This window comes from Pyrus communis, chromosome 11, assembly GCF_963583255.1.
Source record: "Pyrus communis chromosome 11, drPyrComm1.1, whole genome shotgun sequence".
NCBI classification, from domain to species: domain Eukaryota; kingdom Viridiplantae; phylum Streptophyta; class Magnoliopsida; order Rosales; family Rosaceae; genus Pyrus; species Pyrus communis.
Window position 1 is genome coordinate 22,359,627 of NC_084813.1, and position 140,029 is coordinate 22,499,655.

The 140,029-nt window shown below is 37.2% G+C and overlaps 21 protein-coding genes across 24 annotated transcripts; 14 read left to right on the forward strand and 7 right to left on the reverse strand.

The window, feature by feature from the left end:
- The first annotated feature begins 3,560 nt into the window (after positions 1-3,560).
- On the forward strand, positions 3,561-6,397 carry LOC137749523 (S-adenosylmethionine decarboxylase proenzyme-like). Its single transcript, XM_068489633.1, has 4 exons — positions 3,561-3,726; positions 3,840-3,916; positions 4,583-4,737; positions 4,832-6,397. Exon 4 carries the CDS (start codon positions 5,010-5,012, stop codon positions 6,132-6,134), a length of 1,125 nt encoding a protein of 374 aa, XP_068345734.1. The 5' UTR covers positions 3,561-3,726; positions 3,840-3,916; positions 4,583-4,737; positions 4,832-5,009; the 3' UTR covers positions 6,135-6,397.
- Positions 6,398-6,544: 147 nt separating this feature from the next.
- On the reverse strand, positions 6,545-10,405 carry LOC137749524 (uncharacterized). 2 transcript variants are annotated; one of them, XM_068489636.1, is made up of 9 exons: positions 10,012-10,405; positions 9,538-9,630; positions 9,292-9,438; positions 8,879-8,953; positions 8,631-8,747; positions 8,382-8,528; positions 8,093-8,190; positions 7,470-7,683; positions 6,545-7,242 (listed from the first exon to the last, which is right to left on the reverse strand). In XM_068489636.1, the coding sequence occupies exons 1-9, from the start codon at positions 10,094-10,096 to the stop codon at positions 7,157-7,159; spliced, it is 1,062 nt and encodes a 353-aa protein (XP_068345737.1). In that variant the 5' UTR covers positions 10,097-10,405; the 3' UTR covers positions 6,545-7,156. The 2 variants fall into 2 exon arrangements, with proteins under 2 accessions (XP_068345737.1, XP_068345736.1); XM_068489635.1 differs by having other exon boundaries at positions 9,292-9,441; positions 10,012-10,404.
- Positions 10,406-11,256: 851 nt separating this feature from the next.
- LOC137709408 (stress-induced protein KIN2-like) lies at positions 11,257-12,059 on the forward strand. Its single transcript, XM_068448502.1, has 2 exons — positions 11,257-11,392; positions 11,617-12,059. Exons 1-2 carry the CDS (start codon positions 11,333-11,335, stop codon positions 11,758-11,760), a joined length of 204 nt encoding a protein of 67 aa, XP_068304603.1. The 5' UTR covers positions 11,257-11,332; the 3' UTR covers positions 11,761-12,059.
- A 2,046-nt stretch (positions 12,060-14,105) lies between these two features.
- On the forward strand, positions 14,106-14,902 carry LOC137709376 (stress-induced protein KIN2-like). Its single transcript, XM_068448469.1, has 2 exons — positions 14,106-14,239; positions 14,463-14,902. Exons 1-2 carry the CDS (start codon positions 14,180-14,182, stop codon positions 14,604-14,606), a joined length of 204 nt encoding a protein of 67 aa, XP_068304570.1. The 5' UTR covers positions 14,106-14,179; the 3' UTR covers positions 14,607-14,902.
- A 3,063-nt stretch (positions 14,903-17,965) lies between these two features.
- Positions 17,966-20,191, forward strand: LOC137708121 (pentatricopeptide repeat-containing protein At3g02490, mitochondrial-like). The gene has a single exon (XM_068447115.1). The coding sequence runs from the start codon at positions 18,028-18,030 to the stop codon at positions 20,014-20,016; it is 1,989 nt and encodes a 662-aa protein (XP_068303216.1). The 5' UTR covers positions 17,966-18,027; the 3' UTR covers positions 20,017-20,191.
- Positions 20,192-27,292: 7,101 nt separating this feature from the next.
- LOC137707653 (protein NSP-INTERACTING KINASE 1-like) lies at positions 27,293-30,963 on the forward strand. The gene is made up of 11 exons (XM_068446566.1): positions 27,293-27,686; positions 27,800-27,932; positions 28,061-28,132; positions 28,239-28,382; positions 28,471-28,542; positions 28,659-28,718; positions 28,810-28,907; positions 29,040-29,186; positions 29,274-29,615; positions 29,700-30,079; positions 30,288-30,963. The coding sequence occupies exons 1-11, from the start codon at positions 27,545-27,547 to the stop codon at positions 30,606-30,608; spliced, it is 1,911 nt and encodes a 636-aa protein (XP_068302667.1). The 5' UTR covers positions 27,293-27,544; the 3' UTR covers positions 30,609-30,963.
- Positions 30,964-31,031: 68 nt separating this feature from the next.
- On the reverse strand, positions 31,032-33,718 carry LOC137708730 (F-box/FBD/LRR-repeat protein At1g13570-like). Of its 2 annotated transcripts, none has more exons than XM_068447873.1 (4): positions 33,560-33,718; positions 31,796-32,820; positions 31,524-31,682; positions 31,032-31,405 (listed from the first exon to the last, which is right to left on the reverse strand). In XM_068447873.1, exons 2-4 carry the CDS (start codon positions 32,717-32,719, stop codon positions 31,133-31,135), a joined length of 1,356 nt encoding a protein of 451 aa, XP_068303974.1. In that variant the 5' UTR covers positions 32,720-32,820; positions 33,560-33,718; the 3' UTR covers positions 31,032-31,132. The 2 variants fall into 2 exon arrangements, with proteins under 2 accessions (XP_068303974.1, XP_068303975.1); XM_068447874.1 differs by having other exon boundaries at positions 31,796-32,734; positions 33,560-33,715.
- Positions 33,719-38,821: 5,103 nt separating this feature from the next.
- LOC137708545 (zinc finger protein CONSTANS-LIKE 2-like) lies at positions 38,822-41,171 on the forward strand. Its single transcript, XM_068447645.1, has 2 exons — positions 38,822-39,699; positions 40,645-41,171. Exons 1-2 carry the CDS (start codon positions 38,866-38,868, stop codon positions 41,002-41,004), a joined length of 1,194 nt encoding a protein of 397 aa, XP_068303746.1. The 5' UTR covers positions 38,822-38,865; the 3' UTR covers positions 41,005-41,171.
- Positions 41,172-47,325: 6,154 nt separating this feature from the next.
- Positions 47,326-47,664, forward strand: LOC137709221 (protein GLUTAMINE DUMPER 1-like). Its single transcript, XM_068448320.1, has one exon. It carries the CDS (start codon positions 47,326-47,328, stop codon positions 47,662-47,664), a length of 339 nt encoding a protein of 112 aa, XP_068304421.1.
- A 15,417-nt stretch (positions 47,665-63,081) lies between these two features.
- Positions 63,082-63,456, forward strand: LOC137709222 (protein SOB FIVE-LIKE 3-like). The gene has a single exon (XM_068448321.1). It carries the CDS (start codon positions 63,082-63,084, stop codon positions 63,454-63,456), a length of 375 nt encoding a protein of 124 aa, XP_068304422.1.
- Positions 63,457-65,278: 1,822 nt separating this feature from the next.
- LOC137707498 (6-phosphogluconate dehydrogenase, decarboxylating 2-like) lies at positions 65,279-68,255 on the reverse strand. Its single transcript, XM_068446376.1, has 2 exons — positions 68,085-68,255; positions 65,279-67,030 (listed from the first exon to the last, which is right to left on the reverse strand). The coding sequence occupies exon 2, from the start codon at positions 67,020-67,022 to the stop codon at positions 65,556-65,558; it is 1,467 nt and encodes a 488-aa protein (XP_068302477.1). The 5' UTR covers positions 67,023-67,030; positions 68,085-68,255; the 3' UTR covers positions 65,279-65,555.
- Positions 68,256-70,004: 1,749 nt separating this feature from the next.
- On the reverse strand, positions 70,005-72,809 carry LOC137707808 (probable galacturonosyltransferase 9). Its single transcript, XM_068446724.1, has 3 exons — positions 72,361-72,809; positions 70,819-72,057; positions 70,005-70,589 (listed from the first exon to the last, which is right to left on the reverse strand). The coding sequence occupies exons 1-3, from the start codon at positions 72,532-72,534 to the stop codon at positions 70,314-70,316; spliced, it is 1,689 nt and encodes a 562-aa protein (XP_068302825.1). The 5' UTR covers positions 72,535-72,809; the 3' UTR covers positions 70,005-70,313.
- A 670-nt stretch (positions 72,810-73,479) lies between these two features.
- On the forward strand, positions 73,480-76,304 carry LOC137708892 (pentatricopeptide repeat-containing protein At3g49170, chloroplastic-like). Its single transcript, XM_068448053.1, has one exon. It carries the CDS (start codon positions 73,492-73,494, stop codon positions 76,027-76,029), a length of 2,538 nt encoding a protein of 845 aa, XP_068304154.1. The 5' UTR covers positions 73,480-73,491; the 3' UTR covers positions 76,030-76,304.
- A 1,166-nt stretch (positions 76,305-77,470) lies between these two features.
- On the reverse strand, positions 77,471-78,415 carry LOC137709444 (basic leucine zipper 43-like). Its single transcript, XM_068448535.1, has one exon. It carries the CDS (start codon positions 78,234-78,236, stop codon positions 77,628-77,630), a length of 609 nt encoding a protein of 202 aa, XP_068304636.1. The 5' UTR covers positions 78,237-78,415; the 3' UTR covers positions 77,471-77,627.
- A 10,256-nt stretch (positions 78,416-88,671) lies between these two features.
- Positions 88,672-90,955, forward strand: LOC137709223 (protein MICRORCHIDIA 4-like). Its single transcript, XM_068448322.1, has one exon. The coding sequence runs from the start codon at positions 88,672-88,674 to the stop codon at positions 90,874-90,876; it is 2,205 nt and encodes a 734-aa protein (XP_068304423.1). The 3' UTR covers positions 90,877-90,955.
- Positions 90,956-91,099: 144 nt separating this feature from the next.
- LOC137708239 (uncharacterized) lies at positions 91,100-92,497 on the reverse strand. Its single transcript, XM_068447274.1, has one exon. The coding sequence runs from the start codon at positions 92,460-92,462 to the stop codon at positions 91,311-91,313; it is 1,152 nt and encodes a 383-aa protein (XP_068303375.1). The 5' UTR covers positions 92,463-92,497; the 3' UTR covers positions 91,100-91,310.
- A 5,264-nt stretch (positions 92,498-97,761) lies between these two features.
- Positions 97,762-100,557, forward strand: LOC137709341 (pentatricopeptide repeat-containing protein At3g02330, mitochondrial). Its single transcript, XM_068448429.1, has one exon. It carries the CDS (start codon positions 97,774-97,776, stop codon positions 100,450-100,452), a length of 2,679 nt encoding a protein of 892 aa, XP_068304530.1. The 5' UTR covers positions 97,762-97,773; the 3' UTR covers positions 100,453-100,557.
- Positions 100,558-101,946: 1,389 nt separating this feature from the next.
- On the forward strand, positions 101,947-114,327 carry LOC137749500 (uncharacterized). Its single transcript, XM_068489599.1, has 17 exons — positions 101,947-102,255; positions 102,805-102,923; positions 103,093-103,138; positions 103,279-103,351; positions 103,442-103,499; positions 104,189-104,284; positions 104,800-104,917; positions 104,988-105,254; positions 105,892-105,993; positions 106,175-106,532; positions 106,613-106,726; positions 107,181-107,809; positions 107,938-108,134; positions 108,268-108,490; positions 108,854-108,973; positions 109,522-110,295; positions 110,904-114,327. The coding sequence occupies exons 1-17, from the start codon at positions 102,160-102,162 to the stop codon at positions 113,970-113,972; spliced, it is 6,459 nt and encodes a 2,152-aa protein (XP_068345700.1). The 5' UTR covers positions 101,947-102,159; the 3' UTR covers positions 113,973-114,327.
- Positions 114,328-121,742: 7,415 nt separating this feature from the next.
- Positions 121,743-125,380, reverse strand: LOC137708305 (amino acid transporter AVT6A-like). Of its 2 annotated transcripts, none has more exons than XM_068447354.1 (6): positions 125,041-125,380; positions 124,292-124,777; positions 123,969-124,127; positions 123,326-123,529; positions 122,427-122,892; positions 121,743-122,101 (listed from the first exon to the last, which is right to left on the reverse strand). In XM_068447354.1, exons 2-6 carry the CDS (start codon positions 124,716-124,718, stop codon positions 121,966-121,968), a joined length of 1,392 nt encoding a protein of 463 aa, XP_068303455.1. In that variant the 5' UTR covers positions 124,719-124,777; positions 125,041-125,380; the 3' UTR covers positions 121,743-121,965. The 2 variants fall into 2 exon arrangements, with proteins under 2 accessions (XP_068303455.1, XP_068303454.1); XM_068447353.1 differs by having other exon boundaries at positions 124,292-124,870.
- A 6,688-nt stretch (positions 125,381-132,068) lies between these two features.
- LOC137749363 (WPP domain-interacting tail-anchored protein 1-like) lies at positions 132,069-136,182 on the forward strand. The gene is made up of 5 exons (XM_068489460.1): positions 132,069-132,183; positions 133,439-134,037; positions 134,260-135,398; positions 135,614-135,790; positions 135,904-136,182. The coding sequence occupies exons 2-5, from the start codon at positions 133,473-133,475 to the stop codon at positions 136,102-136,104; spliced, it is 2,082 nt and encodes a 693-aa protein (XP_068345561.1). The 5' UTR covers positions 132,069-132,183; positions 133,439-133,472; the 3' UTR covers positions 136,105-136,182.
- Positions 136,183-136,809: 627 nt separating this feature from the next.
- On the forward strand, positions 136,810-139,221 carry LOC137749338 (amino acid transporter AVT6B-like). Its single transcript, XM_068489436.1, has 5 exons — positions 136,810-137,212; positions 137,342-137,494; positions 137,577-137,780; positions 138,021-138,486; positions 138,890-139,221. Exons 1-5 carry the CDS (start codon positions 136,810-136,812, stop codon positions 139,005-139,007), a joined length of 1,344 nt encoding a protein of 447 aa, XP_068345537.1. The 3' UTR covers positions 139,008-139,221.
- Positions 139,222-140,029: the final 808 nt, after the last annotated feature.

Consider the following 140,029-nt stretch of genomic DNA (forward strand, 5'->3'; position numbering starts at 1 on the left):
ATAAATACCCCTTCTGTTTATCTCCATACAATGACGGAAATGAGATATATCTCTGATTAGATTAAGATCATCCTTATCCTTTGTGTTAAAACTTAAAATTTCTAACTCATAAAATTTAAGTTTTAACACAGAAACAATTTTTTTTTTCTCTAAGCCATCTAGGTTAAATTTTTAGCTCGAGATGATTAAATAATGAATTTAGGATATTATTTTTTTCTTAAAGTAACTTATAGAAGTATGTAAACTATCCTAATTTAATTTTATGAATATTTTTACATAAAAATATTTAGATTCCGATAAATATAAAAAAAATAAAAAATCACTAAATCGTCACTATAAAACTCGTGGAACTCTATGATAGAATGTGAAATACATGAACAATTTTCTTTTAATTATTATAGCTGTTGGATTTAAATTTGGACAGTTAGATCTACTTTTTTTTACCGTTGGATTTGACCATATTAAATCTTAGTCATTGGATTCAATGAATTTATAAACGTAAAACTAAAAAAAATACACATGTATGGACGGCCAACCCACTACTTAGGGAGGAATTCTAGCCTCGACTTGCCCCAAAATAAATTTTGAGTTAAAACTTATATTTGGCTCAAGAAGTAGAATAAATTGTGGTAGATTTAGAATTTAAAATGTGAGTTTTACTTAAGAGTTGGAGTAAATCTAAAAGATATACCAATCGGGACGGGACACACAATCTTTTAAATCATAGAAGCTAAAAGCCTAAAACAATAATTTTCTTTCTTTATCGAGCATAAGCAAAGTTGATGCCAAATATGCGCTTGTGGCAGAAAAGACCAAAGAGTAGTTTTCAGAATTCATATACACAGACAGACACAGCTGCACAGCATTACTTGACCCACATGCTAACGGCACCCATTGACAATTGGCATGCATGCAGGATTCCTCCTCATTTTCTGCCTCGAGGGAGAACGAGAGGCATCAAAGCCCGCTTTCGAGGTGGGAAGAAGTGAGAAGAGATCGTTTTTGAATTTGTTACTTCAAAACTATCGGATCAAGTGATCTGGACCTTTAAAATTTCATTCAACAGTCAACTTGTTTTGACATTTTAAAAGTTATAATAATTTTGGATTGTTGGATGAAATTTCAAATTTCCGAATTATTTGATCTGGTGACTTTGGTGGAAGAGATCCGAAGAGAATCTCTTCTCAAAAGAAGTTGGAATATGTCCTACTCCAACCAAGTGTAATATTAGCCACGACTCGTTACACGACTTAAAGCAAGCATTCAATTACTTTACTTGCTAAGAAACGTACGGTTTGACACAAATTTGTGTGGTTTGGCACAAATTTAGCATGAACATAATTAGGTAAACATGAACATGGCATAAGTATGACAGAATATAAATAGGTAAAGAAATGTTAATGGGACTCTTTCAAAGTGACTTTTCAAAGATTCTCTTCCACTTCATATTTTAACGTCAATTTTCGTGTTAACATCATAAATATTGTGCCAAAAAACCTTAGGTGGCAAATAATTCATAGAGAATCTCACTTTTAAAAAAATCACCTTAGCATTTAAATGAGTAAACATGAATATAAAAATGACAATTAGGTACCACATGTAAGTTTTTCCAACTTAAAATTGTGAATATGCTCTGGCATTGGTGGTGATACTACTTTTTCAACTTGCTTTTACGTTGGTGAGTAGGCATTAATTGCATGCATTTGTTTAATTAGAAGATGCTTTCCAAGAAACAAAAGAAATTTAGAAGATGCTTAACCTCCGAATCACGATATTAGGAGAGATGCATGCATTGCCACAAAATTTGGATGACCATTCGCCCCTCTTTATATTCCAAAATTAAACATTTAATAACGATTTTCACAAAAAAAAAAAAAAAAACTAAATTGATTAACGATGGAAAATTTTGGAATCAATTTTATCAAATTTAAATGTTAAAGACCATAATAAAGAGTTATGTTAATTTCAAAAACTATATTGATTAAAATACCAAATTAAATGAATACAAAGTTGAACTGGATGGTGTTGCATTGCATGTGAGATGTGGATGGTGTTGCATTGCTAGAGTGCTGGTCAGAAAAAAACACCAATCATATCAGTTATAACCGATAAAAATGCTTAAACTAAAATTTGAATCCAACGGCTAGCTGGCGCCAGTTACCGTTGGATTCAAATTTTTTTTTTTTAGATTTTTTGGGCCTTTTTTTTTTTAATTCTTAAAAATTCTAATTTTTTTCCTATAAATACCTAAATCATTCATTCACCATTCCTTTATATTTAATTTGTAGTTTTTAAATTTAATTCGTCGTTTTTAAAATATAAGTTGTAGTTTTTAAATTTAAGTTGTTGTTGGATTTGAATTTAAGTTATTGTAGTTTTTAAATTTAAATAATAAATTATGTTTGGCCCTTTGGCCCTCGGTTGGAGACGGTTTTTTGTGACAGGGCTAAAAAGAGTCATATGGCATTTTGGCTCTCGGTTGGAGACGGAGGCAAATATGACCCTGTACTGTTTATTAAAATATTAATATCTTGAAAGGCTAGATGACTAAAATGATCTTTCTAACCAGCATTCGGTTGAAGATGACCTTCCAACCTCCCTGCACGCCCCTTGCCGATGGAATACTTCCAGGATGCCACGGTCCCTGGTTATCAATCTTAACCATCACATCCCTAAACTCACTCACCTGCCCCCTCCACAACTCCGAAGCCTCCGTTGGATTCCACGTCGTTCCACGAATAAAATAAAAACCATATCGTTTCTAACCTTCCAAATTCGCCAAAGACCAAAAACAAATTCTTTCAAAAACTTGGCCTTGGCATCCATATCATGAACCCGTAAAATTTTGATGAGAAATGCAAGGGGACACTCTTTTAAGGTGGAAAATGCTCTCTATGTACTTTCGGCTATCTTACTGTTTAACGTTGATTTTTATACTAATATTATAAAATATTATATCAAAAACATTAAATGTCAAAATACTTAAGAATAATTTTATTTTTAAACGAATTTCTTTAGCATTGTTTGAAAGCGGCACTAAGTACTATTCTTTTTGCTTTGGGGTCCAAGTTGCACGGACTAAATCGCAATTGATTTTGATATAAATTAAGAATCGGGCCCACGCAGCCATACAAGACAAAGCGCGAAGGATCGAGAATGAAAGCTACAAAAATAACCAGCTCACAGCAATCACACTGGTCCCTTTCACTACGTGGAGCCAATTCACAAACACACTTTCTTATCCTTTCACCACGTGTCGCGACGACTCGCATTCGTCCGCAGCCAATCACCGCCCTCAAATCTCCCGAACCTCTTCGCGCCGTCGTTTCGCTTTCGCATCACAGTCTTTTCAAAACATCGATTCCGCGACTAAATGTCTATACCTTCCCATCCACGCAAACAAGGAAGGGCAGAATCGTCCGAATGATAAAATCACGGGAGGTTGCGAGTTTTTTGAGCAAATCCACATGAAGCGGATAGACAGCGTGGCATGACCGTAAATAAAGGGAAATTCCGTGGCAAACAACACGGCACTCTCTGACGATATAAGGCAACGGTCCCTTGGGTTTCCAACCCTCACGGAAACAACGAAGCACCGATTTTTCTGCTCCCAAAATTTTCGTGACCTCAGTCAATTTTAGGTTTTCTGTGCGGTATAATTAGGGTTTGCATTTCGCCGAGTCCTTAAGATCTTCGCCTCCTTCGTCCCACTTTTCAAATCTTCAGGTACGATTAGGTTCCATTACTCGCCTTACGTTCTCGATTCTGTGGATTTTGCTGATTCAATTTTGCGTTTTTATGTATATCTGATCTTTTTTTTTGTTTCTGTTGGCGTTCAGGTGTTGATATAGAGATTAAGGGGAATTTTTCGAAGGAGATTGTAGATTCCGTTTGGATTATTAAAAAAAAAAAAATTGTAAGTTTGTTTCCTTAATCTCGGTTGTTTATTTCGTTGTTTGATTTGATTATTGGTATGATTATATGAGGAAAAAATTGTGTTCGTTGATTGATTAGGGTCAAGGTTTTATTTTTGTTGTTGAATTTCATTGATTTGGGGTTGTTTATTCTATATTCTCATGGAAAACGTAATGATTTGGTTTAGAACTTGAATGCATTATTCGCTTTCGATGTTTGGTGGCAATTGTAGTTGCCGATTCTATGCGTATTATCGGTATTTTTGGTCGTTTATTTAATCTCATATGCATACTCCATCTTCCGCAAGACTGGGAATTCGTCAGACACGGCCTGCTGCCACTGAGGGATCTTGCTGCCTTACTATATTTTTTCAGCTTTGTATAAACCCCTTATCCCTGTTCGGTAAATTACAATGCTGGTTTGATTCTAATTTTTTAAACACTGATTTGTTTTGTGTACATAATTATAGCACCGTTTGGTGCTTGGATGTATGATTTTATTTAATTTCCTAGCAGAATTGGTTTATTAGAGTTGGTCTATGCTAATTGTTCTTTATTGTTATGAGCAGTTGGATTCTCATTTAATTTGCATAGATTTCTCCTTTAACCTGGATTTGTAAGGTTATTACTTGTGATCTTGATCCCTTTTTGGTTAATCCTTTCTGTAGGAAAATAACTGAATGAGCTAATGGAGTCAAAGGGTGGCAAAAAGGATTCTAGTAGTAGTAAATCATCATTCTACGAAGCTCCCCTTGGTTACAGCATTGAAGACGTCAGGCCTCACGGTGGAATCAAGAAATTCAGATCAGCTGCTTACTCTAACGTAAGTTTTACTGTGTGTTTCATGGTGCTTGTAATTCCTCGATTGTTTTGTATGGACTTCCTTCTAAAATTATACTGTATTGTTCTGTGTGCAGTGCGTTCGGAAGCCATCCTGACTTGTGTTAAGTCCCAACATAACCCCGTGCGATCATTAATACAGCAATCTTACTCTAGTTATTCTAGTCTATTTCTTTTCCCTACTTCTCTCGCTCTCTCGTTCCCTCGCTTGTCATTTCATCTGCTGCTGCAACTCATCTGCTTACTTAAATCGAGATGGCTGTACCGGTCTCTGCAATTGGATTTGAAGGCTATGAAAAGAGGCTCGAGGTCTCTTTCTTCGAGCCTGGACTGTTTGCTGACCCTAGAGGCATGGGTCTTCGTTCTCTATCGAAAGCTCAAATAGATGAGATTCTGACACCAGCTGAGTGCACCATTGTTTCTTCACTGTCGAATGATGATCTTGACTCTTACGTTCTATCCGAGTCGAGCCTCTTTGTGTACCCTTACAAAGTGATCATCAAAACCTGTGGCACAACGAAATTGCTTCGATCAATCCCTGCCATCCTCAAGCTGGCTGACTCCCTTTCTCTAGCTGTAAAATCTGTGAGGTACTCTCGTGGGAGCTTTATCTTTCCTGGTGCTCAGCCCTCGCCGCATCGTAGCTTTTCGGAGGAGGTAGCTGTACTTGACGACCATTTTGGCAAGCTTGGTTTGGCAAGCAAGGCATATGTTATGGGAAGCCCTGACAAAACTCAGAAATGGCATATTTACTCTGCATCGGCGGAGCTGGCAAGCTTATTGTGGGGTTCACGCCACACAGGCCCAACCTACACTCTGGAGATGTGCATGACCGGTCTAGACAGGAAGAGGGCTTCTGTGTTTTACAAATCCGACGCAAGTTCAGCTGCTGGAATGACAGAAGAATCTGGCATCAGGAAGATCCTCCCAGAATCCGATATATGCGACTTTGAGTTCGAACCTTGCGGTTACTCCATGAACTCAATTGAAGGCAATGCAGTTTCTACGATCCACGTGACACCAGAAGACGGTTTCAGCTACGCTAGCTTTGAAACGGTGGGATATAATTTCAATGATGTGAACTTGACCCAGCTGCTTTACAGGGTTCTGGATTGCTTCAAACCAGCTGAGTTCTCCATAGCCTTGCACACCACCAGCACCGCAGGTGAAGATCTTGATGCTAAGGGCCCTCTGGACTTAAAGGGATACTGCTGCGGAGGAAGCAGCTATGAGGGTCTAGGCCTGGGTGGTGCAGTCGTCTACCACAGCTTTGTCAAGGATAATTCTGGTTCGCAGTCTCCAAGGTCGATTCTGAAGTGCTGCTGGAGCGAGGATGAGAAGGACGAGGAAGTTGAAGAGATAGATCTGGCCGAGATCTAGCGTTCTATTGTTCGTGTTTTTAGTAGTAATAAATAAAAGAAAAAACAAATGTGACTGGGGGGTTATGTTGCAATTATAGTAGGGTATTAGTATTATGATATGCAGCCTGCTGTGTCGCTGCAGTTTTAGTTTCTGATATTGTCAATAAACCGCATCTCCGGTGGCAGCCGAGATCTGTTGTCGTTCTCAGACTTCCTGGATGCCAGGAGTCTTTGTTGATCTACTTTTTTTCCTCTATAAGATGAATGTTATTATCTATATAATTTCTTTGTGTTATGACCATGGATTATGCCATTTATGTAGAATTGGTTTAGCACCTTTTGTTCTTCCAACTAGAAAAGAATATGAATGAAAGGATCATCATCATCACATGTTCGTATGTGAATCATATCATATTAATGGTCAGAGACGCCACGGTGACGGTAAATTCAGTAACAATAAATTTGTTCATAGACGTAAATGTCTCGAAAATGACTTGGGTCCCAACACCGGACGATGACGATCTTTGGGACATGAATATTAGACCTACGATTAAAAACGTACGATTTTTGGGTTGACATGAACATGAAACGGAGATAAACAAAACATGAACACGAAACGAATATATAACATAAAAACAAAATACAGACGGGTGAGGACTAATTATCTCTTCCTCAAGGAAGCATCCTCGCTTCTAAGCTTCTTGTTTTGGGTAGAAATTTGTTGGGCATTGGGCTTTCGATTTGTACAAATCCAAGGAACGCCAGATTTGACCTAAAAAGGAAAGCCAAAAGGCATCAAGGAAGACAAAAAGGGAGCAGAGGCCATTTTGTCTAAAAATAGCGAATTTGTCGTTGCCATTCGATAATCCGTAGCTTAATGTATGAAGAATGTGGATTCTCTGGTATATCAATTACGTTTGATGAAACAAGCGGAAAGATAAATACGGGGCGCAAAACTGCTATGCAACATGCCTTGATGTCTCAACATTATGAATAAGAACAATTGATTCCTGGCTTTTCTTCGTACAAACTTTCAGACGTTCAGTAAGGTCGAAACTTCCTAGCCGCTCTTAACTGCTGTATCCGCTTTTTATCTTGCTCAAATTTGCTCTGGAGCATCATAATTTCTGCAGGGACATATCTTATTAGCGCTTTGCTGTATTTGCACAACTTTAAACAACAAGAATACATATGATACTATTCTCAAAATCAAAACTATTTCGTGTGTAAATTATGAAAATAAAATTCATCGGAAACTGACAACATAAGCATATGTAATATGCAACATTTTCACCAACGTGGTGTCGTTTTTCAGGTTAACACAAGATAAACTTTATATGTAAGATTAACATACCGTTTCTCTGAGCTTCTTTCCTTTGGAACCGGTAAAAATCTAGCCCAGCAACTTCTGTGCGCTTCTTCTTGGCCACCTTGTCCTCCAAAGCAGCCTGGGCAACAGATCCTACTGTAATTCCACTCTCAGCATCCGTGCTCTTCTTCCTTCCTTTATGATGTACGACAACTGTCCATCCTCCGTCTGCAGCACGGGCTTCTTTCTCTTTCTTTTCCTGCATGTGCCATGCATATATGTGAACTATTACACATTTGATCAACTGGAAAGTTACGCACAGTGAATATAAACAGATGGACATACACGAACCACACAATACCAATAAAATATAGATTATACATTCCCACATTACATGGGCAAATGTGAAGAGAGATCAGAGGCAGGAATATGTAGCATACTTCCATGAAGAAATAAGTATGCGGGCCAAATTTCAAAACAAGGAAAAACAAAGCCCATCAGCTAATACCATATGTGTTTATAGATGGCTCAACATACACGAAACCGGTTTTTATAGATCTTCAAGCATGTGCAAATATGTCATTTAAGACAGTATGAACAGTGTTATAAAGAGCGAAGGTCCAAATGGTTGGTTTGAATACTCCAGTTGCATGGAAGAGGAAAATTACCTGTTCCAGTTTTTCATCATGTTCAACCATAAACTGATCAATTCTTTGCTGCAGTACCTTCAACCCAGGTCTACTTTGATGGTATTCCATAATCCATTCTGAGGATTCAGAAATTCTCAATAAGAGGAGTACAGCATAAAAAAGGGAAATTAACATCAGCTATGTTGAATTTTGTAAAATCAAATAATTTGAAGCTTATCATCAATAGGTATTTACTTATTAATAGGTTTGTTGGCTTTAGAATATGAAAATATACACCAACGAGTAGTTTGAATTCAGTAATTCATACTTTTCATTCCTTTTGCAGAGTCCTCATCCCCAGAAGAAATAAGGAAAACATCAGCCTGATCAGCTTCTACTTCCCTTTCCAGTGTCTTCTTAGACTTTGACGAATCAAGATCCTTCTTTTTCTTTCTTGAAGCTTTCTTGGGTACACCTACATCGACAATTTATTATTACTAAAAGTAGAAAAGTACTGATTGAAATGAAATAGTGATAACTCGGATACAAAGCGATGTTTCAAATTCAAGAATCATACCTGATATCCCTTTTGAGCTGTTCTCCTGACTAGCTTCTACTTCCTTTTCAAGTGACTTCACAAACTCTAACGAATTACTATCCTTCTTTTTCTTTTTCTTAGCTTTCTTTGACTTGCCTACAATAAAAAGAGAACCCCAACGAGCACTTGACCTTATAAGTAATTGCAATAAAAATATCATCCAATGACTCTGCTCAGATCAAACAAAAGCTGCCACTTATTCATAATTTCCAATTTTGGTTCCTTACCAGCCTCAGTGAGCACTTCACCAATTTCAATCTCTTCCTGAGTTTCAAATGGTCTCTGATCGGCAACTCCATCATCTAATAGAAAGAAAATTATCTTAATTAAGTTAAAAGCAGGAAAGGATTCTATGGTCGACACTTCAAAAGCATATGTGCATTTTCCATACAGCTTGAGAAATAAAATTGGAAGCAGAGACCTTAGGTTAGAGAAAAAGAAAACAAGAAAACAAATCCGACTTACATATAAAGCAAAACAAAACACAGACAGGCAAAGATTTTGGAAATTTGTAAATTTTCAATATTCACCCCCAAAAAGATACTTGAATGCACCAGGACACCATTAACAAATTACACAATAACTGTGGTTCCCCTGAAAACTATTACAGTTTAATGCTACCCAACTAGAAGCAACTTACCATTTATTTCATAAAAATTGTCATCAGTGTCCGTATTTGGATGATCATTCTTGCCTTCCATAGCTTCATTGTTCTTCACATTCTTTATTTTCCTTTTATTCGTTAGTTTTGCCTTTTTCTTATCTTTGGCTGGTTTGGCTGAATTATCTACTGAAACAACAAAAGCAAACGGAGAACATTGAGTTCAATCCAAATCTATAGCCCTAACAATGTACTTAACACATGAGAAACATAAATCCAATGTACCTTCAATAGAGACTTGAACAACCCTTCGAGAATCAGCATCGCTTTCCTTTGCCCTTTTTCTCTTTCTAATCTCTGCAGATCCTAATTTTTTATCTGGAAACAGATAAAAACAACAAAATCACAACTTAGTAAAACTCTTCGCCGTATCAATATAGATACAGGGAGCCAAATACTACCAAATCCAATTATCAAATAGGTTTTTGCCTCCATGATGATGAACATTGAACAATTATACATACATGCACTACATTTTAAATGCATAGTTCTTCAATTTCCCAAAGTATATAGCATCTATTTTATATCATATTATTCATCATCTAAATCAAAATTTCTCAACAATTAGTTTTTAGGTTCAAACCACCTAGAAACATAATTCCAATTTAAACACAAAAAATATCAAAAACCCAAGTTAGAAGCAAACTAAAACAGTAAGAAAAAAGTATAACTTTATTGATTATATGAAAAGTGACAAACCCTTTTCAACAAGCTCCAAATTTGGCTGGGCAACCTTCTTGTTCTTATGGGTCTTCTTCTTGTCCTTCATTCCCATCCTTTTCATTGACTCAGAGTGTGCAGATTAGAAAGCCGTGCTCGTTTCGGGTTGTAACGAAATCTCAAGTACCCGACTTTCCTACTCCTCAGACTCCTTTCTCCTCTTATCTGTAAAATCTGCTGGAAACTAATGCAGAAGAAGAAGAAGAAGAAGAAAAGGGTTTTTTGGGCGGAGAAGAACGAACAAAAAATATACAGAAAGTTGAAAACTTTGGAGCTCCGGTGATTGCACGAATGGAATGAAGAGGGAGAAGGAGGCCGCTCCAGCGGCGGGTTGAGGGTGGGTTTAGGGTGGCTATTTTCTGGTGGGTGTGGCGGGAATATAAATTGATAAATTTAACGTGCTTGTAGTGTAAATTTTGAAAATATCAGGGACTCCCATAATATTTTTGAAGTTTACTCTCTGCCCCTTTATTTTCTATTTTCCAAAAGTTTTTCAAGTTTGATTGCATGAGGGGGTGGATGGGCCGACTGGGCCCACTATAAAGGGATCGAGTGTGATATTTTTGCGTCTTTAGATTCTTAAGTGAAGTGACACGATCATTCACGTTGAAAGATTTTTTTAAAGACGTATTCGTGTAACACAATTTTATGTAATTCGTGTTTTGATTAGACATTCATGTATTTGTTTGAAAATTGAAATGTTCTTAGTTAAGTTTTAGAGAACCTTAGCTTGTGTTTCTATGAATTGGAAACTTAGGACAATTTGAAACTGTAAGTATTAACATTTGATGGGTTTTGATGCGATTTTATTGACAATCATGCATCATGTGACAATTACACGAATGATGTACTAAAAGACAATGGTGAATTTTTGTAATAAAAGAGGTGTGTTGATAAACTGAAGTCTGATTTTTTAATCTCCCGTTGTTGAAATTATTATCAAAATATATATCAATACAACTATTTTCTTTTTAAAAAAAATAAAAAAATTTAGTGGTATATTGATCCCTTTGGGATAAAAGTTTAGCAACTACCACTGGAGATAAACAGCTTCCTGGTCAAAAGGCCCATCCCAAGTAAAAACGCGACACGTGGTTGGTCCCCTGATCAATGACACGGAGGAAGTCCGGGTGTGACTTACGCGTGGCATCACACGTGTCGAGCATTCAGCTGCTCCAAAACCCTATATAAACCTATCCGACTGTGAGTATTTCATCATCAAGCAAATCAGCTACCATCTCTAAGAACTTCAATCGATTTCTAAGCGTTTTTTTATTCTCCAATTTCCAACTAAAAGAAAATGGCTGACAACTCTCAGAAGATGAGCTACCACGCTGGAGAGGCCAAGGGCCAAGCTCAGGTAACCCTCACTCATCTCCATCTTTCGTTTTGAAATGTTGCTAGCGTTGTAAAATAGTCATATATACTGCACTGGTTTCTTCTTTGTTCTTATGATTCTAGTGCATGATCGACTATTTTGGAGCGTCAATAACAATCTTTCGTTACGTTTTCTTTTGCTTTAATATTGATTGTGCATTGAGATTGAGGTGTGTTTGTTGTATTGGATGATTTGGGATTTGACAGGAGAAGGCCAGTGGAATGATGGACAAGGCTAACAATGCCGCCCAGTCTGCCAAGGAAACAATGCAGGATGCTGGCCAGAACATGCAGGCCAAGGCACAGGGAGCTGCCGATGCAGTCAGGAATGCCACCGGCATGAACAAATGAAGCGTTTTCGCATTTAGTTCTTGAACTTTTTGGGTCTTAGGGAACTATGGAGCCTCTTCTTCGACAGCATTTTTAGTGGTTTGTTTTTAATTTCTTGTTTGCAACAAAGAGAGCTTTAGCCCCTCGGCGTCTCAGTTGCAGGGAAGTTGTCGAGCTCTCAGTTGGGTGTGTGCTTCACACTTGTTCGGTTTTCGTTTCTTTTTTCTTTTGTTAATGTTTGTCTCTCTCCTTTGAAGGACGTAGAGTGGCTCCGTTCGTTGTAGTTCTCACCCAATTAATTCATGAACTTTTCATCATTATGTGATGGTTTTTTAGAATTATATCTTCATCTTTTACTTTTATTTTAATCCTCGCTTTTATATTATTTCATGATATTAAGATAATTAAAATAATTAAAGTGTTGCTAAAAAGCAGTGGTATTTTGCTTATAAAAGTCAATTTAACGGCAATCAAGCGACGAGACGGGGCGTTGAGAGGAAGCGAAAGGTGCAATAGCACAGTGCTCCAAATTTGAAGGGGTCCCTAAATTTTTGTCATTTAACATTATGTAATCATGTTATATATTTAAAAATTGCTTTTGTTAGCACTTTAAACCTTATTGTGCACTCCTCATAAGAATATTTTTTTTTCTTTCTAAACATAAGAACTTGGAGTACAATGAGAGTTTTTGAGTGTCAATAATAACATCTTGAAAAGCAACAGTTTGTTAATTTTATAATAACAATGTTATATATTCAAGTGAACTTTAAAGTTAGAGGTCTGTTTTTTTTTTTTTTTTTTTCATGTTTGGTTGTTTAAGATAAAATTGCTTTTGATTATTTAGTGAAAGTTATTGTTTGTAGCTCTTTTTATTTATCATTAAGGACATTTGTAAACATGCAATCAATGAGTGCCAAAGTTTGTTTTGATTTTTTTTTTTGTTGAATAAACGATATTATCTACGTTAAGAGGGCTAAGTCTCACAATGGGCTAACAATAATATGGTTCAAATTCGCCTTTGGAGAGAATTGAACATAAAACCTCTTACATACAAGTGAAGATGAATACCACTTGATCGTAGTACTAAGTGGCTTTGTTTTAATTTAAGTGAATGTTTTCTAATATCAATACATTGTCATATTTTTTTAAAACTTTATCTTAAAGAAGGTCCATTTTATAAATTTCGTACAGGACCCTTAAAATCTCAGAAACGATCCTGAAAGCGACAAAAGGGTGATAAGTGCTGTATTCTGTTTCATTCATGTTGAGTTATGTGCTTTATGTGAAAGGTACATCTGCAGTTCTGCCACTTTTATATAAATATTCTTTTTAAACATATGTGTTTTACAAGGTTTAAGATTTGACATAAAATATGTTTAAGAATTGAGTCACCTTAAGGAGAATGACCTACGTGATACAAGCATGAAAGAAGTTAGGATAATCAAAGTTTGGGTGGCTGGATTCACCTTGTGAAATAGTTTTCTAAATATGCAAAGATATTTCGAAGATAGAAAGCTCGATGGTACAAATAAATTTTATTAATTGAAACCTCAAAGCTATCTTCAAGTAATTGAAATTGAGTGAAGAATTATGAGGGTAGAAACCCAGAAAATGAAAAAAATGAGCAATTTAAAATGATTTTTTTTAAGTTTACACACCCCTATGAATTAAACTACATATTCTTATGATTTGTGAAACAAACTCTAAAACTTCAGTACGTAACTACATATTATGTAATTCGTGTTTTGATTAGACATTCATGTAATTCATGTTTTGATTAGACATTCATGTAATTCGTGTTTTGATTAGACATTCATGTATTTGTTTGAAAATTGAGATGTTCTCATTTAAGTTTTAGATAACCTTAGCTTATGTTTCTATGAATTCGAAACTTAGGACAATTTGAAACTGTAAGTATTAATATTTGATGGGTTTTGACCCGATTTTATTGACAATTAAGCATCACGTGGCAATTATACGAATGACGTACTAAGAGACAATGGTGAATTTTTATAATAAAAAAGGTGTGTTGATAAACTGAAGTCTGGTTTTTTAATCTCCCATTGATGAAATTATTATCAAAATATATATCAATACAACTATTTTCCTTTTTGAAAAAAAAAAAAAAAAAATTTGTGGTATATTGATCCCTTTGGGATAAAAGTTTAACAACTACCACTGGAGATAAACAGCTTCCTGGTCAAAAGGCCCATCCCAAGTAATAACGCGACACGTGGTTGGTCCCCTGATCAATGACTCGGAGGAAGTCCGGGAGTGACTTACGCGTGGCATCACACGTGTCGAGCATTCAGCTGCTCCAAAACCCTATATAAACCTATCCGACTGAGAGTATTTCATCATCAAGCAAATCAACTACCATCCCTAAGAACTTCAATCGATTTCTAAGTGTTTTTTTTCTCCAATTTCCAACTAGAAGAAAATGGCTGACAACTCCCAGAAGATGAGCTACCACGCTGGAGAGGCCAAGGGCCAAGCTCAGGTAACCCTCACTCATCTCCATTTTTCGTTTTGAAATGTTGCTAGCGTTGTAAAATAGTCATATGTACTGCACTGGTTTCTTCTTTGTTCTTATGATTCTAGTGCATGATCGACTATTTTGGAGTATCAATAACAATCTTTCGTTACGTTTTCTTTTGCTTTAATATTGATTGGCATTGAGATTGAGGTGTGCGTGTTGTATTGGATGATTTGGGATTTGACAGGAGAAGGCCAGTGGAATGATGGACAAGGCTAACAATGCCGCCCAGTCTGCCAAGGAAACAATGCAGGATGCTGGCCAGAACATGCAGGCCAAGGCACAGGGAGCTGCCGATGCAGTCAAGAACGCCACCGGCATGAACAAATGAAGCGTTTTCGCATTTAGTTCTTGAACTTTTTGGGTCTTAGGGAACTATGGAGCCTCTTCTTCGACAGCATTTTTAGTGGTTTGTTTTTAATTTCTTGTTTGCAACAAAGAGAGCTTTAGCCCCTCGGCGTCTCAGTTGCAGGGAAGTTGTCGAGCTCTCAGTTGGGTGTGTGCTTCACACTTGTTCGGTTTTCGTTTCTTTTTTCTTTTGTTAATGTTTGTCTCTCTCCTTTGAAGGACGTAGAGTGGCTCCGTTCGTTGTAGTTCTCACCCAATTAATTCATGAACTTTTCATCATTATGTGATGGTTTTTTAGAATTATATCTTTTACTTTTATTTTAATCCTCACTTTTATAGTATTTCATGATATTAAGATAATTAAAATAATTAAAGTGTTGCTAAAAAGTAGTGGTATTTTGCTTATAAAAGTCAATATAACGGCAATCAAGCGACGAGAGGGGGCGTTGAGAGGAAGCGAAATGTGCAATAGCACAGGGCTCCAAATTTGAAGGGTCCCTAAATTTTTGTCATTTAATATTATGTAATCATGTTATATATTTAAAAATTGCTTTTGTTAGCACTTTAAACCTCATTGTGCACTCTTATTTTTTTTTTCTTTCTAAACATAAGAACTTGGAGTACAATGAGAGTTTTTGAGTGTCAATAATAACATCCTGAAAAGCGACAGTTTGTTAATTTTATAATAACAATGTTATATATTCAAGTGAACTTTAAAGTTAGAGGTCTGTTTTTTTTTTTTTTTTTTTTTTTCATGTTTGGTTGTTTAAGATAAAATTGCTTTTGATTATTTAGTGAAGGTTATTGTTTGTAGCTCTTTTTATTTATCATTAAGGACATTTGTAAACATGCAATCAATGAGTGCCAAAGTTTGTTTTGATTTTTTTTTTGTTAAATAAACGATATTATCTACCCTAAAAGGGCTAAGTCGCACAATGGGCTAACAATAATGTGGTTCAAATTCGTCTTTGGAGAGAATTGAACATAAGACCTCTTACATACAAGTGAAGATGAATATCACTTAATCGTAGTACTAAGTGGCTTTGTTTTAATTTAAGTGAATGTTTTCTAGTATCAATACATTGTCATATTTTTTTAAAACCTTATCTTAAAAAGGGTCCATTTTATAAATTTCATACAGGACTCCCAAAATCTCAGAAACGATCCTGAAAGCGAAGAAAGGGTGATAAGTGCTGTATTCTGTTTCATTCATGTTGAGTTATGTGCTTTATGTGAAGGGTACATCTGCAGTTTTGCCACTTCTATATAAATATTCTTTTTAAACATATGTGTTTTACAAGGTTTAAGATTTGACATAAAATATGTTTAAGAATTGAGTAAGGAGAATGACTTACGTGATACAAGCATGAAATAAGTTAGGATAATCAAAGTTTGGGTGGCTGGATTCACCTTGTGAAATAGTTTTCTAAATATGCAAAGATATTTCGAAGATAGAAAGCTCGATGATACAAATAAATTTTATTAATTGAAACCTCAAAGCTATCTTCAATTAATTGAAATTGAGTGAAGAATAATGAGGGTAGAACCCCAGAAAATGAAAAAAATGAACAATTAAAAATGATTTTTTTTAAGTTTACACACCCCTATGAATTAAACTACATATTCTTATGATTTGTGAAACAAACTCTAAAACTTCAGTACGTAAAATATTAAAACTGAAACCTTATGCCCCTTTTTTCATGAGTGGAAGTCAGAAACCAATAAATTGGGACCAAACACAATGAATTAAGCAAATACTACGGCAACAAAAATTCATGTCTTCAACTAACTAATAAGATTGAAGGTTGGCTATAAAAAGTTGGCAAAGTCACTGGCTAATCTGGTGGCTGATTTTGGCTGAAACAATGAAATATAGATTTTAATTGCTAAATGATTAATTTATGTGATGTTTTTTCTGTGCAATTGATATTTAAATGATCAAAACCAAATAATAACTAATCAATTAGGGTACGTGGTAGCAAAAGTCTTTGAACTTTACCCCATATTTAGTTTTTGTCTCTGAACTCTCATATTAGTTTGTCCCATCTTCTAATTTAACCATGAGCTGCATGAATGGTCCTTCCATCAAATCTATCTTCGCTTCCACCAAAATTAAGGGTATAGTGGTCTTTTCATATAGAAAAATATTTAATTTATTTGAAAAAAGAAAAGAGCTTGGCTCATTAGAGTTAAGGAGGAGTTCCTTCTCAAAATTCCTTGCGGCCTATTTACAAAATTTTGAATTTCGGAATTCATTATTGATCAAATAAGATTAATTCATTCCCATAAAAGGATAAAGTTCAGAATTTTTGTTGGAACTAAAGAGGCCGAGACTGTATGAAGATGAAGTCTTGGCTAAAATGGAATTAAAGAGATAAGGGGAGAATATTTAGGTAAATGCCGAGCAAACACAGTCTCATTAGGACTCTACCTTGGCAGAGTTGTTTATCTTGGAAACCATTGTATAAATATAAGAGATTCTGCAACATGAAAAGTCCTTCAACTCAAACGCTTTACGCGAAAACCCTTGCTCTACGTGAAACCCTTGCTCTACGTGAAACCCTTTTCACACCTCTAAGAAAAATACTAACTAACCTAACCCTTCTGTCAACACATCTTCAGTTTAGATAAGTAACCAACACTATGTTGATAACTGATGACATCTTCAATTTGGATACGTAAACATCACTAGAACTGTAGATTCAAATGATTCAGCAACACATTCAATTTGGACAAGTAAACAACATTGCTTCTGGTTAGTTGGTTATCTATCTAAGTCTTGGTAGTTGAAGAGTTTCTAATGGGAACTGCTTATATTATAAATCACCAGATAAGGCCACCTCTGCAAAAAAAAAAAAAAAAAAAAAAAAAAATCACTTAAACTAAAATCATTTAGTCAATTCTTAAGGAGTTTTGATCATAAGTGCAAAGTGTGAAAATGTCACGAGAGACTTTTGAATTTTTATTTTATCATTTAACTTAACAGAAAAGTTGACGGACTTAACAAAAAAGACTACTAGTACAACAAATGACGTAATTTAAGGACTGAAGAAACTATTAATAGAGTTTAGGAACGAAAATTAAACTCGTGTTATAGACTAGAGACTTTTGCTACAATTTAACCCAATTTTTTAATTTCAACTTTTTAATATGTGATCCATATTTGATTTTGTCACAGTTCAATAAATAAAATTTCACACGGACCATTTTAGCCAATTTAAAAAATTGAGACTCATTTTTTAGTCACCGATGTGAGTGGAAATTGAAAACTAAACGAGGTTATTTTTGGTAGTTAACAAACTCCACAATTCTATCAAGAATACACTCTTCCAAAAACCCTAATCTGTCACAGGCGCAAATCCATCTATCGTCGCTACCTCAGCCGGAAAACCCTGATCCAAGCGATGAGACAGCAATGGCGTTTGCTTCTCCTCCGACCTCACCGCCCCCCTCCGCCGCACGAATTTATAAAGCCGTCGTACTCTCAGGTAAACTCCCGACCCAATCTCCATTCACGTAGCTTTTTCACTTCGTTCCACACTGACAATCTCGACCCAAAGCTTTCACCTTCGCTGCCCATTTTCAATTCCCGATTCGCAAAATCGATAAACCCTAGAAACCCCTTGTCCCGCAGCCTCTCATCTGAGCCCGCACTCGAGCTTAAGGACTCCGATCAAGGAGTTATAGCTGATATTTTCGCTAGTCCTAGGGGTTCGGATGAGATTAGGAAAGAATTGGAGTCGAACAATGTTGTAATTAGCCATGAGTTGGTGCTGAAGGTTTTGAAGAGCCTCGAGTCGAGCCCCGATGTGGCTAGGAGGTTTTTCGATTGGGTTTTGTCGTTTGAAGGTGAGAGATTGAGCTCCAAGTCGTATAATTCGATGCTGAGTGTTTTGGGGGTTAATGGGCTTGTGAATGAGTTTTGGGATTTGGTTGATGTTATGAAGAAGAAAGGGTATGGTGTGTCGAAATGGGTGCAGGATAAAGCGTTGGAAAAGTTTGAGAAGGATGGGTTGGACGGTGATGCTGAGAAATTGAGAGCATTGTTTGCATCGGGGTCTACTGACAATTCCCCGGATAAGATTTGTTCGAGAGTGTGTAAGATTGTTAGAAATGAGCTGTGGAGTGATGATATTGAGAGGCAAATACGGGATTTGAGTGTGGCGTATTCTAGCGATATGGTTAAAATGGTGTTGGAAAATCTTAGTACAGAGCCGGCAAAAGCACTGATTTCTTTTCGGTGGATGGAGGAGAGTGGGTTGTTGAAACATGATCAACGGACTTATAATGCTATGGCAAAGGTATTGGGAAGGGAAGATTGCATAGATAGGTTTTGGAAAGTTGTTGATGAAATGAGGAGCGATGGGTATGAACTGGAGCAGGAGACATATGTTAAAGTTTTAGGTCGATTTTGTAAGAGGAAAATGATGAAGGATGCTGTGGACTTGTACGAGTTCGCAATGGCTGGTTCAAATAAACCTTCGGTGCATTGTTGTACCTTTCTGTTGAGGAAAATAGCGGGTGGTAAGCAGCTGGATATGGGTCTATTTTCTAGAGTTGTGAGGATTTTTGCAGATAACGGGAATGTGTTGACAGATTCAATGCTGAATGCAGTCCTTAAGTCTCTGAATGGTGTTGGTAGATATGGAGAGTGCAATAAGGTTTTCAAAGCAATGGAGGAAGGTGGGCTTGTAGCTAGTGGTGGTTTGCAGAGTAGGATTGCATTCCGGCTTAGTAGTGCTGGCAAAAAGGGGGCAACAAGTGAATTTATTAGTAATATGGAAGCTTCTGGGCGTAGTTCGGATTACAAGATATGGTCATCCTTAATTGAGGGTCACTGTGTAGCTGGTGCTCTCGACAAGGCTTCCGATTGTTTCCGAAAGATGCTTGAGAAAGAGGGGGCTGCCTCTGCTGGTTATGCTTTTGATTTATTGGTAAATGCGTATTGCAGAAAGAACAGGGCAATAGATGCATACAAGTTACTCAACGATTCGGTCAATGAAAGGCAGCTCGAGCCATGGCATACCACATACAAATTGTTGATCAGTAAATTAATGGTTCAGGGTGGATTTAAAGATGCTCTGAATATTCTGGGTATTATGAAAAACCACGGATTTCCTCCTTTTATAGATCCATTCGTTGAGTATGTGTCAAAGTCTGGAACAGGTGATGATGCTTTAGCTTTTCTGAAGGCGATGACGTCAAAGCGATTTCCATCGACCACTGTCTTTCTCAATGTATTTGAAGCCTATTTCAAGGCTGGACGGCTCAGTGAAGCACAAAATTTCCTTTCCAAATGCCCAGGCTACATCCGCAACCATGCTGATGTTCTAGATCTATTCTTTTCTGCTAAATCTGGAGAACGTGGTGCACCCTCCGCGGTGGCTGCCTAGGCTTTGTTAGACTGTATCTTGTAATGTATTTCGCGAGGATAGTGTAGCAGAGCGTTTGTTCAAAAAATTTTGGCTTTGAATATTTCTTTTGCTCCTCTAATATTCTAATGATTCATGGAAGTATTTTCAACTGTTCTGGTGCTGGAAAATAAAATCAATGGTATTGAAGTTTCCATATTTTCCTCCTTTTTCTTTTCTTATGATAACATGTATGGCTATTACATCTCTGTTGAATGCTTACTTCTTGCAAAAGTCTTTAGCATCCCTTATATTTTCCAGATATGCTTTTGAAGCTCTTGGTCTTCTTTAAGAGGTTGCGGGAGAAGCAGTGGCGAATGTTTATGTAGGGAGTAAGATGCCGAACTCCTAAACTTTGATTCGTCTACAATGCTAGTCATTTTCTGGAGCTGATCGAAGACGTTTCCTCGCTTCATCTGAAAATCATCAGCAATAAAAGAGGACATCGAACTTGCCTTATGTTCTGCTATGGAAGTAAAGATACGTAAGAGACGCACCGGTTTTAGGTTTTCAGCTACGAATAAGACTTGTCCAGCCAGGGAAGAGATACAAAATTGTATTGAAAAGCTTTCTTTCCCTGTGAGAAGCAAAGGTGAAGGGATGCCTTATAACGGGTATCCCTTCACCCCTTCTCCCAGAGATTTCTCGCCCCTTCCCTGATTGTGTTTTGAACTTTTGAGTCATTCAAGCAACGCCGGCCAAACACTAGGTTTTGTCGTAACACCTAGCACTGAAGATTGTTAGTATGTTTTCTTTCAATAAAATTTGAACAGATTTCCTAAGGTCTCCGGCAAATCTTGTGTACGAAGGTGGGAGCTGCATAATTTATGATCAGTTAAACGGGCAATGCATCTACGCATCTTGATATCTATCATGTTCTTATTAATGTCTTTATTGATTTCAAAACCATGCTAAATCTCCACATCTTATTTTCTTTCCTGTTTCGAATTTCGCTTTCTCATACGTTGAATCCGCCTTTTTCCCCCTAATTCTGTACTCCAAAAGAGATTTTTGATGAGGTGAAGGCAGGCATGCCAATCTGGAAGCCAAAATGGATGGAATGAGACTTTTCAATGAGCAAAACGTGATGAGTGTGACTGAACATGCCATTAGGTACAATCTGAACATGCCATTAGGCATGAAATTTTTTGTTGGAATTTTATTTTTCTCCAATTTTTCAACTTTCTGGTTTTGTGGAAAATGCAGGAAAGAAACAAGACAAGCGATATTCATACAGACAATGTGACAAAATGCCATCATCTTTTGATGATTAGTAGCAATTGCTTCCCCACACAGCTCCTATCTCTGTTTTTACTAGTTATGTGCGGTGGGGGACCAAAATTTGGACGCTTAAAAGCAAACGCAATGGGTAGGAGTTTTACACTTACATCTCAAGTTTCAGGCCCATTAACTCTGCAGATTACGTACATGTGATAAGTTAGGACAGTATGTTCGTCAACTTACACTCAAATTTGAGTTTTACTTCATGTGAGAGAGCGGAAACTCTGGAGGCAACATAATGTGATGTCCGAACATCTTAAAAATCTTCTAATCCCATAACGACTTTTTACTTTCTTAGTTACATGTGAAGGAATCAAACCTTGTACTTGTCCTAATCCTAATCCGTTACCATAACCTCTTCTCATCATTTGAGCTAACCCCGCACGCTCGCAACAAAGTTTTACTTTAGCCCTAGTGTCAATGCGCGAAAATCGTATCCCACGGCTTAAACTAAAGTGACGAGTATCTCTTTGGGAGGCAAATTTTCCTACCCAAAAAGAAAAAAGAAGCCAAGGTGGGGATGAAACATTATTGTGCAACAGTTTTGTTAGAGAGAAAAAGTTAAAGAGTGACGCATGAGCAAATCGGCAGAATAATTTTGGTAAAAGGAAGAAATAAAGTGAGATATTTGATGAGTGATGAATCTATTGGTTTAAAGATGTTAAAAAACATGATCCATCAGAAAAACACCAAGTGGAAAAGATGGGGCATCGTGTTCCCTCAAACTTAGCTTCATCTAAGCTGTCCATGTCTGGTACTATCAATGTCTTTCGTCTTGTGAACATGTTAATCACTTTAGATTTCTTGTGAATGAGACCCCACCTCACATAGCTTCAGGAAATGGTCACCTTCTAGAGCCTTAGTGTCGGAATACAAGAACGTCGTCGTCCTTCTGTAAGTCGGAAAAGAAGAACATCGTCGTCCTTCTGGACATCCCTCTATATTTATGGTATTTGAATTGAATAAATTGAAGAGAAATTAAAAAGGAAAAAAAAACTTGAATGTGCATAAAGAGAAAAAAGAGTGCAAAAATTATTTTCTTTCACAGAATAACATTGAGAAATGTAGATGATGAATGTTGTCGATATTACACTTCTATTTATTTTATACTATAAATTGTGCAAAAAAGTGTTCATACATGATAAGAATAATATTTTTTTTGTCGTTGTGTAATATCTTATGTTGTCCGGCGTTAAATCTAGGTGAAAAATTAAAAAGAAGAGTTTATCACCGTATGAAACCAATGATGTTCATTCTAATGGGAATCATTATGGCAATGAGGAGTACCAGAAGCTCACTCTTAGGGCCACACAAAAGATGCCCATTGTCCCTTAAAACAACACTTTTGATACCTTAACAACATAATTACTACTAATCTTTTACAGAATATCGATATCCAGCACAATTAATTAAGATGTTTGTAACACACCTCTGATATATATTAACCATTAATTATACATTTAGGGCTCATAAATAGAATACAGTCAAAGAACAATTGCCATGATTAAGTTTCCCTTTGGATTCCATGCCTTGGAGAATAAAAATGGAATTATGGATCTACATACTTTGTGACCAGTGGTAGTGGGCATCAGATTTTTACTGTGATAAGTACAAATTTTTGTGACATATGGGGTCTAAAATTTCTCAACATTTTTGATTTGTTGTTCTGTAATGTCAAATACTCAATCGCTTAGGAAAAGCACCGAAGCAAGAAGCATGTGGGCTTGTACTTGGTTTTTTCAAAGGGGTGGAAAGTTGCAGGAGTGGAGAGGCCTAAAGGGTTCTTTTCGTCCATTGATTTTGAATATATTCAAACTTCACCAACTAAGTGTTTAGGGTTTAGGGTTTAGGGTTAGGGTTTAGGGACAATTATTTCCTACTCATTTGGATGATGCCCTTGTTTCACTTTCTCTTGTTTCAATCCACCAAAAGCACATAAAAACAAGAAGTAAATTATTTAAACATTACCATCCAAGTGGTTAGAAATAAAAATTATGAGTAATATCTTTTTGCCGAAAAACCACAGTTTAATGTGTTTAGGAAAAAAAAAACATTAATATCGTAAGAGAGGTGGTCAAATGTGTGATATACTATATGTCACATTCCGGTCCGGGACGGATCACTTCCCGGGCCCGCTCCACCACCGTAGCACGATATTGTCCGCTTTGGGCTTACCATTCTCTCATGGTTTTGTTTTTGGGAATTCACGAGCAACTTCCCAGTGGGTCACCCATCATGGGATTGCTCTAGCCCCCTTCTCGCTTAACTTCGGAGTTCCTACGGAACCCGAAGCCAGTGAGCTCCCAAAAGGCCTCGTGCTAGGTAGGAATGAGAATATACATTTAAGGATCACTCCCCTGGGCGATGTGGGATGTCACAATCCACCCCCCTTAGGGGCCTGACGTCCTCGTCGGCACACACGCGACCAGGGTTAGGCTCTGATACCAAATTGTCACATCCCGGCTCGGGGCGGATCACTTCCCGGGCCCGCTCCACCACGATATTGTCCGCTTTAGGCTTACCATTCCCTCACGGTTTTGTTTTTGGGAACTCACGAGCAACTTCCCAGTGGGTCACCCATCATGGGATTGCTCTAGCCCCCTTCTCGCTTAACTTCGGAGTTCTTACGAAACCCGAAGCCAGTGAGCTCCCAAAAGACCTCATGCTAGGTAGGAATGAGAATATACATTTAAGGATCACTCTCCTGGACGATGTGGGATGTCACACTACAAATATGGTAAAGTGCAACATTTTTTTATATCGTAACTTTAATGAGTTATTTTTGTATGCACGTCAAACCGTGATTTAAAGGTAAGTATAAATGACTCTTTAAATATAACGTGCCAATTAAGTAGATTAGCAAGTCCACTAACTTGTTCAAGTTCTTTCGACCTACTCTTGATATAAGTGTTCACCTTATCGTAAGCAAGCACTAAGAAAGTAAACTACCTTGCTCGGTTAAAAATCTTCTGTAAACACTTTCCCAAGTGAGTTTATGAAAAGGAATTATCCAGAGACAGATCAAAAAAATTGAAAACCCTTACTTTCTTTTCCCATAGAAAATGAAAGTTTAGAAACGATAAAGTGTTTTGTTCTCGGTTAGAGAATAATGTATACATCATGTTATAATTCTTTGTGCTTTACTACTTTAAATTGATGGTTTTGAGAAAAACGGTGCCGCTTTTGAGAAAAATGGTGCCGCTGATGATTGTTCTTTGCTTAATCGAAGTATAATTTATAAACAAACCCTTTGCGGAGAGCCTAAGCAAACAACTCCACAGTTTGTCACAATAAGACAACTTGCCCACTATTTAAAGGGATTCTACTGATCATCTGATATTTTTTTAATTAAAAGAATCTTGCTAAATCGATCATTACCTAATACAAATTCGTAAATCATAAATTACAAAGATTTAGGTCTGGTACCATTCAGTCCCGCTTTTATTGGAGAAGTTCGTGATTTCCAATTGCATGGAGGATGATTTGATATTATATAAATACAACAAACCCGATTCGATTGTAAAATAAAAAACCTAATTAAATCACAAACATAAAGATGTACCAGCTAATTATCTGTACACATATATCTTGTTCAATTAGCATCACAGACCTAAATGCTTGCTTACAGCATGCCCAAATTTATTCGAACTACGTCTGTGATCCTCATGAATATGTGCTTTCCTCTTTATGGAAGTGTATGCAGCTCCGTTTCATGCAAACCAACCAGAAAATGGCACTGTAAAACTAACATCCCAATCACCTTCTCTGTGCACTGTCATGTTCCATAGGCTGTGCTTTCTTCAATATCATGCAGCACCCACATTGTATCTTTGCCTCGTTGTCAATCTTCTTGAAAAATAAAGGAGAAAGGGGCATGTAGTGGAGACAAAGGGTGGGTTAAAACTTTATCTTTGGGGCTTATCGGATTCAAAATCTAGTTTATGGTTCTGAGTAGTGAGAATCTACTAGAGGGAATGCCCTTTTTTTGGAGGATAGAGGTGATGTGAAGAAAGGGACAATAATGCCTGAGCCCCCCAACCCATATTATTTATTTTCTCTGTTCTCTTCTTCTGTTTGGTCAATTTTCATTTTCTTGTTGGTCACAATATTTGGCTATTTGATGCATGGGGTCCTTAAAACATCAAAACCCATATTAGAAAAATGAAACTACAAATAAAAACTCTAAATAAAAGGTTAGAGAAAATATCAGGTGTAATTGGTCGTATACAGTTTGAGGAAATTTTTGTTTTAATACGAAGGAGTTGTTTGGCTTAGCTTATCAGTTTAGGTTTTGTTATACCATTTCTCTCTCATAACAAAATTACAACATGACTATGAGAGTTGCATGCATGATGCAAGAATGACATCATTCAGAACCACAAAATGTCTAGTTGTATACAACTGGAAACAGAAAAATTCTCTTTGAATAGTTATTTTGCTTAGCTTTTGTGATATTAAACTTAGTTTGTATATTTGTATTAAGTTCTTCTTCAAGAGTTGCATGTGTATTGCAAGCATGGCATCATATATATTCTAGTGTAATGGATAATCCATGGGTACAAGAACAACAATTGCTTGCAGCTTGAAGCACGAGAATGAAATAGTATGATTTGGTCTTAAAATAATTTAGAGGGAAGTATTATGGAGAAAAGCGATTTTGGATGGCAGCTTTTGCTTTTCAAAGTTTCTCTTTTTGAACAAGTTTTGGGGAATGACTGTCTGCTGAGGCCTGAAGGTGAGAAGAGTGCGAGCATGTGTGAGATTGTTAGCAGATAGTGCTGCGTGGAATCTAAAAAAGCACTTCCAACATTTCCAGCACAAAAGCAACCAGAATTATGATTAAAAAAATTCCTTGGTAAAAATATATAATATTAACAACATATAATATAATTATTCTGCATGATGCAAAAAAAAAAATTAAACAAAAATTATAGCAAAGATCATCTCATGGTGCTCACTGTGGTGTGGTAGGTGACCAAATCCGCCGTTAGTTTCATGTCCTGCTCGAGATTCTCACATTCTCAAATTTTTTGAAAATAGAAGACCATGTTTTTGTAACTTTATTGAATGGCCAAGCTCAGGGAATGTTGGATTCCTCATTTATCTCAAGCAAGGCATTTCCCAGCTCCACATACACACTGAACCATTTTGTGTCCTAAATTTGAGAAAAAATCAATAAATATAATCAAGGATAAAAAAAAAAAAAGAAAAAAAAAAGAAGATGAAAATAACACCCATCTCTAGGTAAATGATATATATATATATATATATGTATGTATGTATATATATATATGTATGTATGACTCATTACTGGCTAATCAGAAAGAACTTTGGTTGCATTAGTCGGAAAATGTACAAGATTATTCAGCATTTGATCTTCTATTTTCTAGACTACATGATTAAATGCTCTTAATTATTGAAAATAAAATTTCATTGCTTTATTTCTATTTCGTTAGATAACGATTTTCGCTTAATGGATATATCTTACTATGCAGATATTATGTCATGTTACTATTCTACTATCAATTTTTTATCTATCGTTTTCATCATAGAAAAAGAGGAGGATAATTAAATAGTTACACCAAATATTTCATCTTTTACAGTGAACTGAACGCTCTTACTCATCACTTGAGTTATAAGCTCTTAACTCGTTTTTTTTCTTTTTTCTTTTTACGAGGAAACAAACATAGTCACATAATGATAAAAATAGACAAAACGTAAGTGAAATTAATTGTAACATTCAAGATCTTACGAACTTACAAAAGATAAGATCCTTTAAATGACCACTTAAGCTACAAACTTATTGCACGTCTTTTGTTTGGCGGGTACAAAGCATAGTTCACTAGCTTGACAAGTATTAACAAATTGGATTTCCAATTATCTCCTTGCCTTTCAAATTGTTCCTTTCCTTTACGAATAGAGCCATTTATATATAATTTCCCCCACAGCCTCAGGACTCAATGACAGGCATGCTAGTTTCCTTTTTATACCCACAAAAGAAGTGGCTTTTTCTTGGGTCCTCCTGAGTCCTGACACAGATTTTCGGTGACCGGGATAACCGCATGGAGGGAGAGAGAGAGGGAGAAGAGAGCAACAATAAAAGTGGTTGCAATTTGAAGATCAAACTACTTAAACAAACCAAACCCACTTGAGATTTCGTCATCCCAAAAGCACTCTCGATCATCATAAGCAGCTTTCAGCTTCTGGGTTCAGTTTCAGCTTCTGGTTTATGCTTGTGACATTTGAATCAATGGGAATTGGGATTGGAATGGGAGTGAGAGGAGCAAAAGCTGCTCTCTGTTTTATGGCATTTCTGTGGTCTTGGATATGTGGGAATGGGTTGCTTTCTCCTAAAGGAGTAAACTTTGAAGGTAAGTTCAAAAAATTTCTGCAAAAAAATGGATTGCTTTCCTCAGAAGCTCTAAACTTTGAAAGTAACTTGCGGAATCGTCATCTGTTTTTTTTTTTTTTTTTTCCATCTCAGTGCAAGCTTTAATGGGCATGAGGAATTCTCTGGTGGATCCTCATGGAGTTTTGGATAATTGGGATGATGATTCTGTTGATCCATGTAGTTGGACCATGGTCACTTGCTCTCCTGAAAGCCTAGTTATTGGCCTGTGAGTTCTTTTTTTTTTTTTTTTTAACGAAAATTTTAATTTTCTGAGAGCTACAAGATTAATTAGTAGAAAATTCTAAGTTTAATGAATGTGATAAGTAATTGAAATTTGAAATGGTGTTTTTGCAGGGGGACTCCAAGCCAAAGTTTATCAGGCACTCTTTCTCCAAGCATAGGCAACTTAACAAATCTTCAGATTGTGTGAGTTCCCAAAAACGGCAGATTTCAACGCTTTTTTGTTCTCGTTGAATTGTATGAGTTATGGTGTTTTGTTTTTTGAATTTCTAGTTTTCTACTTCTTTTACAGGTTATTACAGAACAACAATATAACCGGACCGATTCCTCGGGAGATTGAGAGGCTCTCAAAGCTTCGTACACTTGATATTTCCAATAACTTCTTCACTGGGGCAATTCCCTCCTCTTTAGGCCACCTTAGAAGCCTCCAATACTTGTAAGCATTTTTTCATCCATTTACATGAATTCAAGTATATTTTCTGCTTGTTTTTGAGGCTAATGTAGATTATTTCAACTGGGTTTAGGAGGCTCAACAATAACAGTCTCAGTGGAGCATTTCCGGTTTCGTTAGCTAACATGAGCCAGCTTTCCTTTCTGTAAATCTCCCCCTCCTTTTTATCTTACTCTTATGTGTGTGTGTGCGTGTGTGAATCTTTCTAAAGTGTGTTTCTGATGTAAAATTTTGGTTATTCTATGATCTTGTGCAAGCCAGAGACTTGTCCTACAATAACCTGAGTGGCCCTGTTCCTAGATTTGCTGCTAAAACATTCAAGTAATCTCCATCCCTCTCTCTCTCTCTCTCTCATACAACATAGACTTGATTACTAAATCCTCTCCACCCCCGCTCTTTTTTGTTGTTTCAGCATAGTTGGAAATCCCCTGATCTGCGCAACGGGATCTGAAGCTGAGTGCAATGGGACGACACTGATGCCAATGTTGATGAACTTGACTACCACACAAGGTATGGAGTTTGCATCAATTCATTCTGCTGAGATTTCTTGCATAAACTAGTTCCAACTTCCACAAAGTTCACAAATTCAACTGATCGTGTGATGCTTTGATCCTAACTTCAATTTCATTTTGTCTTCTCAAGCTGCTCTTCCCGGGAGATCTAAAAGTCACAAAGTAGCGCTCGCATTTGGTCTAAGCCTCGGATGCCTCTGCCTGATTGTTCTTGGATTTGGAGCAGTTATATGGTGGCGGCAAAGGCGCAACCAACAGGCATTCTTCGATGTTAAAGGTACTTTCTGAATGAAAAAATTTGGGTTCTGAAAACGTAATTAGATAACCAACCGTCTACTTAATGCCGTATATTTTGAAATCTCAGACCGGCATCATGAGGAAATTTCCCTTGGTAACCTGAAAAGATTCCACTTCAGAGAACTTCAGATTGCAACGCACAATTTCAGCAGCAAGAACATACTAGGAAAAGGCGGCTTTGGACATGTGTACAAAGGAACTCTCCAAGATGGCACTTTCGTAGCAGTTAAGCGGCTTAAAGATGGCAGTGCACTTGGTGGAGAGATTCAATTCCAGACTGAAGTTGAAATGATCAGCCTAGCAGTTCACCGCAACCTTCTCAGGCTATACGGCTTTTGCATCACACAAACTGAAAGACTTCTAGTTTATCCATACATGTCCAATGGCAGCGTTGCTTCCCGTCTCAAAGGTAAAAATATCAAAATCTCAAACTGTAATTGTCCATTTAGAATTCCTATCATGTGTGTCTGAATTTGAATCGATCTTTTAACAGGGAAACCGGTCTTGGATTGGGGCACTAGGAAGCGGATTGCCTTAGGAGCCGGAAGAGGATTGTTGTACCTTCACGAGCAATGTGATCCGAAAATAATCCACAGGGATGTGAAGGCTGCAAATATACTTCTTGATGACTACTGTGAAGCTGTGGTGGGAGATTTCGGGTTGGCAAAGCTTCTGGATCACCAAGACTCGCATGTCACCACAGCTGTTAGGGGTACTGTGGGTCATATAGCCCCTGAGTACCTCTCCACCGGCCAGTCCTCTGAGAAAACTGATGTTTTCGGATTTGGAATCCTTCTACTTGAACTAATTACAGGCCAGAGAGCGCTGGAATTTGGCAAGGCAGCTAACCAGAAAGTAGCTATACTTGATTGGGTGAGTACACAACTCCCATCTAGTTCTTACTATTCCATAACGCCCATTTGGTGGCTGGGACTGGAAATTATTTGATTCCATGCTAGTACTATAGAGTTGTACTGCTCTACATCGGACTTGGAAGACGCAATATGTTGGACTGTTGTCTAATTTAATAAGTCCAGTCCCGGGATTTTGTTTGATTTATCTGATGTTTATTTGATCACAGGTTAAAAAGATTCATCAGGAAAAGACGCTTGAGATGCTTGCGGACAAGGATCTGACAACCAACTACGACAGGATTGAGCTTGAGGAAATGGTTCAAGTGGCACTCTTGTGCACACAGTACCTTCCTGGCCACAGACCGAAAATGTCAGAAGTGGTAAGGATGCTTGAAGGTGATGGACTTGTGGAAAGATGGGAAGCCTCTCAGAAAGTAGAATCAACAAAGTCCAAAGCCCCCGAGTTCTCATCCTCAGACCGATACTCCGATCTCACTGACGACTCTTCGCTACTGGTACAAGCAATGGAACTCTCCGGTCCACGGTGATTTCCGACTAGAAATTTTTCTGCTTCAAAAGAAAGCATTTCATAGCAAGAAGTTACAGCTGAAGCTATTAGGTTACGTTAAGATTAAACATTTATGTTGTATATTAGCAGTTTGCCAGAGTTCCGAAAATTTTGATGTTTTCTGTCCAATTGTACAGATTCTTCTTCAATAAATTGACATTCTTAGCTTCATGGGTCTTCGAAATCTTGATTCCTGAAGTTGCAAAAATAATGTAATATGACCAGGTTCGGGAGACCGTTTCAGCCGGTACCCGCTCTTTGATTGTTCTCATTCTTTTTCGGTATGAAGAAAATCTTGTGCAAGAAATTCATTATTCAATAAACAAAAGATTAAAGAGGTTGTTATATGCCCCTCGTACTGTTGAGGTTTTCTACACAAAAAAAAAAAAAAAAAAAAAAAAAAAAAAAAAAAAAAGTTCAAGCTTCAAGTTCTAACCCTGATCTACATCTGTACAGAAAGAAAAAGAAAAAAAAAAACACAGAAATGCCTCGAGGAGATGAGATTTATACGCATAAGTTGAAAATTTCGACATCTTTTGAAGCTGGCACAGATTGCTCCAGCACTTCTGTTGGAAAAATTCTGCTTCCATAATGTACAATGGTCATTCTTTTCAGCACGGGCGAATGAGCGAGTAAGAGCTGGATGAGTATTGTCTCAGTTTGAACATTTTGTACCGCTCTTATCTTCGCTACTTTAAGTTGTTCGAAGTAGTGGTTTGACAACTTAGTGATGAGGAAGTCAGCAGCAGGTCTGTAATACACAGTTGTACTAGCAACCTGTAAGTCCAAAAACGGAAACAAAGCGAAAACCAAAGTCATCTTGTAATTCAAAGTCCTAGAGCAGATGAAAAATGCTTGAACTAAAATGCTAGTTATTCAGAGGAACTAAACTTACTGAAAGGTGCAGTTCCTCTAAATTAGGAGCACTTCGAAAAATGCAGACGCAAACCAACACTTCTGTCAAAGAATCCAACTGTACATCCTTGAGTTCGAGAACTGACAGATGTGGAAGCAGAGCAGGAAGTTTGTCCGGTACACCATTATTGCCCAGAAACTAGAAAGTAAAAACAAATGCAAGCAACAATCATATCAGAAATTTTTTGGTTAAGCCAACCAAATAGCAATAGAGGCCAATACGAAACTGCTAAAAAAAAAGAGAAAAATTACCGCCAGGATGGCACTGGATAGGCTCAGTTTCTTGATAGCATGTAGACAGCCTATAACCCTGATTAGCTTCCCTCCTTCGGACCCAAAAAGTCGCGGTATGACCCTCGCCCTCAAGCCAATGTCAACACAAGCAAGAGATGGACTGTTTTCAAGATAAATATCGTCAAAGTTGGAATCTACTTTAAGATACTTGAGATTCGTGTTGCCAATTCTAAGAACAATTTGATGATCAATGTTCAACAGTGTCAATCTTTCAAGAACCGGAGAATTTATAACCAACCATTCTAGCGTGCCACCAGTTACACAAACTTCATTGAGATGGAGGTTCACGAGGCTCTTGAATCCGATGGCTTCAGAAGATGGCTTGATTCTACAACCGAAAAGCTCCAAGCGATTTAAAAGTGGACACGAGAATAGACAAAAGGGCAAGTTAAAACGTTTTATAGTGTCAAACTCCTGTAGGATGAACTCCTTGAGACCTTTGTCAGCTAAAAAATGAATCCACTGGTCTAAATCTGAATGGTCAGGCCGGCAATAAGCAGCAAGCTTAAACTTTTCTATAGGACCGGTGTGATGCAATTGAACTTGACGAAGAATTTCCATGATTGATTTCCATCTTGCGACTTTGTCTGATATCCGGCTTGGTATGCATTTGTCATCAATAACAAACTGTGAAATGCCAGTCCATTTATGCCTCCTCCACCCGCTGGATAAGATACTAGTCCTCACAACTTCTTTCAAAGGCAAGCGAACAAGGATCCCGTCCAATACATCCCAAGGCAGACTGCTAATTCTATCTTCTTTCGTAACGCTTGCCATCTCACTAATCTCATCACCAGAAGACTGATCAATTCTTTTCGTATTCCTCTTCAATACTTTCACAAGCAGCTCTCTCAGACCATAAGTGCAGTTGGAAGTTGGCATTTATCCGAATCCAATCTGTGACGTCATTTCATGTAAATCCCGAAAATTGAAACCATCCGTTATGCAATTAAAACTGAAGATTCTCACCAAGGTATTGTGATCTGCAGCCATGATGAATAAGCAATGTAAAGTGTATAAACACAACTGCATACAATATAGTGCTTGAAAACATCCCCAAGCAAAAAAGGAAGTGTGTCCAATGACACCACAAAGCAGACAGCTTTTTACTGAAAAACAATCAAATACATTTTGTAAAATGTACATAAACCTAGCTCATATAGAAACCATAAATTTGTAAAATTTCCAGAGTTAATGCAATTATAGGCAAAACCCAGATACCGTAATTTTGAAAATTTAAAAAAAAAAATAAGGAAAATTTGAAAATTAAACATATCGTCCTAAAAATATTTGAGCGATAAAAAAGATAGAAACTTTAAGGGTCTCATTTCTCAAACATATCGTCCTAAAAATGGGAAGAAAAAAAAATCCATTTTTTTGTCATCAATTCTGACCAGATAAAAAAGATAGAAACTTTAAGGGACGATGTTCAGTATATCATCGATATTTGGGCGATTCATTGTTATGTCGTTGATCACTTCAGCAATTGAAACTTGATTTCTGATAATTTTAGCCAAATTACCAAACTTTAACTTACCAACTAAGCAAACGAAGATGATCAAATCCAAAAGCATACCAAGGAAAAACCCAACAGTAAAAACATTCTCAAACTTCCATATCAATCTTGGTATTCAATACAAAAAACCCAACACACAGGTATTTCTTGTTTGTTCAAACAAACATACAAACAAATATACATAGAGAAAGGAGGAAGAAGATTACCGGAGAAACAGAGTGATCGGCTGTGGCGGCCAAAAAGTTAGAGACTTTGAGAGCAGTTTGGGTTACGAAATGATCGACTCTTATGTGAATTCGAACTCCTACGAAACTGAAGATTCTGATCGCTGCACTGCACTGGCATCGATTCTTTTCTCCTAAAGAAGCCGTTTTACCCCACGTTGTCCAATAGTTGACTTTGCAGTCCATTTTTACTGTAACAACCGAATCGTAGTAACTAAGAAAATCCTTTGCGCCTTAAATTTTTTTTTTTTAGGAGGGTAAATGAAAATGATTTGAAAATTTTGAATTTTAACAATAAGGATAAAATAAAAAGTAAAATGAATAGTACTATGATTGACTTTTTAATGTAAAAATGTGATTTTTCATTAAAGTGAACAGTATCATAAGTTTTTCGTTAAAGTTTTTTTTTTTTTTTTTTTTTTGCTTTTTTACTCTGTTTATTCTTGTCTCTTAATTTTTCTTTCGATTTATTTGATTTGAGAGCGAAAAATAGATGGAAATATGCAGGAAAAGAGACATAAATTTGATCAGTTTACGAACAAAAACAAGAAAATTTTGCAAAAAATGAAAATTATCTAGGAGGGGAGACAAATATGTAGGCTGAGATGTCAAAAATTTGTATGCAGAGAAGGAAGAGCGTCCAAAGATGGAGTTGCATGTCAAACAAAGAAAGACGAGAGAAGTTCTACATTGGCTACTTGTTGGCAACCTCATTTTCTTCTGAAAAACGGACTCAAGTATAACACACAAAGATGTTCATCATGGCTCAATATTGTTTTTCTTGTCTTGTTTTTTTAGCGGGATAGTTAGCGGGATAGGAGTTCATTAGACTCAACCTTTAAAGTGTCTTGTATTCTATGTTTCAACAAATTATAGTTGACACGTAACATAACGCATAACAATTGAGATTATACAACTATCAATGTCAATTTCACATCATATATGCAATTAGTTAGGAAAATATACACCACTGGAACCTTTGACAAATCTTCAATGAACGCTAGGCTCTTTTCCCTTAAGGGACACTCAATATTCGATTGAGATTTTGAGGGATTTTAATAGGTTTTGATGGAGTTCAATTGATTTCTAGAGATCCTATGTAAACTTTTGAGTGAATTCTCTTAAATTCTCACGAGGATATATGAATTTTGAAAAGGCTTAAAATACACTATAAAATTTCTCTGAACCCCTCAAATTCCTCAACATTAATTTTTTTTTTAAAATCAATTTCTAATTGAATACATTTGGAATGTTATAAACTCCTTTAAAATTCTTATTGAATACACCTAGACTTTCAAAGAATCACTTAAAATCTTGATTAAGTACTCTTGAATTTATAAAAAGAATTAAAATCCCTCAAAATTCCAATTGAATACACCTCATTATATGTACTGAAACATGCTTCATTGTTTGTTTACTGCTCCTTTTTATAACTCAGGAAAACTAATGAAAATGATTTGAAAACTTTGAGTTTTAACGATAAGGAAAAAATAAAGGGTAAAGTGAATAGTACCAGGATTGACTTTTTAGTATAAAAATAAGATTTTTCATTAAAATGAATAATACATAGAGTTTTTCATTAAAGTTCATTTTTAACTCTTGGAAACACAACTTACCTAATATGCTAGAAGTGAAGTTTTTCTTAAACTGAAATAAGAAACTACATGTTATTTATCAAGGCCCATGGTCAGTACTGAAGGTCAAATGATGATTATCTAGACATATTTCTGATTTTTCAAGGCCCTTGGCCCTAACCTTACAAAAAGGGCCGCTGGGCTTCACGATATCCATTCTAATTTAAGGACCATTAATTAAGTCGATTGGAAACAATCACATGTGAGTTAAGAGTGTGTCCAACTTGTTGCGTGTGAGTTCAGAGTTCTGCTCACACAGTATAATAGTTTAGATTGTCGCCTTGTAAAAACAAGAATGGATACAAAAACAACAAGTTTGCAGTTTTAGCTAGTTTAGAACTTTATCTTGATTTTGTGTTGGGTTCTGCATTTACCCAAGCGTAATGCTAGGTCGATCAAATTTTAAACTAAATTTTGTAAACAAAATGATGTAGTTGTTAATGATTAAATTATTACTTAAATATTGTTTAACGTGTTTATTTGCTATTGGTGACACATCATTTAGTTTAAAATTTTGATCTGCCAAGCATTACCCTGTTGTATATTAAGAAAAGTTTGGAAACAAAAGTATTGATTTTGGGCTTTGATAACATGTTGATGATCAAGACAAGAAGGTGTAGATGAGCAATTTGAATGCAGACGCTACTGAAACAATACTCATGGAATGGTTAGAAAAAAGAACCAGCTGGGCAAATCAATATACATGTCCAGCCGAAAGTGATAGATACATATATATATATATATACATACAACTTGTGGTAGAGGTGCATCCTAACCTAGTCTCTCAAGTGGCAGTATCCTATTGACTGCAGGAAAATTCCCCATATGGATGGTCTGAATCAGCATCTGCGCTGTCATAGATGTATGGTACTGAAGTTCTCAATTGGTTCCACGTCACCACTGAATTCTAGCGGGGGAGCGAGAGTACTGCTGATGAAGTTATAGAACTCAGCATCCAACTCAGTATTACACGTTTTCAATCCAGAACTGCTGACTCTCTCTCTCCCTCTCGATACTTAATATCTCCACGACTCAACGATTAATTGTAGTATCACAAATCAATAACGCACTTATAGTAAGTTGTAGGTAAATCGTTCCAGAGACTCTCATCTCTTATGACACTTCTTGATTACTTGTGAAGTAATACACAGACTGTAAACCCACGCTCTGTATATTTGTGCCTGTAGCAAGTCCCATGCATGCTCTCAATTTAGCAACATATTTGATATGCTGGTCTGTGTTTCCTTTTTTGGCAAAGTGGAGTACTTTAATCATATGTGGTTTCAAGTGTTTAATATATTTCACCAATACAAAGTGATCAAGCACTACCTTTCATTAGTTATGAACTAGGTAGGGCCTTTTAGATATTAGGGTTTTAATAAATTTAATTTAATTTCTTATTTTAAGAACTTACCATATATTTAAGTAATTATAACACTTTTTTTTTTATATAAATTACTTACCATCTGAAATTTATTCAAAATTCAAAATCTTATATTAAAAAAAAAGTCAACAACAAAACAAAAAGAATTTATATTAAAAAAAAGTCATAGGTACAAAAATATTGGTACGTAAGTTTAGGAACGAATGTAAACATAAATTTTGGTATGAATGTATACATAAGTATTAGTATGAATGTATTGGTACATAAGTTTCAGAACATTCACGTACAATGAAAAGTAAATGGTAATATATAACCTACACGCAAAAAAACACAAAATATTACAACCTAATTTACAATTAAATGTGCCAACGACTATAGTTAGTTTTTCATCTTAGACAATGTTTTATTCAAAAAGTAATCTTTTTCATGAATTAGAATATAATTTTTTGTTATAATATCATGTAGTCACTTAATATTAAGGTGAAGTTAGGGGTAAGGTGTAAGTCCCTCATCTTTTCCTGTATTTTATTTTTCTTGTTTCAGGAGGGGATAATGTTTATGTTCTCACTATGTAGGTGTAACTTTTTTCTATATTATTAAATTGCCTACATACCGTTGAGGTTATAAAAAAAAAAGTTGAAATTAGGGTTTAATCAATCAACATTTATGTTTGACCTAAGTTCAAATTATCCCATTCAGTTGATAAAAAAACATATATCCAAATGATAATATTAAAGTTCATGAACTTAAAACATTAGTGGGTTTTATATCAAAGAAAATCCTTCTTTTTAACATAACTTAGGAATTAATTAATCCTATAAAGTAGTCAATGTTAAAAGGAGAAATCATGCAATTTGAAGCTTATCAAATGCCAAATCGTAATGGAAAACTCACCATATTCATTCCTTGTGGCCGGCAAATTGTAGTGAACTTTTTCTTTCGCAATGTGACAACTACAAAAAATTTGCTTTAAAGTTTGTTTTAGGGCTTTGGTATAGCTTTTTCGGGGATTCATCTCTACCCTGTGATTGATCTTGGTATGTGATCTGTGATATGGTTGTATATGGCAGGCTTGACAACTACAGACCAACCAAGCAAATTCGCATTATATAGATGCATGTCTACATCATTCTTACTTTACCAACCATATATCAAACTACTATTAATTCCTCAAACCGTTGAGGTTTTTTTTTTTTTTTCCTTAAGTAACATTATACTTCTCATATGACTTTACTCATGTAACACATCAATATTTAAATTATAAAAAATACATTGATATGTTATTTATTTATGCCACATTAATACTATACGAGAGTATTTGTTATCGATATGGACCATATCGACTAGAGAGACTTAAATAAATTAGAGACGTCAGTGCGGATAGTATTTCAAACTTATTTTGCATCGAACATATTTCAGACACTACCATCTTAACATCCACATTTTATGTAAGTGGTTCTCTATATCAACAAAAATGTTTTCGTGTCCACAGCATATCCAAATGATCACAATGTAGTTGAACTGTTTGCTACAAGAATACAAGTTTTTCCTTTTATCCATTTTGCCCCGTTGTGGTGTAATGAATCCCAACCGTATGTGGTGTCATTTCTTTGTTACATTATCCAAGCAAGCAGAAAAACACGAGTTTTTCCTTCGTCTTGGTAGTCAGATTGAACTAGTGTTCGATCCAACAGGGGATAAACCAACCGAGCCATCTCCACCACATCTTCTATTGCATGGTCACATGTACTCCCCGAATCTTAGATGCTCAGGGTGGGCCAGCGCCAAAGCTCTAGACACTAGTGGCAAGCCATGGGTCCTACAAGAACCTCTGACTCGACAGGAGGACCCACACCCCACAAAGCATAGCCAACCACAAGATAACGTAACAACTTTTCTAGGCGAGTCCGGATCATTGCGAGAATTTCAAAAATTCGTGAATCGTATATGTCATGGTACATGGTAGGTTTAAAAATTATTTTAAATATTTTTATTTAAAAATAAATATAAACAGTACTTAATAAAAACATGTACGATGAATGGACACAATTCACAAATTATTAAGATCTCATCCAAATAATCCAGAGAGGATCTGGGTCTTTCTAGGCCACTAATATTTTCCACGTGTCGCTTCCTGGATTCCTTCCCGCCCCACTTGCTCTTTGGCGCTCTGCCTACAGTTAGACCCCCCAAACTAACTTCTTCCTCCACACTCACAAGTCACAGCTCAATTATTACTCAAAATTTTAGTCTGAGAAATCACGAGAGAAATGTTGAAGGAAGATCAGAGCAATGGCACTGCTACCGCCAACAACTGGGCTCGTGTTTGTGATACGTGCCGGGCAGCTGCATGCACGGTGTACTGTCGTGCAGACTCCGCGTACCTCTGCTCGGGCTGCGACGCCACCATTCATGCTGCCAATCGCTTGGCGTCGCGCCATGAGCGCGTGTGGGTATGTGAGGCCTGCGAGCGTGCTCCGGCCGCTTTCCTGTGCAAAGCGGATGCAGCGTCGCTCTGCACTGCCTGCGACGCGGACATCCATTCCGCCAATCCTCTAGCGAGGCGTCACCAGCGCGTCCCCATCCTGCCCATCTCCGGTTGCTTGTACAGCTCTCAGGCAACCGAACAAGGCGGGATGGGAGTGGTTGTGTCTGATGGGGCGGAGACAGAAGATGGGTTCCTGAGCCAGGAAGGAGATGATACCATTGATGAGGAAGATGAGGATGAGGCAGCATCTTGGTTGTTGCTCAACCCGGTGAAAAACAGCAACAACAACAACAACAACAACAACAACACAAACGCTCAGAATAATGGGTTTTTCTTTGGAGTGGAAGTTGATGAGTATTTGGATCTTGTGGAGTACAACTCATGTGCTGATCAGAATAATCAGTTCACTGACCATCATCAGCAGCATGACCAGCAGGAGCAACAACAATATGGGGTCCAATACAAGAACTATGGAGGAGATAATGTTGTGCCAGTTCATCAGCATGGAGAAGTAGGGAAAGCTCACCAGATGCAGAAGCAAAGTTTTCATCAGTTGGGTTTGGAGTATGAGTCCTCAAAAGCTGCATACAGTTACAATGGTTCGCTAAGTCACAGTGTAAGCTTCTTAGCTTTACTCTTCTGTCTAATCATGGTTACTATTAATTAACTAACTACTCCATTTAATGTTAATAATTTGGTAAATTTTGGTTAGAAGTCAAAATCCTGGATAATTTGAAATACAGGTTTTAATTAACATATCTGGTGGTTTATCTTGGAAACCCTAATTGGGCTCCTCCTCATCATCTAATCAAGTCTAATTTATGTGCTCCACTCCACTATCACACTTTTTTCTGTTTAATGTAACACGTGCTTGAGAGATTGCCATATGTAATTCTATCGACATAAACTTTTCTTTCTACAATTATTAAATTTCACATAAAGACAATTCACAGTGTGTGACTTGCCATGTAACATTAAGTGCTATGAGTTTTAGCGGTTAGATTTGATTTCCACATGAATTAAATCTTCTATTTTCAATCTCAACTATTCATTTTTCATATCAATCAAATGTAAAATAAACTGTCAGTGCTACTTATCAGAAAAACTGTCATTTTGTGAGCACTTTTGTAAGCTCTTTTGTCCCTCTTTTCTCCACTTTTTCTTTGCTTTTGTTCTTCAGAGGGCGGAATCGAACAGCAAGAATGTTTTCAGTCCCTTTTTTAGCTTTCCCCCTTTTCACTCCAAGTCAGAAAATGGTATCAGGGTCCAAAAATGCTGCACTATGTTGTCATGTTTTGCTTAGAAATTTGCCTTTTCAAGTTTATCCATAGATATAAATGTTACTTAAGAGGATTTATGCTCTCATTTTGCTGTGATAAACTCAATTAGCTCATTGCACATGATGTCATTGTGGATCTAAATATAACGAATGATCCCCCCATAAAAAAAGTTTGGCTATAAAGAGGTACGTTTCACGGTAATTATTTTCCATATGTTCATTCTCAAAGTCACTTGAACTAGCAGTTAAGTATGCTGCTGTTTTCCTTTGGTCATGTAATAGGTTTCTGTTTCATCCATGGATGTTGGAGTTGTACCGGATTCAACCATGAGCGATATCTCAATTTCGCACCCGAGAACTCCCAAAGGAACTATTGACCTTTTCAGTGGTCCTACCATTCAAATGCCAACCCAACTAAGTCCAATGGACAGGGAGGCCAGGGTCCTAAGGTACAGAGAGAAGAAAAAGATGAGGAAGTTTGAGAAAACAATCCGGTATGCCTCAAGGAAGGCCTACGCCGAGACCAGACCCCGAATCAAGGGCCGGTTTGCAAAGCGAACTGAAATGGAAGTTGAAGTCGACCAGATGTTTGCCACATCGCTGATGGCGGAAAATGGATATGGCATTGTTCCATCATTCTAATTACGACATCAGAAGATGAAAGATGACCCCCTCTCTTAACACTTGTGCTGGTTTTTAGTCTTATTAATTATTAAAAATCTGCTACTGATATATAGTGTATCTTTTTCCAGTTTAATTGATCTAAATTATTGAGATGTGTGATTGGTAATTCTGTATATTGTCCTCAATCTCCTTGCAAATTCTGTGTTGCAACTGCATTTACATATTTTTAACTTGAAATTTAACGTTCTTAGAAATTACAACTTCAGTTCGGAAGTAATTATACATGAATTTAAAACTCTGCAGTAGTTTCTTGTTTTCTTCAAGCACAACTAGCTTTCTTTGCTTTTGTTTTGGAGCTTGATTCTTTTAAAGTCTTGCTCTTTCCACACGGGATATCCATTTCAGTAGTGGCAACCTACTTGACTCACTTCTTTACACTCAAGAACTTTGCTAGAGGAATATTTGTACTGCACCCAACTTATACTGCAAAAATGTCCACCACCCCTACCTCAATTAGACTACTCATTTTTGAAGTTATATTAACAGCTATTAGAGGCTCAAGGATATGTGGAAGTGAAATTGAAGACAAAGAGACACATTGGCTCAATGATAAGTGAAAGTGAAACCAATTAATTCAAGTTCAGCAGCTGAAAGTGGATTGATACATATGGAGCTATTGAAGATAAAGTTGGATGCGTGTTGGTTGCTCCGAATTTTGTCCAATCAAACTCACAAAATACCACAATCTTTGATGTAATGGGTTGAGCATCTACGTCTCTGATTTCTCTTCACTCCTTTAGGCAGATTCTAACTTCATCATCACCTCCAAACACTCATAGCAACCAAAACGAATTTCGAGATGCATGCATTGTGCACCTTTTTGAGAAAATACATCAGTAACATGTTACATTGTGTTAGAAATAATAAAAACTGACGTATTATCGATTGCACATGGATAATACGTAAAGTCCTTTGCATAGTTTGACTATGCTAAAAGCCTAAAACACTCCAAGTTTATATTTACTCGTGAGTTTTTTATTTAAGTTGGATATTTGATCGTGACGAGAAAAGTCATAAGGTTGAAAAAAAGGCATAAAGTGCACAGAAAATTGCACGTTGTGCGAGAAAAGTTCAGTGCACTTTTCATTTTGCACTTTGCAGCAGAAAAAGACATGCACTAAAGGAAAGAAATTTAGGGAAGGAATGAATATGCAAAATACCACGTTGCCTACTTTTATTATGAAAGCTAGATGGTGTTGGATGATTGATTTGGATAGCCCAGAAGGTTTGGCTCTCTTTTCTCATCAATAAAATGTTAAGATTCACGGTACTAAATATAGAAAAACACAAAGTAAAGAGACATATACTAAGAATTTACGTAGTTTGGCAATTTGTGCCTACATCACGGGACATTGATTAATCTTCCATTATATCAAAGTAATGGGTATAACAAGAACAATATTACGAAGCTAAAAATAAAGCTTGATAAATACAATGAAGTATAACACACTCTCTGTCACTCTAAATCTCACTCACACAATTTGTGGTTGAACACTCTTACTCTCAACCTTAAAGTCAACATCCTTTATGGCTCGTTTATGTAAGCATAATTAAAATAGGAGGAATTGAGGAGAAATCAGAATCGGATTCCTATTGAAACAATTTACTTAAATATTATGGAATTAGAGTAAAAATGAAATTTGTTTACTAATTCACCTGAATCAGAATACAAATGAATATGATTACTAAAATGCCCTTATTCTAAATAACATATTTATATATTAATTAATTGGATAACAAACATTCAAATTAATTGTATCATTACTGATCATTTTTTTGGAACATAATAAAACATTAATTAGTAATTTATCCTAAGAAAATTAATTATTTTTTAAGGGAAAAAAATGTTATTAGCACTTTAAAAATCTTATTTTATACTTCTCACAAGTGTACTTATTTTTTTAATTATAAAAAATTTAGAGTGCAAAATGAAATTTTTATAATACCAATAGCAATTCTCTTTTTTTAATTCATATGTTTATTAAAGAAACAAGAAATTCAAGAAAAATAATCCAGCAAAAAAGTTCCTTTGCTAGGCAGTGGACAATGGTGGCCGGTGAGATTATAATAAATATTTGAGGGCATACTGGGTAAGAAAATAGATTCCGGATTCCATGAGGAAGAATTCCTTATTTTGTGGGTCCCACCTTTCATTTTATTCCCTAAATTTAGTAAACGAAGGTTACCTCGTAATCGAAATCGAATTCTGCATTTTGACTTTGATTATGGGTTCGTAAATACACCATTAGAACTCTCACTCTCTTTCTCGGAGTGGTATGCTTGCTTTTGGATACCATTTGCTAGGGATACCATTTGTCTAAATAATATTTTATAAACCATATGACATAGTTGTTGATAATTGAATTATTACTTAAGTATTGATTAATTTGTTTATTTTATATTGATCACACATTACATAATTTACATATTTGAATTAAAAAATTGATCTATCTAATATTACTCGCTAATTAATTTAGGCCGAAATGTTGTTTGTTCTTCCTCCCGAAAAAGAAGTGAAAAAACCAGAGAGGCAATCAGCGTCTCATTTTTGTCAGCAAGGAAAGAAGTGAAAAAACCAGGAAGATGGAATCATGGGTTTAATGGGGAAGGAAATCCCCGATTTGGGGAAGGCCCAATTTTAGATTTTGTGGCATTCACTCCCGATTTGGGGAAGGCCAAATTTTAGATTTTGTGGCATTTACTTGTAACCCAATATTTTAGTAAAACACACTAATTAAGTAATGAGATAAAATTACCAAAGAAAATATGATAAGTAAACATCTAACAAAAATATTTTGAGAAAACTTGATTTTGCGTTATCTCAAGTTTTCTCAAAATATTTCATTATGACAAGTTTCTCATAATATTTTGTATTAATCTACCTCTATAATTTTTTTTATTATTTTATCTTTATTACAGATTAATTGTACATTATCCCCCTATATTACATGTTTTTAAACAATTTATTTCAAGTTAATTGTTTATCTACCTATATCATAGGTTGTGGTTCATTTATTTATTTATTTATTTTGAAAACTGGGAATAACATTACCAGGGCAAAGATGTCACAACAGTACATGAAGTCTACATTGAGGCAAGCAACAACTAACCAACAACAAACCATGCAGCGAAGGGGGTAAGGAGTGAAGATGCTAGAACCGAGTTCAAGCATCGCCCCCTCCACTACTATAAAAGTCTAAGGTGGACAAGGTAATCCATCATTATTTAAAAACAAAACCAACGAAGATGGAGGTCTATTGACCAATATGACATTGCACATCTCCGTATTATTGTGTGACGCCAACCTGTCTGCCGCCAAATTGGCCGATCTTGGCACCCAAGACTAGCAATAGCCCTGGAAAGACTCTCGTAACCTTAGAACAATCGCCAATGTAGGAAAGACTTCCCATTTGCCATTGTCCAACGAACTTGATGAGGTAGAAATCGACTCCCTAGAATCGGATTCCACGAACACCCACTGATGGCCCAAAGCAATAGCCAGCTCACATCCCGGCAAAATAGCCATGGCCTCTGCCGATACGACATTACGTATCACAACCCCAACATAACCATTCCTTGTCGACTTCTGCCAACTAGCATCTACATTCACTTTCAGATAGGGAGAAAAACGGGGAGACCAATGTGCCACAGGACCAACCGTGCGTGATACATTCTTCAATGGAGGGGGAACCCGAGTAGCTTCAATGAGATAGCAAGGAGAACCTCGGTAGGATTTAGTGCTTGTTGGTTGAACAGAAAGTTGCACCTCTCTTTCCAAATATACCAACAAGTAAATGCCACATAAGAAAGCATAAACCCTTGATCCTCCTTAGATCCAAACTGCCGCAATGCAATGGAATGAAGCCAAGCCGCCAAGAAGTAATCTCATGTTTGTCCACCTTATAATCGAGCACCCCACCAAACCAGATAGTATCCACCCATGGGCATAATAATAGGAGGTGCTTAATAAACTCCTCATGGCAGTTGCATATCGGACACATCGGGGAGGGGAAACATTTCCTTTTGAATAAATTTTCCATCGTTGCCAGAGCGCCATGTAATGTACGCCACATAAAGTTATGAAGCTTTGGTGGGGTTTTTAATTTCCAAACAACCTTACAAACATGGTCTATAGAAGAATTGGAAGAGGATGGATGTTGGCCCCTCGAGGAGCAATGCCGTGACTGTGGCCAATGGTAGCCGGACTTAACCGAATACATACTAGTCTTGGTAGATGGCCAGACAAGTTGATCATTCCGCCTAGGATCTCCAATATGCATCTCCAAAATAGCATCCATATCCTCCACTAATAAGAATGATTGAAGAGCATTTATATCCCACTCACGTGAAGATGGATTTAGAAAGGAAGCCACCCGACTATCTTTAGTAACGAACACCACCCCACTAGGCGAAGGATGACCAAACGGCAGGGAGGGAAGCCATTTATCCACCCAAAATCGAACATTACGCCTATACATAATTTGCTAATGGGACCTCTTCATCAACAAATCTCTACCCACCAATAGATTGGTCCAAGCCCAAGAGGCCCTACTCCCTCGTTGAGCCTCAAAGAAAGAGTAATGCAGAAAGCATCGGGCTTTCAGGACCGAAGCCCATAAGGAATTTGGGTTGTGAATTAGCCTCCAGCACTGTTTGGCTAGTAAAACATCATTAAAATCACTAAAATTTCGAAAGCTCATACCTCCATCCTTCTTCGATAGACCCAAAATGTTTTTGGACACCCAAAGGAGTTTCCTCTCTCCACCAGCTTGCCCCCATCAAAACCCAGAAATTAGAGAGTCCAGTTCATTGCAAACTGCGTATAACACATATTAATTGTACACAATTTTCCTTTATCACTAATTAATTATATTGTCTACCTACATCACAAGTTCACACAATGTTTTTGTTTAATTTTTGTTAAGCTTATCATATTTATTGAATACAAAATTTTAAAACGTTATTTTATTAGAAAGTAAGTAGCTTAAGGCATGTAATATTCAAATTCTAAAATTCAAATTTATGGAATTTAAACATTTTGAATTAGACTCATTCCGAACACAACTTGAGCTTTTTGGACCCGGATCAAAATGCAGATTTCTCTTCTTCTTCTTCTCATCCTTCTTTCTTCCTTTCTAGATTTAGCTTTCCATCCGAACTAATTAATGAAATTAAGTCTACTCGGATATTAATTCTTCTAACTTAATTAATAACCAATTTAATTATGGGAATTTTAACGAAAAACTCCATGTACTGTTCACTTTAACAAAAAACCACATTTTTACACTAAAAAGTCAATTTGGTTATTATTCATTTTACCATTTATTTTGTCCTTATTATTAAAACTCAAAGTTTTTCAAATCATTTTCATTAGTTTTCCTTTTAATTATAGCTAGATTGGAAATTACGTACTTCAGTAAAACCTTCCAAATAAAACTATATAATGTCGTAATTCTATAACCTAACACATGGTGACACAATAAAATATGCCCAAGGGTATAGGTGGAATGATAAGTTTGGTTTTTTCAAAACATTAATTATTAAATTTGATGAGCTAGTAGACTTCACGTGTTAAAATCTGAATGGAGAAGATAAGTAGAGAAATGCAAGTGGAAGGGACAGCTAACATTCATTTTCCAGTTCTGCCATCCACAACGACTAGCTCCGTCAAGATCATTTTCCTTAGCTTTTGTGTTAAGTGTAAGAAACAAATATTGGATTCAAATAATTTTCAACGAGTAATACTAGAGAAACTATCAATTTAAATTATATTTTATAAACCATACGTAGTTGTTGATTATTGATTTATTATTTAAATATTGATTAACGTGCTTATTTTTTATTAGTAACACATATAATGATTTGCAAATTACTAGAAAAATTAGGCTATCTAACATTATGATTTGCAAATTACTAAAAAAATTAGGCTATCAAACATTACTCATTCCGGAAATATATCTAGAGAGAAAGAGTTACATCTGAAAAACAAATAACTTCTATAACAATCCATGACCAGGTGGCCAAGCAAAGTCAATAAAAAGAAAGAAAAAAAAATCACTATCCCTATTTCATGTACAACAATGGCCACCTTTGTAAATTTGTTCTTGTTAAGAAAGGGCATATTTGTAAATTTATAGCTTAGATCATAAAGTTTCCTTTCTTCTCATCAGCTCAATATGTAGAACTATATATAAAGGCATAAAGCTTATGTAAGCTTATAAAAACAAAACATAGTTCATTCATGTGGACATTTGCATTGAAAAAACCATAGAACCAGCAATGAGGCCTTCAGCTGGAAACCCCACCACTGCAGCTACTGGCCACGACGCCATATTCAGAAACAGGAATTCTCCGACTCCATACCTCTTCGGAGGCCTAGCACCCATGTTGGGGCTCGTCGCTGTAGCGTTGCTGATTCTTGCTTGCTCCTTTCATAGAGCCTCCACCAGTTCAAGAAGCAGAAGTAGTGATCAAGATCAGAAACCAACTAGACCAGTGGACACAGAGGCTGGAGATTATGAACCCAAAATTCTTGTCATAATGGCTGGAGAGAAAACACCAACATACTTGGCAAACCCCATCTCATGTCCTACTAGTCTCTCTCATGCACCAATATGATCATCAAAACAAAGTCAAGTTTTGGTTTGGTTTTTGTAGTTTAATTCTATTTTCAGTCTACTACTAGAGGCATGTCGGATTTTGTGCGGATTTATGTAAATTGAAGAGAGCACTGCAGTTGACGTTTTATTGCATTGGCGGAAAACAATGATGCCTATACATCATGATGTGGGTTCAATCCCCACTATCTTCCTTCCCGCTAACAACTAACAATTTAACTCACTAAAGCTATTGTTTGTAAATTAAAAAGAGAGCATTATATTTGTTGTACAATCCATTTTCTACCCTTTTTTCTGTTTTATTGTGAGTGCTATATATGGTCATGTTTTCTCCTTCTATTTTTAGGATAAATCTGAAAATGCGATTCAATTTATTAGACCTTAAATTTTAGGACAATTTGCATGGCACCAAGGTTTGAAATTAAACTTTTAATTTGATCTGCTGGTTTTCTTCATTTTCTTTTTCTTGGTTTGGCAAATTTGTTGGGTGTAGTGATGATCTGATGATGTTGTGATATCTTAAAGGCAAGCAAACTAAAACTTTGGCATATCTTGGGAATCAATTAAACTTGAAAGTTCAGCCTTCCATTACAGGTGGTGGCTAACCAACTCAAATTACCTCCAAATTATACCGTTTTAGCAACTATTCCAAAATTCACGTTTGGTCAATATGAGAAGAAATTGCACATTAATTAATGTTTACTCTTCTTAAGCATATACATTGGCCAATTATATGTGCTCCTCTTGTGAGAACGGATAACACTGTAATACTATAATTTTGATATGTGTAGATTACTAAAGAAGAATATCAAAATTTGCGGATTATCATATGATACTAAAACACAATAACGTGATATAACCAATGAAATAAAATGTTCTTACCATTTAGATTTTAATTTAGAGGAGTTTGGAATATTTTTTCTTGATTAAGGTCCCGTTTTATATTGTTTTTTTTTCCTCACTAAAAACTACTTTTAAAGTTAAGCAATAAAAAAATGTTTGATAAAAATAAAATATTCTACTTATTTTAAAAGAAAATGGCCTCTAAACAACTTTTTTAAAAGCAGCATGTAGCTTGCTTTTAAAAGCTGCTTTGTTAAAAACTAAAAAGCGGAGTTGAGCCTTTAATTAAATTTTCAATTCTTGTAATACCCTTATTAGTTTTTGAAAATGACATTGTTTACCCTTCTATATTCATTTTATCTCTTAGAGAACAAAGCAACCGTCACCACCTAGGGGTGGAAAAAATTCCCGAAAATCCCGAACCGAACCGAAAAAATCCCGATCCCAAACCAAAAATTTCCCAAACCGAAATTCCCGAAATTTTTGGGATGCTATCCCGAACCGATCCCAAAATTTCGGTATGGGATTCGGGATTGGCTTCTCGATATTTCGGGAATCCCATACCAAACCGAAAATATATAATATTAATTATTATATATATATTATTCTTTTATAATTGATGCTAGTAGTTTCTAATTCATACTCTGCAACCTGAAATGCCCTACACTTTGCATATTTTTCATGTTTTGTTTGATATTCATGTAGATTTTATTATTGCTGCTGTCACGGCTGATGATTTTAGAAGGCTTGATTAGTTTGTCTCTCAACATATTGCAACAAGGGTTTAATTAATTTGAATTTTGACTATGATAAAAACAGTCAGGCATGCTAGTGTTCAATTAAATAGTAGTGTGAATGAAATGAAATTCCTAGTTCATGAATGTGTTCTTGAATTATATATTTGAAGAACAATGCATAATTTCATATTTCAATTTGGAATTCCCGATTTGTCCCAAAATTCCGAAAATAATTCGGGATTCCCGAAAATTTGGTTTGGGATTGGTCTTCAAATTCCCGTCTCGAAAAATTTTGGTTTGAGATTCAGGATACTAGTTTCGGTATGGTATCTCATACCGAACCACCCCTATCACCACCTACCACTACAAACACTAACATTACACCACACTGTTACAACCACCACTATTGTTACAATCACCACCACCACCACCACCATCGTTGATGCCATCACAACCTTCACCACTGCCATTGCCACTACTATCGTTGCCACCACCACCGTTGTCATTGGCACAACCACCACCACCACCACTATCACCACCATAACCACAATCGCCACCACAATCGCCACTACCGTTGGTGTCATCGATGCCGCTGTCTCACCACCATTGTTACCTCTGCATCTCAATCACCACATCCCTTATTGGCCACTGGCATACCCCTACCTTTGTCAATTCCATCATTATGGTCGCTGCCGCCACCCCCACCACTGTCCTTGCCAAGCTGTCATCACCACCACCCTCACTACCATGTCCATTTTTGTTATTATATACAATTAATCACTTTTACATTAAAATTTATTAAACGCTTTCACATTGCTTTTCATACTCACAACATTTTTACAAAAACGGTTTATCAAACGTTTAGTTGCTTTATTTTACAACTGATTATTCTTAAAACACAGCTAAAACAAATTTTTTTTTTTTTAAGTGCAATAATCTCAAACCAATCCCAATGTAACTTTTTCTCCATATCGATAAACTCTCTCGTAGGGTCGCGGTTATAGAATTAGTTTGATACAAACGCAAAAGCCAAAGAGTGACTGATGGATTTGATTAACAGAGACGTGGCTTCTCGGATATATGGCAAATTAGTCCAAGAGGAATAGAATTTCCTTTTTCTACGTCATCAACTCCAGAGGGGAACATAGGAACGTAGGTAGATTGTCTGTCATCTTGTTTGGATGTCATTTTCATTCCTTCTTATTTTGTGCGATCACGGTTAAGTCATATTAACATTTTATATTAATTTTTTTATAGAGATAATAAGATAAAAAAACAATAAGAATATAAAATATTGACGTAGTTTAACCGTGATCGCATAAATAGGAAGAGATGAGAAATGCATCTCACACAGAGGGGTAGACAATCTGCCTCCCATAGGAAATGATGAGTTCCACTGGGTTTTTTATATTTGTAAATTTTATGAAGTTTCTTGCGAAAGTTGATAGAAATTTGACCAAATCTAGCAGATCTCGCTTTCTCTCAACCAGGGACTGCATTAAAGAAAAAACTTATGCTCAATGGGTATATAATATCAATCTTTTGATGGCCCGAAAATTGACCAACATCAGCAATATTATATACATGTGCACTGAGGTACAGCAATGGGTAGACATGTCAAGTACATGTTATTTTTTTTTATCGAAATCGGTTGTCTTAAAAGGTTTGGTGAAGTTCATTTACATTCATTCAGACAATCGACTTCAATAAAAAAAATGAAAGTTAGCTGAACCAAAGGTGTTTATGATTTTTCGTTAACAATTGCACTCAAGGTTTGAGCAGTTCAAGGTTACACATGATTATGAGGGATAAATATGAAAGCATGAAAACTACTAACGTTTTGGTATTGGAGAAACACCTAAATATAGAATAAGCTACCGTAATTTCTCTATAGCTCAATCCCTTGGCGTACGGTTAAACCCTGGAGTCTTTCCACCACCGTGGTTGCCCTAATAAATTACTGATTTTACACTATGTTAGTCTATTATTTACAGCATTAGTTTATAATTTAATCAACTAATATAGTGGAGCTTGTGGAGGTTTGGCAGAACACATGGATCACGTTGTTTTTAGGGAGTTTTAACTAAAAATTCACGGTACTGTTTACTTTAACGAAAAATCACATTTTTACACTAAAAAATCAATCCTAGTATTATTCACTTTACAATTTATTTTGTCCTTATCCTTAAAACTCAAAGTTTTCAAACTCTTTTCATTAGTTTTCCTTTGTTTTTATCCTAGAGGTGTGGCGGAGATGTGTTTTAGTTACTGTTACTAATTAATGGACGACTCACAAGTTTAGATACATGCAATATTAACAGTAAATGGAGAAAAAAGGTGGTGGTTTTCTTATTAATAATCTTGGATATGGCTAGTTAGTCAGTGCATTTCCACATCTTCTTCTATAGTGGAAACTGGAAAGCATCGGCCATGCGAAATGCTAATTCCCACTAGCTAGGTTTTGTATTTGTTATATATATATATATATATTTTTTTTTTTCAAGTTCTCAAGGAGCTTCAAGTTAATAACTTGCTATAAGATGACCACATTCATATATGGTTTTTGCATTGGAAGCGTGGTAAATAAGATGACCACATTCATATACAATGAAGATGACCACATTCATATATAGTTTTTGCATTGGAAGCGTGGTAAATCAATATTGGATGATCACGACGTACACTACCCTATCTACTTAGGTTTTTTAGCTAAAATGGTCATTGAGATTTGCATAACTCATCACTTAGGTCCCTGAGATTTAAAATAGATAGAATTGGTCCTTGAGTTTGTCCACAATCAATCATTTTGATTATTTCGCGAAAAATCTCTATAAAATAAGAATAAAATAACAAAAATAACCTCAATTTTGGTCAAATCATTTTAGTCTATTGTTTATTAAATTGAAGGTAATTTTGTTATTTTGATCCTTATTTAACATAATTTTTCACCCAAGGAGTGGACAATCTCAGGGACTACTTCTATGAATTTCAAATCTGAGAAACCAAAGTGAGAAGTTATGCAAATCTCATGGATCATTTTGGTTAAAAAGTCATCTACTTATTACAATCATACACGTATGAATGATTTTACTTTAAGCATATCCTAAAACTATTACTTACTAAATATTCTTTTATTATATTGAAAAGTTTGGAACTCTAAACCTAGCATTCTCTTATCTATCATCTTATGTCTACCCTCAACACTATTGATCTCTCTATTCATTTTTTTACTCTTGGCAAAGAAAATATGTTGAAACAAATTATTAACATCCCGTATTTGATTAGGCAAATACTTTGAGTCATTCTTTTACCATATTATACATGTGAATGAGATGAATCAAATAAAAAATTGTACTCTAGATAGCTTAAGTTGAAACAAAACGGGCGATTTTCTCTTCACACCCTCATCTGTATGAAGTTAATAATCATGTGGAAACAAATTTGTTGGGAGGTTGAAAAAGCTTTCAAAAAGACCGCACTCAGAAATTAAGGGGAAGACGTAAACATCTATAGCTGGCATGTCTATCCATACCTCATATTTTTCTATGGCCCCACCAACCTGATTAAGCTGCTTACCACATGTAATAAGCTAGTCCACACAATTTTGTTCATACATATAATTATTATCTTATAGTTATACGCAATGGTATACTGCAAAAATTTTAAGGAGGTTTCGCCATCAATCTCTTAACTTTTTTTAATCATTATTGTGTATGAGATTTGAATTCATGATCATGTATGTGGTTCAATATTCCAGCAAATAGAGCGTATGAGTTATACATTTCGGTTTCGAAATCATTTACCTCTTAAATTATTGTAAGAGTTTCTAGCTCGTTTTCCTTTCTTAATAATAGTAAAAATTAAAAACGAAAATTTGAATTCATGACATTCTTCAACAAAATAGAGATTAATATGACTAGACTATGAGAATCTCATATAAAGACAAACCTCTTATAAATCCTTGTACGGTTTGATTCTCATTGATATGAGATTTTGTCCTCACATTTTCACATAAACCACGACTATCGAATTTATGGGTGTAAGGTGGCATGAGGATCTCCTTTGACAAACAAAGGAATTATTAAAGTGAGACTGAAGTCTTTGCATATATGCTGGGGTTGAACTTGGAGTTAACGATTTAATTTTCTTTTTCTTGCTCGTTTTGTTCGTTGGACGACAGCACATGGATGTGGCACTAGCCACAGTGTTGGGAGGAACCGATGGTGAAATGTTTTGGTGGGCTAGCTATTTCTTTTTCAAATATTTGGAGGGATCACTAGACAACTGTTACGTCAATTTTTTTTTAGGAGTTGAAAAAAAAAAACAGTACGATATGCTGAGATTTCAACCGGTTAAGAAAAAAAGAGTATCACACGTCAAAAAAATTAACCATCAATATTTTCCTCTAAAAAGAGATTAATAACTACATCATAAGTTTCTCTAGTATGAGGGAGAAACAAGTATTATCTTTATTTATATGATGGTGCTATATATCCACACTCTTATTTACCTTTCACATACTATCTAATAATTTTTGTCATTTAATCCGATGGCTGAAAATTGAGAGGATATTTTGTGAAAGATAAAAATGAGTGTGTAGGTAGCACTACCCTATCTATATCCTTCCATGTAAACAAGAACAGAGTAACTACAATTGGGGCCATCTCTTATCCTCAAGACTTCTCACGATGACATTGGAATTACTTCATAAACCATATCCAAAATTTATGTTGCTAGCTAGCTACACAAGCAAGCTACCGCACATCCACACTAGGAGAAACTTTTCTAGGTTTCCCAAACACCAGCTCAAGAAAAACAGTTACAAAGTTTTCAGCTACTTCTGATGTTTAGCAAGTAAATGAGAAGGAAAAAAACATGATTATCATTTATAAATTTGCAGAAGAAGGTAAGTATTCAGAGCTCCTCGAGCAATAGTTTAACTCCCTTCAAGATTCGTCGGTTGAATGGTTAAATTTCTGAAGAAAAAATAAAAACTACTTTCTGAATTTCCCTGTAAAATAATAATGCTGCATATGGGCACCCCTTGGTGGATCTTGCAAAAGGGTGAAGGGAGACAAAACTAATCAACAGATTAACTCTACTTCTTATGTTTGTTGACATCATTTCTAGTAATACAGGAGTGTACTGATACTTACGAATGACTTTTAGAGTTTTGATCTTAATTAATTAACACTTAAAAAACATGCATCTATGTTCTGTGTTTGAAAATTAGGGCTAAACCGACCCCTAATAAACCTAATGCCAATCACACAGATTTTCTTCTTCCAAATGATTGATGAGCCACAAAGAAAAAGAAAGAAACACTTCAAAGCATATACTCTTTGGCCTTTTTAGCAATTTAGGCATAAACCAATTAACTATAGCAAATGTGATGATTTCTATTAGCAAATGTCATGCACTTTTTAACACCCAAATTAATCACACCAAGTCACTACTTTTGGCATCTGAGAAAACACAAGGAATATCTTCCTTCCTCTTACCAAAGGCCACATAAGGGTATTATAGTAATTGACAACCCATTACCAAACGCCACATGAATTTAACCCTATAAATTGTTGAGCTACACCCCCCCTCATTTCTCCACCCTAAACAACAAAACCAATTACAGAATAAGAAGAGGGAAAATGAGTCCTACAACTGCAAGCGCCACATCAGCAACCACCAAAGTCCACCACCTATGGAGGTCTCCGTTGCCGTACCTCTTCGGTGGCTTAGGCTTAATGCTGCTGCTCATTTCTGTTGCATTGATCATCCTCGCGTGTTCGTACCGCAAACCCTCTTCGAGTGAAGATGAAGAGAAGCAAGCAAAGACCGCGAGCACAGTTCTTGACGATGAGAGAAGGATTGCAATCGTCATAATGGCCGGGGACGACAAACCAACGCACTTAGCTACAGAGGTGATCACACCAACAACTCACTACTGTACTTGCTCTTCTGAGACTGATCAGAAAGTTTGAGGGGATCATCCTTTATATATATATATATTAGGGTTTTTTGACATTAGTCTTGGAAAAACATAAAAATAAAATCTGATGTTAGTGTTATTAAAATTTATATTCTATTCTAGTTAGTTAATGTGTATTTTATTTACAATTGGAAGAACTAAAAGCAAATCAAAACTTTAATGTGGAAAAATTAGAGAAAAATGAAATCTAATTATGTCTTAGTATGGATCGTATTGAGGGTTCAATCGTCCACATCCAATATTATCTGAAATTAACCCTGGTAGTCAGGTGGAAACCTAATTACATCTTGTGCGTTCCAACTGAAACATTGGCTATGAATCTATGATACCGCTTTTTGTGTCATTTATGTTGACCAATATTATTTCCCAACTTAATTATCATTCAGAAATTCAAATATTGGTAGATTTTATCTTTTAAAGGATGGGTGAAATTTAAAAAAAAAACATAGTATAAAAATGGATATATATAGTCACTTATTTGATATGGGATAAGTGTATTAGACTCACAATTCCTATCTATATTTGATCATCTATCGGTCTAACTTCTCAGGTACTGAATTACTTTTTTGTGGTAAAATACTTTTATACTCATGTTTCAGTAAACTCAAATAAACTCATAAATCACAAACCAAAAGAATGATTACATAGAAAAAATCATAAACTAAAATACTCTAATATCATGTTTTAATAAACTCAAAGAAACCCAAAAATCAGAACAATTTCAAGTTCTGTTTCATGTAAGTAGGCGTACCCTATAAAATTTCAGGGGCACACCCAATTCATTGTACTTGGACGGAAAGTGGAGTAAAATTAAGAAGTGCAGAAGTTATTGATCAACTTGAGCATTCTTTTATGAATAATGCTATGAAGATTAAACTTGAAGACTAAATTTTAGAAATTAAAGGATATGGATGTCGATGATTGGTTTATTATTTAAGCGTTGATAGACGTGTTCATTTCTATTGTTGACACATCATTTAGTTTGCAATTTTAATCTTCAAATTTAGTCTTCTTAGTATTACTCTTCTTTTATTAAAGAAACCAAAGGAACTAAAGACTAACAAAGAGAGAGCCAATCAGATATCTAATTGGGAGGATCCTATTGAAAATCCAACAACGCCATTGTAGGACACATGGCATCTTGGCATTTTAGAGTTTTCCCTTCCTGTTGTTTTCAAAAAGTATTTCATTAGCCAGGCACCGCCGGCTATGAGCCTATGAGGAGAGCTTCTTGTATACGGGAGCCGGAGTGGAATGAGTGAGAGAGAATGTGGAACCAGATTGGAGAAGTGGTGAGGCTAAATAGTAGGAGAAATGTTTCAGGTACCGCTATTCCAACTGAGTTGGTGTTCTCACCATATAAACACCTAACACGTAGCCTATTTAAACACCTAGCAATCTTTTTTGACACGTTGCAAACAATCTTCCCATTTAATTCTAAATTTCAGAAAATAAATTTAAAAAAAAAAAAGTTAATTGAAAAACTGATTTGAATTCCCGTCAGAGTCTCCCACCTTCGCCCCACCCCACCCATCTCTCCCTTCCCCTCTCCTTTTTCTTTCTATCTCCTTCTACCTTCCTATTTTTCGTTCTAATCCTCCCTTACGTCGGGGAGGAGCACTATAAATTGTCGTCGGCCACCTCTGCACTTTGATCGGAGGTTGCAGACAGCAGATATGAAGGTTGGAGTTGAAGCTGATCATCCTCGCGCTCCATTACGAGGTAAGAATGGAAGAGGAGAAAATTAAGAGTAGGAAGTGAGAGAAATAATGGGGTGTCGCTGGTGTAGTTATCGCCATCAATGGAGGGGTCGTTGTCTCACCGTGAGTTCGTGGCGACAGGGTGATTGGTGCGTCAGTTCTTGGCGAAGGGAGGGTGGTTTGTTCGAAATTCTCTTTGACTTTTAGGGTATGTTAAGAATTGTATTGACAAAATAAGTTAGCTAGCAATTTTTTTTTTTTGTTATGTGTCACGCCTTTATTTGCTGGGAACACCAGCTCAGCTGAGGTAGCTGGGGTACCAGATATCCCAAAAAATTTCAGCTGGGGTTCAGCTGGGGTACCGTGTACCCCGAGAAATTTCTCCAATAGCAGGAGATAGGGTATAGGGTGATTTTTGTGTCTATGGCTGTCGGAAACATGTGCTCCGGGTTTCGGACCACAGAATTTCTCGCCTATGAGACCATCAGAGTCTCAGACTATGACTTTCCTTTGCCCTAAAAGTTGTTTTTTGTTGCTAAATTTATGTTTAGTGCGTTTAGACGCGGCGCGCGGCATGTAAAAGCAAATAGCACCTATAATGATGGCATAGCTAATGGCTTTGACAAGAGGGTCTCTTGGCACTGCGTCTAATGGGGGACATATGTGAGGCTTATTTTTAAACATCCCTTTTGGTAAACAAAGCTGCACTGGACATAAGAGACTGAATCGTAAGTGCATATTGTATGAATGATTATGAACCATTACTGCATGTCGTATGAGATTTTGAAAGATGTGTGAGATTTAATTTTAACACTTTATTTTTGTATAAAAAAAAAATGCTAATCTTCTGCATCTCCGGGTGATTGTGAATTGTTTATGAACTTTGGTAGTGGCTAAACGGAGGGCAAAATAGCCTAATTAATATCCTCTTGGACAAAATTCTTCATCATTCATATGGATATATACTAAGGACATTCCAGGTTAAAACTATAGTTTGTATTCAAAACACTGTGGCATGGTCAACTCCTTGGTCATATCAATATCAAACCTGGGTGTACTTTGTACCTTTGGAAACACAACCTTGCCGCTTCTTTTGCGGCTAGGCATGTACATTGATCATCTTTGCATCACCTTCCATTTATATCGTCAAATTATTTGGTTCTCGGAAACAAATCAATGGTAGGCAAATGCACCATTTGGAATGATCTCAAGACATAGCAGAGAGGGCCCTTACACAAATGGTATATACAAATAGGATATCACTTCACATTACTTTCTTTTGGTTTATTGTTGGAACATAATCATTCTTCAAAGCCTTCCATGCTTTAGAGTTTTATTCTCTGTCTTGCATCCTTTCTCTTATTGATTTTGATGTTAGAATTTCATGTACATATTTTCAATTTATTTGTTAATGCATGTAATTTTTTTTTATTATTATTATGAAATTTGGTAATGTATGATGCATTAACAACTAAACTACAAACATGTACATGAATATATTGCATGTGGTCCAATTTTTTAGTGGATAGAGTATTTGGTTTTTACTCATGCGTCCCAAGTTCGAAACTTATCCTCTCCTAAATTATTGTAATAGTTTTGAACTTCCACCATCCCCTTAATAATAATACCATTTTTTTCAACAAAAAAAAAATGTACGTGAATAAATTAATATCATTTCCATTTTTTAGTTCTTTGAGATTTTTTAATTATATATGTGAGTACATATTCACTTAGTATTAGTCTACTGGTGTTCCCCCTCCAATTGTATAAGTGTTGGAAAATATTCGTATTTAGGTTTACTTTAATGTTTGGTTTTTTAAGATTAGCCCATTAGCATTAGAGTTTCGGTTTCTTACCTTTTAGGGTTAGAGTTAGTTTATTATAAATAGCATGTTTGTTATTCAGTCAAGAACAAGTTAGTCACAATGTAACCTCTTGGAGTTTTATAGCTATTTCGGCATTCTTGTTTGTTTAATAAAATTCTTATTATTTTGTAATCATGTTCGTCGCACACTCTAATATTCAACTTGGCATCAGAGTAGGTTTAATCTTTGTGGTTTAATCTGCTTCTATTTTGTTTGTATTAGTTTGTCCATCTTCGTTGTTTGTTTTGTTCAATTTCGTTCCGTAAAACTTTTATCGTTTTCTGGTTTGGGTTACCCTATGTTCGTTGTTCATAAAAAATTTAAAAGTAAATCTGCTAGTCTGAAGCCGAAGCCGTGCCCAGCCGTTGGAGCCACTACGCCACTGCTACACCTCTGTCTCGCACCACCATCACGCTAGAGCCTTGATGTCGTCGTCTGCCTGATTTGGACCCGCTAGCCCGACCCGCAGCCTGAAGAACTCAAATATGACGAACACAAATTTCGTTTGTTACCTGCTGCCTGATCGAACTCGCATGACTCATCTGCTTGAACCGTTATTGTCTTCAAGCTGGAGAATGCCACCCAGTGGTGCGTGCGGTTGTATCTGATGAGAAAGTTGTGAATGATTTAAGTGAGAAAGTTCTGAAGTTGGTGATCTACGATTAAAGAAGATTGGTACATTGAAAAGTGATGATGTGTTTTAAGCGTATTCAGAATGATGGGGTCATTTTTTATATTTTTTGATATATTGTCAAATGATAGATTTATTAGATTAGATGTTAGATTAGGGAGTCAGTGGGGTTCGAATCCACATCGTGATGCAAGAACAATACTCGTCTCCACCACTATAGTAAAGGCCATTTACCTTGATGAGAATGTGTTTGAATTGTTGGGGGAAAAAAGGAGAAAATTAGTGGTGCTTGTTAGGCCTTTTGAGGCCCACATGGATAAGTTTTGTTGGAGTTTGCTTGCCAAGCATTCGACCACTTGAGTGATAGTTTTTGTTAGTATCGGTTTGTTGCTGTAATTAGATTATCGTTTAGTTACAAGGAACACTCGCATGCTTTCTCTCCATACTCTCAACGCCAATATGAATTAATTCGCCAATCAAGTCAAGTCCAGTTCGTAGTTCGCTTAACAGAGCCAGTCACCATTTGCTTATTTGCAAACTTGTGTGTATACCGCCATGAGTTTGACTGGGGGGGGGGGTGTTGGGAAATATTAGTATTTAAGTTTACTTTAATGTTTAGTTTCATGGGCTTAGCTCATTAGCTTAGGGTTTCAGTTTCTTACCTTTTAGGGTTAGGGTTATTTATTATAAATAACATACTTGTTATTCAGTTGAGAACAAGTTAGTCATAATGTAGCCTCTTGAAGTTTTGTAGCCGTTTCAGCATTCTCGTTTGCTTAATAAAATTCTTATTATTTTGTAATCTTGTTCGTCGCACTCTGATATTCAACTATAAGTGGAAGATCTTAGGTTCAACGCATGTGGAAGACAAATTCGATACCAATTTACTATAGTTAGTTCATTGTGTAGCTTAGTCTTAATCATTCACCACTTAGAACAAATATGTCATTACATTAATATACATACATACATACATACATACATACATACCCACATCGAATTTCAACGATCCGAATCATCTATTTTTTAAGTTGCACCTCTTAGATCATCCTTGCAAAATATTAGCTAAAATCGTAAATATTTAAGACATCTAATTGAGTTCAAAGAAATTGACGAATATTTTTGTTCTATAAGAAACAATGAAATTTCATTGTGATAATTAAATAGATAAATAGTTCGGATTGAATTGAATTTTTGCAAGGATGATCCATGAATAGAGACTTAAAAAATAGACGATTTGGATCGTTGAAGTTTGATTTAAAGTGGGTCCCACAACTAATCCCCATTTTTTTAAGGAAAAAAAAATGGAGATTTCTTCCCAGGGCTTGTATATGGGCGCACCACGCACATATGTTTACATCTTTTTTTCTTAAGAAGAAGATGATATATTTACAGTTTGATCAAACAAAATATACAGCTTCAATTCCCTTACTAAGCTAAAATGTTTTTTTTAAATAAAAAAAAGAAAGCAATTATTAAACAAAGAAAGTTGTTATTAACACTTAAGATATCATCATGCACTCTTCTATGTATAATTTTTCTCTTTTGTTTTCGTAAAGCAAAAACGCATGCTTACATTTCAGAGTGCTAAGAAATCTTCCACCGGTTGGTGAACTGCCAAGGCAAAAGGCCTACTCAAGCTCGAGCAGGTCAGGCAAGTTCAAAGAGCTGCCTGGAGGTATGTGACGCGAGGCTGGCATCATGCTACCAGGACAGTTCTTGTATGGATAAAAAATTACCAGAACAATTACCATTCAACGTGAATAATTACTACCTTTGTCTTTTCTTGCCCCTTTGCCATGGCAAAACAGGGGTACCTGTACAAATAACAACTACCTTCGAGAAATAACAAACGACGATTTAAAGAAAACCAAATAAACCCACAAAAAGAACTGAATATTTAGCCTAAACATTTTAAACTAAATGATGTGGTTGTTGATAATTGAATTATTACTTAAGTATGCATTAACGTGCTTATTACCTATTGATGACACGTCATTTAATATGCAAATTTAATTTAAAATTTTAATTAGTCTCCCTAGCATTATCCTTTCACATAACATGAGCCCAAATTTGCTGCTCACCTAAATCATTCCCGACGTTTACATCGTAAGATTTTGGCACTTATGAGATCTCAGATTTTGTTACTAATGCAAAATCTTGAATTTGTTGCTTGTGTTTGACATTTGCCCTACAATCACTGAGAAAACGTGTAAAGTTTGATAATTACATAGATACTATTTGTCAATACTTTTGGGGGCTTGTGTAGAGAAAGGTTTTCAGGTAGTGCGCAGCTGGAAACGGATTCAAAAAACTTTTGGTGGATATGATAAATGGGATTATGCAAGCCAACGTTGTCATTGAAGGTGATCTCTTGGATATTTAATGTATAAAATAACAACCGTTGTTGGTAGAGTTCATTTTTGCTCTCCGAGTTTGTAATAGGGCAGCACATCTAATGGTGTCTTTTGTTTCTCGAATGGGGGGCCTTTATACCTGGGATAGCTTTGAACTGGAATGGTTGTTCAATACTTTTGCTTCTGATGTAAATGTTTTTCTTCGAATTTAATAATATTTCTTTTTCGATGAAAAAAATGTGAGTTAAAAGTGTTAATGTGTTTTAAACACAAAAATGTTAGTGGGAAACAACCCAAAATCCAAATCGTGTCCAATGATTCGCGTTCAGAGAAAACTTACCTTATCACTGATTACATAGATCCATGCATCTATCTTCACTTTTGTTATTTTGCTTTAAACTTATAGTTACTATTTTCAACTTTGTAACCTTTCCTTTGTATACAATCCACTGTGAGAGAGAGAAATCAAATTTAAAGCCTCTGCGCAAAGTTAAATGCTCCTTAACTAACGAAGCTGCAAGCCTTTTGCAGTAGTTAGACTTTCTTTTTTTTGTTAATGAGTCATGCATGATTGAGACTTTTAACTGGGATTTACAAGCATAAATCTTGTCCAGCTCTTCTAAGAGAGACAACATCAAATAAAGCAAGGACAGAACCTAAGCATAACAAAGTCGAAAAATTCTCAAAATCTTGATCTAAAATCCCAATCCCCGGTTGGGTTCTCTGCATTTTATCCCATATTCATAGAGAGCTGAGTCACAGATTTAAAGGTTCAATTCTAACAGAGAGTCATGGACATGCCTGGGTCTCATATATTCTTCCAGTTTGAGGAATATGTGCTGGAATGTAATGTTTTCCCTAGACAAGATAGAATTTATGTAGATACTCTAAAGTGTTTTAGATTTTACACTAATTCTCGTTGCTTGTAAAAAAATGAGATCATCTGTATTTTGCACTAAAAGTCGGCAGTTTTATTTAATTAGAAACAGATATAAAGTGAAAAATAAAGATAATATTTTTCACAGACCAATCGACCAACCTCATTTTATAATATTTTTCCTCCTTAAATGGAAGCTTCATGCCACAGATTTTTGAGTCCTCAAAATCTACCATTTGTTCAACTTTAATCCAATTTAAAATCCATGAAAGTTGTCTTCTTTCTTGTTTATTTAGAGTACTAATAGTTATAGCTTTCTTCTGTATGATACATTTTGTTCTAGCATTCATAGGAAGCTCTTTATTCTCTCTCTCTCTCTCTCTCTCTCTCTCTCTCTCTCTCTCTCTCTCTCTCGTTTTGCAATGGAGCCCTTCAGAAATTTTTATGGCACAGAAGGATGCAGCAGCAGTGAATCAGGGTGGACAACATACATTGGCTCTCCCATGCAAGAAGATGAGCCCGAATGCAGCAATATTGAAGACGTCGGTTACGAAAACCATCATCACATCGCATATCTCACCAGAAAAAAAGTTGGCAAAGATGACAACGAGAGTGATGATTCAATGGCTTCTGATGCTTCTTCTGGCCCAAGTCATCATCATGATCTCGTGCCTTCGCGCAGTAAAGACAGTAAAGGCACCGCTCGTTCCAAACGCGATAACAACAAGCAATCTAGGCACAAGAGCACAGGCAAACCAGAGAAGAAAACTGGTGAAAAGAGTACCAAAAGGAAGTGATGTGAAATCAGCGCCAATGAACTTTGATCGTGTCGTCGAGTCCTGGCTCAAAGGGTACTGCAGATTATAGTTGTTAATTAAAACTATAAGCTTGCAAATGAAGAAGAAGATGTATATTTGTTCTTATATGTAGAATACACAAATGGAAGGATATATATTTCTCTTTTCTTCCACGATAATTCTTGGTTCCACCGTTCTTATTTCGATTTTTAATTTGTATCTCATTAGACATTTTTTTTTTCCTGCATTTCTTTTAGAACATTCATCAGCGCGGACAAACATCCGTTGAAAGTGTAAAGGTTAAATTTTGTCACAGCATATTCTTTTAATCTCGGAATAATTAAGTTTCTGGCGGAAAAAGGCGGTATTTTGTGATGCAAGCATGAAATTATGGTGTGTTTGTCTCTCAAGTTTTCTCAACAATAATGCATTTTGTGTATGGAGTATTAGTGCCGCTGTCTCATGTGGCTATGAAGCAAACAGTGTGAGCAATTTGCTGGAAAGAAGAAAGATCAGAAAGCATATATACATGTGGCCATCTGCAAAAAAAGAAAATATTGATGTACTGGTTTTAAAAGCTTAGAAATTATCATGCAGAATGTGTGTATGTTAACAAGTTGTGCTGGAAAGAAAAAGATCAACCTAGAAAGACAAATGCCAACTATGAATGTTGAGGTTTTTTTGTTGTGACATAAAAAAAAATGGTAGAGTTTTACAAAAAAAATTAAAAAACAAAAATTGGTAGAGTAGTTTCTGCAACAGGTGTGCAAATGCAACAGCAAAGCAAGTACCAAATATGGGCTGTACTTCCAACTCCAAAGAATATTCCACCACTTATAAAAACAAATTCTGTGATTTGTCATCAAATTTGCACATTTTATCAATAATATATGCATTAATTCCTAAATATCGCAAGATGTGAGTAACTGTTGACTGGCTATATATTGTATAGATTGATCGGCTACTCACATTCTGCAATTATCCATCAAGATTTGTCCCGCATTGGAGAAATCTGCATGTTATCAGCAGTAGTTAGAACACATGCAGACATTTGTTTAGGAAAGTGAGAATTGAATTTAATAGAGAAACCATAGAACATGTCTTTTTGCCTTGCCTTTGTCTTATTATTCATTAAGTCAACATGAAGATCAGATAAGAAAATAACCTTTCACCAAGAGATTCTTGTGTTACTTTAGTATTTGGGGAGTCCTAAACAAACAATATAAAATATAAATGTCCTGTAAGTGGATTACCCAGTGGGTAAAATTTGTTTAAATTCCATCAGTCGATCCTAAAGTTACAAAATGTTGATTATACATCGATTTACTTTACTATTTTCAGTATTTAAATACTTCAGCTCATTCAATTCACATTCAGCCGATCGTTAAATTATACAATGTAAACCGTATATTGATATATTTTAGAATTTTCAATACTGAAATTCTTCAGCTCACATTCAATCGGCTGTTAAGTTATACAATGTCATTCATACATCGTTGTACTTTAAAATTTTTGGTACTTAAGAATATGGTTTGGTACAACTGAAGTGAATATGAATACAAGTTTTGATAGGTGGAATACAATTTTTTTAGCTGAGAGTCAACAGAGGTAGAGCAAGGGTACAACCAATTTAGGCTTTTTCTGGACCCAATTTTAACAGCTGTGATGCCTCACCAGATTTGGTTCATTTAAAGTGAATTTAGCACATGGAAACCACATTATTCAGATTTATGGGACACATTTGACACCCCAAAAGCAAAGTAAATATTTGAGGAATATTTGGCACATGCAAAGACAAAAAAGTCAATAATTGCAAGAAAAATGCACAAAAATATATAATTAGAGATGCAGAAATTGAGAAAAATATAAAAATTTTGAGTTCCCCTGAATTGAATAGAATTACATCTTTCAAGGCCAAAAGCACAAGCATAACAAAGCACACTTCAGAGTCTTGAAAAATAAACTGATAAAACTTATTTGGGATAAATATTTTCACTGAAAAAGAGTTGGCAGAAGCTCCGCCCAGCGTAAAATCGTCAGCAGAAATTATTCAGATGGAGTGTTCTCTGCTTGAGTTGAATGTGTCACAGAAATAGGACTTAAATCTTTGACAGTTTGGCGATCTTGAACCATTCAGTATGGAAAACACCTTCCATGTCAGTTCTTTCGTATGTGTGAGCACCGAAGTAGTCACGTTGAGCTTGGACCAAGTTAGCGGGCAGGCTTTCCCTTCTGTAGGAGTCAAAATAAGCTAGACTAGCTGACATACCAGGGGTGCTGATGCCTGAGTTGATAGCAAGGCATACCACCCTTCTCCAGGCAGACTGCCTCTCAACGATCTCTTTCGAGAACTCTGGGTCCACAAGAAGGTTTGCAAGATCAGCATTCCTGTCATATGCCTTCTTAATTCTGTCTAGGAACACTGCACGAATGATGCAACCACCCTTCCAGATCCTGGCCAATTCGCCCAACTTCAAGTCCCATCCCTTCTCAATACTCTTTGCACGGATCAAATTCATCCCTTGTGCATAACTGCATATCTTTGATGCATAAAGTGCTTGCCTCACATCATCGATCAACTTTGCCTTATCCACCTCTGGGGTGTTCAAGCTATCCTCAAAGCCAGCTGATTTGAACACTTTAGCTGCTTTAACCCTCTCCTCCTTTAACCCACTGAGGAACCTTGCATCCAAAGAAGATTCAATTGTTGGAGCTGCAACTGATAGTTCAGCAGCTTGCTGTACGGTCCATTTACCAGTACCCTTCATGCCAGTCTTGTCCAAAACTTTGTCGACCAAATATCCATCTCCCTTGTCATCCTTGATTCCAAATATATCAGCAGTGATTTCAATCAGGAAACTGAGAAGTTCACCCTTGTTCCACTCTGAGAAAACTTTTTGGAGTTCCTCATTTGACAACTTTCCAACTGATTTCAGTACATCATAAGCCTCCGCTATCAGCTGCATATCGCCATATTCAATCCCATTATGAATCATCTTGACAAAGTTACCAGACCCACCTTTGCCAATGTAAGTCACACAAGGACCACTGTCCGGAACTTGAGCTGACACCTTAAGAAGAATGTCTTCAATGTACTTATAGGCCTCAAAGGAACCTCCAGGCATCATAGAAGGCCCGTATCGAGCGCCCTCCTCACCACCTGAAACTCCCATTCCAAGGTAAAGAAGACCTAATTCAGCCATGGCTTTCTCCCTCCTCTCAGTATTCTCATACCACTCATTACCACCATCAATGATGCAGTCACCTTTCTCCAGGTAGACGGAGAGGGTCTTTATGGTCTGGTCAACGGGCGCCCCAGCCTTGACAAGCATAATCACGACACGGGGTTTCTGGATTGACTTAACAAAAGATTCGGGATCATGGAATCCATAAAGGGGAAGGTTTCCTTCCCTTTTAGCTCGCTCAACAGTCTCATCAACTTTGGAGGTAGTTCTATTGTATACCGAAATGGGGAAGCCTTTCTCTGCAATGTTGAGAGCCAAATTTTGGCCCATGACAGCCAAACCCGCAAGGCCTATTCTTGTAGGTTTTGGTGTTGCAGCCATCTTTTTTCCTGTTTGACATTTGGATTTGTTAGTGAGAGCGTCAATTTTATATCCATGTAATGACAAAATACGAAGTACAGATCTGAGGGACCTTAGTCCCGAAAAACAAAATGTCAGGATGCTTTGATGAAATCCAACAAACTTCAATTGCTCAAATTACAAAACAATAGATCATAAATTAATTTCACAGGTAATCACATATTCCAATGCCTACACACTTATCGCAGCATTGTATATCATTGATGAGATTGAAAATTATGTATATGACTCTCAAATGTATTAAACAAAAATAACAAATTTAATGAACAATGATACTCCCATACGAACTTACTAAGCCGGTGAGCCCTGCATACTAATTTCGTATTGTAGAACATAGACGAGATTAAACATTAAGTATCTGATCCTCAGATGAATAACACTAAATTAACAAATCTAACGAACAAAGGTGTTACCCCAGTTTGAATCATTAAGCCCTCACTTTTAAAGTCCAATGATCGACTCAATGGCCAAACAAAAAAAAAAAAAAAAAAAACTAAACTTTCATTGCCTCACTAAGCCCTCACTTTTACAGTCCAATTGTTCCGATCGACTCAGTGGACAAACAAAAGAAAAAAAAACTAAACTTTCTTTGCCTCACTAAGCCCTCACTTTTACAGTCCAATTGTTCTCTGAAACTAAGCAAATTAAACCAGACCCACTTACTCTTTACTTATCTAAAACAAAATTCAATCATATTAATATAAAAATCATAAATTCCACAACCCATCAACCAAATGACTGGACGAACTAAAAAGCATGATCTAATCAATCTGAAAATTTCCAAGAATCCACAGATCAGTGCAAAACGAAATTCATCGTCAAGATTATGAGCAACCGAATAACACTAACAAAGGAAACACAGATCAACAATCCCAAATCATGGCAACCAATCAAGTTTCAGAAAAAGCTATGATTTTTAACCGCAGTCAGTCAAATAATTTAATGGCTGTAATTGCATTCAGTAAAGTACAGCAGTGAAAGGGAACGTTTTGATCAAAACCCAGAAAGCAAAAGGATCCGAACCTGAAAGTGTTCTTCTGTAAGGAGAGAAGGGGGATTGAAAATCTGAGGAAATCGAGCGAACCCAAGAAATCAAAGATCTGGGGTAGGCGGAAAGTGATGAGCTTTTATATTAAGAAAAGATTTTCAATTGTATTTAGGGAATACTGTAGCGGGTCAAGATTGGCCACTGGCTCGGTTGGTGAGGTGGACACGCCGTCGTTGAAGGTCGGTTAGGTGTGGAGATATGGCAAGTCCATCCAACGTAACACCATTTGACTGGCGCCAATTCAATTTACTCTTACCTGCATTATCATAACTTCGTTCACCATTTGTCACCTATACTATACATCATATTCAACTATTGTTAAGCGGTACATGAGCTACGAGAGTCGAACTTAAAATTTCGAATGCATGGTCAAATAACGTTAACTCATTTAGCTACAAGCTTCTATAAAAGTTTTCATTGGTTTAAAAGAATTTTTTGTGGTTTGTGTTCTTTTTTCTTAAAAGAAGACGAACAATACATCTCATTCTCTTAATAAAAAGTCGTAACAAGATTTCTGTAAGTGAACTCCTACCTTGATGCTCCTCATGCTCTTATCTTGAGAGGCGAGCATTGCATGCATATTCTTGAAAAAATGATAATCACACAATATTTTTTTTACATTTACACTATTTTGTTTAATCTTGTATTTTGTTTTTATTTAATTTATATAATTCAACGACAAAAATAACAGAAAATTTGTATGAGAAGAAAAATGATGCGCGTATATCATTTTATTTTTGCTATTCCAATGGCAAGGTGAGGAAACATGTGTTCTCATTAGGCCAGAGAAAGGGAAAGACAACTCCATTTTTAACTAATTAACTTTTTAATTTTTAAATATGATAAGAATCTGAAACGGATCTAGGAAAGCATATGCATCTGACCTGGACATGGTTTGGGTGGGCACTTTTGCCAATTAAATTACTAACCGAATTGCAATATATGCATTCTTCATACGCATTACCCATCTCAATATGATGTCACCAATTGCAAAGCACCCACATCACCACAAGTACCCGTTTTGCATAACCCACCAGTTGTATTTACTTAAGGAACCGGATCTCTTCCAGATCCTAATAAACTGAGCTCATTAATAAAAAAATTCAGATCGTTAAAATTTGATACAACGGTTATAAATAGGAAATCACTCTAAAAATTATAATAATTGTAATCGTTAGATCCGTAATTAGTAAGCTCAATTTCCTTGGATCCAGATGGGATCCGGTTTCTTTACTTAGTACGTTCACCATGTAAGGAGATTGCGTATCCGTTTGCATCACTACAATGTCAATTCTTATCCGTCAATCACAATCACAAGAATTCTACATTCACCATTTAACATTTGGACATGCAACCAAAGAAAAAAAGTCATACGGGACGCTTTTTAGTCAAAATTATCCTTAAATTTTAGTCTCTCAAATTTAAAATCAATTGAAGTAGTTTCTTAAATTGTCCCCGTCAATAATTTTGTTCTTTCTGTAAAAAATTTCTGTTAAATTGAAGAAACCATATGTTCAAGAAGAAAGTTGATTTAACAAAATTACCCTTAATTTAACGGTGATTTCTTGCAGAAGGACCAAAACGATCTACTGTGAACAATCTCAATGACCATTTATATCAATTTTAAATTTCAAAAACCAAAATGAGAAGTTATGGCAATCTCATGAACCATTTTAGATAAATGGTCGACTTTTTAAATGGTGAATGTATACGTATCGTAGCTATGTCCTACAAATAAGACCTTCCAACCAAATTTGATAAATGAAAAATGAGTATGTAATAACATTAGCAGGAATACTAAAAACATTCATAAACAACAAACGGCATAGATTATGTACCCTTACTGCATTCTACTCGACTTCCTGTCGATATAAAGTGAGAGATAAGTCTTTCGATAGAGAGAATTTAGGGTAGGATCAGATTCATTTGATGAATGCTGAAGGTTTTAAGTAGTCTGAATCGATGAATTACATATTATGCAAAGTGCATAAGAATTGCTACGTATACATTCTCAATCTGGCTGTTTACGACCCATGCTTCACATGAATAACAGATACAACATTAAGGCAAGCATAACAGACAGCTTTTCCCAGAAACAAAAAAGATAATTTCTCACCGAGCTTTGCTCTGAGTTTGTAGTGACAGACGATAGCGGTGACTCGCTGATGAACTTGGAGTGGAGCTGCGAAGATGGTTTTTCTTATCTATAAGCCAAAATTGCACATCTGAACAAATTCCATATCATTGTCCAAATAATAAGTCCAGAGTTTCTTGTATTGGTTCATAGCAACGTCCAACCAAGGTTTCATGTTTCCGTTGTAATGAATGACCGCAGCTTTTCTAATCTCGTCCATGCTAATACTGGGATTGTACCCCAGCCCAAGCACATGCCACGATTTGTCCAACGACTTTGTTGTCGAGTAGAAGGTAATCAGCCCCGGAGGAAGAGTCCCCAATTTCCAGAGAGTCCGGTCCTCATTCTGCAAAATACATGGACAAGAATTATTCACGATTGTATGATTGTATTCAACACTCAACTGGTAACAACACAATTGTGCTTCAATTTTATATGGCGCCATTTGGGTGGTAATTTCCAAGTGAATTACAAATTGTGTTGTGCAAATAAAAGTTACGTACTTCGAAAATGCTAACCCAAATGGCACTTAATCTTCCCGCACGCAAGGAATTTAAGCATAAGAAAACACTTACCAAGTTCTGCCAGTAATGGTACTGCTCGGTGCTTTTCTCCTGCCTCCAAGCATCAAGATCAAATATATTCATCCCGTAGGCCCAAGCACATGCCCTCGGATTGAACCTTTCCCTGATAAGAGGGTGTGAAAAATTCAGATACTGTGCGTACCGATGGAAGGACCCAAAGCAGGTCTCAACAGCTCCATTCACCTTCCCGTCCAAATCGATCTTCCATAATCCTGTCAAGTCCTTTTGAACCACAACATCATCATCCAAAAAGAGAATTTTGTGCAGTTTGGGATACATCTCCGGCAAATAAAACCGAAGGTGATTCAACATTGACAAGTACTTGGGGTTTCTATATTTCATGTTTTGTGTATCCTTGGTAGCATTCTCTGCCCGATTCTCAAAGTAGAACTTCTGCAACTTTGCTGACTCAAGTTGCCTCAAGACTGGCACATATGAAGAGTTCAAGAAAGTAAAATCTTCAACTGCCTTCACCTCAACATATGCACCCCTTTCCACAGGCCTCATCTTAAACCATACCTTCATCGGTGCAAGATTCATCCTATCTGTAACAACATGGAAGACATGTTTCCACGGTTCATTGGAATTATTCACCACAGATCGTACCACAACTGAGACAGCGATGACATTATCTGAAAAAATTGCATAATGGTACAAACTTGGGTCCTCAAATTCGGGGCTTGGTTCCTCTTCCTTGTACTTCTCCGGATGTGAAATTCTTTCCTCAACAAGCCTCATGGCCAAACAATGCAAACTTTTTGGTATCGATTTTGCAGCAATCGAGCTTGCAAATGCCCCATTCTTCTTTGCCTTTATAAGCAACTCATTAACAGCAAAAATGGTGTCCTTCAACTTCTGAATCTTGAGCTGATTATCATAATTCTCCTTTGACTCCCCAATCATTAACCGAGCAATTTTGACCTTATCCTTCACCTCCTTCTCGAAATGCCTCAAAACATCCTCATCCAAAGGACCGTCTGATTCAAACAAAGCGGTCCTGTAACCCGGCTTCATTTGAACATCAGAGAAATTCGACGCCAAATCATCAAACATTCTCATTTGCCTAGATATCTCAAGCTTAAGCTTCCTGGCGTAAGCCGCGTAAGCATTCACCAGAGTAACATGATCATTGGCTTGCTTATATATCAAATCTAATCTTGTTTTCAATGGATCAGAATTTAAAGCTAAAAACGTCCTACGCATGTACGCGTTTCCAGTTGTTGGAAGTGCCTGCAGTCAATCAAACATCAAGAATAAATCTTCAATCCTATCCGAGTGAAAAAAAATTAACATCTGGGTTTTGCTTTAGTCAGATTTTTACATGGGTTTTTTTACTTTTTACTTAATTTGGTTTTTTTCTTCCAATCTGGGATTTTTTCAAATGTGAAAATTAGAAATTAGAGTGTGGGCTGTAATTAATCAGTGAAATTGACATCTGGGTTTTGCTAAAGCTTCGAAATTTCAATCTAAATCTCGATTAATTACAAAATTAAACGATGGAAAACGGATTAAGGACGAGAGGGCAATACATACAGAGTCGTGGTGTGGAGTCGAAGGATTTGTGGTGAGGATAACAGAGAGCGTGGCAATGAAGAGCAGAGAGAACATAGCCGAGACAAAGATCCGATATGAGAAGAAGCTCCGGAGGCTGAACCCGCCAAAACCCGACCCGCCACCGCCACGGCTGCCTCGCACGGCCACCGCCATTGCAGCAACCAAGCTCCGATCAGAGCGCCCTCGACCTCAAAACGGAGAATGATCGAATGGTGTTTTGACTCTAGCAGCAGCAAAAGAATTTGAGTTCTGTCTCTCAGCTGATTGGAAAGAGGAATGGGGAGAGAGAGAGAGAGAGAGAGAGAGAGAGAGAGAGAGAGAAGGTGATTGGAAGTGTGTGAGTGTGTGAGATCTCAGCTGGGTGTGAAGAAGAAGACCATGTGTGAGGGCGTGGAAGAGATCAAACTTCCGAGCGAGGAGTGATCTAATTTTCGTGTCGGTGTTTTCATTTTTATTTAATAAAAAATATTAATATAATAATAGGTGTTGGATGTGGGGTGGGCCATAGACCATGTAATAAGAGAGTTTATATTGGAAGGGGATCCTCCACTAAATCCACCACGATCACAAATCTGAGCCCTTTAAAATTTGATCCGACGATCATAAATAAGAATCTTTAATCGTTGAATCAAATTTCAAAAGTTCGGATTTATGGCTTTGATGAATTTGGTAAAAAGGATAATTACTTGTTTATAAGGAGTACAAGATGAGGACAGTAAATGTTTGACTTTTTGTCAAGCCATGAAAGTCTAATACTTTAGCAAATTTGCACTAAGTTAAAAAGATTTAAGGGATTAGCCTAACCCAACAATTTAAATCTCAATTGAGGTTTAGAAAAGATCTCATGGTTGACTATAGTTCGCAGATTTTATACCAAAAAAATTAGACTCAATTTTGAAATCTAGATTGAGAAAATTGGGGTAGGTAGAAATCAACTTGTAATTCGTTCGAGCTATAACCCTGTTCAAGATAAAGCCCAATATTGCTTTGTGTTTATGTTGTCCAGGCCCAACCCAAACAAATGGATTATTTTTCATCAACCTCCCACTAAACCTCGCAGTGAATAACTGAAATTTGAAATGGGATTCAGACTTAGCCGTTAGAGATAATATGCCGGGCCTCAGCCTCTCTCTTCCCGCTCCCGCCAAACTCCCTCCGCCTCCTCCTCTCGGTCCGAAAGCCACCAACTTTGAGCTTCTCAACAACCGTCTGATCAACCAAATTAATGTCGGCCATCTCCGCAAAGCAATCACCACCCTTGATCTCCTGGCGCAGCGCGGGATCCACCCCGACCTCCCCACCTACTCACTCCTCATCAAGTCCTGCATCCGGTCCCGGAACTTCGACCTGGGCAAGCTCGTCCACGACCGGTTAGCTCACTCCCAGCTCGAACCCGACCCGGTACTTCTGAACTCCTTGATTAGCTTGTATTCGAAATCTGGGGACTGGAAGAAGGCGAATTCGATCTTCGAAAACATGGGCAGTGAGAGAAATTTGGTTTCTTGGAGCGCCATGGTGTCTTGTTTTGCGAACAATGATATGGGATTCGAAGCGATCACGACGTTTCTTGATATGCTCGAACATGGGTTTTACCCGAATGAGTATTGCTTTGCATCTGTGATTCGGGCGTGTTCGAATGCCCCGAATATTGGGATTGGGAAGATAATTTTTGGGTCGGTGATCAAAGGTGGGTATCTTGGGTCTGATGTGTGTGTTGGGTGTTCATTGATCGATATGTTTGCGAAGGGTGGTGGAGATTTGGGTGAAGCGTATAAGGTGTTTGAGGAAATGCCTGAGACGGATGCGGTGACGTGGACTTTGATGATTACTAGGTTTGCACAGATGGGTTTCCCCAGAGAGGCTATTGGTTTGTATGTGGATATGTTGTTGAGTGGGTTCATGCCTGACCAGTTTGCACTAAGTGGCGTTATATCGGCGTGTACAAAGTTGGAATCACTTTCACTGGGGCAGCAATTGCATTCGTGGGTTATACGGTCTGGATTGGCTTTAGGTCATTGTGTCGGGTGTTGTTTGGTGGACATGTATGCCAAGTGTGCAGCTGATGGATCGATGAATGATGCGAGGAAGGTATTTGATCGGATGCCAAACCATAATGTTATGTCATGGACTGCAATTATCAATGGATATGTGCAGAGCGGAAAGGGTGATGAGGAAGCCATCAAACTTTTTGTTGAAATGATGTCGGGTCATGTTCCACCAAATCATTTCACATTTTCTAGCATTCTGAAGGCTTGTGCAAATCTTTCGGATCTGCGTAAGGGTGAACAAATTCACTCCCTGGCAGTGAAATCAGGTCTTGCTTCCGTTAACTGTGTGGGAAATTCACTTATCACCATGTACTCAAAGTCTGGCCAGGTGGAAGATGCCCGCAAATCTTTTGATGTTCTGTATGAGAAAAATTTGATATCTTATAACACAATCGTTGATGCGTATGCCAAGCATTTAGATGCAGAAGAAGCCTTTGGACTTTTTCATGAAATTCAGGATACAGGATATGGGGCTAGTGCTTTCACATTTTCTAGTCTCTTGAGTGGAGCTGCAAGCATTTGTGCAGCTGGTAAGGGCGAACAAATCCATGCCCGGATAATAAAGTCAGGACTTGAGTCAAACCAAATCATTTGTAACGCTTTGGTTTCCATGTATTCTAGGTGTGGAAACATAGATGCTGCTTTTCTAGTTTTCGATGAGATGGAAGATTGGAATGTTATATCATGGACTTCAATGATCACGGGCTTTGCAAAACATGGATATGCATCTGCAGCGGTGGATATGTTCAACAAAATGCTTGAAGCCGGAATAAAACCTAACGAGATCACATATATTGCTGTTTTGTCAGCTTGCAGCCATGCGGGTTTGGTTGATGAGGGTTGGAAACACTTCAAGGAAATGCAGAAAAAACATGGTGTTGTCCCAAGAATGGAACATTACGCATGCATGGTTGATTTATTAGGCCGCTCAGGATCCCTTGTAGAAGCCCTCGAGTTTATTAACTCAATGCCTTTTACAGCTGATGAACTCATCTGGCGGACATTTCTTGGAGCCTGCCGAGTGCACGGTAACATAGAGCTTGGTAAACACGCAGCAAAGATGATTATCGAGCAGAACCCACGTGATTCGGCAGCATATAGTTTACTATCGAATTTGTATGCTTCCACTGGTCGGTGGGAAGAAGTGGCAAAAGTAAGAAAATATATGAAAGAGAAGTATTTGATCAAAGAAGTAGGTTCTAGCTGGATAGAGGTGAAAAATAAGATCCACAAGTTTCATGTTGGGGATACTTCACACCCGAAGGCAAAGGAGATTTATGATGAACTGGATCAATTGGGCTCAATGATAAAGAAACTGGGCTATGTCCCGAATACAGATTTTGTACTTCATGATGTGGAAGAGGAACAAAAAGGATTTTACTTGTTTCAACACAGTGAGAAAATAGCAGTGGCGTTTGGTCTTATTAGCACATCGAAATCAAAACCTATTAGAGTATTTAAGAATCTCCGTGTTTGCGGAGACTGCCACACTGCGATTAAGTATATTTCGGAAGCCACTGGGAGAGAAATAGTAGTAAGAGATTCAAATCGGTTTCATCGTTTCAAGGACGGGAGATGCTCTTGCAACGAATACTGGTGATATTGTTACAAAAATTCAAACTGTAAATGATAGAATAATCTCCTAGCGGGATTTATGTATTTTCCAATGAATCTAATTTACGGTTTCCAATCTTTCATTTCACATCCTCTGCTTTGTCTTTGAGAATGTTTAAGATTTGTCTGTAGAGGTGGATCAAAAGGAGCTTCGTTTCATCATAATGCCTACACTAGCAGGCGGATTCGTAAGTTTCTTATTCAAATTTTTGAGGCCCCAGTTCCTTGTTTTTCTAGTTGTACACTGTACAGTTCATATCTGCACATCTGTGTTACTATTGATGTATACTGCTTTCTGATTGCTTTAAATAAAATTGCATGAATTTTGCGTCGTATTCTTTTACATTTGATGTATTTGATGTAAAATATAATTTTGGAAAGAGTATCGACGGAACCTTTTGCTAGAGCTTTCCCCATATTTGAAAACTTTTTGTTGGAACTGAGCCTTGATTTTCTCTTTTCTTCCTTTGTCCTGTATTATGAACTCCTATTAGTGCACTTCTTTAGTTTCTATTTAATTAAATTCAAGAAAAATTAGAGGGAATATATTACGTTTTGCAATATAATATTAGCACAATTTAGGATTAAATTAGCTACTAAAAATCAGTATTTCTGTTATGCTACTAAACAAAACTTTGGAACTTACTTAAATTTCAAGAGATGTTTCAAACCAGTAAATCCTGATAGGTTTCATTCTGATGAGATCGAGTTGAAATTTAGCGGCCTTGAGCTTGATTTCGACTCTGATTTGATTGCGTATAATGCCTGTAAACGATCATCACTGGAAATAATTAAAATATCAAGGTTCTTATGTTTGCAGATCTTCGTAGGAAAATAAGGTATTGCAGGAAGGAAAGAAGGAAAGAGAGTGATGAAGTCTCTGAGAAAATATCCAAATGAGAGAGAACAAATTGCAAAACAAAACAAAATAAACCGTGTTATATTTAGTCAAGCCAGCCCTCTAAAAAGCTGAAAACAGTGCTCACTTGGACTTTATACGTTAGTGGATAGCTTTTGTGAATGTCTTTCGTTTTATAGTAATTTTAATATCATGAACCAACTCCCATTTTCACCACCTTTATTTCTGCGTCATGACCAACTCACCCCCCACTGTTTCCATTCCCTGCACCATCCATTGCATTTTTTTTTCTCCTCCCTTTGTTCTTTTACACCTGAAATTATTGCTGTACTTTCTTCGGCAATATTATTAATTTTTTCGAATATTTCTAGAAGTATTGATGCTAGCTCTTTCGGTAGTGAGCTGGTGATCCGATAATATTTTGATGATCAGGGATTTTTTTGGAACAAGCAGTCTTTAAATTCATGCAGCTAATTCTTGACCAAAAAAAACTTAATGCAGCTAATTTAGTAAGAATTTTACATGATTTAGGAAATTTATTTGTGATAGATAAGATTCTGGACAGTGCTGAAAATTTGACCAAAACATTTTACTGCTTATTTGCTTGGATCTGATACAGTTTTTAAGTGAGTTGAGGATTAGTTGACTTCTACACAAACAGAAGATCAACATAGATGGATAATGGGAAAAATGTGGAAATGATAAGAACTCGGCGTCCATCGGTCTTAGCCTAGCAAATCCATGGAACTTGTGATGGACTGGTTTGAGGACTCTGCTCTCAGATAAGCTGTGTTGCAAGGGACATCCTCGAGGTCTCGAAGGGAAGGATGATAAGGACTGTGCAGTTGCTGGTCATTGAGCTGTTGGCGAAGCTCAGAAGCTTCCTCTTTGAGCTGAGCATTCTCCTGCAGAACCTTCTCATGTGACTCTGAGACATGGTTCAGCTTGTCCAAAATTTGATGATTCTCCTTTCTGAGCCAAACCACTTGTGACCAGAGTTCATCGAGGTGCTTCTGCTTGCGCATACGTGATCTGCGTGCAGATTCTCTGTTAGATATCATTCGTCTGTGTTTCCTCTCATTGATGAGACTGAGCTGCTGCTCATCAGCCTCATCAGAGGTTGAGTTACTACTGAAGGAAGATGGTTGCTGTGGATTGTTATTAACTTCTTGAAACTGGGAAGTAGGATACTGGAAATTGTAAAATGGGCTAGAAAACCGGTTGAATTCAAAAGTGGTTGCATTGCTTTGAGTGCTCATGCTAAAAGGAGGGTAGGGAGATGATGAGCTCGAAGGAACGAGGTAATGGATTCCAGTGACCTCACCGGGCTGCATGACTTCTCAAACTTTCGACGGATAAATGCAAGGACTTAGTGGTGAAGAAGGTGAGTGGAGAGTACTTAGTTTTTGGTTGTGTTGGAAGGGGGGAGAGAGGCTCGAGGAGAGGAGGCCTTTATAGGGTGAAAAGTGTGAGAAGGTGCCTTCAAAGCTCAGCTGATTGGAAAACCATGCGTATCATGTCTCTATTTTATGCAGCATCATCACATTCATCTATGTGTACATGAATGTACGCGAGATGTTTGTCTCTCGTTTACGCGTTCGTTATGGGCATTTATCCATGGATCGATGGCTACATGCATGTATGCATGGAATGATATTTTTACATACATACATGTAAAATGGGGGATTACAATTAGTGTTTGTGGATAATCATTTTTCAGATCAAATCTCCGCTAACATGAGAGAGAGAGAGAGAGAGAGAGAGAGTTTTTGTGTTAATTATTGGGAGTACAATTATTTTAAAGGAAAACTAATGAAAAAGGCTTGAAAATTTTGAGTTTTAACGCTAAGGATAAAATAAAGAGTAAAGTGAATAATATCAGGTTTGACTTTTTAGTGTAAAAATATGGTTTTTCATTAAAATGAACAGTACCGCGAACTTTTCATTAAAACTCCCTTATTTTAATGGAATAATGTTTAGGCAAAATAATGCAGTGCAAAAGAAAATGGGATCAAGAAGTCAATCTTGTGCCATTGTCAAGTCTACAGGGATGCAGGGATGGATACTTGCTATCCAATAGAACCTGGTGACGTAAGGAATGGAAAGAAATTAAAGAGGTTTAGAAAGGCAAGAACTTCTATACGTACTGGTTATAATAATTAAGGAGCTGATCAGTGACTCATCAAACACTTAAACTCAATTGAGATGTGAAAATAAAAAAGCCTCATATCGATGAAAAAAGAAACCTTACAAGGGCTAGTAAGAGTTTGGCTGACTCTCAATATTGTCAATTAGTTTTATGGTAAAACTTTAACTTTCTTTATAGTATCAGAACGGGTTAGCCCACGTGTGAAATTAACCACATGTGAAGTCCAACCGCCACACGTCTCCACATCACCCAATTGGTGTTGGTGTGTTGGTCATGTGTTTGGCTTGAAAATTCATCACGCATGAAAGGGTGTGTGAGGATGTGAAAGTAAAAGAGTCCCCATCATTGAAAGGAGAAAACTCTGCAAGGGCTTATACGAGATTGAGTTACTTTTTATATTGTCAACTGATTTTATGATAGAACCTTAACTTTCTTCAACTCTCTATTAGTATATCAATTAATCAACCGTACTTAACGATATTTTGTTCAATCGTTAGCAACATCCGCCCTCTGCCGTTTTTAGGTTCTAATCCTGTTAGCCTGTTGCATGAATCATGGCAGAAAATGTCAGGTTTCATATAGTTTGTTTCATATATTCTGGGGAGAAAAATAACAGAAAAGTAGCTTTTTTTTTTTTTTTTTGCTCACCAAGAACTTGATTTAGAATTTTATATATTGGCTTTAATTCTAGAAATCCTTTCAAAAGGAGTAGAATGTAGATAATCCAAATAGTTTGCTGGACTAATAGTGTAATTTCGGATCTTCTACTCCAATAAAATACGAAATACGTATAGCAATATGCTAATCCCATACACCACTTAGCAAATTGAAGTCTACAAAAGCTCAAGTTAGAAACATACATAGAGGACATTTAAAGTGAGAGATTGAACAACAACTTTCTTGTCGTCTTTTGGAAGCTGAGGTACAAAGGTGCAAGCATATATTCTCCAAGAAAGAAATGCAACTCAATTATTAACGGTCTGAGTTATTATAAAAAACAGTTTGTATTACCATATTGCCAGTTGAGGACAAATTGTCCGAGCTCAGATTAGTCTGGCCCTCGTTGGAAGTATATTTTTTTTGTCATTAATTCACCACATAACAAGTATTTATTAAACAAGTGATTCAATTTTTAAGTACATGACAAATATTTATTAAAAAAGTAACGCTACTAAAACTATATCTTAATTGTGTTAAAGTCTCATATCGGTGGGGTGAAAAGAAACCAAGGGGTTTAAATAGTATTACCCTACTTTAACTAATACCGAAGTCTTTTGTGGTAAAACCTCACACTTGATGGATTGGGTATGTGATAAAGTTGGAGACAGTTTGATGTCGTTAGAGTGGGATGGGCCCGGTGATCCAAAAATTCCAACAAATTGCAAGAGTAGATCTCTCTTTTCCCTGGCTTGGTTAAATATTTAATCATAATTAATGGTGCACTTAGGTCAAATTAAGTCAGTTGTAGCAGGAACATGGAAAAAAGATTACTTTTTGTTCAAGCCATTCAAATTAGCAGATGTTACTGAGGGGAAAACTCTTGTAGTGTAGTGTTGGGAAACAGATAAATGGGATTCATGGATGTACTTTAAAATGCAGTCTTCCACTAACTAAAAGAGTTTTGAATGGATACAGAAACCAAAATCTTACCGACGATCAGGCAAATGCACACACACACTCTCTCTCTCTCTCTCTCTCTCTCTCTCTCTCTCTACACCCGAGGGTTTGGGTTGGGTCAAGTTGAGTGGACTGAATGGTCAACAATGCCATGAGACAGGTTTAGACTGCTCCATCTTTTCTTGTCTTGCAATTGTCCTCCTCATGTTCCCTACTTCTCTCTATTTTATTTTCTTTGAGGATTTGGAGTATATATAGAGGTGGATGAGTGAGTAGTTGAAAAAACCCAGGATTTGGAGTATGTCTTTATGCTCAGTTGTACTTGTACGTTGTGTAGATAACTGCATTTGGTTGATCAATGCTGCATCACTTGGTTTCAACTCCTTAAGTATGTCAGTGTGTGTGTGATAAAGGAGAAGTAAATCGCTGACCCTGGGTTGTATTTCTCCCTTCTCCTTGTAACGCTGATCACAGAACATAGTCAACGTCACGCGAAAATAGGACCGAAAATACACACTGGTATGCAAGTGTCTCTAGTGGTATAAGGTTGGTTTGTAATTTGCTGGTGAAAAGAAAGAGTATTATCAATTCAATGTACGCAGCTAACTTTAGCTATAAGCATGCGAGCCAATTTTTTTCGATCATGCCTCTATGATTGGTTGTTTATCTACTCAGCTGGCCAATTGTTCAGTCAAGGAGGCCAGAAAAAAGCAGCAAACCTTAACTATAAGCATACCAGGCAATGTGTAATTCAACAGCTAGCTTACATTTATGCGTTTCACTAATTTGGGTAGTGCATGGTACATGCAAGTTTGAATTATGCTTTCAAGTACTAAAACATGCATGAACGATTGTTCTTAACAAAATTCTTAAGTTTTAGGAGTATAATATGAGAGACTGTTCTCGTTCACGATTTTAGTCATCTCATCTCTATATATCTCTTTATGTGTCCATGTTAAGTAAGCTATTGATGCATATTTGGCAACGTGTACTATATGTATACACTCAAATTACAGAAATACACCCCAAAAGAAACTTTCAACCTCAATTTGGCATGGCACTTTGCCTTCAAACCAAACGTGAGTGAAAGTAATGTTGGATCTGTTGATATAACTCCTTTTTGCCGCTCACTCAACTAACATATCTTATCTACTTCCTAAAATCATTCCCCCATATCTCTTCATTTGTTTCCATTTTACCTTTGAACTTTGTTGGACAATCACTACAATCCAAGGCTTCAAGGGTATTTTAGGAAAATAATGTCTCAAACTGGGACATTTGCCCTACAATGACGGTCTGGGTTGTGCACGGAAGGGTACTTGATTTAACTCCATCCCTTATCGTACCAAAAGAAATCCAATTCTATTTTTTTATTCTTAAATAATAGAAAGAAAACACCTAAAATATTAACAACAAACAATGAGAGAACGACACGAGTCGCACGACATGAACAAAGTAGGCAGACGAGAAAAACGCGAGCGCACGATGGATGTCACACGTGGGCCCTGGCTAACAAGCGCGCATGGGTGCTTAGTGCACCACCCCCCAGCCCTATTGCTTGGCTTGTCAAACTCAAAACAAAAAAGCTCTCTCTCTCTCTCTTTCTCTCTATCTAGGGTTTCTGTAGTGTCTAGGAGTCTCTAAATTTGGTAGCTTTTTCACGCTCCTCCACCAATCAAGGGGTGTTTGCAAGTTTGCAAGTTTGCAAGTTTTTGGGCATTGTCCTTAGATGTCCAGATGACCCTACGTGCACCCCACTAAGGCAACCTCTGTCATTGCATTTTTTGTTTTTGTTAGAAATGGTGATTGCAGGGTGATGAAGTGGCTAGCTAGGGTAGGGCGTGGAGGTTTTCATCCAACAAGGCCCCTTCATACGGTGGTTGGCTGGGGGAGTTGCTTTGTTTTTCAGCCCTTCTCATGTCATTCGTACGTATGAATTATAATCCTTAATCAAGCTATCTCTCTCTCTCTCTCTCTCTCTCTCTCTCTCTCTCTCTCTCTCTCTCTCTCTCTCTAGGGTTTCTGTAGTGTCTAGGAGTCTCTAAATTTGGTGGCTTTTTCATCCTCCTCCACCAATCAAGGGGTGTTTGCAAGTTTGCAAGTTTTTGGGCATTGTCCTTAGATGCCCAGATGACCCTACGTGCACCCCACTAAGGCAACCTCTGTCATTGCATTTTTTGTTTTTGTTAGAAATGGTGATTGCAGGGTGATGAAGTGGCTAGCTAGGGTAGGGCGTGGAGGTTTTCATCCAACAAGGCCCCTTCATACGGTGGTTGGCTGGGGGAGTTGCTTTGTTTTTCAGCCCTTCTCATATCATTCGTACGTATGCATTATAATCCTTAATCAAGTCATAACTTGATATATATATTTGTTGGTTTTATTTCCTCACAGTTTAATTTTCTAGCGTGTACGTAGTATCAAGAGTCTTGGTCTGCAAGAAATTATGCATTTGAGACTTAGTTTGTTGGGTTGCAAGAATATATTAGGAAGTTGTGTTTTTGAAGGCTACTTGAACTCATATGATTCTCTCGCACTTTCTTTCTAGGAATACAGTTGCGAGTCTGGTAGGGTTTAGGCACCAGCAGTTACTCCAATCCAAAATCATGTTTTTCTAGTGATATATGTGTTTTTAAATTCAAGTTTTGTTGTTTTGGATGAAACCACGGGTGGAGCCACCCACAACGCTAAGGTGGGCTGTAGCTCCGGGAGATTTTTTTGTAAGTGTATTGATATCTACACACTCATTTTTATTTCTCACACATCTTTCTCGGTACTTGCGGGTTGAATGAATCGATAAAAATCAATGGCAAAAAATTAATAAGGATGTGTAAATAGCACTATCCTTTTTTAAACTCATGCTTTAATGGCTTATGTTAATGCATGTAGCCTATATAGCCCACTCAATTCTAATCCAGGTTATTATTTAATGTATATTTAGTAGATGATAGGTAATAAATAATACTTTTTATGCTACAAGTAATAAATTAGTTCTATCTTCCCTTCCCCCTTCTATCCTATTCGTTAAAGAAAAAGATCATTTATCCTATGCGATTTAGCCTCCGTACTTCTTACTCAACAAAAGAAAAAGAATTTTCTTTTAGTTCACAATTAAATCTCTATCTCCGCAATTCCGTACTTTAGGTTGCGATTTCCCAATGAATGCAACCTTTGATACGTTCTTAATCGCTTTATTTACTTATTCTTGATTTATTTAGCATGTTAATTATTTATATGGTCCTTGAAGTTGTCGGTTAAGGTTATGATTTCAAGAATTGTTTATATTTTGTTGTTGTTCTTTTATATTGATTAAAAAAATAAACATATGATTTTATGGTACTAATTTCAACTAGCCCAACCAAAAAAAGAATCCTGGCTCCACCATTGGATGAAGCTATGAAAACGCAAACAAGGACGTAATCAAATTGGTCAGAATAGTATGCTCTTTCCTTTGCACCTAAGTTCGAATATAGAATATCGCTTATATTAATAATCTTATGTGCGAAACAAAATGTACCACATGTCACATTCTTATCCCAAGAGCATACACATTATCTGCCTCCTCTCACACAGCTAAATCTTATTGTTTCTTTATCATGAAGTCATTAGATCTCAAGTGATTAATTGGTTAATTAATACAGGACAAGCCCATCATGAGCTGATCACACCCTCTTAATTATTTTCTTCTATTTCAGTTCCACTTTAGATTATGCAATTAAACTAATCTCATTTTTCAGACGGATGAGGATCCTCTCCGGATCCTCTTTGTGGGGATCCTAAGGATCCTCATATTATGGTCGTTCATCGTACATTGTGTCATTAGTTTTCGTTAAGTATTATTTGTGTTTAATTTTAAATAAATAAATTTAAAATAATTTCTAACTGCAAGATAAACGACTAGGATATGAGGATCCCTATGATCCCCACAACTTGGATCCTGATGGAATCCATCTCCTTCTCAGACAAGTTAATTAGTCCATCGAATAATATTTGTCTAATGCTTTAACAAGATTTGCCATCTCTGGTGCAACGTATGTATGCATAATGCATTTTTTAATTCTGGGTGGTGCATTTTGAGTAACACGGACTCACACTTAACAGGTACACGTGCTCACGTACTTGTAATATTAAAGTATTAATTAAAGTTGCAGGTTTGTTTTAAGCAAAATGATTAGTTTAAACTTGGGTGCTTAATTACCTCCTCGTCGTCAATATTGTTTGTTTCCTTGATTGATATATGTTGGTTGATAATCTTATAATTATACCATGAGGATCCTCATCAGATCCTCCAATCATATCTGTTCATCGTACATTGTGCGATCAAAAATCATTGTAAATTTTTTTTATTTAAAATTGAATATAAACAGTATCTGACAAAAATTGACTTCATGATATACAATGAATGGATGTAATTGGAGGATTCCCGTGATCCTCACAAAGAGAATCCAGCGAGGATCCTCTTTTATAATTATATGGTGGTTTTGTAGTAGAAATGTCTTAGATTATCCAAGCATTGCTTGCACAACTGCTGCTCTATTTTTTTGTGTGGTATTTAGTGGCGATCTGATTATAAATTTATTTAATACCACGAGTGGTGCTTAAACATTCCCTTTTTTGGTTTAATTACTTTAATTATGCCCTGCCTAACTCATTCGTGGAGGGTGAATACAAGGTGAACTAAAGTAGCTGGTGTTTCAAAGCTTATCAGGTTGGCTTCCGAGTTTGGTTATGTCTCTTGATGCATGTCCTTATAGCCAGGCTCGGCTTATACCATATGAAAACGGGTTTCACAAACAATTTTGTCGGAAAGGAGGATCTCAAATGTCAGGGTAAATGCTCCAACTTACAAGACCTTAGGGTTTCCAATATTAGTTAAGAATCAATGTGCTGCTGGCCAGCTAGCCTCTGTTACTTCACATCGATCCTCGACCACTACCAATAACCTCTATGCCGTTGTCTCACCAAGAGTTTCATAATCCATTGATCCTTGACCAGAATTTCTCGTTAAATTTCAAATACAATATTATGGGAACATAAAATGATGGCCAAGCATATCTAGCAGAAAAGAGAGGGCAAGATTGGTTTTGGTTGTATTGTTTGAAAAATCCAAAACTGCTTGCATAGGCTTTTATAATTAAGCCATTTGGATAGGATTGTACTAATCAATCGGTCTTCTTTCTTTTATAGTTTTCAAGAATTAAGATGGTTAAATATATATACGCCAGCCTTCTTTTTCCTGTAAGTTCTTGAAACAAAAAAGGAAATAACTTGTATATATTGCTGCTAGGTTCTGGAAATGGCAACAAGAGACATCGTTTGGTGGCCTATAATTCAGTCGGCTGGATAACTACGACAGAAAATGGTAGCTAAAAATGATCAAGTAGGCAAATCAATAACGAAAAAGTGAAAACCCCCAAAAAAACAAAAGCAAGAGGCAGGCACAAATATTGCGACCTGCAATATTATCTTCTTGTTACATCATTTTTCAAAGCAAAAATGATTGAAGTAATAATTCCAAAGTCCCCACTCGATCGTTAAAAAAAAATATCGGCTCGATCTGAATCAGAAGGTAGCCTTTAATTAAGTTGTGTAGAATTTTTGAACCAGGGCCACTCCCAAAGGCCACATAAAATTGTATGAGTTTTTTAGGGACTCAGTGCTGTTTTTGTCTCTTTGGACACTACAAGAGCCATAAGGTTTTTATCCCCATTAGTGAAAATGACTGGTTTATTTGTTTCTTGCATTTCTCTTTTTGTTATGTGTTTTGATGGTGATGTAACCCCAATTTCATACTTAGTTAATATTCAGACAGGTAGATTTGGAAGTGGGGTGAATTCATTATTTACCACATGATTCACATTGATTCTTAAAAGGATCCATTAACTGATTTGGACAAGCATTTTACCGGATCCAAATTGGATTAATTTTTTGTTGTAAGATTAATCAAAACCTGCAAACTATAGTACAAAAGGAGATTGAGATTCTATAAAGGTCTCGATGTTGCATGAACCAATCAGATATCGTGCCAAATAAAATTTTGATTTGGGTTTCATAAGATGAACTAACCAACATTATTCAAGGTTAACCTATCACACTCCAGTCCGGTGCCTCCTCAGCGATTTCTACCAAGCTTCGTCACAGCTGCCGCCGTAGCCCTATGTGTAATTTGCGTGATGTTGCAGACATTTCGGTACAATATTCCGATTGCACGATGACACAAATACTAATAGTACTGTCCAAGTCTTTCCTTACGCACGCCATATATAGTTTTGTTTGCTTTGCTTATGCTGTCAATAGTAATTTACTCAAGCGAACAAATGTTCTGATTGCAATGTGAGATTCTCTTTCTTTCATAGTCAACAGAGCCAATTTTAAGGACTCGAATAAAATGATGAGCCAATGCTTTTGGACACATACTTGCATTGAAAAGCGGGTATGCATGGGAGTTAACGAAAAACTTCAACCAAAACGTCATTAGGGAGATTATCGATACTGCTTTGTTGATGTTGATGATGGTGTTGACAGTGAAGGTGACGTTTTTTATATCTTCGGGTGATGAATATGGTCATCGGAGGTCGGCATTTCTGTGGGGGACATACGACTCGGATCTGCTCCATTTGGTAGAGGTAACACCTCTCATGGTGCCAGAAGCATGGAAGACGGCAGAAAACAGTAGATATATATCCAACAATACATTCGACCAACATATTCATCATATCCAAATCGACATATAATTACGTACCAAATTGTGTTTCCTTCTAATTAAGAGATTTATGTTAGTAGTTAAGCGCTACTTAATTCTGACTGAGCCCAACTTATAAAAACCTAAGCCCACAACAAACATATGAACTTAATACCCGCACAAAAACAAAACAAAACAAAAAATCCATCCATGGCAGAGGGATAAAAAGAGAAAGCATATCGAAAGTAAATTTTGATTTGAATTCATAAGATGAAAATTACGTCAACAAATGCTTACGAAAAAGAAAAAAAGAAAAATTTGCAGCAGATGAATATGCCAATTATCCCACCACATATCACATCCAGTATGTGGCTCGTCTCTGCGGAGCTTTGTAACAACTCAGAAGCACTTGGTGATCTTGCTCCGCCAAGGTGAGGCAGCGGTCCAAGTTTCCATGAATGCAGTCTAAAGTTCGGCTAATGCGATTAGATACATATTTTTCGGATACCTTGAACAATGCTTGGACACATACTTGCATTGAACAGGGATTTGTGAGGAAGTAGAGAAAATATTTCAATCAATACATTGTCAGGGAGATCATCACTTCTCGATGATGACAATGACGGTCATCTTTTTTGTCTTTTCGAGTGATGAATATGCTTAGAGGCCGGTATTGCTCCAAGGGATGACTGGGATCTGATGCTTCTTTTGGTAGTAGTATCAGCTCTCATGGTGGCAGAATTTTGAAAAGAATTAACCGATGTCTAGGGTTATTACCCACCCAAACATAACGTCATGCATTGTAAATAGGCTTAAATGTCAAAATAGTCCTCATTTTTTACCTGTTCGGTCAATTTAGTCCCCGATTTGTCAATTTCGCCACTTTGATCCTTGTGTTTACTATGTTAGACAATACGGTCAATTCCATTAATTTATTGTTAAATTTTTCATTTTGAACAATTAAACTCTAAATGTTTCATAAATATAAAAAGATCAATTTAATTTCCTGTTTGTTTTAGGATTAAGCCCTTATATATAGATGTCTCCATGGTCAGTTGATAATTGGCTAAATATCCTATTTCAACTAGGATTAGGATTTCTTTCAATTTTCTATTAGGATTAGGCCTAATTTTCCTGTTTGTTTTGGGTTAAGTCCTTGTGTATAAATACACAGATCTTGGACTTGGTGGATCACATTGGTGAGTGAACAAATTTTCTAGCATACTTACGCGCCTTAAGAATTTTGTTTGGAGCCCTTTTCTTGGTTCACTTTCCTCTACAATTTTCTACATCCCTACCAGTTGATTAGCCTGTATCATCCATCATGTCACAAGAAGGTGAAGTTTTGGGAGGTTCGGTGAAGAAGCGGAAGCTGGACGGGGTGGGATCTGCCGAGGTTCTGAGTCCTCAGCCGCTGCGGCAAGTGAGAGCCCAGCAGAGCTGTAAGCAGTTTTGGAAGGCTGGGGATTATGAAGGAGCTCCTTGCAGCGATAATCATACTTCTGCTGCTGGTGAGATGGACCGTGTTAGGGTTCATCCCAGATTTCTGCATTCCAATGCAACAAGTCACAAGTGGGCTCTCGGCGCTTTTGCCGAGCTGTTAGACAATGCATTGGATGAGGTTTGTAGTGGTGCTACGTACGTTAATGTCGATGTGCTTGAAAGCAAGAAAGATGGAAGCAGAATGTTGGTGATCCAAGATGATGGCGGTGGTATGGATCCAAAAAAAATGCGACACTGCATGTCGTTGGGGTATTCGGTGAAAAGCAAAGTTGCAAATACTATCGGACAGTATGGAAACGGTTTTAAGACGAGTACTATGAGGCTAGGAGCAGATGTGATCGTGTTTTCGCGCTGCGAAGGAAAAGATGGAAAAAGCGATACGCAGAGCATCGGGTTGCTGTCGTACACGTTCTTGAAGAGCACGGGAAAGGAAGACATAGTAGTTCCCATGCTTGATTATGAGAAGAGAGGAGGAGGAGCTTGGCGCAAAATGTTTCGATCCTCCGAAAGTTCTGAAAGTGATTGGAAGAAAAATGTGGAGACAATAGTTCAGTGGTCGCCATTTTCAAGCGAAGAAGAGCTGCATCATCAGTTCTTAATGATTAAAAACCATGGCACCCAAATAATCATATACAACCTTTGGGAGGATGACGAAGATCAGTTGGAGCTTGATTTTGACACTGACCCTCATGATATTCAACTCAAAGGTGTCAATCGAGACGAGAAGAATATACAAATGGCTCAAGATTATCCCAACTCGCGGGTTTTCTTGACCTACCAGCACTCGTTGAGGAGCTATGCATCGATTCTCTATTTGCGGCTTCCTCCTAACTTTCGGATCACCCTTCGTGGGAAAGAAGTTGAGCACCACAACATAGTGAATGATATGATGATGTCCCAGCAAGTCACGTATAGGCCAACCGGTGCTAACGGGATCCAAACAAATGCAAATGCGATTGCTGTTGTCACCATTGGGTTTGTAAAGGATGCAAAATCTCATATCGACGTCCAGGGGTTCAATGTTTATCACAAGAATCGACTGATTAAGCCGTTTTGGAGGCTTTGGAATGCTGCGGGAAGCGACGGCAGGGGTGTTATGGGTGCTTTAGAAGCTAATTTTGTTGAACCAGCTCATGATAAGCAGGGGTTTGAGCGTACAACAGTTCTTTCGAGACTCGAGAAACGATTGATAACTATGCAAAAGGATTACTGGAGTACTAACTGCCACGAAATTGGGTATGCTCCGCGACGTAATAAGAAGATCATTAACGACTCTGCAAATCGTAAAGAAACCAGTCCTGATCCTCCATCTAACACGGAGGCTACCATGTCAGGCAGCAAGAAGAGACCATTTTCGGGTCGTGATTCAATCGCATTTCAGAGTGTTGGTTCAAAAGCTTCCGAAAGGATCACCAACGACAGAGTCCAACCCCCCAAGCAATCTGGGACATTAGGATCATCAAGGTCTTATGAACCATCGGCACCACCTTCGGCAGCCAACGTTAGCGGTGCAGGCATGCATGTTACCGTGTCTGATAAGCAAGTGGGTGGCAGACATCATGAGGGATTTGCTGCTAAAGAAGACTCTGCAAAAGATCGCCCACGTGTTGCAACTCGGTTATCTTGGGCAACTCGGTTATCTTCACATACGGAAGCTACTGAACAATCTTGTTCACCAAGTAGCCCAGGAGCTAGTTCACTGGACGGTCATGATGTCAATGGTGGGCGTTCCCGCTTGGAGCGTGATCGAGTTGTTGGGGTGCAGCAATTGAAAATAGCATATATCAAGCTCAAGAAAATTTTGGAGATAAAGGATCAAAGGTGCAAGTCACTTGAAACTCAGCTCCTAGCGTCACAACAAAAAATTACAGAAATGAACAATGAACAAGACAACCTAATTGGCATATTTTCCGAGGAGAGGGAGCGTCGAGACAAGGAGGAGAAGAGTTTGAGAGGGAAGCTGAAGGATGCAACATATACCATTCAACAATTGGAAAAGCAACTCGAAGCAATCAAGTCCGCCTAAGTCTAGCCTCGTGTTCACTACGTCTTTAGTTAGGACTTGGAAGCGAAATGTATGTAGTTTGATCCGAAATGCAGTGTAATACTTTAACGTAGATCTCATGTATTCGTTTTTCGCAATTTGAACAAATTTCAATCTCAACAGTACAAACATACTTCTTCAAACCAATTTTCATTAACCCTCTTGCAAGGTTGGTGCATAAACACTACTAAAAACTCAAGTAACATGAAAAGCAAAGCAAAATTTATAATACTGAGAAACTCCCCCAAATTAACAAAAGCTATAAGATGTTCAAAAGCATTACAAGCTTCATTCACCATGGGATATAGGACTGCCCGAAAAACGCATATTTACAATTTTTACATCTAGCAAAGCAAGATTATATATATATATATATATATATATATATATATATATATATATATCTGTATAGCATCTTAGAGAAACTGTTCAAATCCAATCTCAAACCTGACTTGTAAATCCCCTGGCTCACCACGAGCAGCACTTTCACGCTTGCTCCTTTCGTAATCGGGATCATCGGTGGGCAGCTCGTACCTACAAACAGGGCATGTATTCCGAATGCCCAACCACGGCACAATGCAATCATGATGGTAGTAATGGCAACAGGGCAAGCTTCTGACTTTATCCTCCACCAAAATGCTGTCTTTACAAACAGCACAAACCACTTCTTTTTTCTTCAATTCTTCGACTGTAAACTCTACCAATGGAAGATCTTTGACCACGCTTAAAGCTGCCGGAGGATGGCCATTCATGGCGTTGGCATTCTCCACGAATTGCCCGAAAATCGTGTTGATGTACTCTGCAGTCTCTAAGTCAAGATCGTCATCATCGGCGAACCTCCGAAAATTGTTGACTATTTCCCACTCCAGACTTCGTGCTGCTCCTTCTTCTTCCGCGGTGAAAAACCCAGAGACCACTGATAGCTCCTCCACTCCGCCGTCGACCGGATTACTCTCGGTCGATTCAGAACTTTCAAGCATATTCCTCTGCTCCATCAAGAAAAGGTTATCCCAAATTGACTGGATACCCGAATCGGTGATCCGATCACTTTCTATGTCATCGATTGTACCCGAATCCGAATCCGATTCCAACTCCAACCCAACAATCCGAAGCCCACCAGCTCGCGAATCAGCTCCTTGTAGGCCTATAAACTCTCCCAATTCAGAAACCGATCCCATAGAGTTTGACCCAAACCCTAAATTCGACTCCGTTTCGTCGCCGTCCTCAACACCCCCAATTTCCAATTCGGTCGCAAACGGATCCGACCGCGAACCCGAATCGACAACGCAGTCGGTATTGCGCTGCTGCTCCGAGTTGCTGCGGTCGAAAAGATCGGTGACCAAGCAGCTGACGTCATGGTCAGAATCGGAGGCGGCATCGCAGAACCAGTTGCGATCGGAGGTGCTCCGGGAATCAAGAGGATCGGCGGCGAAGGGATTGCAGTTGTGGTTGGCGCAGCAGTGGGTGAGGGGATCGATGAGGAGGGTTGGGTGGGTTCGCGGGTCAACGGGTTCATTTGTTGGTTGTGGGTCGCCGGGTAGCGGAGTGGTGGCGGAGGGCTCAGACATTATTTTCGAAAATTAATAATGGAAATTAGAGGAAAATTTTTAGTTGGTGACGCTTTCGGTTTATATACTCTGGGTAATTTTCTTCCCTCGTTTTTATTTTAGGGATCTTATCCAAAAAGAAAAGTATGCACAAACATTTAATTAAAAAAAATTGAGTTGTTACTAATTACTACGATCTGCTGGTATTTTCTTCATTTGTAAGCGGATGATATTAGGTTCGAATATTATGGATGGCAAATTCGATACCTAATGTGTAGTTTTACCGAATTGTCGTTATTCTTAATGCAAAATATATCGTTGTGCTAAAAAAAAAAATTTGAGTTGACTTTTGAGAATTGTATTTGTTTTATTTTATATAATACAAATGCTGAAATGCATATTGGAGAAAGAAATTTGGGAATTTTGACTATAAAGCTTATCTTTTACATACGTTGATTCTTACTAAGAATTGAGATGAATATAGGGGGTTTTGTATCATTTTCTTTGTCTTCATTATTTCAAGTAAGAAGTGTTGTCGTGGAAATGAATTTAGTTTCGATTTTATTTGTGCATACACTAAGAATTGAGATAAGTTGGATTAATTAGTAAAATATGGATGATGGTGTATTACTGAAGAATAGGCCAAAACAATAGTATATTACTTAAAAAGTACATTTATCATGTATGTAACACATTTTCGATGGGTTTATAACTTTATATAAAAAAAAGTTCTTAATTTCTAGTATCTATGGTTGAAAACGAAATATTTCTTTCTGAATTGGGCTATTCAGATACCTAATTTTACCTCCTAGATCCTGCACACCATTGTTAGCATTTGATTGTAAGAAGTAATGATGAATATGTGAATGATACTACCCTTCTGTTAATCAACACACGATAAACTTATAAGCATAGAATACGTCATTGACCAACTCAAATACTTGTTCACATCAAGCTTGGCCAAGATCAAAGAAGAATAAAATAATTAAGCTACTAATTAGAGATAAGCTCCAGCATACACAGTTCATTAAACTTTAAGAGAGACTTTGTTTACTACAGGTAGAGTCCACCAATACAAATAAAAATTACGGATGCCCTAAGGGTAGTGAGAAAAAGCTTCTTTATGATATTTCTGGCAAGCTTACAGAAGAAAAGATCAATAAAGAGTTTGCAGTTTTGCAAGCTTTTATTTATTTTTTATTTTTATTGTTTCTACTACCTTTATTTATTTCATCTTTTTTTTTTCTCTAAGGTGTTATGGATTAGTCAAATGTATTGTGCATATAGAGTAACACTGGAGCATGTAATGTGTATGCTGACAATTAGTGGATTTAACTTTTGAACATTTCAAGTTAGGAGTGGTTTTGGTAAATTTTTGTAATTATTTTCGAAACTTTTATATAGATCCATGTCTTACAGTATTAATATTAGAGTGCGTAATTCGTAAATGATTACAAAAATTTACCAAAATCACTATATGTGTGTGTGCGCGCGCATCATGCTCTAGTACTACTCCATCTGCACAATACATTTGATTAACCTATATGGCACTCCTGAAAAAAAAATAACAGTAAACAAATAAAGAGAGGAGAAACAATAAAACGATAAATTAATTAATAAATGACACACCCCGTCCCGAAGGAGGGCATGCTGGCCGTCACGTGAGAGTGACGTAACCATTTACACAGTACGGAAGCTTTAAAGATACAATTTCTAAGATGAAACACCCAAAGGTGAGTCCTAATTTTTGTCCATTCTGTCAGAACACCGTTGGATTCCTCGTAGCCACCAAGCTCTGATATCTTAAACCTGGAGGGGCGCAAAACAAAGTTGAGTGGGTCAGCAAAACAAACTTATTCAAAACCTTCTTTTCTCTTTGAATATACTAACCCCTCGCCGTAAAACAAGTATACTTCCCAGAAAATAAACATATATACGTATGTATAAATATGCCAAACATGCTCAAGGGTATATCATTCATGCTCAAGAATATGCCATGTCGGAAACTCATAATGAAATGTAAGTGCTCAAGTGTAATTCACATCAATAACATATAATCTGGCAGCCGGGAGTCACCTAACGTGACCTGTACGGCTGCATATAGAGCTCCAATCTCAACTCAATAACTGAATCTGCACACGAGTCGGAACCACCTAACGTGGTCTGTACGACAGGCTTGGTGTAATATATATATACGCTCTAGTGCTACGATCACGTGAAGCTGTGCGATAAATCGCGGGTCACCTACGAGTCGGAACCACCTAATGTGGTCTGTACGACAGGTTGTGCACCTAACTTGGATCCAAGCTGAGCGTGTGGTGCGGGAGGTGAACATACACGTGAAGGCTATGCCCTGGCCACGGGCGGGAGCACTAACACCGGGGGTGCAGATTATGAGCTCTCTAAGCATCTCAAGCTACTTCTGAATATAAACACGAATACCACTTACCTGGCACTTACCTGTGCGTCCACCGCACCAAATAAGCATATATAAATGTATGCCACTACTAATGCATGTGATGATAGTATTTCAATCGTAATCCAAACGTATTTCATACGTATATCAAATGTATTTCAAATGTAGCTTACCTGGGCCTCCTCAGCACCATGCAACAGTATGCATAATTATGGTAATGCACATATTAAAATATGATGCATATATGACAGGATATTTAATTCGTATTTCTTTTAAAATACGTTTTCTGGGAAATACGTCAAGCATACGTATATATATATATACTGAAAAATAACTGCCCACTCACTGATAAGTAGCCGGCTCGTAACCCTCACGCCTAGTTTGGTTACATTCGTCGTCTGTACAAGTTTCACCTATAAAAGAATAATTATAAAATCATCATTTAAACGCACACACAAACATTCGTTAATAACTTTTTCATACGTTACTCAAATTGGGTGTGTGAATATACTACGGTGATCTACACGACGTCACGAACACGTGACAATTTTCAGAACTCAATTTGGAGCTCTCACGCGCCCCCACGCGCCCTGTTCACGCGCTGCCCACGCGCGCGTCTTCTTCCTCGCGTCGCCGGACTGGTTTCGCCGGAGGTGGGTGTTTTGCCGGAATTTCTGGGTAAACTTCAAAGTGTCATAACTTCTTCATTTCTTAACCATTTTCAACATACTATATATCAAAATGAAGGTATTGACGAGACGAACACATCCATACCTGCCTTGACCTCTAACTCGGTGTGGATTCACCAGAAAAAGCCTCGAAAGCTCCGGCCAACTTTGAACCAAGCTTTCCCGACGTCCAAATTTGTCCAACGAAGCACTCCGAACTTCCTTAGGACCTCACCAAGCTTCCTACAAGCTTCAAAATCCCAAAAACATCAAGTTTTACGTGTGCATGAACAGTGCACACACACGGTGAAATTGAAATCCATGTTTTCCGAAGTGAAACTCACCTAAAATTGGTACCATCGTGTTCGTGTGGTCTTCAGGAGTACGATGGTGGTCTTAGATCCTTCGTTGGTATAGTTTTAGGGTGGTTTTGTGGGTGGTCCGTGTGAGTTCGAAGGAGAGAGAGAGAACTGAGAGAGAATGAGAGATTTGTGAGGGAAGAGAGAGAGAGGGACAAGGTACGGGAATGGGGGAGAGATTTGAGGGATGTGGGATCCTACCCAATCCCCAAATCATCAAGTTATAACATATAAACCTAGTTCTAAGTCTTAAATTTAAGTCCCTAAAACTAATGAATATTCCAATTAACATTAGTTTAGGAACTTCAGGTAAAAACCAATGCCAACTTTACGCCCCTTAGTCCCGTTTAAGGGCATTTTCGTAACTTCACGTCCTTGGAATTAAAAATTCCGGGACGGGTTGTGACAATAAACACCTGCAAAACTCAACGGAAAATCTTTGCAAACTCTTCCTTGAGCTTTCCTCTTGTAAACCCTTCAACAAGGCATCTGCTCTTAGGACAAGAACTAGTAAAAAAAAACGAGTTTTAATGAAAAGCCCACGGTATTGTTTACTTTAACGAAAAACCATATTTTTACATTAAAAAGTCAATTATGGTATTATTCACTCTACCCTTTATTTTGTCCTTATTATTAAAACTCAAAGTTTTCAAGTAATTTTCATTAGTTTTCCTTTAAAAAAATCGGAATAGTTGCAAATTAACAGTTGTAAGAACTCAAGATTTATAAACTATGAAGAAGGATTATGAGCTAGTTTGGGTTTGGTGTATGAATTAGGATGGAGGTAGGATTTATATGGACTAAAAAGAAAGGATGGGGTTGTAGATAATGCCACATGGCACTACGTGATTGGTTAAAAATCTTATCAAAATTTATTCTAAAGGATTCTAAACGGATAATAACATTTGGAGCGACGGAATTAATTCAAAATCTTGTCGAAAATTTATTCATAAAATTCTTATAGAATGATGACATCATGACATGTGGCGTGACGAAATTAGTTAAAATTTTATTTAAAAATCTATCTACAAAATTTATACTTTCAGATATGATACATAGCATGATAAGATTGGTTAAAAAAACATTATCCATGCCAGCAGTGCTCTTGTTCTCCTCTGAAGATTCTGCAGAAAATTTAAAGGAATTAAACCTCTATATGCATAAACAACCTTACACGTACACACAGATGCACACAAATAATGAGAAATAGAGCATTCCGATATTACCAATCGAATTCGGAGATTTCAATTCAGCAGTTTCCGGCTAGTTCTCCATGTTTCTTGATTCGGAAAATCGGCCGGTATGGAGGAGCGTCGACAGTGATTTTTAGATGAAAGAAATAAATTTGAAATTTAGAGAAAAGTTGGAATTTGTAAATTGACATGCATCAATTCTTTTGTTCATAAACATAAGAATTTAAAATTTTCACGTAGAAAAAAAAACTTAGAATTTGGAATCTCCAATTCTTGAGTTTAAATTTCATATAAAACGGTGTCATTTCCCAATTTCTATGATTGAGAGCTTAAAAATAAAAAAATTCATATACAATTTCATTGTTTTTTTAGATTAACCAAACAAGAAAATTCACAAATTCTAGAAAATAAATCCCATTAATTCAATTTCTGTCATTTTAAAATTCCTTAATAATCTTAAATTTCTTCGACTAAACATAACCGAGCATAGAGAGTAAATTACGGTAATGTATGAAAATACATGCAAAAAGTATAAATTATATTCGCTTTGTCGGAACGCTGCGTTTAGCCCAATTTACTGGTTTGACCCTCTTTTAATTGGAGTGAAAATTACAAATGTAAAAAGGAAACAGTAATTCGGTAAAAGAAAAGTGTACTGCATATGAACTTACCCGCCAAAAATGAGTAGCGCAGTGGATGGCTGCTGCTCACCATCTCTCTCCGATTTGGTTAACCAGAATCGTCTCCTTCTCTTCCAAATCTCTTCACCCCCAAACGCGACCCATTTTCTCTCTCTCTACTCTCACTCACAGTCGCAACCAACCAATACCCGCAAAAAGTTTCAAAACTTTCTCCCTCATTTTCCAGCAATGCTCCCACGGCCGAGCTCTGAATCCGGGAAAACAGGCCCACGCTCGCATGATCGTTTCTGGGTTCGATCCCACTGTGTTCGTTACGAATTGTTTGATCCAGATGTATGTGAAGTGTGGGGTTTTGCAATATGCAGGTAAGGTGTTCGATGAAATGCCGCAGAGGGATATGGTGTCGTGGAACACCATGGTTTTTGGGTATGCTGGGAGTGGGAAGATGGGGTTTGCGCAGTCTTGTTTTGATGCTATGCCTGAGAGAGACGTGGTTTCGTGGAATTCTTTGATTTCGGGGTATTTGCAGAATGGTGAGTATTGGAAGTCTACTGAAGTTTATGTGGAAATGGTGAGTGGGGGTATGGAATTCGACTGCACAACGACTGCGGTTGTTCTGAAGGCGTGTTCTGTTATGGAAGAGATTGGTTTGGGGATTCAAATTCATTGTGTTTCAGTGAAGATGGGTTTTGACATTGATGTGGTCACTGGAAGTGCTTTGGTAGATATGTATGGGAAGTGTAAGCGATTAGATTGTTCGCTTCAAGCCTTCCATGAATTGCCCAAAAAGAATTGGGTTTCTTGGAGCGCAATAATTGCAGGTTCTGTTCAGAATGATCGGTACGTCAAGGGTTTAGAACTGTTTAATGAGATGCAGAAAGCGGGAGCCGGGGTGAGCCAGTCTACATATGCTAGCGTCTTCAGGTCCTGTGCAGGATTATCTGCATATAGGTTAGGCACCCAGTTTCATGGACATGCTATAAAGACGGACTTCCAATTTGATGTCATCGTTGGAACTGCCACATTGGACATGTATTCAAAATGTGACAGGATGTCTGATGCTAGAAAGATATTCGATTTGATGACGAACCGGAGTTTGCAGTCATATAATGCAATGATTGTAGGATATGCTCGAAATGAGAAAGGTTTTGAAGCTCTGCGGTTATTTAAGCTTTTGAGGAAATCTGGTTTTGGTTTTGATGAGATAACATTATCTGGTGCACTTAGCGCATGTGCTGTGATCAAGGGGCTCTTGGAGGGGATTCAACTACAAGTATTAGTGGTTAAGAGTAGTTTGAGTTCAAATGTATGTGTAGCAAATGCCATGCTGGACGTGTATGGTAAATGCGGAGATCTCTTCGGAGCTTCTTGCGTGTTTGATGAGATGGTAGTTAGAGATGCTGTGTCTTGGAATGCGATTATTGCAGCTTACGGACAAAATGAAAATGAAAAGGAGACACTTTCATTTTTCGTGTCCATGCTCCGCTCAAGGATGGAACCGGATGAGTTCACCTTTGGTAGTGTTCTAAAAGCTTGTGCAGGTCAGCACTCTTTAAACTATGGGATGGAAATTCATAGCAGAATTATTAAATCTGGAATGGGCATGAACTTATTTATTGGAGGTGCCCTTGTCGATATGTATTGCAAGTGTGGAATGATGGAAGAGGCAGAAAAGATACATGATAGAACTGAAGAACAAACCATGGTTTCATGGAATGCGATCATATCTGGCTTCTCATTGCATAAGCAAAATGAGGAAGCGCAGAGATTTTTCTCCTTGATGTTGGAAATGGGTGCAGAACCTGATAACTTTACATACGCTACGGTTCTTGATACTTGTGCCAATTTGGCTACTGTTGGACTTGGGAAGCAGATCCATGCTCAGATTATCAAACATGAATTGCAGTCGGATGTATACATAGTCAGCACTCTTGTCGATATGTACTCAAAATGTGGTAACATGCAAGATTCACATCTAATGTTCAAGAAAGCACCTAAGCGGGATGCTGTCACGTGGAACGCTATGATCTCTGGCTACGCAAACTTCGGGCTTGGAGAAGATGCTCTTAGAATTTTTGAGTACATGCACCTTGAGAATGTGGAGCCAAACCATGCAACTTTTGTTTCAGTCCTCCGAGCCTGTGGACATATTGGGCACGCTGAAAAAGGTTTACACTATTTCCGCGCAATGCTTAGCGACTATGGTTTACATCCTCAGTTGGAGCATTACTCATGTATGGTGGATATTATAGGGAGGTCAGGCCAAGTCCATGAGGCCTTGAGGCTTATTGACAACATGCCCTTTGAAGCCGATGATGTTATATGGAGAACTCTGCTGAGCATTTGCAAGCTCCATGGAAATGTAGAGGTGGCTGAAAAAGCAGCCAGCTCCATTTTGCAACTGGATCCTCAAGATTCTTCTACCTATGTTCTGTTATCAAATATATATGCGGAAGCTGGAATGTGGGGCGAGGTCTCGAAGATGAGGAAGACAATGCGGCGCAGTAAATTGAAGAAGGAGCCGGGTTGCAGCTGGATTGAGGTAAAAGATGAGGTACATGCGTTTTTGGTTGGCGACAAGGCTCATCCGAGACATAAAGAGGTGTATGAGAAGCTTGATTTGCTTGTTTCCGAGATGACGAGAGTTGGATATAGGCCAGAAATTGATTTTGTGCTTGAGGAGGAGATGGGAGAGCAGGAGTTTCTTGAAGATGAGCTCAAAATTAACATGTAAAATGTGTAGCTTAATTCAAACCTCCTTCATTTGTGAAGTGAGAAAATTGTAAGCTTTAAAATTAATTCATGAATACAATTATTATTTTTAAATATAAGGATCAAATGAATTGGAAGGTAACAATATGTGGGAAATTTTCTTTAATTTTTGAATGGGGAAATTTGATCAGTACATAATTTTTTTTTTTTTTTTAGAACAGTTTTGATTAGTGTATTTCTCTATGGAAAGGATATAGAAGCTTAAAATGGGAGGTCCTTTTCACACACACTTTTGCATTTTTGGCAATCGAATTGAATAAAGTAAAGGAAAATAATGGACATACATAATTAAACATGAGCGCATGAAAGGCTCAAGGAAGTGTGTGTTTATCATTTTTCTTAGAAATAACAAAAAATTAAGATACTCATGCCAATGTTTTAAAAGGTGAAGGCGTTGGCGAGGCGTTTGATGGATAGCCCCGCTTAGGCGAAAGTCTTAAGGCGTGAGGCGAAGCGTTTAACTCACATAACTAAGTTTAATCAAGCAATCAAATTAATCAATTTCAAACATCTACTTAAGTAAGTGCCTATAAGAAATTAATAATCTAAATAAAAATATGTTTTCTTTTCTACGACCAATTACAAGAATATTTAGGAAAATAATAAAAACAAAAACAAAACAATGCTTATCTAATATATATATATATATATATATATATATATATATATATATATATATAGTATATGAGAAAATAAATATTAGAAATAAAAAGTGAAGAGAAAAGAGATAGTGAGGTAACAAATGTCATTAAAGTGGGATTAGTTTTAAAAAAGTGAAGATAATGCGATAATAAATGTGGCAAAGTGGGTTCAATTTAAACATTAAAAAAGAAATTTTTTTTTAAAACACCAACTTAGCCTAAAAAACCTAGCCGTCTTCTTCATCTCCTTCGCTGGTGTTCATGGCCTGCAACTCAAAACAGTTCTGCAACTCTAAAAAATTTCCAGATTTTTGAAACTTAAAAAATAAAAAGGGACGCCCAATCGACGCCTCAAGCACGCCTCAGGCACCTAGGTGCGCCCCAAGAAGGCTAGGCGTGTATTTCATCGACTCCCTTAAAACAGAGACGAAAATGGTGCCACCCCGCCCCAAGACCGTCTAGGCGCATCTCAAGATGAGTCTTTTAAAACACTAACTCACGCCGACACTTACACTCTGGATTCAAATCCATCCCCTGTTTTATCACCTGTAAAAACAAAAACAAAACAAAAAAAAAAAAAAAAAAAAAAAACACCCAATAGAAGTCTTATTCAAATTTGAATTTTCGAGTGGGATAGTATGGTTCTCGTTAAGAACAAATTTATGAAAGGTTTAATAATTCGTAACCGTAATTGTCGGAATAAATTGAGGAGGTGTCAGGTAATTGGAAAGTACATAATTACACAAACACCCCTCCGAAGATGGATAAATTATTATTGAAACAACAAGAAAAAATACAGTCTGTTATTCGGAAAAGTTTTCGTTCTTTCTTATGCCCTTTGTTCTTGTTCGTAGAGCTTTTCTGCTCTGACGATCTCATTTTCCTTCGCTCCAAAATCACGCTACCAAAAGTCCCCAAATTCCGCTGCTTTTAGGGTTTTGAATTGGGCGGCGGAGCGGATGCCAGCGGAGGGGGGGGGGTCGGAGCTGAGCTGGCAGCGTAGACAAAGCGAATCGTAGAGTGACACAATGAAGGCGGGAAGCGCCGCGAAGCTTATCGTCGACGCCCTGCTCCAGCGGTTTCTTCCTCTCGCACGGCGTCGTATTGAGACTGCTCAAGCTCAGGTCCGTTTTCTGATTTGAATCCACTTGAAATTCTGCAAATTTTCACATGTTTGATTGAATTTAGGTTTCTCAGCTCCGTCTGCATATCTATGTAGCTCTCTCTGTGAAATTAGCATTCTTTCGTCGTCAATAAAGATCTTTGTTCCGCTTGTTTTTGCATTTCACTTCATATTTTGATTCCATGGTTTCCAGCATGCTTTAGCTATAGTGAATTTCGTAGCGGCTCGAGGAACTTGGTAGAGTTACTTAGGGTGGTCATTTGTTCCTTTGTAATCTTTGTAATCATGATTTTGAAACGTTAGTTGAGGAAAGAGTAATTAACCAGGATGAAGAAGTTAAAAATAGTTGCAGGGTTTCATCTTAGGTTCCAAATGCTGTCCAAGGTCCTCTATTTATGTAGAAATGGTACCGACATTGTCATTTGTTGCTGCACATTGTCTATATCTTTCACAAGATGAGTTAGTGCCTTTGTTGTTTAGTGAATGTTTGTTTTGCTATGATATCTTACAAGTGATTTTTTTCTCTTTTCGTTATGTGTGGAACTTATAGGATGGGCAATATCTCCGACCATCTGACCCTGCTTATGAGCAAGTGCTGGATTCATTAGCTATGGTAGCACGGCATACACCAATACCTCTTTTAGAAGCTCTTCTAAGATGGAGAGAAGGGTGGGTTTCTTCCTCTCCTTAGTTGTTCTGGACTTGATGCCTTTATCCTAACCTCTTGTTTATAATGACATGGGTAGAGCTACAATATGTCAAAGCATTGTTGTTGATCCGAGTTATTCATTGTTTTTGGCCCAGCCATTTCATTTAACATAGAAATCTTTTGTTGCAGTGAATCCCCAAAAGGCGCAAATGACGCATCTACATTCCAAAGAAAGGTTTGTATGGAGCAGTTTGCATAGTATAGAAACTAGAATATCAAATTTTATGACTTTTTCCATTATTTTCAACATGTATTTGTGATTGGGCAGTCTGCTTCATTAGTTATAACTTTCATGCTATATTTACTGAAGCTCAGCTTGCGGTGGAGTGCATTTTTTGCTCAGCATGTATTCGCTTTGTTGAGTGTTGTCCACAAGAGGGACTTACAGGTTAGTTCATTTCATTGGTATTTTATTTTACCTTGAGGCTTGCGAAGTTGTATTATTCAGTGAACTAACACAGGCTTTGTTTTTATGCAGAGAAACTTTGGTCTGGGCTTGAAAATTTTGTGTTTGACTGGCTGATCAACGCTGACAGGTAAAGCTATAGTTGGTTGTGGGAACTTCTTTATTATATGTAGTGGCTTAATTTTGGTGTCTGTTATATGCTTCATCATGCGGATGCTTTTCCCAGTTCTCTTGTATTTGTCGTACGACTCGTACCTTTCCCATAAATTTGATATATGCATGGAGTATTTGTTGTGGACTCTTTTTTTTTCTTTTAATCAGGAAAGAGAAAAGGTGAGGATCTATTTGACGTTTTTTGCCTCAGTTCTTGATATTCATTTCTATGTTGGTTCTGACTTTATGATACACAAATTTATAATAAAATTGGAGTACCAGGATGTTGTTTGGATCTAAGCATTTAACCTTATGTCCTGGGTGTGAATGTGAAAGCAATGTAAGATGACTGATTAACTGGATAATACTGGCTGTTCTTTATTTTAGTTGAGGGAGTTTTAGCATAAAATTTAATCAAGAATAATGCCTTTGGGATGATACGATTTTAGGAGAGGACACTGCTATAGCTGTTTACTAGAGATCTAACTCAGAGAGCTGAACTTCCCTACAACCCCATTCCCTGCTGTTATATGTACTGCAGAGGGCCAGAGATGAAGGGACTCAAACACATATCTGAAAATTTGATAAAAGTAAACCTCATCAGAAGCTTTATTTTCATTGGTCATATACTTATCTGGGTTGCAATCCATTTTACTGTTATTGCAGGGTTGTTAGTCAGGTTGAATATCCTTCATTGGTTGATCTGCGAGGACTTCTTCTCGACTTAGTTGCTCAGCTCTTGGGTGCCTTGTCTCGAATCAGGTGACAGAATATCACCAAACTCCCTCATCCCCTTCCCCCTCTCACTCGTAAAAGAAAGGAAAGAACACAAAGAAGAGAATTGAAAAACGATTTAAAAATATTGTTCATTATTAAATTGGATTTGAAATATGTTATTTTGATGATTTTGTATCTTTTAATACTCTTGCTTTGCGGTATTTGTGATTTAGGCTGCATAGGTATTAGGTTGATAGGTAATGCACTAGCATTTTCTTTCAAATTTAATATAGTTCTTTTTAATTTTATCATCTGTCATTTGTGAGGCTGGGTGTATATTAACTCGTTCAGTATTATTTGATAATATATGTTGTTCTGACCAATTTTACATATATTATTTTGATAATATTTTGTTGTTCTGACCAATTTTACATATATTATTTTGATAATATTTGTTGTTCTGACCAATTTTATGTAATCTGGCATCTTAATTATATTTACCTATCCAGTATGATTAACTACAAGTTTAGTTAATGTTATATACTGATTATCATGTTCAGGTTTAGCTCGGTCACTGAGCGCTTTTTCATGGAACTCAGTATTCGTCGAATCGACACTAGTGTTGCCCGAAGTGAAACGCTTAGTATCATTAATGGAATGCGCTACTTGAAACTTGGGGTATGTGGATAGTAACATTCATATAGGAAAAATGATATTAGGATGACTCTGTAACTAAAGTAAATGTCAGGTAAAAACTGAGGGTGGACTGAATGCGTCTGCTTCCTTTGTGGCAAAAGCAAACCCTCTCAATCGTGCACCACATAAACGCAAAAGTGAGCTCCATCATGCTCTATGCAATATGCTTTCAAATATCCTAGCACCTTTGGCAGATGGTGGAAAAAGCCAGTGGCCACCTTTAGGTGTAGATCCTGCACTTACACTCTGGCATGAAGCTGTTGGGCGGATAAGAGGACAACTTATCCATTGGATGGAAAAACAAAGCAAACATATTGCTGTAAGTTGACCCCGCTGTTTTACATATTTCTTATCTGATTCTGATTTGGGTTTTCCAATATCGAAAATGTGCAAAATAATATTCATAGTACTTTCACTTATCATGGAGAAGGTAACCCCTTTGCACTTTACCATTGCCTCCATTTGATTTCGGTATACAATCCAAAAATGAAACAGAAAAAGAATTTGATGCCTTATACAGCGATTAAAAGTTTATTTCTTTATACAGACTGTCATCGTAGTCCTGGAATTGTATTATGAATATCTCATCTTTTAAGCTGAAGTACTTGTCGCCGCTACTGGGGCAGTTTGTGCATGACAAGTTCATGTTCCACTTTTACAGAGGCATGTTTTGGTATTAGGTTACAGAGGCATGTATTAGGAGTTTCACTTGATTATATTCTAGAATTACAAGCATTCCTCTGAAAGGGTCCTCCATTTTTTGTAGCTGTAGTTTTTCTGATGATGTTTGGCTTAAATGATTGCTGTTAGATAGTGTGGCTGGTGTTTGATGTTTTTATTTCCAGTTATGGGGTCAGGTCAATTGTTACTCTTTTTCCCCTTTGCCATTATTGTTAAATATGCATTTTCTGTCAAGCTAGTGCTGTCTATTACATCCTCCCCATGCATTTTGTCAGGTTGGTTACCCTTTGGTAACTCTTCTTCTCTGTCTTGGCGATGATACATTTTTCATCCACAACTTAAGCCCTCACATGGATCAACTCTACAAGCTTCTTAGAGTAAGTTCATGAAACAAATGGTGTAGGGGAAAATAATGCGTATATTTGGTTAATTGGTTGTATTTTCCAGGTCCAATCATGTTTTCTTAGCATGTTCATATGTTGAAGGGTGGGAGCCATATCCTTGTAGTTTTCCATTTCATGCGTAAGTTGTATGACATTATGTAGTTTATTCATTCAGGACAAGACCCATCGTTTCATGGCTTTGGACTGTCTTCATCGAGTTTTGAGGTTTTACTTGAGCGTCCATGCATTAGGCCAGTCGCATAATCGTACATGGGATTACTTGGACAGTGTTACCTCACAACTGTTAACGGTTCTGAAGAAAGGAATGCTTACTCAGGATGTCCAACATGATAAACTTGTGGAGTTCTGTGTGACTATAGCAGAACATAACCTTGATTTTGCCATGAACCATATGATACTGGAACTACTGAAACAAGATAGTCCAAGTGAAGCAAAGGTTATTGGTCTCCGTGCTTTGCTCGCCATTGTAATGTCACCTTCAAGTCCGCATGTCGGCTTGGACATATTCAAAGGTTCAGTCATATGCTTGTAACCATATTCTAGTGGCTGAAATTTTCAACTGATCCTCATTGAAGTCTTCTTACATCAACAGGTCATGATATTGGCCATTATATTCCAAAAGTGAAGGCTGCAATTGAGTCAATTTTGAGGTCTTGTCATAGAACCTATAGTCAGGCTCTTCTGACGTCTTCAAGGACCACCATAGGTATTTTATTTACTAATACTAAGCACAGACATTATGGAAGGAATCAAAATTTGTATATATATAGTAGGTTTCTCTTTTCATTTTTGCATTGATATGCTAATTAATTTTCATGTTGTCAGTTTCTGTATGTTGTTTACAATCCATGTTGTGATGGGATCACTGTCTTAGTGAGTTTGTCATATGCAGTTGACTCCTTTGCTCTCCCTACACATCACTGCACACAGTAAACCATCGATTTCTCTACCTTACTAGGCCAACCAGTAGTTTTATTGTTGTGCAGGCTTTTTATGAACATTCCTGCCTGCCAATCTCATTTTGCTAAGATACTAAATGTTTTTGTTGCAGTGACGGAATAATTAGCTAAAGTATAACCCAATTATTATCTGCGCATGCTGCTTAACTTTATGCTCACATTGCTGTAATGACAACACTAAATAAACTTTATGCTTTCCAGATTCTGTAACCAAGGAAAAGTCTCAAGGATATCTCTTCCGTTCTGTGCTGAAATGCATACCGTATCTAATAGAAGAGGTTGGACGGAGTGATAAAATCACTGAAATAATACCTCAACATGGGATAAGCATTGATCCTGGTGTTCGCGAGGAAGCTGTGCAGGTACTGAACCGGATTGTGAGATACCTTCCCCATCGTCGCTTTGCAGTGATGAGAGGGATGGCGAACTTCATCCTACGACTTCCTGATGAATTCCCACTTCTAATTCAAACATCATTAGGCCGTTTGTTGGAACTCATGCGTTTTTGGAGAGCATGTTTAATTGATGATAGACTGGAATGTGATTCTCAAGATGCAAAGCGCGTAGGGCGAAATGACGGATTTAAGAAACCTTCTTTCCATACAGCTGGAGAGTTGATTGAGTTTCGTGCATCAGAGATAGATGCAGTTGGTCTTATCTTCCTTAGTTCTGTTGACAGCCAGATTAGACATACTGCACTGGAGTTATTGCGGTGTGTACGTGCTTTAAGGAATGATATACGGTACCTTACAATATCTGCGCAGCCTGATCATAGTCTGAAATATGAACCTGAACCAATATTTATAATTGATGTCTTGGAAGAGCATGGGGTGAGTTATCTTCCTATCTTTAACCTTATCTTCTTTTGTTCCCCCTGTCCCGTTTTCGATTTGAGTTGTAATGTTGCAAATGTACGTCTTATTGAATTTCATTCATGAATCTTTTTCTAATGTTTCAGGATGACATCGTCCAGAGCTGCTATTGGGATTCTGGGCGTCCATTTGATTTGAGACGAGAATCTGATGCAATCCCTCCTGACGTGACACTTCAGTCTATAATATTTGAGAGCCCTGATAAGAACAGGTGGGCTCGTTGTCTTAGTGAGCTTGTCAAATATGCTGCTGAACTTTGCCCAAGATCTGTCCATGAAGCAAAGTAAGTATATTCCTGTTTACGTTTAGTTATCTTGTATCTTTGAAACACTTTATAATGATCAGGATTTTCTGGTCAACCCGAATTTCACGATTGAAATTCCATGATCTTGTCGTAACACAATCTAAATTTGCAGGGCAGAGGTAATGCAACGTCTGGCTCATGTCACACCTGTTGAGTTGGGTGGGAAGGCTCATCAGTCACAAGATGCAGACAACAAACTGGAGCAGTGGCTCATGTATGCAATGTTCGTATGTTCATGTCCACCAAATAATAGAGAAGCTGGTAGTATAGTTGCAACCAAAGATCTTTACCATCTAATTTTTCCATCTCTAAAATCTGGATCTGAGGCACATATAGTAAGTACTTGCTAGATGTTTGTTTAATTTCAGTATTTTATTATATAAATGGATATATGGAATCATGGATACAAGAAGATTTTTCGTGGTTACAAATTGTCATGCCTAGCGTACCTTGTCCTTATTTTCTTTTTCTTGTGATTACAACAAATTTGTGGTGGGGGTCCAGTTCTAATGCCCGTAGAATTGGATCCTATTGTTATGTTACTACTAGTTTCAGGTCTTTTGCATCTGTAAGGGTTTCTTTAATTAGAAAACATATTCCTTTTCATTGATTAATTATTCCATGCTCGTTGATTAATTATTACATGCTTGTTGATTCTCTTCAACTGGGTAGACTAAATTTCGTCCTTTCTAATTTAGCATGCAGCAACGATGACTCTTGGCCGCTCGCATTTGGAAGCATGTGAAATCATGTTTACTGAGCTTGCATCTTTCATTGATGAGGTTTCCTCAGAGACAGAGGCAAAGCCAAAGTGGAAGGTGCTGTATAAACTCCTCAAATTTCTTTTATTCAAGGCTGTCATTTGAAGAGACAGCATTTTGAATTATCGATTTGCTATACTTTAACATAAGGGGAAAAATTCATGCTGCCAACATCAGAAGTGGCTAGCATGCCAATCATTTGTGTGGTTCATACGTTTTGGTATTCTATTCAGGTGTTTTGGCAACAAATGATTATTTCCCTTTTATAAATATTAATCCAACTCCCTTTCTTTCATCAAATGAAATATTTACCATCTCATGCTCAAATTGATGATATTATAATTTTGTGCAGCACTTTATGATAAAGGAGATTTGTATTAATTACATTGACAGCAGTTGATCTTTGTACCTACTTTTAAGTTGATTTCTAGTCTGTATAGCTTTCAGTTTTGAGTTGTTTTATATTAGCAAAATGTTTTGTTAAACTGATTATACGTAAAGGCTCAAGAACTATTTGAATATCCTTTATTTTTTGCTTCAACAGTTAAAGTGCTTCATTAGTTAGATATTGGTTATCAGTGTATCTGACTAAACATGATATACAGAGTCAAAAATCTCGCCGGGAGGAGCTTCGTATCCATATTGCAAATATATTTCGTACTGTTGCTGAGAATGTATGGCCTGGCATGCTGGCCCGTAAGCCAGTTTTCCGTCTCCACTATCTGAAGTTCATCGATGAAACAACCAGACAGATATTGACAGCACCTGCTGAAAACTTCCAAGATATGCAGCCTCTCCGCTTTGCACTTGCTTCTGTTCTAAGATCACTAGCCCCCGAATTTGTTGAGTCAAAATCAGAGAAATTTGATGTCAGAACTAGAAAGCGACTGTTTGATCTTCTTCTCTCCTGGTGTGATGACACAGGCAGTACATGGGGCCAAGAAGGTGTTAGTGATTATCGACGTGAGGTGGAACGTTATAAGTCTTCTCAGAATGCCCGGTCAAAAGATTCTGTGGACAAAATATCATTTGATAAAGAACTTAGTGAACAGGTTGAAGCCATCCAGTGGGCCTCCATGAATGCTATGGCTTCACTCTTATACGGGCCTTGCTTTGATGATAATGCAAGGAAAATGAGTGGCCGTGTTATATCTTGGATCAACAGTTTGTTCATTGAGCCAGCACCTAGGGCTCCATTTGGGTACTCACCAGCTGACCCAAGAACTCCATCATATTCGAAGTACACTGGAGAAGGAGGTCGTGGGACTGGTGGTCGTGATAGGCATAGGGGTGGTCATCATCGTGTTTCTTTAGCAAAACTGGCTTTGAAGAATCTATTACAAACAAATTTGGACCTGTTTCCTGCTTGTATTGATCAGGTACTCACGTCTCCTTTGCCTATTATGTTCCTTCATCATTAGATTTTTTTTTTTTTTTTTTATTTATTTATTTTTTAATAAAAAGAGCCAGAGGGACAGTGCCCCTACTATATGTTATGTAGAATTTATTCCAGCCCTGAAGGCTGATTAGCCTATGCTAGATTGAGTCTGTTGGGGCTATAGCTCCTTCTATTAGAATCTTCGCCCTCCTTGCCACTTGAGGATCCTGTAATTTGATTCACTTTGCTGCGTACTACATATGATAATTGATGGACTGTTAATTCACTAGTAAATTCATCATATTTACAGATGATTCCTTGACAATCAACAAGGTAATTCTGACTTCCATAGAAGTAACTTGGTATTTCAAGTACTGAGAATCTACCGAGTGCTTTGCAAGTCGGTTGGAATAAAATGTCAAAGTCAATTCTCTTCCTTTTTTTCCTAGAAAAATTCACATGCTTTCTCTCTGGTCTTCAGTTGCATCTTTACTACATTGCTAGGTTGGTATGTTGTATATTCACTGTTTTGTTGGGAACTTACATCTCAAAATTAAGAGATTTCATTTTTATTTAAAAGTTAAGAACATATTTGATACCTTGTTGCAGTGCTATTACTCTGATGCTGCTATAGCTGATGGATACTTCAGTGTGCTGGCTGAGGTCTACATGCGCCAAGAGATACCAAAATGTGAAATCCAGAGACTTTTGAGTCTAATTCTCTATAAGGTTGTAGATCCATCAAGACAAATCCGTGATGATGCCCTTCAGATGCTTGAGACACTTTCTGTTCGTGAGTGGGCTGAGGATGGCATTGAGATCTCAGTGAATTATCGGGCTGCTGTTGTGGGTAACCTTCCTGATTCCTACCAACAGTTTCAATACAAGCTCTCGTGTAAACTTGCCAAAGATCATCCTGAGTTGAGTCAGCTTCTATGCGAGGAGATTATGCAGAGGCAACTTGATGCTGTTGATATAATTGCACAGCATCAGGTCTTAACATGCATGGCTCCTTGGATTGAGAACTTAAATTTCTGGAAACTTAAGGACTCAGGTTGGAGTGAAAGATTACTAAAAAGTCTTTACTACGTGACATGGCGGCATGGTGACCACTTTCCTGATGAAATTGAGAAACTTTGGAGTACAATTGCTAGCAAACCCAGGAACATTAGTCCTGTTTTAGATTTCTTGATCACAAAAGGGATAGAGGACTGTGATTCAAATGCATCTGCAGAAATAAGTGGTGCTTTTGCTACATATTTCTCTGTTGCAAAGAGAGTAAGTTTATACTTAGCACGGGTATGTCCTCAGCGAACAATTGACCACCTGGTTTACCAGTTAGCTCAGCGCATGCTGGAGGATAGCATAGATCCAATTGGGCCTATTGCAAATAAGATTGATGCTAATGGAAATTTTGTGCTAGAATTCTCTCAAGGGCCTGCAGTTCCCCAAATTGCGTCACTGGTGGACATCCAGCCACACATGTCACCATTACTTGTCCGGGGCTCCTTTGATGGTCCATTAAGGAATGCAAGTGGGAGCCTCAGCTGGCGAACAGCAGGTGTGACAGGCCGAAGTGTCTCTGGCCCAATAGGTCCAATGCCTCCTGAGTTGAACATTGTTCCTGCAAATGCAGGCCGATCAGGTCAGCTCCTTCCAGCACTGGTTAATATGTCAGGGCCTTTAATGGGGGTCAGAAGTTCAACTGGAAGCTTGCGGAGTCGCCATGTTTCTCGGGACAGTGGAGACTATCTTATTGATACTCCAAACTCGGGTGAAGACGGGTTGCACTCTGGGGTTTCCATGCATGGGATTAGTGCAAAAGAACTTCAGTCGGCCTTGCAGGGCCATCAGCAACATTCACTGACACATGCAGATATAGCATTGATCCTACTCGCAGAAATCGCATATGAAAATGATGAAGATTTTCGCGAGCACTTGCCTCTTCTCTTTCATGTTACATTTGTTTCGATGGATAGTTCGGAAGACATTGTGCTGGAACACTGCCAACATCTGCTCGTTAATCTTCTATACTCTCTTGCAGGACGACACTTGGAACTGTATGAGGTTGAAAATAGTGATGGAGAGAACAAGCAGCAGGTTGTGAGCCTGATCAAGTATGTCCAGTCAAAGCGAGGAAGCATGATGTGGGAAAATGAGGACCCCACGGTCGTGAGATCTGAGCTTCCAAGTGCAGCGTTGTTGTCTGCTCTAGTTCAGAGCATGGTGGATGCTATCTTCTTCCAAGGAGATCTTCGTGAGACCTGGGGAGCTGAGGCACTGAAATGGGCCATGGAGTGCACATCGAGACACCTAGCCTGCCGCTCACATCAGATTTACCGTGCTTTGCGGCCTAGTGTCACAAGTGATATGTGTGTGTTGCTCCTTCGGTGCCTTCAAAGGTGCCTAGGAAATCCAGTACCTCCAGTTTTAGGATTCATTATGGAAATCCTGTTGACATTGCAAGTGATGGTGGAGAACATGGAACCAGAAAAGGTGATACTTTACCCCCAACTCTTTTGGGGGTGTGTAGCTATGATGCACACAGATTTTGTTCACGTCTACTGTCAAGTGCTTGAACTATTCTCACGTGTGATTGACCGTCTATCATTCCGAGACAGAACAACAGAAAATGTGCTCCTTTCGAGCATGCCTCGGGATGAGTTGGATACCAATAAAGACATTGGGGACTTCCAGCGAATGGAAACCAGGAGTGGCTATGAGCAGCCTCCATCTGGTGGAAATCTGCCGACATTTGAAGGTGTGCAACCTCTTGTTCTTAAAGGACTCATGTCAACAGTTAGTCATGGCGTTTCTATTGAAGTTCTCTCACGGATCACGGTGCACTCATGTGACTCTATATTTGGAGGTGCTGAGACAAGACTCCTGATGCACATCACAGGCCTACTTCCCTGGCTCTGCTTGCAGCTTAGCAAGGATCCGGTGTTGGGGCCTGCGTCGCCACTGCAACAGCAGTTCCAGAAAGCTTGCTGTGTTGCGGCCAACATCTCTATTTGGTGTAGAGCAAAATCATTAGATGAATTGGCTACTGTATTTATGATTTACTCACGTGGTGAGATCAAAAGCATCAACAACCTCCTTGCTTGTGTCTCGCCACTCTTATGCAATGAGTGGTTCCCAAAGCACTCAGCTTTGGCTTTCGGGCACTTGTTACGTTTACTGGAGAAGGGGCCAGTTGAGTATCAGCGTGTGATACTGCTCATGCTTAAGGCATTGCTCCAGCATACTCCCATGGATGCTGCCCAAAGTCCACACATGTATGCAATTGTGTCCCAATTGGTGGAGAGCACACTGTGCTGGGAGGCACTGAGCGTCCTAGAAGCACTTCTGCAAAGCTGCAGCTCAGTGCCAGGTTCTCATCCTCACGAACCTGGGACGTTTGAGAACGGGATTGGTGGTGGTGATGACAAAATGCTAGCTCCTCAGACCTCATTTAAGGCTCGCAGCGGGCCCCTACAGTACGGTATGACATCTCCATTTGCAACAGGTTCAACGCCAGCGCACGGGAGTGCAACGGAATCTGGAATCTCACATAGAGAAGTGGCTTTGCAAAACACAAGGCTCATCCTGGGGCGGGTTCTTGCCGGCTGTGCGCTGGGGAAGAGAAGAGATTACAAAAGGCTGGTACCTTTTGTGACCAGCATTGGGAACCCCTAAAACTTACAACCTGTATGCCTTCTTATGCCTTCTTCTATATTCTTCTGTTTTTCATTGGCATCGTTAGACAGTAGAGGGTAGCCCCTCCCCACATCGTAGATGTTCAACTATCTATTCGATTCCCTTAGGAGTTATATATTTGATGTATATTAGTGGATGATGCGCGCGGGGCATTTGAGAAAGTTTTGCATACATGATGATGCGCCGCTGCATGGGGATTTTGTAAATAGGGTAGTGGTTTGGGAAGCTAATAGTGTATTACTTTGTACGGTAAACGCCTTTTAGAGGCCTTTTCTGCCAAGGATGTTTTACATCCACGCTTTTGCCAATTATAATTTGTTTGCGTTGCTGCCCTCCATCTCAAATTTCAAGTCCCTTGAATTTAATCTTGGCCACCTGTAAATTAAGCAAATCTAACTTACAAATTGGATGAACATTGATAGAGAAGCCAGACTTGTGGTCAGAGGGAGACTGAAATGTCTCTGTGAGTCTTCCTGACTCCCGGAATGGGTGGATAATCGTGGTCTGCCGTCAATTGTCTCCCTTTAAAAAATAAAAATAAAAAAAACTTACAAATTACATGCACATTGATCGAGAAGCAACTGAGATTTTGAAGTTGGACAATGTTGATCACACTCTCGGGGATGATCCTATAAACGAGATGAATCTCCACCATGTTTAGTGCCCCAAGTCCATATAATTATAAAATAAAAAAATAAAAAAAATAAAAAAGGTTACAAAAGAACTTAATAGGGTTTTCTTTTTTCTGTGGGATTCAACAGGAATAGGACATCAAACTGCCGCTAAAAAAACCCTAAAACCATACAAAAGCTAAACCAAAATTTAATTGTCAAATTGTTCACTATTCCAAGTGCTAATATCTGCTTCAGAACTTTTTACAAGTAAGATATTGCCATAAATTGTATGGTGATTTATACAAAATGTCAGTATCTGCTAGATAGCACTAATAAAGATGTTTGATATGTTAATCAACTCTTATGCGTAAGGTCTATCATCATAGTGCACAAGTTTTTACAAAATGGAACCTAACTCATTATTAAAAGAAACAGTTTGAAACAGTTCGAGTTCGGTATCGGGTTCAAATTTTTTAAGCTCGCTCGAGCCGGCTCACATAAGAATCAAGCCAAGCTTAGCTTGAGCTCAAAAAAATAAACAAACCAAACTTGAGCAGAATAATATTCGGTTTGGCTTAACTCGTTTACTGCCCTACTACATCCAAAGTAGGAAGACAATATGAGAACATGAAGGTTAGCATTTTTAGAATAGTAAGTTAGAGAAAGCATCTCGAGAACTATAATTTTTAGGACAGAACTTGGCTGTTGAAAAAATCAGCAGCAACTCCTGTTGCTTGCAAATCATAGATGAACACGTGTCTAGTATGTAATTAAAAAATTATTTACTTGGACAGGTGTCCATCTGTAATTGATCAGCAACTGTTAATTTTTCAGCAACCAAGTTCTGTTCTAATTTTTATAGATTTTTTTTTTTTTCAAAACTCAATTAGAGAAGAACTCCTCATTTATATTCACTTGTCATAATCTAATTGCTTCTTAGTCATATTTCAAATTTTTACACATTTAAATAAGAGCCGTTAAATCATTTAAGTTAACATAACCTAACGACTTCCATTCATATGTGTAATTTAAATGTGCACTAGAGAAAATTCACTAACATTTGACATGCATAATTTTTTTTTTTTTTTTTAATCCCCCGGGTGAACCAATTCAGCAAGTTAGTAAATTCGTGTACAATACACATATTATACCTGCACATACATATGTTTAAAACACTGTAGTTAGCATAAACGTCTCATTGATTCATTCAATTGTATGTTTTTTCTTTCAAACTTTAACGTACTATACACATATTATACACATATGTATGTACTCTTCATGTTTAACACATGATTTTTATACAATTCTAAATAATACATATACATTTCACGTATCCTACACGTATTCTCAACATATTATATATATTAAAAAAAATACATATTAAAATTTTAAACAATGGCATTCAAAAAAGAAGAAACCGAGGAACCACTCCACTGCCTGAGCCATTACGTACAACCACTGAGCATAGATCCCCAAAAAACCATGGCCTTAATTTTAAGATGGAGACTGGTTTCAGAGATATCAGATATCTGAGAGATTACAAATTAATACAACCTGCACCCTTTCATTTCCAACTCGGCAACTCCACTCATGAGTCATGCTTCAGCAAGCAAGGCCAAGCAAACCCACATTAGGATCTGCAGTTTCCCTAACTTATTGAACTTCACAAGCCGAAATGGGAATGGAATTCAAGGCTGTAATCAGGCTACACAGAGCATCCAAAGTGCATTGCCTTCAATCTTTGCCTATAAAATTTCAGGGGCTTTTCAAAGTTCAAGTGTGCAACCCCCTATTCCTCTCTCTCGTTCTCTCTGTTTGGAAATATTTTTGAAAGAAAATGGCCGTGAGGGTGATCTGCTTCAAGTTGTCTCCAATTTGAGAGAAGATGTCAATCTCGAATATCTCACAAGTTTAAGTGATTTGCATTTATCTAACCGAGTACTTACTAAAAAGTTTCGTTTTGGGGTGGTTAGGAAGTTCGTTGCGAGTCTGTTAATTTTCTACTTTCTTTGTGAATTTAAGAATAAAATTGTTCGTCCCCTAAATTCGTCATGGGCCTCGCGGGCATGCCGGGAATTTACTCGAACAAGAAATTGGTGGGTGCGGGCATGCCACTACTAGATGCCGCTAGTAGACGGGATTTGAATGATTGAGATTGCGTCTAAGTTCAACTTCTAACCAAGAGATTGTGCCATTGAGTGGGAGTGACTCAAATTAAGGTTTTTTCTTTGCCTTAAAGATAAGAACTTCACTTATGTGGAGAGATGCAACAATATGTAAATGACATGTTGCTGGAAGTGTAAATGACTAAGGAAAATAAATGATTGGAAATGAGTTGTACAGAAATGTTATTACTTAAAGTACAAAGCATTATAAGTGCAAAGGGATGCCAAATACAAGGTTCCAGCTTATTCCCAATGGATCGGGCAAGTTGCTCTAGTCTTGTGGTAATTTCTAGTGGTTTGGGGAATGACTTTGAAGGTTGTAAATAAAAATACAAAGGAAATCAATACTACCGAGTGAGTAGCAGAAGTAAAAACAAGGAAAGTAAAGGGTGCTTGGCTAAAAGTAAATGTCCACAAGGAAATTGAGGAGTTAATTTGAGTAGAGTTGCTTGATTGATTGTTTGAGTGTCCGTAATCCTTGTGCCTCACTTCTTTATATAGAGATCTGAGAAAGCCGCTTTGCTAAGAACATTGAACTTGCCTTATAGAACTCCATTGCCAGCTTGCATATGAAATAATATTAAAAGAGGCCAACTCACATTTCCACCACATGTTTATCTCCCACTTGCAATAAATTAATAATTAAAAGAAGCAAGCTGGCTTCTTCCACCACATGTCCTCTGCCCAAACGCTCGCATGTTGCCTTCCAATCCACTTGCAATGAAAAAGCATGCATTTGTTTTGATTAAACAAAGCTCTTGGCACACGTTCACCACCCAAACAAAAGGGAAAAACATTATTTTAATGTCAAACTATCCCACTTGATAAAGCCAAATATCTTCAAAGTTAGCCTTCTTGTACAATAATCCTCCAAATGCCATATTTTGACTTTAGGAATAAGTAAAATTGTGCACATTTTGGGTGCAAACAAAAATTATGTATGTTTACATTGTGGCTGGCATGGGATTTTAACCAACACCATCAATTTGGTGGTCGAAAGAGGTGAAGCCTTTCTAAGGGAACGACTCGTGGCTTATTTTTGCACGAGTTCCTGCTACATGACATGAATCATGAATGGGTTGTCGTATAGAAAAGAATCAATCCATGAAAGCTTCATCTACAGCTTCCAAAATTGCAGACATTTCCAAAGAAGTAGATGAAGCTTTCATGAATCACTTCTTTTCTGTACGACTACCCATTCGTGCCATGTAGCGGGAACTCGTATGAAAATAATCCATGAGCCGTTCCTTTAGAAAGGTTTCACCTCTTTCGACCAGGAGATTGATGGTGGTGGTTAAAATCTCCTGCCAGCCACAACGTAAACGTACATAATTTTATTCTCAAATTCACAAAGAAAGCAGAAAACTTGCAGACTTGCAACAAATTTTCTAACCACCACCATCAATCTGTTGGGTTTAGGGAAGCCTTTCAAGGGGAACAACTCGTGGCTTATTTACGTACGAGTTCCCGCTACATGGCATGGCGAGTGCTTGGATTTTCTCGATCGAATAGAAAAGGGGTGAGTCGTCACGTAGAAGAGAATCGTTCCATAAAAGTTCCATCTTCAGCTTTCAAACTTGCAAAAACATTTCCCTAGATGTCGCTAGTCGTCGGATGTCCACGGCATGCATGAAGCTCTTTGGCCTGTGCTTGAAAAACAAGAAAGAAGCATGCCTTGGTGACTTCCTCCAACTCCAGAGGGAATTTGACATTTTGCAGAGTAATTTACTTCCACTACTTGGGGAGGTAATGGCTAGGCTAGTATTAGTAGTGTTATCTTTCCTTTCGTAATTAACTCTTAAAAAAATTTGCGTAATATTTAGGCATACAGTTTGAAGCTGAAAGGGACTCGGAACCCCAAACGGATGAGGATGATGTTGAAGGGGAAGCTGCAGCCCCAGATGTACCCCAGTCAGAGCCTTTTGAGGAGGTTGAAGCCGATGCCCCAAATGCAGCTCAGGCACTGCGTTCTCCGGCTCGCTGTCAGGCAAAGGTCCAGAAATGTGGCTGTGAAATCCTCTGAATTAGTTGGTTGTTGGGTAAAGTCTTACTTGCGTTCTGCTGTTTGTTATGGTGTATTGTAATGCCTACTCCTTTCCTTAGAGCTCAGCTCCTTAATTACATGTTAGACTGTATTAGGCAAGAATGCAAATCAAGTTTATTTTCCTTTGTTATCCCCTCTGTCTCAAAATCTTCTTAGTTCTTGTTTTGCAAGTAATATTTTCCGATTTTGAACTTTTCGCTTCAGTGTTTCGGGCTTGGTAATGAAAGCATCGTCACCGTTAACCAAAAGAAAAAAAGAACAAGATAGAAGCAATAACTAATAGAACAAATATAGCACCTAATAGGTAACCTATAAAGCAAAATCTAGTACATACACCTTCGTACTAGATCGTTAATGGAAGATCCCAAAACCCTAGTCATCGGTTCTGAAGCAAATTTTGACATCTGAAGAAGCTCGAGGGAAACCCTCTATTATACTCCTGTAGTCCGAAAGAGGTTGAGATAGATCATCGTCGTCACTCCAAGAACTAAGAATAAGAACAATAACTTGCGAGTTTCTTCCATGTTCAAGCAAAAACCTTACAATGTTGGTTGCGCACTCGGGGATCCTATCATCGGTATAAATCTCCACCATCTTCAGTTGACAGAGGAAGGGACTCAATTTTCGAATCTGAGTTTCCCAGTATTGTTGTTCAGTGCAATTGTTCATGTCCAACAAAAGGTTGTTCCATTCCTGCGGTTATGTTTAAAATATCACTTAATATGCAGACATGTGATTACAAGACCTAATATGCAGACATATTTTCTTATACTGCTACATGTTTTCTTGTACTGCTACATGCGATTACAAGACCGAATATGCAGACAAAAATATAAAACAGCAACAGTTATATGAAATCTTACATTGTTCGGCTCCTTGTATAGGTTATGATAAGTATGAGAGTGTGGAGGGCAGGAGAGTTGTTGAATAAGCATGCTATTCCAGGGATCTCACATTTTCTCATACCGGTATAAATCGTCAAGGTGTGAAGTTTCATAAACGAACATGGTAGTCCCCCTCTAAAATATATGTTAGATAAGACCTGCATATACAGATAAACGTGTGCCGCATGAATCTAACGAAATTTCTTGCACAAGAAAATAAGATATGTGTAACTTAATACAGCATTAACCAACCTGGAGACGGAGAGATATTATAGTAAGGTTTTGAACTTGGGTAAAAATCGTATTCTTCCCCATGCTAATACATATGAGAGATGTTCTTAGGATGGGAAAACTCTCGATCCAACATTTGTCGGCAATCTCATCAGATTTCCAATCAAAAGTCTGTAAATTTGGGGCAAAAATCTTTATCCAACTAGTTCCCTTGTCGACCTTGTTAAAACGAGGCTTGACCTTCAAATTCTCTAGTCTCATTCCAGAGATATCCAAACTGCTTATAGTTATTTCATAAACTTGTAAGTCTTTGAGGTTTGGACCGCTAACTTAGAGATCACGAGGCATATTCTTGCAGTAGTTTATGGTCAATTTCTCAAGAGAAGGGAACAAAGAGCTTGAAAATATATCTGCAGCGTCCAAAGGACCATCCAGGAAATCCACTTAAGTTAGAGACAATGTATGAAGTGAACGGAGATCACTCTTAGCCGGCCTAAGTTTCAAATGTGGTCGTGTGATTGGTGTATTGAAATCTAGTTCTGGATTCCAATTCGAGATTCCTCAACGAATCACATTCGAATAAACGGTAAGGCACCTCGCAAGTTTCACTCAGCCAGACTTCGAGACTAAGTTCTTCAACTCTATGCTTCACCACCCGACCAATGATATCATGCAAGCAGGAAGAGCTCAGAGGACCTGCTGCCCGCAAAACATCGATATTAGAGTTTTCATGGCGGTGGAACAAAACTGTGGTTATGAACTTCATTGCTTTAGTTTGCTTTTCAAGTTTTTCCTTGTCAACCACAGCTTTGCTATAGGGCATTGGAAAAACCTTAACAGAAGTCGAGAACAGGATAGGAAGCCCATAGATAACTCCATCTTCTAGATAAAACACTGGTTTGTGCAATGGTTTTGAAGGGTAACAAGGAAAGTATGTGATGCAAAATAACATCTGGAAGATCGGTAATTCTGTCGTTGTTTTGCGTTGAATATCTACTATTTTTCAACTCCTCGCAGCGGGATATTTTGTAACAGCAAAAGGATGCCTTGTTTCCCATGGCACAAAGGATGACTCAAGGGTTTTTAAGATTGAGGAATTAGGGTTTGAGGCTTTTGGGTTCTTCTGTGTATGCATGACGAATATATATGTGTGTGTGTGTGTGTGTGTGTGTGTGTGTGTGTAGGCTGGCGGATGGGTAAGTATTGGATATGCCTCTCGGACATGAGCCAAATTTGGGCAATAACTTGCTGCAAAAGGAACTAGAGAATCAAACCACTTTTAGTTTCCCTTTTTCCTTCTCTTCCTTTTTTTTTTTTGCTGATTTTTTATAAATTAATATTCCCTGATATGAAGGGCTGGGTTTAGGCCTACTTCATAATTGGTCCCTAAATTAACAATATGTTAATAGATGTCCTGAATTACCAAACCCTGCATCATTGTTCTCTTTTTATTTCTGTCAAAATTACATTATTAGTATATTGATTCCAAAAACTTGTTTAGGGACCAAATCTGAATTAGGGTGAAAGTTCATGGGTCGAATCTAACAGATGATGAAAGTGTAGGGATAAATCGTAAATTTCATTGTGAGTCCTATGTCCTACCACAAAATTAAATTGACAGTAAAATTTCATGGAGGGACAAATGGTACACATTTTGTTAATTTTAGGGACCTCAACTAACGGATTTTTAGTTTCAGAGAGCAAATCCGAATGGGGGTGAAAGTTCATGGACCACTTATTAAGTTGTACTCAAACTGAAAATACAAATTTGCATTTCTCACAGCTCACTTCGTTCTAATACAAAAAAAAAGAAAAAAAAAGAAAAAAGAGTTCAATATCAAGAACAATGTAATACACAAGTGTGGAAGGCAATGAATTGCATTGCCCACTTCCTGCACTAAGCAAACTAACATATTTTACATGTGCAGAATCTTCCTTTATTTTCAACTGAACCCTCTCAGAAAACCCTGGTCTTCCCACACTTCGGATTCAGCCTGTTGATGTCTTCACTAAAATCATGAGGAGCTCTGAGTATCATTCACGTTTTGATGTGTTCTTGAACAAGGCATACGCATCACTGTATATGGCCACGGCGTTTGAGAACACAGCAAGGACAATCATGAAAACGCTCAAGATCTTGTCCTTCTTGGTTGCTATGTTGTGTCGATCCCTGAAATATCAAAAGACAAAACTGAATGTTTTTCAAAGGAGAAAAAGACGAGTATTGATTCCAAGTTTATTCACAAAAATGAAATAGCCACTGTAAAGCTAATAACACGGACAGAACTCAGTAATTAATATTCCTATTCTTTCATGTTTTTTAGATAAAATGGCAGAACACGCATCAAATCCGCGAGATGTGGCAACCTTAAGTGGTAGGATGACTGTTATCTTTCTCTGCAAACTACTATTCTCCACATACTATAGCAATTGGAAAAAAATAAAATAGAAACCTGAACTAATAGATAGTTCTTGTGATGAAGTTGGAAACTCACTTGAGAGTAATTGCAGCAGGGAAAATGAACCCAAGGCAAACGGCAGCAGTCGCTCCAGTGAACTGGAAAGCATCCCAGATGCTGGGTATGAAGTTTGCACCCAAGAAGATAATACTTATGAGGCCAATGGTGACTAGTGCAAATCTCATGTTATCCAGAACCATTGGCCTTGCAGAGGGAAAGAGGAGGCCGTCCAAGTTGAGCCGCAATGGAAAGAAGACAATGGGAAATACAAGCATAAGGTGAGCAGCATAGCTGACACGCACCGCATCGTTGAATACGGAACTGTAAGGAATGCCAAGGTTCGTGTCGAAGTTGGCAAGCACATCGTCAAGAGTTCCGTCCCCAAATAGGAGGAACCCAAAAAGGCTTGTCATTATGTAAACAGATGAACATAAAGCAAGCGAGGCTTGCACAACACCTCTGATCTGTGTAGAGTCTTCAAGCTCGTTGTGGATGCTGTGGACTGCAGAAAAGGTGAAAAGCATATCAAATATCAGATCTCCCATATGAAATATTGGTCCCCGTTTTCTACAGTTTCCCAAAGTCTTGCATATTTTCAGTAAGGGAATTGTTATTGGCACTCCAAAATTCATTCCGCACTCCAAACTTCCTATACTTAGAAAGAAAAATACACTTATGAGGAGTGTAAATTGAGATTTTTGGAGTGCTAATAACAGTTCTCTTCAGTAAACTTGTTAGTGTGTAAAATGTGCAAAATGTCAATTTTAAATCACTTTTATTTTTGTAAATGATAATTCAGTTTACCGGAATAAAGGAAAGGAAAGGAACCGCAGAACACAATTATACTAATCCACCTAAAATTCCTTATTGGTATAGAAGGAACAGGGTCCAGGTTCCGGTAAAATGAACTCTATATAAGCAAACCGTTTTCATACCATTGTAGTGACAGATGTATGCAGTGACAAGAACGGGGACTACGGTGAAGAGACTGAAGAATGATGAGACATCAATAACATCAGGTAGCAATCTGGGCATTGCAATGCTTCCATTGATCAACTTGACAACTGTAATTCCAACGGTAATAACAAGAAATACAACTGCTAGTGCAACTGATAGGGCAGACGTGAAGCTCAATGAATCTGCAACCATAACAGGGTAATTAACATCACTGCGACATTCCTTTCCAGTTAGAAAAATGAATAACTTTTCAACAAATAACAGGCTCAAATTCAACAAAAAGCTGGAAAACTTATTAATAAAATCACCGCTACACCAACAATTTGATATAAAAGCTACACAATTATTCCTACACAGGTTTAAGATAAGGAATATCATAAATGTGTATGGGAAGGCATGTTAAAAATATGCTAAGCATCTTTTACCTTACCAAATCAGTGGAAAAACTCATTAACTATAATGTAATATTAATTAATATATCAAAATTGTATGCTAATCCTCCCAACTTTGTATGATAGTAAACTGCTGCAATTCAAATCACAAACTCTACTAATCACATGGAAATGAAACTAATAGCAGTGCACCAAACAACTTCTTCAAATATTAAAAATTCAGACTAACCGATTCGCTTAAAACATGCCAATGGAGCAAATATGCCAAGTGTCGTGACAAGAAGAACAATGAATCGCGCAGTCCACCAGTGTACTCCAAACCATCCTTCAAGTACACCGGCATGGTGAACCCCACTTCCACTCGAAGATGTCCCAGAAAGCACATCACCTTCACCAGGCAGCACAAAGATTGTCAGACAAATCAAGACCTTTTACATAGCATTCTGTATGACAAACTAGACCAAACAAAATCCTTACTAGAGATACCAAAGTGACAAATTTGCAACAATTTGTAAAAACAATTTGATACTGTATAGAGAGTTAGAGTCATACCAATGATAATCATGTAGACAATGAGCACACCGAGGTTGTTGACTAAAACCGACACCTGCAACAAAATCTTTCCATATTTTCCAAAGGCATCTCCCATGAGACCTCCATAAGAAGCAGACTTCCCTGCCCTGCTGAACCTAAGTATCAATTCGATCGAAGCCTCGGTCAAGAACGCCATGAAAATTATCATGGAGATCCCAAGGACAAGGCCCAACACTTTCATGGTAGCAGGCAAAGCCATGATCCCAGCACCAACAATGGTGGTGGACAAATTAAACACTGCCCCAGTAAAGGAAGCTCCATTGAACTCATCAAACCCTGCATCTTCCACTTGAACTTTGGGCAACAAAGGAGCATTCTCATCAATCACTCCTTTGTGCTTTCTTGACTTCTTCTCCTTCTTTGGAGCAAGACTTCCAATTGTCATACTATTGAATATCTCAAAAACAATCTTCCAAAACAAACGGTTTGAAGCTTATGGGAAATCTAGAAAGCAGCTCAAACACCCAGCCAGTATCTTCTTCAATAAAACTTTTGCTCAGTTGCCAAATTTGCAGCTTCAAATGGTCAAATTACTACCTTTTTTTTCAGAAAACACAAGCTAAAGAATCAGAATTTCAGACAGAAATGACCAAAACAGCACTTGACCAATATGCAAATCTTTCTGAGAGCAAAAAGGCTAATCTTTTTCAAATGCTACCAATTTCAAAGGAAAATCAAATCTCAGGAGTAAAAGTATCCAAATTTACCTTAAAGTATCGGAATTTAATTGAAAATCCAATTAATCTTCAATATATCATAGGTGGATTTTGACAATCTTTAGCTGGATTTTTTTTATGGACAAGGGGAGAAAAACCAAATCCAATTTCCCAAATGGCAAATTGAGAAAACCCACCTCCCCCTTCAAAGATAAGCTAACTCAAAAACCAATGAGAACCCAGAATTCAAAGTCAATAATGGAGCAGACCCAGTAATCAAGAAGACACGTGACTGAATTCTTCAGGTCAAGCTTTGATTTTTTATTGCCCAGTTGAAAAGAGAATGAAGGAAAAAGAAAGGCACACGCAAATTATAAAGTTTCTGATATTGAATACCAATAATGGAGGTGGAGACAAAGACTGCAATTTAATAGTGTTTTTGGGGAATTTTTTTTTTTTTAATTTTTTTGCGGAATTATTGTGGATTGGTGAGATGATGATGAAAACCCTAATCCACAAAACTTCCACAAAATTGTAAATTTGGGGAATTTTGGAGTGAAATTTACGAACTTTTATGGAGTAAAATATTGTTGGAATGTTTAGATAAGATTTTAGGGATTTTTGGTTGTTGCATGACTTTGAATCTTTCTATAAAAAAAGTAAACCTTTTTTTTCCCTTTTAAGACAAAATAAGCTTATATTGTTTTAATTTTTCTTTACTATTATTAGAGGAGAAAGGAGGAATTCAAAACTATTACAATAGTTAAAAACTCAACACTTTATCTACTAGGATATTGAATGACATACAAAAAAAAAAAAAAAATCACGGTAACAAATCTAACGAATTTAGGATATTATTATACAAATCAATTTTGTTAACTTTATTATGAGATAGAATACTACTAATAAGTTATTATTCTAATAATGTTTTTCCGCATACCTATTTTTATTTTTTTACACACACCTTATTTTTAGGTCATGAGATGAAATGAATTGAAGAATATCAATAAACAAAATTAGTAAGAATTTTAGAAATAAAAAATGATGTGTAAATAACATTATCTAACTGTTGATGTTTGTTGGTAAATATTGCAGCAAATGTGTGCCACAAATTATAAAAAGATTAGAGGTGATGTCATCAAAGTTGTAAGGGTCGAACTGATTAAAACGCTGCATTAGTTTAATCCACGGCGTTCTACACTTCTGTGAGAGAGGAATGTTTGCTTCAAAGGGGGGAAATTTTTCATTGTGACCGGAACATAAGTGATACATTAAGTGTTTTTATACAAATGGTGAGAAATTTTATTTTTTAAATTATTAACTCTTTAACACATATATCACACCAATTGTATAGTGACACATGATGTACCACCCCTGTGTTCTAGTCCATGATGCATAGATGTTTAACTCTTTAACTTAAAAATTCTATATATGTGCCCATAATTTAAGTAAATTTGTAACATCGTTTTACACTGAGCAATATCTCGTTATTCATTAATGTTATTAAAAAATTTATGTTAGAGTAAATATCAAAATTAATAGCGCAAGCGACCGTCTAACTTATTCTGACCATTCATAGTCAACTATAATTAGAGTTGGGGCATGCACGCACGAATAATCCTAGCAATCCTATTGAAATATCATTTCATTTTAGAACAAAACTGGTAACGTAGAAGAGAGAATTCTCAAATGTGTTTCCCTTCCATCATCCATGGCTGGAAAATTTGGCATCTATCCATGTTGTGTTCCCCCACAAGAGCGTCACATCATTTTTGGAAATTCTCATAGCATAGAAAAAAATGAAAACTAATTAAAATGATTTGAAAACTTTGAGTTTTAACGATAAGAACAAAATAAAGGGTAAAGTGAATAATACCAAGATTGATTTTTTAGTGTAAAAATATGATTTTTCGTTAAAATGAACAGTAAAGAAGCTTTTCGTTAAAATTCCCTAGAAAAAATTTGTATATGGATGGTCGAACCATGGTATCCGTAAGATATCTCTCATAAAATTATGATAAATCTTATATTTCAGTTTTGTCTAATATTACAATAGTCGTATATAGTGTGGAAGTTGTTTCAATTAAACAATTTTTTTGAGAATTTCGAGAATCCTAAAATCACATATGTTTATCGTATATTGTGCGGTCAGAAATCATTGTAATTTTTTTTATTTAAAATTGAATATAAACAGTATCTGATAAAAACTGACTGTAATATACACGATGAACGGATGTGATTGGAGTATCCCGGGATCCTCTCTCTATAATATAAACACGAGGCTGTGGTTGCAGCAAGTGTAAAAATTGCTGGTGCATCAAGTACAATGAATCTTGAGCAAATCCTCCTAACTCTTCTTCTTAGTTCTTACATCAGCTAATATGTGATTGGTGAGAAATTTAAAAGCTAAATCCGATCGTGGACAAAGCTAGATCATAGATCTATTCGTTTGCGACAAGATTACAAACTAATTGCCAATTTAATAATGTTGAGTGGCCTCTTAACACCAATCTTGATCACATGTTTTTCTGTATACTAAAAATTGCATTATGAGTTGTATTTTAGGAGATAATTTATATCAATGTGCCTGATTACGTATCATGTTCGATTAATATCATAAAACAATTGTACTCTTTGTGGTTTAGTCTTATTCGATTTTACGTTGGTCTAATTTACTTCGAGATGATTATGTTTGGATGAGGAAAATAAACATGAAATTTTGGTAAAAGTCAGAATTTATAAATTGACAGGCACCAATTCTCTTGTTTGGATTCATAAACATAGAAATTTAGAATTTCCGCATGGAAAAAAAACTTGGAATTTGGGACCTCCAAATCCTAAGTTCAAATTCCATGTAAATAGGTGTCATTTCTCAATTTCTGTGATTGAGAGTTTAAAATTAACAAATTCCATATTCAATTCCATTGTTCTTTTAGGTTAACCAAACAAGAAAATTTACAAATTCTAGAAAATAAAATCTCGTCATTTCAATTTTCGTCATTTTTAAATTCCTTAGTAATCTTAAATTTCTTCACCCAAACATAATGTTAGAGCATTTCCACTCCACACCTTTTTGCCGAACAATTGGGCAATTTTTAGATAAAAAAAAAAGAGCTACAACTATTCAAAAAAGTCGGGCAAAACTTGGGAAAATTTTTAGGTGTTCCGGGTACACCAAAAAAATTTGGTGTACCCACACTCATTAAAATTTAATTTTATTATTTTATTGAAAAAAAAGTGAGGGTAGGGTCCACCATTATGAGTGAGGGTACACCAAATTTTTTTGGTGTACCCGGAACACCCAAAAATTTCTCCAAAACTTGAGCCCACGCCTGCTGAACGAAGTAGTCAGATAATTTGTGTCTGACCCAGTGCTCGAGTTTGATCTAACGTCAACCATGTGCAATTTTGTTTTTTTTTGCATCATGGGGCCCGCGCTGTAGGTTGTCAAACACATGACAAAATCTGAGCCATTGAATTTTCAACGTTTCTTATTAGTTTGGCCTTTTTTGGGTCAAATTGAACATAATAATATCTTTATGTTAATTTTTTTTGAACAATTTTTTATTTATTAAATGAAAATGTACTCGGACAATTATCATTCGCTAAGACAATAAATGTCTATTCACCATTTGCTTCGGCAATTATTGTCCATTGGGGGTGGAAGTGCTTTTATGTGACCGCTCCGTGCGAGAAATTCCATTATTTAAGAGAGTGGACCCCTTGAGGCTAATAATTCATCAAATGTACGAGCTGAGTTGATATTAATGTACTTTGAAAAGAAAAAAACTGTTTCTGCTGTGGTTTGAAAATAAACTCATTTTTACTACTTCACGTTTTCAGTTTTTTTCACTCAAAAATGTGAAAATAAGTTATTTTTAAGTATTTACCAAACATTTTTTTAAACTCAATTTTTTTTTATATCTATTTTTTATAAGAACATTACTAATCAGCTATGGACTCCGTCATTATCAAAGAGGTCCGTTCAGTGGGACGCGGCGACTCAACGATTGAGGTTAATATCACCCTCCACTTTATGAATGAGTGGTGCACAAATTTTCACTCACTTACTTTTAATTTATTTAATTTTTGCTCCTTACTTTTATATTCTTAATTTATTAAGACTTATACTATCTCTAATCTTTTGAGTAAAACTTTAAATTTTTAACTCAGAAAATTTAAGTTTTAACCCATAAATAATTTTTCTGCTCCAACCTTTGTGGTTTAAAATTTTAGCTCCAGATTATTAAAGAATGAATTTAAGCTAATTTTTTAAAAATTAATTTAAAAAAATTATGCATACTATCCTAAATTAATTTTATGAACATTTTAACCTAAAAATATTTAAATTTCGATAAATATTAAAAATTTACTAAATCGACACATGAAACTCACGAAGCACTATGAAAAAAAGCACTAAATCGGATCATTAATAAACCATGATTAGTAGAAATGGTTTTGGAAGATGATAGAAAGAAAAATTGGAAGAATTGTAGGAGAAAAATGAGTTTTGTGTGGATGTTTGAACAAATACATAGGTATTTATAGAGTTTTTGGGTGAATTTTGAGTTAAATAATTTTTTTAATTATTTTAACCGTTGGATTCAAATTTGGGCCGTTATATTTTATTTACTGTTAGTGGTTTTATATGGGATACCGAATCGAAAACGGCATATCAAGTCCCAAACCGACTATTTTCGGGATGGAAATTTGATGATCGATCCCAAACCAAAATTTTGGTATTTCGGGACTTCCCGAAATCGAGCCTGAAATCATCTGAACCTGCATTAAAATTTTAAAACCCCAATTTAAAATCAGAGACAATGGTGAATCGATGAAAATTGAAGGTCGAGAGAGAGAGACAGACAGAGTGCAGAGATAGTCAAACCTTTGTCTTCTTCCTGAACCAAGCCCCCAATTCAAAACCCTAACCTTAACTTGAAACCCCACACACATAGAGAATCGCTGGAGAAAATCAGAGGTAGGGATGAAGCAGCGAGGTGTGGTGGTGGGCGAAGTAGAGAGAGTTGGTTGGAGTCTGATTGTGAGAGGATAGGTGGGTCTTCGAATTCAAGAGGAGAGACAGAAAGACTCTGAAACTTTGGTGAAGGCAGAGATGGGAGATAGTGAGATATGAGAGACACTTTGTCTAAAGAGTCTGAGTCTTTAGACATCTTTTTGCAAAATTTACTTATTATATTTTAATATTGTATAATAGGCTATGTTTGCAGTTTGCTTGATAGTAATTTAGATAGCACACAACAGTCATGTGCTTTTTTGCACAATTTAATTATTTTAATAATATATAAGCTTTGGTTGCCGAAATTGACAGAAAAATAAAAGTGAAAAAGGTTTTGGGCAGATGCTGATTACATTTGTTGAGAATTTTTGGGCTTTTGCGGGCTCAGATCATAAGTTGAAGCCTATTTTATAACATGTCCAAACGTACCTCAAAACCCCACCACCACCCCCCCCCCCCCCCCCCCCCCCCCCCCCCCAATTGAGCCCAAAATTTAAAGCACGCAACACGTATCTGGCAAAACCCATCATCACGCCACAGCTGCTGCCCCCTCTCTTTTGAGATTAAGTGTAATAAAAAACGGAATGATATACCATGTGTCATTACGTAAATAGTAGAATATATGTGTTAAAATGTTAATAACTTGAAAAAGACAATTTCTCATCACATATATAAAAACACGTGATGTACCACTCGTCTTCCGATCACAATAAAAAATTTCTCTTTTTTTTTATGTTTTTTTTACACGTATCCTTTAGCTTGACTCCAAGACTAACGCTGTCAACGTTTAATAGCATCAAATAAATAAATAAACTAAAAGTAAAAAAAAAAAAAAAAAAAAAAAACCACAACATGTTATTTTCTCTTGTTGTGGTTTTCTTAATGAATATTACATGACTTGGAGTCTGACATGAAATTATAATTAACCAGCCTAAGCTCATATATTTTGTTTGTGAAGTTTTTTCCTTTTTCTTTTTGTTTTAAAATATATGTGAGAGAGAAGTTGCAATGAAATATAAAAGAGAGAAGATCATAAATCTTAAGTGAGAAGTCTAGAGTTTAATTTTCACAAAAAGTGAATTTAAACTATATTATTATATCCAAGTTCAGTGCGAGGCTTAGATGATTTCTTCACTTTTTTAGTGTAGATAATACCATTTATTCAATATATATATATATATATATATATATATATATATATATATGATATAAAGACATGTAGGTGAGGGAACAATAAAATAGTAAAATTTAGTTTGTGTAAAATTACTTTATTTCTAATTATTTTATTTTGTTATATAAATTAAATTGTCTTTTAACCTTCTTGATAAAGAAAATGTGTTAAATAATAATTTAGATGCGTTTTTATTTTTAAATTAAAGTTAAAAAAAAGTTAAACACTTTTTTTTTTTTTTGCTTAAAAGTCAAAATGATCTCTGTGTTTTACCCTATAGACCAATTTAGTTTTTGTGTTTTCAATTTGGCTTCTGTATTTACATCTGTTAGCCAATTTAAGACAATCATTTCAAATTGACATGTCCTAAATCAACATAGTACTAAGTAAATCGAACAAAGCATCAATTTCTAAAGATAGGTATCGTATCTGTTTAGTGGGTGCACATAAAATTACGTTTTTGTCCTCACACGTGCTTGACACATGTCAATTTTACTGGACCTTTAACGAAATGTCTTGAATTAGCTAACAGATGTAAACACAGGGACCAATTTGGTCAAATTGAAAACATAGGGACTAAACTGGAGGATAGAGTAAAACACACCATTTTGACATTTAAGCCTTTAAAAAAAAAAAAGAAAAAAAAAGGACAACTGGTGATTAATCACGGTTATCCACCCCTTCTGAGGGTCAGGAAGACTCACATAGGCATTTCAGCCTCTTTTTGGCCACATGTTTGACTTTCACACCAACATCGGATTTCGAACCCAAAACCTTCAGTTTTTAGTTTTAAGGAAATTTCATAATCCGTCATTTATCAGTGTATTTGGTGTTAAGCTATTGGTCACGTGGGAGACATGGACGGAAGATCCCTGGTCCATCATCACACCACCTGTTTTCCCAAAGAAACAGTTTTTGTTTTCTTTCTCTCATTGTTTTCTGTTTGTCTTGTGCCTCCGCGAGCTACCTTCTCCAACAGAATCTCAGAAAAAATTTTCCAAAGGTGCGAACTTGCCTTTGATCCTATACCAAAAAGCATCACCCTCTTCTTCTTTCTTCTGTTTTCTGCTTTTCTATTGTTCTTATTGTGGGTTTTAAGGTTATTTTTCTAACTTTGCTGAGGAACTGATTTGACAATAATGTGCTTTTCTTTTTCCTGCCATTGCCTTGATTTGGTACATATTGTGGAATATATGAGATGGGTTTTTAGAATATGTGATTCTGAATGTGTGTTGGAAACTAGAGGATCTGTTTGCTCATATATTTGTATGTTTTGATGTTTGCCTTCGAGAATCTCAAGAGCTGCAACTGTAAAGAGGTTTTTTTTTTTTTTTTTTTTTATAGGGTATAAATCAAAGAAGTTTATGAGTTTTTATTTTATTTTTTCCTACTAATACAGTGATTGAGATTTGATGTGTGGTTAGGATTGAATATGATCACTGAACTTTGTCCGTGTAACATTGTTGTAGATTGTTCCAAATGGGTATTTAAATTCTTGATTTGGGGTTTTGAATATGCCATTATAGCTCAAGAACAATTCCTTTTCTGATCGGGGGAAGATTTCGGATCAGTTGTTCACTTTCACGTGTTTATTTATTGGTAAAAAAATTCAGTGAGAATAAAAGCATGATCTTCTGTCTACTCTGTCGTATGATGAGCTAAATATGCTCAACTAATCAAATGAAATGAATAAATTGGTGAAAAGAGTTTAATTTGCGAAAGCCGACCCTATGTTGTACACTATATGCTTTTGTAGTTGAAATTCAGACTTCCATGTTGGTGGGAACATAGTAAATGAGAATCAATATCAAACATCGGAGTTGAATATGGACGCTATAAAGATACAGCTTCCTTATACAATGTGGTAGTAACAATGCCAAGTATGAAGGTTTACCTTATTCAATCCACCATGTAAAGTTAATTGAAGTTTCAGACTTTTTAAACCACAGCTCCTCAAAATATTTTTTTCCTCGCAAGACTTTCTTTCCTATTAGGTTCATATGTTATTAACTATTTTTTAGGATCATGTTCGTGGACTGGATACTCTACGTTCCATTGTGTTGGTTGTCTTGTTACTGGAGAAAAGTGGCTCCTAGATGACAATAGTTTAATTTAATTATATTCTAGGAATGAACTTATGTTTGCCATTATAGATTTATTTGTAAAGTTAAGAATCTTTTGTTTGAACTTCCTTCTGGGTGATAATTCTACATATTTACGTCCGGAGCTGTCTTTTTCTTTCTTTGTTTGATATCCAGGTTTCAGAAGCACTTTAACAAGTGCGGTCTTAAAATGGATTATGGTGCCGGTCATGAAGCAAGCGTATCTGTCAATGATGTTAATATTGATGACCTGGAAGTGGAGTCGAATAAAGTTAGCAATCTCGGAAGTGTCTCATCTGATGGTGTGGTTATTGGAGAATTAAGACATCTTGGCGAGGTTTTGACCCGAGTGGAACTAGATCTAGCGTGTGCATCTGAGAAGTTAGTTAATCTAAATGTTCTTATGATGCACGTGGCAACCAAGGAGAGCGAATTTGAAGCCTTTGCTTCCGCCAAAGAGCAGACATCAGCTTATTATCTTGAGAAGGCTCTGGAACTCACTCTCTTATCTGGGATTTTAGATTCAGAGTTGAGTGAATTGGATAAACTCATGGCTGTACTTCAAACAGAGATCACCAGTGCCCAAGGGATACTATCTTCATACACATACTTGGGAGAAACCGTCGCGGTAATAGAAGAAAAGCTGCACGACTCTGAACAATCATTGAAGCAGTTGCAAGATCAGGTGTATGAAATTAGGATGGAATCCTTGAATCTCCAGAGGGCATTTCCATGTTTTGACGGAGAACAAAACTGTAAGCTACACGCCTTAATTCTGTTCTTGATTTTCTCGTCAGGACCACGTTTTTCTCATTCTTATTTTGTTTATGAGTGATGGAGTTGCCCGAAATTTATTGCATACACCAGGCAGGTCTGTAACCACTTTTGTAAGTGCACAAGTCCTTTTAAGTTGTGAAATATTCTAGAGTATAACTGTTTATTTTCTTTCGCATTCTTTTTGCTTTGCGTATTGACAGGGAACAATAACGAAGGAGTGGTTGATTTAAAGGATGACAAAGTTTCTAGTACAAATGTAAAGATAAAAATGCAATCCGTAGAACAGCAAAGACATATACTGAGGATGCTAGAGAAGTCTTTGGCAAGAGAGATGGATCTTGAAAAGAAATTGACCGAATCAAAACAGATTGAAGAAGATCTGAAATTGAGGGTGCACGCTTCGGAGCAAGAAGCATATTGCATGGAGGAGGATGCGGCAGATGCTTTGGATAGGTGGTTACAGGCAGATAATGCATCTGAGGTCCTGATGGGTATTTCAAAAGAGCTATTGGGTAGACTCCAGGTTCTCCAGTTTAATTTAAATGGTTCAGCTCAGCGAGAAGCTGAGCTAAGATCAAAACTCGATGGTCAGGCTGAAGCCAAAGAAAATACTTTGCGGAAGCTTGAAAGCAGCAATGCAAAACTAAATAGCTTCCTTCTAGAACAGACAGCCGGCTTAAAAGACAGCTTGAAGGAAGCTGAAGATAAGTTAATTATGGCTGATTCCGAGGCCTTTACCTTGAGGGAAAAGGTGGGCGCACTTGAAGAGCAGCATAGTGTTGAAATCAGTGAATTGGAAAATGTTATTGCTGATCTTAAAGAGAACATATATAAAGCTGAAGCCAGAGCCGAGAATGCAGAATCCAAAAGCAAATTGTTAACAGAGACTAATATGCAACTTAATGAAGAGCTCGGACTTCTTAAAAGCGCTGGCAGTGCCTTGGAGACGGCGGATTCACTTGAGAGAAAGTTAAGGGAAGCAGATACCCGGTTACAGCATGCAGTGGCGTCTGCTGAAGCTAGCCAGGAGAAACAGAACATGTTGAATTCTACAGTCACTGACATGGAAAATGTGATTGAAGATCTAAAGCAGAAGGTTTTAAAAGCTGAAAATCGGGCCGACAGTACGGAGGACAAGTGTATAATTTTATCAGAATCCAATGCAGATTTAAATGAGGAAATAAGCTTTCTGAGGGGTCGATTGGAATTCTTGGAGGCATCTTTACATCAAGCCGAGGAAGTAAAAATGGCTACTGCGACTGATATTGGTATTCAGTCCAAAGTTCTTACAAACTTATTGATGCAACTTGCTTTTGAGAGAGAGCGCCTTCATAAGCAGGTATTCACCTATATTTGATTACTTTTTCAAGTTCAAGGTTGGTTTTTGACTGTGAAGTGGGAAATGTCTCTTTTTTCTTGTATCTTTCAAATGACATGGCACCTGATTTCTTTTTCCTTTTGGTTATATAACATTCAGTATTTAGGTGAAAATGTGAATAATGTGTTTTTCCAACTCTAAATATTCTCCTTAGATGCTGGTGATTGAATGTGCAGATTTCTTCATTAGCTATGGAGAATAAAACTTTAAAACTGAAGTTGCAAACAAACAATTCTCGTTCTGTGGCCGTGGGAAATGATGATGGGGAAAATCGTGAAGACTCTAAGCATGAAATGGCTACAGTTAGGAGAGAAACTAAAGAAGAAGATGAGTTGTCGGCTAGCAATTCTAAGGTCGGTACTATGATGAACCCTGTTTGACTTATGTTTACCTTGCTTTGTTAATAATCAGCGTTTTCTACTGAGATTTACGTTTGTAAAATGGGTTTCGTATTTGTACTTTTCAGCTGGATAGGACTCGGAATAATTCATCTCTTGGTGGGAGTTGTGAGACTGAAGTGGAACATACTGATTCCACAGCAGAGTTCGAGACCGTGAGGAGAATAGATGCCGGAGTTCTAAGCTTTAAGCATTTACTCATGGCAACGTTCATTCTACTGGTTTCGGCCGGAGCTTATTTTTTTCTCCAACAAGACTGCCCATTTTGATGTTGCTGCAGAAGAAAGAAAAAGGGAAAAGAAGGCTTATGTTCTGAACCGAAGTTATTTGCTGCTGACTGCCCTTCGGCTGTCTGGCTATCCAGACATAGCAAGATACTTTTTGATATCCACTGTTGAGTTGTAAAATCTCCGTTAGATATATCCTCAAAATCATTGAGATTTCCAGAGATTGATGGAGGTTACCCCTATTGACCTGAGCATTTTCTGTAACTTGTTGGGTAATTAGGTGGTAATTACTTATATAAATGAATGTAAACACAGTTAGCAACTTCGATGATAGTTTTTACTTTTTACCATTCTTTAAGAATTTTGAATGCTTCTAATTTTTTACTGAGCTGTTGAAACAAACTAATAAATAAAGGATCAATAGATGCAAATCTAACTAAGATTACGTCTTTGTTTCTTATATTCACGTATGAGTTTTTATCGTCGAGCCATTAGGGTTAGTTCAAGTGGCAAGGGAAGCGCGGCGTAATGCGTTAGGATTATAATATATCAAAGTGGCGTAACGCGTTAGGGTTATAATATGTCGAAGGCCGATTCTTCAGATTGTAACAAAGAAGAAGAAAAATTATATGATATAAATACATTTAACTGAAATAGCGGTGATACATAACAAACATGCAAATAACTTGCAGTCTTTCTATTTTTATTCTGATTTCCTGAAGCTCTTAGCCTCAGAAGCGTTAGAAAATGACTGATGGAGATCAAGAAAACATGTCAAAGCACAACATAGAAAACGCCGATGAGCGAGTTCCTTTGTTATCAAGCACACAAGATCACGAGAAGGTTTCTGGAGCATCCTTTCATGGCTCGGTGTTCAACCTGTCATGCACAATCGTCGGCTCGGGCATCATGAGCCTGCCCGCAACCCTGAAACTCTTGGGGCTTGTTCCCGGGATTGTGTTGATCGTTACAGTTGCGTTTGTTATCCAGGCGTCGATCGAGATGCTGTTGAGATTCAGCAAGGCAGGGTCTGCATGTTCCTATGGAAATCTCATGGGTGATGCCTTTGGAAGAATAGGGAAGGTTGTGCTTCAGATCTGCATTGTTATCTACAACACTGGCTCTCTTATTGTGTACATGATCATAATTGGTATGAGTATTATCCTGTGCTTGTATAAAATTAAAAAGCCAGCAGTGCATGCTGACTATTTTGGAGCGCTAATAACTCTTCTCTCTTCTTTTACGGCTCTGATAGTGTTTGTTTCCTTTTAAAAACTAGAGGATGTGCTTTCCGGATCAAACTCAAAGGAGGCTCACCACACCGGCATTTTGGAGGGGTGGTTTGGAGCTCACTGGTGGACTAGCCGCGCCTTTGTTCTCGTCACAGTAACTGTTGTCATCTTTTTACCATTGATGTTCTTCGAGCGTATCGGTTGGTAATAGTTCCTATTGGCTGCAGATTCAGCTTAAACTTAGTAGGGTAGGGATATAAGTCTTTGTACTTTTGTCTGCAGATTCAGCAAGATACATCTCTATCATATCAGTTGGATTGGCACTTGTGTTTCTTCTTGTTGTCATTGGAGTCACAGTTTACAAACTAATGGATGGAAGCATCGAGACGCCAAAATGGTTTCCAAATGTGACTGATTCTGCATCATTCTTTAATCTCTTCACCGCAGTCCCTGTCGTTGTTTTCGCATACATCTGTCACTACAATGGTATTCAAGATGATCATCTCTTTATATTCAATTGCATTCTCTGCTTCTTTACATTCAACAACTTGTTTTCGTGTGCAATTGCGCGCTTTCAAGGGAAAAAGAAGTGAATGTTTAGGTCTTTTGCATCCATTGTAGTTGGGTAAAATTGATAAGTGATGAGATTTTCTCAAAACACAAAGAGAATCTCTGCATGGAGAAATGGTTTGCCTTTCTGAAAATACGAAATTTGATTACTTGCAGTACACACAATTCAGAACGAGCTTGAAGATCCTTCCCTAATGCAAGCAGTTGTTCGAGGTTCACTTGCCCTATGTGCAGTTGTATATGTAATGACAGGCATTTTCGGGTTCCTTCTCTTTGGCGAATCAACATATTCTGACCTGCTCTCCAACTTTGACACCGACATTGGCATCCCCTACAGTTGGCTGTTCAACGACATTATTCGAATCAGCTACGCAGGGCACGTCATACTAGTATTCCCAACCATTTTCTTACCGCTCCGGCTCAACTTGGACGGCCTTCTTTTCCCCTCGGCAAGGCCTCTGGCTTTAGACAAGAAGAGATTTGTGTTGGAAAGTTTAGGGCTTGTCTTCGTTGCCCTTGTGGGTGCAATATTCGTACCAAATATTTGGATAGCTTTTGAGTTCACTGGTGCAACCATGGGAGGATTACTTGCATTTGTTTTCCCTGCTTCCATCACTCTCAAGTGAGTCTTTTTCTTTCTTGAACTAGAGTTAACTCACTTCAGTTAGAACGCGTTACAAACTTTTAATTGAAAACAGAACTAGAGGAAAACACTAAACCCACCATAAGCCGTAGATAGGGAGGTGAATTCTGCACTCATGTTTCACCTTATGCATTTCTCCCGCCAGTTATGTTCCTTAAATTTTAATTTATGCATCCAATGACGGAAAAGGTGAAATGGGAGTGTAGAATTCTCTTCATAGATAAACCGCAATTTAGCGCTCCTTTATTATTAACTTAGTGTCTCTCTGGTTCTATTTTCAATTAAAAGTTTGTAACCAGTTTCTTTTGTGTATATGATACAAACATTGTAAGACGTTGATATTTTCAATATTATTTTCTCTGATGATTTTGGTGTGTTTTAGGGATCCTCATTGTATAGCAACTACAAGGGACAAGATTGTGTCAGTCTCCATGATCCTTCTTGCAGTATTTGCAAACCTGATGGCCACTTACAGCAATCTCAGCTCTTTGTTGTCATAACACGGTTTAGGAACTTGGTTTCTTTGCATAATGCAACAGACATTAAGTTTAATTTCTGCTTTGTGGAAGATTCAATGTTTATCACGGATTAAAGCATTTAAGTGACTTCAAGTTAGATGGAGCCCAATTAAGGGATTGAAAGGCCTTATGGCCGGATATAGGAGAGAGAGAGAGAGAGGTGAGTGAGGGTTGCTTTAGAAACAACCTTATGCATATATACATGTTCAACATCCATCATTCTTGCCCTTTAGTACTACGGTCTAGTGATATTTCTTTTCACTTGTAAGTGAGAGGTCTTAAATTCGACTCTCGCCTAAGTCGAATTTGTTGAACTATAGAAACTAGAGGCACCATCACTTTGGTGCGAAGGAGATCGCGACAGGATCACGGAGGAAAGGTCCTGCACAAAGGTTGATCAACTTTGATTTTTCAAAATCAAATTAGTGCTATGAGAGGTAGTTTTTCTTATCATTCTTCCGTTTCCTTTTAGTCCAAAGAGTGAGTTTAAAGATCCATTGGTTTGGAAGTTCGGTTTGCATGTATGTATTAGTTTAAAGATCAATTGTTTTGGATCAAAATCATTGTGAAATTTCAATTTTTTTAACCCAAAACCAACATACCAGCCACGAACCGCCATTAAGGCTTAGCCCTGGAAGATTTCATAACGGAGTTCACTCCTTCTGGAATAAATGATCATCTAACACTGGTCGGCCAACATGTGGCCAAAGCACACCCAATCGAAGGACCCCAAAATGACAATCTCAACCGAGCAGACTGCCCGCGTGATGTGTGGCGCTTGCATGTAGATAGATCTTCTAACATAAGGGGACATGCAAAAGACTTGTATTGGTCACCCCGACGGATCTATGGTTCAACAGTCACTTTCGCTTGGATTTCAATGCCTCAAACAACGAGGTAGAGTATGAAGCACTGCTGGCAAGCTCAAGGCTAGCAAATGAAATATTAGTATAAAAAGATGGCCATCAATTCCGATTCCTCGCTAATCACCAATCAGACATCCA

Coding starts and splice junctions, on each gene's coding strand:
- LOC137709221 (XM_068448320.1), top strand. CDS start 47,326: ATGAGGCCTTCAGCTGGAAACCCCACCACTGCAGCTACTGGCCACGAC.
- LOC137708892 (XM_068448053.1), top strand. CDS start 73,492: ATGCCGGGCCTCAGCCTCTCTCTTCCCGCTCCCGCCAAACTCCCTCCG.
- LOC137749524 (XM_068489635.1), bottom strand. CDS start 10,096: ATGAAAAGGATGGGAATGAAGGACAAGAAGAAGACCCATAAGAACAAG. Junction 8,191..8,381: donor CTCTGCAAAAGGAATGAAAA/GTATGAATTACT, acceptor CTGAATCCTCAG/AATGGATTATGGAATACCAT. Junction 7,684..8,092: donor ATGATGAAAAACTGGAACAG/GTAATTTTCCTC, acceptor TGGCACATGCAG/GAAAAGAAAGAGAAAGAAGC.
- LOC137709408 (XM_068448502.1), top strand. CDS start 11,333: ATGGCTGACAACTCTCAGAAGATGAGCTACCACGCTGGAGAGGCCAAG. Junction 11,393..11,616: donor AGGCCAAGGGCCAAGCTCAG/GTAACCCTCACT, acceptor GGGATTTGACAG/GAGAAGGCCAGTGGAATGAT.
- LOC137708545 (XM_068447645.1), top strand. CDS start 38,866: ATGTTGAAGGAAGATCAGAGCAATGGCACTGCTACCGCCAACAACTGG. Junction 39,700..40,644: donor ATGGTTCGCTAAGTCACAGT/GTAAGCTTCTTA, acceptor GTCATGTAATAG/GTTTCTGTTTCATCCATGGA.
- LOC137749500 (XM_068489599.1), top strand. CDS start 102,160: ATGAAGGCGGGAAGCGCCGCGAAGCTTATCGTCGACGCCCTGCTCCAG. Junction 102,924..103,092: donor CTTCTAAGATGGAGAGAAGG/GTGGGTTTCTTC, acceptor CTTTTGTTGCAG/TGAATCCCCAAAAGGCGCAA. Junction 106,727..107,180: donor GTCTTCAAGGACCACCATAG/GTATTTTATTTA, acceptor TATGCTTTCCAG/ATTCTGTAACCAAGGAAAAG.
- LOC137708121 (XM_068447115.1), top strand. CDS start 18,028: ATGAGACAGCAATGGCGTTTGCTTCTCCTCCGACCTCACCGCCCCCCT.
- LOC137707653 (XM_068446566.1), top strand. CDS start 27,545: ATGCTTGTGACATTTGAATCAATGGGAATTGGGATTGGAATGGGAGTG. Junction 28,133..28,238: donor TTAACAAATCTTCAGATTGT/GTGAGTTCCCAA, acceptor CTTCTTTTACAG/GTTATTACAGAACAACAATA. Junction 28,908..29,039: donor GAACTTGACTACCACACAAG/GTATGGAGTTTG, acceptor TGTCTTCTCAAG/CTGCTCTTCCCGGGAGATCT.
- LOC137709223 (XM_068448322.1), top strand. CDS start 88,672: ATGTCACAAGAAGGTGAAGTTTTGGGAGGTTCGGTGAAGAAGCGGAAG.
- LOC137749363 (XM_068489460.1), top strand. CDS start 133,473: ATGGATTATGGTGCCGGTCATGAAGCAAGCGTATCTGTCAATGATGTT. Junction 134,038..134,259: donor TTTTGACGGAGAACAAAACT/GTAAGCTACACG, acceptor GCGTATTGACAG/GGAACAATAACGAAGGAGTG. Junction 135,791..135,903: donor TGTCGGCTAGCAATTCTAAG/GTCGGTACTATG, acceptor TGTACTTTTCAG/CTGGATAGGACTCGGAATAA.
- LOC137708305 (XM_068447354.1), bottom strand. CDS start 124,718: ATGACAATTGGAAGTCTTGCTCCAAAGAAGGAGAAGAAGTCAAGAAAG. Junction 122,893..123,325: donor ATACATCTGTCACTACAATG/GTATGAAAACGG, acceptor CCTTTTCTGCAG/TCCACAGCATCCACAACGAG. Junction 122,102..122,426: donor CCTGCTGCAATTACTCTCAA/GTGAGTTTCCAA, acceptor TTGATATTTCAG/GGATCGACACAACATAGCAA.
- LOC137709222 (XM_068448321.1), top strand. CDS start 63,082: ATGGAGCCCTTCAGAAATTTTTATGGCACAGAAGGATGCAGCAGCAGT.
- LOC137708730 (XM_068447873.1), bottom strand. CDS start 32,719: ATGCCAACTTCCAACTGCACTTATGGTCTGAGAGAGCTGCTTGTGAAA. Junction 31,683..31,795: donor TATCCAGTGCCATCCTGGCG/GTAATTTTTCTC, acceptor TTTACTTTCTAG/TTTCTGGGCAATAATGGTGT. Junction 31,406..31,523: donor TAGAGGAACTGCACCTTTCA/GTAAGTTTAGTT, acceptor TTGGACTTACAG/GTTGCTAGTACAACTGTGTA.
- LOC137707498 (XM_068446376.1), bottom strand. CDS start 67,022: ATGGCTGCAACACCAAAACCTACAAGAATAGGCCTTGCGGGTTTGGCT.
- LOC137749338 (XM_068489436.1), top strand. CDS start 136,810: ATGACTGATGGAGATCAAGAAAACATGTCAAAGCACAACATAGAAAAC. Junction 137,213..137,341: donor TGTGTACATGATCATAATTG/GTATGAGTATTA, acceptor TTTAAAAACTAG/AGGATGTGCTTTCCGGATCA. Junction 137,495..137,576: donor GATGTTCTTCGAGCGTATCG/GTTGGTAATAGT, acceptor TTTTGTCTGCAG/ATTCAGCAAGATACATCTCT.
- LOC137709376 (XM_068448469.1), top strand. CDS start 14,180: ATGGCTGACAACTCCCAGAAGATGAGCTACCACGCTGGAGAGGCCAAG. Junction 14,240..14,462: donor AGGCCAAGGGCCAAGCTCAG/GTAACCCTCACT, acceptor GGGATTTGACAG/GAGAAGGCCAGTGGAATGAT.
- LOC137708239 (XM_068447274.1), bottom strand. CDS start 92,462: ATGTCTGAGCCCTCCGCCACCACTCCGCTACCCGGCGACCCACAACCA.
- LOC137709341 (XM_068448429.1), top strand. CDS start 97,774: ATGGCTGCTGCTCACCATCTCTCTCCGATTTGGTTAACCAGAATCGTC.
- LOC137707808 (XM_068446724.1), bottom strand. CDS start 72,534: ATGGCGGTGGCCGTGCGAGGCAGCCGTGGCGGTGGCGGGTCGGGTTTT. Junction 72,058..72,360: donor CGACTCCACACCACGACTCT/GTATGTATTGCC, acceptor GATTGACTGCAG/GCACTTCCAACAACTGGAAA. Junction 70,590..70,818: donor ACCATTACTGGCAGAACTTG/GTAAGTGTTTTC, acceptor TGTATTTTGCAG/AATGAGGACCGGACTCTCTG.
- LOC137749523 (XM_068489633.1), top strand. CDS start 5,010: ATGGCTGTACCGGTCTCTGCAATTGGATTTGAAGGCTATGAAAAGAGG.
- LOC137709444 (XM_068448535.1), bottom strand. CDS start 78,236: ATGCAGCCCGGTGAGGTCACTGGAATCCATTACCTCGTTCCTTCGAGC.